The following is a 128498-nucleotide window of genomic DNA, read 5'->3' on the forward strand; positions in this document are numbered from 1 at the left end:
CTAAGGTACTATCCTAAACTAGAGAATGTTAAATTTCACAATATCCACCACAAAACTGAGCAGTATTTAGGGTATTCAGCTGAGAAACCCATCTTCAGAAGTTTGTGCTTCTGCCTTTCTGTTCATGACCACCTTTTTCTTCTGTTCATGGCCCCCATTTCTAAAAATGCCTTCCTTTTCCTTCAACTCCTTTGTTTATCTTCCTATTGTAGTTACCACCACACTGCCTCTGTTCCTGTTTTTTATTCCTCCTCAGTACTGAAATTATTTATTTATGGGATGTCTATTACCACAATGTGCAAATGGTATCCCTAAAAACTAGCTAAACACCTGGTAGTTTTCATGTTGATTCTGTTACATTGCCCATATTAATTTATTTTTTTATCTATTTTTAAAGTACTTAGGGTAGAGTTCTCTGCAGGCCAGGAAAGTTGTTTGAGTTTTATTTGAGACAAGGGCCATGATGTAGTGGAAGGCTTTACTGTACTGTGATTGTGTTGTCCCAGAGGATAAAGTAGCTGCAGAGTCTTGTTCATCTGAATTAATTTTAGTTTCTGGGGTTTAGTCCATTGACTGCTTCAGAAATTAGAAGCAAGTTTTGAAATCAGCTTCCAAGTCTTCTGGAAGGGCATCTTGACACAGTGGTCCATGAGAGAGAGAATTGTGGAGGTCTGTTAATGCTTAGAAGTTGCTTAGCTACAGCTAATGGAGCTGCTGAAATTTGTTGGTCTTCACTAATGAGTGAAGTTTTCCAACAGACCAAAGGAGGGGAAAGATGTTCTCTGGCCATCCACACCTAGCAGGGCATCAGTAAATGTCCTGGTTTACTATATGACTGTGATAGCTCAACTCTGAAGGTTTTGGGAGTATTTTGAGGCAGTCTGGCCAGCACTGACTTGCTTTAGTTTAGATTGTGCTGAATTCCTGCAGGTGTTCTCCCTTTTCAGTAACAGTAGTAGCTGTAGGTGTTGAGAGAAGTGTCCTTGCAGTGTTGTCAGCTGTGCCTCTGCCACCAGTGATCTTGTGTAGCTATTAAAGAAAAAAGATCTGTGTGACCCTGCAACTGAAGGCCTGGACAGAAGATAAAATTACACATCATTCTGAGCTGTGCCTCAGACAAGATAAAGCAGGTACCCCAGTGCATGATCACCTTGTTCTCTAGCATTTCATTGCTTACTGCACCCCTGCATTTGGCTCTCTATGGGAATGTCAGGTTTTTCCCTGTGTTAGTGGTAGCCTGAGTGGCAATAAAAGCAGGCTCTATTCTGTGTCCTGGCATGAACCCTGTCTGCCAGGCCTTCAGAAAGCTGGCAGTTGTATGCTGCTGGCACTTTCTGGTTTTTGCATTTTTAATAAGTTTTGCCCAGAAATGAGATGGCAGTTGCAGAGATCTTCAGGGGATACTGTGTCCTTCCTGACGAGTGGAAAAACTACTTATTTTTCAAGGAGCTTGATAGGTGAATCACTCCGAGTGAGGCACTGGCTGTTTCCATCTTTGGCAGGTAAACTTCTGCACTGTTACTGATGCAGAAAACCACAGATCTGTCTCATATTTTTTGTGGCCCTGATTTTTTACCACTCTTCTTCAGCTTTGTGTATCCACAAGGGATAAAGCAGATCATGGTATCTGTTGAGAGATGAAGGATGTATCCTGTGCAGGCTTACTTGGTCTTACCAGTCTTGTATGTTGACAATTCTTCATATGTTCTAGGGCTTCAGTCAAACATCTTACTTAAAGTGCTTGGATTGATGAGCTGTTTTACACAGTGAACTAACTATTCTGATTGTAATTGTGCTACACTTTTTAAAGAGATATTTCTGTCTGTCTGATTCATTGAAACTGAGCCATCTCTGAACCATTATGATCTTCCTATCAGTGTAGGCAGTTTGGAATTTACATGTTGGTGACAATTAACACCAGGTGGTTGGGCTCCTGGTTCAGACATTCTGTCTGAAATTCTGTTCTCCTGAGGTTAGTGGGCTTTCCAGAGAGGAGGCTCTTTTTAGAAGCAAACCCATTTGGTGAGAAAGCTCCAAGGCTCTGAGAGAACCATGGTGAAAGGAGGAACTTGGGCTTGATAAAGTCCTGATCAAACCAGAAAAGTGGTCTGTTGGATTCACCCCATCAGCCACTCCTGAGTGGTCAGTCCTGTGCAAAAGATCTGTAGGGCAAGTGCCTTGTTCAGCCAGTGTGCTTTCTCTGTTTGAGCACTTTCAGTGAAAACCTTACAGGTGTTACTTTCCTATTGCTCTCCTTCCAGTAGAAGATTATAGTCTAAAATGGTTATGCAGCCACCCTCTATTTCCTATGTGTTCATTCTGTGAATTGTTCTCACAAAGAGTTCTGTAGACTCAAGAAACATCAAAACCTGTATCCTGAAAAATGGCTTCTTAGTCCTCACACAACATTCAACCTGCCAACATAACTAAGATACCTTAGTGTGATAGAAATTAGGTCTTGTGCTACATATACTTCAACATAGCTTTAGGTTGGGGATTGGGTTGCTTTACTCATTGTGGTGCTATTTTTTTTCTCGTGGTTTTGCTTTTTGTTTTGCTGTGTTTTTTGGTGTTGTGTTGTTTTGGTTTGGTTTTTTTGTGAGAGCTTTGAGTCTGTTTCTGGAGTGTCTGAAACCCACTTCTGTTTCTCATAATTCATAATCAATTTCAGTTCTATCAAGTATTTCATAAAATGGTAGCTATGCATTTTCTCCTACATCAACAACTGGGATTAAACAATGAATGCACATAATAGGGCCAGAACCTCAAGGCACGTGTGACACTTTGTTAAGACTGTGAATATCACAATTTACAGCATCTGCAAGTTCTTGTTCTTCTCACTGGTTGTATTCTCAACTCCTGTTCAATTTAAGTTTAGCCAAAACAATTTAGTTCTTATTCTAGTTCCCATGAACAAAGCACATAATTTTCATTTTCATTCTTGTCCTCTTTAGTGACAATAATGCAAAGCTACAAAACAAAATAAAGTGAGGAACCTCTAACTGTCAAGTTTCACTGGAGGACACATTCTTCAGGAGTCCCATCAACCAGTTCTTTTATGACTCATTTCAAACTGCTGGGAAGGGCAGCAATGAGAAGCATTTCCCAAATTAAGTGAGAAAAATAATATTTCGCCTACCAAAAATCTCCAAACACTCGTCAGTCAATACCCACAAGCAGAGAAACATCTCTGTGCATCTTCCTGTAAAACGTGTGCCTCAGAAAGGAGTCAAATGGTATTCTAGCCCAGCAAAGACTTCTTAAGAATCTGTAGGTGCACTGTTTTGACCCTGTCAGAAGAAGTTCAAGACCCAGTAGTTCTGAAGCCTACATCCTGTCTTCCTCTTCCTTCTTCCATCATCTTTTTCTCTGTATAATCACAGAATGCTGTCAGTGCTGCTTCCAGGGGCAGCCTTTACTTTAATGAAGAAATGCCCAGTATAAACTACTTTGCTTTCCTCCAGTGTGGGCTTGTAGGTGTGTGGAAAAGGTATGAATGGAAAATGTCATCCTGACTATTATCCTGAATTTTTATTTTATTTTGGAATATTTACATAATAACCTTTAAAAATAATTATCGTGGCCAATGGAGCCCAGGAGTTCCTTCTTATGGCATAATTCTCATTGACACTACTGAACATATTATCTTCTAAAACTGGACTTAATCTGTGGTTTGGATTTGTGGGAGCTGCTTATTTTGGCATTGTTATGTAACCACGCTAAAACATGAGCCAAATAGCCTCCTTGTTTCAATAGGATGACAATTCATGAGAGGAGGAGGAGGAAGGAGAGAAAAGGGCTGAAATGCCACATCTGCTTGGCTTTGCAAATATGGCACCTTATTCCCACAAAGTGTTTGCAAATATATAGTGAGCAGTGTAGGTGGAAGTTGTGTAGCATGCTTGAGAAATGCTTTATTTTCAAAGCCTCTGAAATCTTGTGGGATGAAAATCTTCATCAGCATACTGATGTTTAATAAGTTACCATCTGTCAGCTAAGACATGGTAAATCCAGTGTGGATGCTTTTAGTCCACAGAAAATGTAAGGCAATATGAAATAGCTTTGCCTGCAGGGAAAGGTGGCTAAAGTGATCTGTACTACCCATGTTTTAGCCAAATTAAAAATGTGCAGCCAGGTATTTCCTAGGGCTCAACTGATTTACGATAACTTGACCCAGGATTATGAGTCCTTCTGCAACTTCATCTGCAGCCAAATGATCCTAAGAAACTGAAATCCAGAGGGATGGCTAAATATAGCCACTTTAAAATTTCATTTAACTGCTTTGGCACCAGAAAGCCTCTCAGAATTTGCTCTGGCTGGGATGCATGGAAAGAACACTTCCCTGACAACGTAACACTGATTATTTTATGGGTTTCTTACACTTTGATGTAGCAAGTATGCAGGAGGTGCCCCCAAAATACCTTTCCAGTGATCTTGTGGAGAAATGTTTCAGAGAATAACTCAAGAAAAAGGAGCTGTGTGCTTGTTTTTTGCTACCTACCACTGATTATTCTTGAAAATTTTGGGGGGGAGGGATATTCATGAGTTACAGGTGTACCACTCATACTCCATAGGGTGTTAGTAAGCACAGAACTGTCTTGCAGGAAGTAACATTGGAATATCACTCTGGGGCCTTGGATACATTCTAGTGTGAAATGAACAGGAATTAACATTTCATTGTGTATCAACTGACATTTTCCTTTGAAAATTCAGCTTCTAGTTGGTTGCCATATTCTTAAGACTAGAAAGGACATTATGATCTCCTGTGTTTGTCCATCCAAGTGACATAGCCTGCAAAAACCAATTTTACAATTCCCAATTGCACCAAGCTTAGAACCCAAGCAAGTTCAATATTATAAGTTTATAAAAATCCATTTGTAAGAAAAATCGGTTGCAAACCCCAGGCTGCAACCTAATCCACCTTTAGAGGAAAATAAATTTGATTTAGATCTGAACTTTGTGCCTTGGCCTTGACTCAATTTTCTACAAGTAAAATTAGTATCTGGCAAAAATACCCACCCCCCTTGCTCATTGGGTAGTATAATTCACCAGTCATTTAAAGAAGTGTAAAAAGATATACTTGGGAGACTGCATTCCTTTGGAAGGATGCAGAGTACCTCAAGTGCACAATAGCTCCTGCCACAGTATGAAGTGCAGCAATATTATTTTTAAAGAGCAATGATTACAAAAGATTCTGATCAAAACCAAGATGCAAATAGTCCCCATTTATTCAATCTTTGCTGAGGCAATGACCCATTTGGAAAAAAAAAAAAAAAAAAGTTTGGATTTCACTTCTATTTTTTGTTTAATGACTAAGTGTAGACACTGAAGAAGGGAATTGCCTGTTTTTACTAGCTGATTCCCTTTCCTTCCTCCTTGGCTCATGTGTCTCTCTGGTGAGTAATGGGGAGGTTGCTTCTCTGGAACACAAGGGGAAAGTTTCAGTAAATTGCAAAAGCATGTTTGTTACTTGGAAGTCTTTTGGCACATTTTTGAACAAAGTTCATGGAAACCTTAAAACTATTCTGAAGAAAGACTTAGAGGCTACACTATCAAAAAATAGGCAGTACCCACTGAGACCTGCTTATGAAGAGTTCATTGCAAGATCAAGAACCTGAGCTGTTGTGCAGTCAAACAGGTGTGCATGAAACACACTGCTGCTGATGCAGTTTCCCTATTGGGGAAATATACAGCTCTCAAATCTGCGTGGCTGTACCTATGTTTTATAAGGCTGACTTAAGTATTCAGTTTTATCTGAGAAGTAAACTCTTCCATTACTTCTTTCCCTGACCCTTCTGTTTTCATAGAATCATAGAAATGTACCTAAGATTCTCCCTGCAGAGCAATGCTTCAAAAATGCTCCCCCTCAGAAACAGCACAACACAAAGCAAAATTTAGGCTCATATTGAAGACTGGCGTGTTCATACAGAACCTTGATCTCAATAGGACTTCTAAGTCCTCTCGCCAGTAACTTGGATTTTATTTTCTTAGTTCAGGAAAAGTCATCAGAACATGGGGATTTGTGGGGAAAACAATCAGATCCACAAGATGGCTAAAGCGGTCTTGAAAGGGAGGAGAGGAGAGGAGAGGAGAGGATGGATGTCCTCTGGCAGGCTTTGAGGTCTAAAAGAATATGCTCACACTAGTCTTTTGGCTGCCTGTATTACATCTACAGCTGCTCCTGTGCTCTCTGTTTTATGTCTGCCTGCTGGCTTTAGCATTCCTACTTGAAAAACCGATAGATTTTTCTTTCCTTAACACATCTGTTAAAACTGGATACTGCTCTTGTGAAAGGTGTTAACTAGGCATGCTGAGACACCGAGTAGACGTATGTAGGACAGAAACGTTTTTTTTGTGATCCACTGCTGAGGTTTCCAACTCAAGCTGGAGAAAACTCGAATGGGAAAAGGAAGCTTCACTTTCCATAGGTCCTTTAGGTCTTGGCTTCCCCAACAAGGAAGTCATATTAATATCTTCTCTGATGATGACTTAAGTGATGCAAATGGCCTTTGCTGAGAATGGAACTGAAACTACGCCTTGATTTCATACAATCCATTAAAAAAAGATAAAGGTTACAATTGGCAAGGTTTTAACTGGAGGCCTGAGAGGAAAACTAGTTCATATGCCAGCATCATTTTCCTGTTCTTCTCATGTGAACTTGCACATTTTTGCCAGTCCTGTGCCCATCCTGAAGAAGTTTGCAGCGTGTCCAACAGGCCTGTGTCAGCATGTTTGCAATTGACTTTAAAAATACCTTGCAGGTATGGTTGTTGTCAGCATTTGTTGTTCTGCTTTCCTTTGTCCTTTTCCTGCATACTCACATAACCTGCAACATCCTGGGAGGTTTTCCCTTTCCTCTGGGATTTACCTAAAATTCTTTCCTTTGTTTATTACTGGTCACATCAGATATATCAACATGGACTTTGTCTTCTGCAATACACTGTCTTAAAAGGTGGGGAGACACACACAAATGGACAGGGAAGCTGTGGAAAAATGGATAGATGTGACTTAAATGTCCTATACTGGGAGTGTATAAGAACATTAACCACAATCCATCATCCAAAATAAATTGTAATAGCAAATGAGAGCCATAGGGAGAGCTGACATAAGCAATCTGTCTAACATACAAAGCATTCATTTTCTAGAAATGCCCCATACGTGCTGACTGCAACTACCTAACCCTAAGAACATTCATACACATGATTTTAAACAACAGTTCATAAGAGTAACAATTCTGACACTGGGTGTTGCCTGAGAATTAATGACTGTCCACGATTAATGGCCCTCAACTTTGTTGGAGCCATCAGCTCCTCCCAGCTATTAATTAATCCCTACAAACAGTTCTCACACTCCTGTTGACCATTTGGTATTGGACAAGCTGAAAATACATTGTCATCAAACACTGAAAAAGCTTGCAGTAATATAAACTTGCAATAACTCTACTGTTTGCTTGAGATTTGTGCTAGGGAAATTTTGGTGTTGATTTTGGTCCTAAATTGTGTCTTTTACATACCTTTTAATTCCCACAATTAATCACTGCAAAACACCACAAGGAAAGAGGACTTCCATATGCTGCAGTAATGAGAAGCCTCTAAGAAATGTGACTAATAGGAAATGTGCAGCTTAAGATGTGAATTAATAATTTATGGGAATTGCAAACAGGACTTTGCATATGGTGCATGTATGATTACAGAAGAAGTTGCTCATGCAAATAAAAGGATCTGCAAAATAGGTGCACAACTCAGTACCCAGCTCCCTTCAAGAACAGGTCATAATAACTCTCATGGCATGGAAAACACAGGGTTTGGTCATGCACAATATATATTTAATTTGGGACTGTGACTTTGTCTTTAGAATGTAATTTCAGATGAACAACATGAGCCAGCAATGTGTGCTTGCAGCCCAGAGAGCCAACCATATCCTTGGCTTCATCAAAGGAGCTGTGGCCAGCAGATTGAGGGAGGGGATTCTCCCCCTCCACTCTGCTCTTGTTAGACCCCATCTGGAGTACTTTGTCCAGTTCTGGAGTTCCCAGAATAAAAAGAGAACATGGAGCTGTTGGAGCAAAGCCAGAGGAGGGCCACAAAGATGATCAGAGAGCTGGAGCATCCCTCCTCTGAACACGGGCTGAGAGAGTTGGGATTGTTCAGCCAGGAGAAGAGGAGGTTCCAAAGAGACCTTGTACCTGAAGGGACTACAGGAAAGCTGGGGAGGGACTTTTTTACAAGGGTACAGAGTGATGGGATGAGGGGTAACAGTTTCAAACTGAAAGTGGGTAGATTTAGGTTAGACATGAGGAAAGAATTCTTTAGTGTGAGGGTGGTGTGATACCAGAGCAGGGTGTCCAGGGAAGCTGTGGATTTGCTCAAGACCAGGATGGATGGGGCCTTGAGCAATCTGGTTTAGTGGGAGGTGTCCCTGCCCATGCAGGGGGGTTGGAACTGGATGATCTCTAAGGTCCCTTCCAACCCAAACTGCTCTATGATTCTGTGAATCTGATCTGAGGAGAGACACCAAAAAAAAAATGGTCTGCTCATTTCATGAAAACATTCTAGCCCTGTACTCAGAATCATACTTGCTAATCTTGGAGACATAAATCCTGAGCTGAAAACAACACTAAGTAATGCAGGAGACTACAGGATTGGCATCAGAGCTGGGAGTGAGATAGAAGGAGTCACCCACACAGTTCCTTTCTTTGAGACAGGAATGAGTTAAAAGCTAGGATTTCCATGTCATGGAAAATAGTGTCACTTCACAAACTGCTCTTTTTCAGAATGAAAACATCCCTGGCAAGGGAAATTCTGTTGAAGTATTCTGTAAAAAATTGTGTCATAGTACAAACAGATTTCCCAATGCATAAAATACAGGGTTTCTGCCTTGACTAAGACACAGCTGTCTATATGTAAAATAAAACATAAGACCACCTCATGGAATATTAAAGGCATTGTACAAGATTACATGTCCTGTGAGACAGCATTGCTACACTGCTGCATGAGATAATAATAATATTCTGAAATGCCTTAAAATAAATTTCTTAGAGCAGATTTCATTTTTAAATGTTCATAGATTATCTGGTTTTGCTTTCGGGGCAATTTGAAGTCTTGTCAAAACCAAGTCATTTTTGCTTTAGATTAAAAAAAATCCTTTTTTAATCTCTTAAAGACTAGTGCCTAGAGAAGATAAAGCCACGTCAATTCAGTAGGGAGGAGCAGCACCAGAACCTCACAGAAACCTCACACAGAGCTCACCCAAAGCAGGGCACCCACGTTGCTGAGCAGAGTGCTGTGTATCTGGTTTGAATTGGCTCCTGTCGAGGCGTCCATCAGAATGGTGTCTGCAAGTCTGAGAATGTGAAGCTACTTGCTTTGTGGCCAACCTCTAACTACTAATAAGGGTTAGAGAGAAAGTTTCCTTGGAGGCTGTTCATCCCCTAATTGCTTGCACAGATTTCCTAAAGCTCCTCTCAGATGAAGCTGGCATTAAGTCCTGTCAGAGACGAAGCTTTGGACCACAGGGAGAAGAGCAGCTCCCGAATTCCCATGGCTGCCACGGGGCTTAGACTCCGGAGACCTGGGGGGGCACTGGAGATGGGCAGTGCTGCTTGTAGAGAGAGGTTTCAGTCAGGGTTTCAGCTGCTGGCAGAGCAAAGCAAAGCATTACCAAGGGTGGCTGATGTCTGATGGCAGCAAAAGGGCTCTGCAGCTTGCTTGGACTGTTGGAGGTCCTGCTCTTTGGCTTGTCACCATGGTCTTTGGCAGGAATGAGCAGGAGGTTAGGGCTTGTTTGGCTTAGGGCTCATTCCAACTGCAGGATGAGTAATGAAGACTTTCCCCTCAGTCTTTGTCTTACCTCTGCCTTTTGCCCTCCCATGCAATAAGAGGAAGCGTCTGACCTCTTCCACAGGGAGGAAAAATGAATTTTAGTCTCTTCTGTTGAGAATCCATGGCTGCCTTCTGATGCAGCAACCTGTAATTCCCTTTACTAAAAAAAAAGGGGGGGAGCAAGTTTGTGAATAGAGACCTAGTACCTGAAAAATGCAAAATAATTACAGTGAGAGGTTTAACAGCAACCATACCTGTCTGGAAATGGGGAATATCCTGCATATGGCCAGGTGTATTTGTGCTGGTTTACACAGTCCCAAGAGTCCTTTGAGCTAACTGAGTGTGGCCAAGGTCTAACCTGAAAGCCCTCACCCATGCTAGCACAGGGTATCTTAAACTTTGACATGGTTACCTGGCTTGCAGACCACAGCTGGCTCACAGCTGGCCAGGTTAGAGTATGGGCAGGATGGGTTTGGGTTTTTGAGTCCAGCTATCCTGGGCATCAGTCTCAAGGATCTCTAGGACAGCTGAACAAAATCCCAGTGTGTGCCAGGTAGCAAACCTGTTTCAGGCATCTTTTGTTTGTAATCTTTTATCATATCTGAAGCCTGGGTTTTTTTCTTCCTCTGTCACCAGGCCATTTAGAATTGGACCTGCTGATCACATGGATTCTAGGTAAGACACAATCGAAAAAATGAAGCTCCTAACTTTACTTTGGGTTTTGCTAGCATATTTTAAACCCAGTATTTCAAAGCTTTTCACAAACATTATAAAGAAGGTCTGCAAAGGTGTCACTGTCTCTGTTTCAAAAATGATGAAACTGAAGGACAGAGTTGTGAAGACAGGCCCCAGACATCAGAGCAAGCATGAGTGTGAGAATACAGATACCATTGCCCTAGGGCTTGGGTCCTACCCAGGGGATCATAAGGAAATGCTGTAACCACATCAGGCTGTGATGTAAATTTATTTATATTTGTGTACAAGAAATGTTACTATTATGTTACACGCTGGAACTACTGCCATAGTATTGTAGTAGTAACTGCAATAGTTCAGTTAATTAGCGAAAAGGCAGAGTTCTAGAGATCTGAATGGCAGCCTTTGTACACAGTTTGGGTCATAGGGTGGTGACACTGGTTGAGAACTGGCAGTGTCAAGCCAAGAAAGTGACAGTGAACATTTTAAAAGCTGAAATCCTGAACTTGCAGTAAGAGTACCTAAGATAAACAAGAAGTAATCCTTTCGTAGTGAGGGACTATAATGATTCCCATAAGATCTTTACAAGTACAGTTAAATTAAATAACTGGCAGCAACATTCAACATAAGGTCATTCACTGTTTATTAACAGCAGTTTTAATTAATCTGAAGTCAGCTCAATCTAAATAAACAAACAAACAAAAAAATTTGCAATTAATCTATCAAGTATTTTGGAGCATCTGGAATGCTCTCTTCCTGCAGTATTCTTATCAGTCAGCCTGATGACCAGGCCAGAAGTAGTAGTGAGCTCTCCAAGAAGAGCTGGGTTTTCTACAATAACACATATGCATAGCAGCTTACAAGATGACACCAAAAGATTGCAAAGTAATATGAAAATATTTCCTTCCTGCACTTCAGTGTGTGATCAATAAATCAAGGCAAATGTGAAACAATGAAATCCTCTCCTTAAGGTCATTCTTTCTATAAGAAGGAGAATGTAGGCTCAGGCAACATCACTGGGGTGGTGCTGGTGGGTTGGGCATTGCAGAGTCAGCCTGGGGGCACGATGCCATTCTGATGTGTGCTGCCTATATGAATCAGAAGTAACTAGAAGCACTGCTGCTGGAAGTGGTTTTATTCAGTTTCACTGGGCCTATGCATGGCTGTGCAATAAGGAGGCTTGTCAAGGTGCCAAGGATGGCTGGAGAACTTCAGTCCAGGTGGTAGAGAAGGGAAGCTCTCAGCTAGGTATTGTAGAAATGGCTAACTGCAAAAAACTGGGACGTGAAATTGCCCAGCACTGATGCAGGGTCAGGTATCCATACATCTTCCTGACAGGTAGTTTTTAACTTGTCATAATAACCCTCACGTGAAAGAGATTTTACACTTTTTCAAGGAGCTTCTGTAGTGTTTTACATTTCCATCTGAAATCTGTGCTTAATAACTTTGATCCAACAGTGCACAAATGAAGCAAAAGTGCCCTGGGGACCTGAAGTAGTAACTGGCCAGACCTGGTCCTGCCCACTTGCTTGACTCTCACCTGAAGTGTGGTGCTCTGTCCCCATTGGGGTAGAGATGTGGCAGAGGAAGAGGCTGGACCTGACCTGCTGCCTTGTCCCCAGGAATGAATGGGAGTGGAGCTCCCAAACAAGAGAGCTGCAGGTGGGAAGGGCAGGGTGGGAATGTGCTCCTCCATTTGTGTGTCCTGACATGGGACAGCAGATTCGCATGTGTCACCCATGCACAGGAGGGCAAAAATGGGACCTTCCCCTGCTGCTGTGCAGGATGCCAGTGCCTGAGATGAAAGCAAGCTCCGTTAGCCAAGCATCAGCATGGCCAATTATGAGGAGATTTATTGTAAAACCTCTACTGAAAACAGTCCAGTGAAGGAACATGAATTTGATGACTGGACTGGAGCATCTCTCCCATGAGGAAAGGCTGACAGAAGTGGGACTGTTCAAGTGAAGGCTCAGGGTGATTTCATCAATGTATACCAATACCTGAAGGGAGGGTGCCAAGAGGCTGAAGCCAGCTCTTTTCAGTGATGCCTACTGACAAGACAAGAGGGAACAGGCATAAACAACCACAAACCCTCTAAATGTCAGGAAACACTATTCCACTGTGAGATGGTGGAGTCTCAATCCCCAGAGATATTAAAAATCCATCGGGACATAGTCCTGAGCAACTAACTGGTCCTAGGTGGCCCTACTTGAGCAGAGGGATTGGATGATATCTGGAGGTACCTTACAGCTTCAGCCATTCTGTGATTCTGTAAATTTTGCTTTGCATTGGCAAAAGAGAAGTCTTGACATTGACAAAAGATTATTTCAGGTAATAATCTGTTTGCATCACCCTGAGCCAGCATTCAGGACACAGCAAATACCTGCAATAAGCCTGATGAGTCCAGTCAGGAATTTAAATGATTACATTTAAATTATTTTAAAAATATATATTTTCAATAGACTGTGAGACTTCAGTGAGAGGACTCAGACAGGCCCTCTCCTAGCAGTTTTAAGGATGTGAATACCATACCCAGTACAGAAAGGTCTGCAGCATTGAGACACAGTGTGAAAATATTTCTCAGTTGTTTGATGCACTACCTTGTACCTGGTTATTCAGGAGTCAGATTATCTTAGTAATTGATCTAACAACTGCACTAACTCCATAGGATGAAAACCTCCAATCCCATGGATTGGGTGCATGCCTTGGTATCACCCCTCAGTTTAAATCAAAACAAACAAACAATAAGAAGCAGCTTCACAAGCAGATGGAGAAGAAGCTGAGAGACCTTAAGGCTTTGTACAACTACCTGAAAGGAGGCTGTAGGGAGGTGGGTGGTGGCCTCTTCTGTCAAGTGAATAATGAAGAATTTCTTTACTGAAAGAATGGTCAGGCACTGGAATGGGCTGTTGAGGGAGGTGGTGGAGTCACCATCCCTGGAGGTATTAAAAAACACTGGGTAGATGAGGCAGTTCAGGACATGCTCTAGTGTCATTCTGATTTTTAAATTTTGTTGGGGTTTTTTTGGTTTTTTTTGTTGGGAGATGTGACAGCAGAACACTTTAATCTTGGATGTCTTTTCCATCTATGACAGTTCTGTGTTTCTGTGAAGTAGATAGGAATTTATTTCCTTGCCTGGCTACTCAGAACTGATGCAGCCTGCTGGGTGTAGGACTGCAGGACTCTGGAAAGGGCCTCCTGAACCTCTTCGAAATACAGGATAGCATGGAGTGACATCAGGGCCTTTTGACTTGTTTTGAGATGGATCACTCTGAAGTTCTCTTTGGTTTTCATTCTGTCATTTCACTGCCTCCTAAAGCATTTTGTCAAACTCAAACAATAACTGTGACTGTGGTAGTTTCATGTCTATTTCCCCTCCCTCTAAATAACTGGTTAGAAAGAGACCTTTAGTGAAGTTACTGCTTTTAGTTACATGGCTTCCTTTGTTATTTCTTCAGCATTGAAAATTCTCTTGCCCAGCCTAAATGAGGTATTTTCCTTCAATAAAAATAAAGTGGAAACTTATTTTACCAGAATACTATGTTCCTCCTGACTGTGACCTAGCTACACTCATGATGCTCACATGTTTTTTTCTTATGATTGAGAATTCTTAGTTTCCCTGTTTTTTCTGTTCTTTCCTTTTCTATGCACTAAATAACAAACATTGTAAGTGTGTGTCACTACAGAGGATACTTCAGTTAGACAGCAACAGCACAGAGTCTTGATTTTGGGAGGTCCTTTTTACCTTCTTGACATGTTTCATGTCACTGATGGCTTCTGTTTTTCCTTCTTTATGCATGCTTGTTTTAATGGAGTTGGGTAGAAAGCTTATTGCACTGAAAAACAACCAAGATGGTCTGGAGTGTATTTTTGCAATGCTATTTTAAACCTGTGGTTATGGCTCTTGGAGCCATGGTTTCACCAGCCACACCCTTCTCCTTTTCCCAGCTTCCTCAAGCAGTTCCTCAGCACCAGGGCAGATTCACTCCACGTGGAGCAGTTGTGCAATCTTACATCATCCCTCACTCTTTGTCTCCCCGTTTCCCTTACCCACCATAGATTGCTCCAATCTATTCAAGATGTAGCCTGGACATTTTTAAAGCAAAGATCCTATAGTAAACATAGCTATGATATATTTGCATTTTTTCTAATTATCAGGTTACCTATAATTTCATCTATAAGATACCTGAATTTCACATTGGACAAATTTTCAACAATATTTCTAGTACTGGCAAAGATGGCTGAAGGACACAATACTTTGTGGAATTATTTCCACGTATGATACTCCATTTCACATGTAAATAGTCTTAGATGATCCTCTGTGAATTTTTTTTCATGTACTGTAGCTCGACATGGTGAAAGAATTAGTAATAAAAATTGTTCTTATAGAATATTTTACAGATAAACACTGTATTTTTGTAATGCTCTCTAGGCAAGTAAGCAAAATAATTAAAAATTTACCAGTGGAGTATAGTCATAGGACTGGAGGAACTGTAGAAGGCTGAAGTTAGGAATAAATTACAGGTACAAATACAAAGAGCTTTCATGGTTAGTTTTAATTAATACTGTCATTTTCCTAAGTGCCATTTTATATAGTTGGTGTCACCATTGTACCTGCTTGTTAATACATGTGTTTTAATACACATTCCTGTGGCACAAGGAAATAGTTCTGTTTCATGGATGAGGAGTTGAGAAACAGGGATGAAGCAATTTATACAAAGTCACACAGGAAACATGTGGCTAACCCAACATCTCCTGAATATCTGTCTGGTGGTGCAACTACAGCAACAGCCCTCTGCTTGCCAAAAAAAAAGAGTATGAGTTGTGGTAAAACTTTACATTCAATATTGTAAAAAATCAAATCAAGGTGATTATTAGCTTTTAACATGTTAAGAATGATGCAAAAGACAGCCCTATATCTAGTACTTATGAATTCTAATCTACTTATGTTCCACAAGCAAATTTGCCGCTCCTCTGAACACAGGATTTTGGAGCAAGGTCTCCAGACTTCACATACTATTATGGCAAGAAGTGGATGAATGGCACTTGTCCAACTTATGTGACTGAGATATTTCCCTCCTACCTGTGTAGAGTGCAATCCTGTAATGAGTGCTTAACTCTAACCTAACTCTAGTCATCACCCATGGTTAATGTGTGTTTTGGGACTGCCCATTTAGGCACAGAGTCCAGATTACCTTACCCACTGTATCTCATATTTCTGTAACACCCTTGAAAACATTCAGTAGAAATGCTGATAGACCATAGACAGTGACTGCTATTAAAGTATTATTTTCAGTGGCTTTGGACAGAATACGTTGCTAAATTCAGTTGTAAATATATAGTTTTTTAGATTTAGTTTGTATCTTTGTATCTATCTCGTACCACAGGGACATGGGCTACTTGGCAAGCCATGAGGATCCCTCAAGTCATGTCCTTTCAGTGGCAACTGGCAGACCACATTGTTCAAGTATTGAGTTCACCTCATAGCAGTCCCTTTTAAACCTCCTCCAAAATCTTTTGTGTAGGTTTTGGGTTCAGTTTTCCTCTGATGTTTTTATTTTCATGTCTCAGTCCAAGACCCTCCAGGTTGCAGGACACCTCCCTGCCGGTTTCCTCTGCTGTGTCACAGCCTCAGGAGGGGATGTCTCATGGGGATCACGGGGACCTGAGCCTATCATCATTCTGTCAGATGTCATGCCTCTGGGCAGAGCACTGCTGGGCAGCATCCACTAGCTTTTCAGGTAGTTTCAGGTGGTTTCAGGGACCCTTAGAAGGGTCCTCCATTTGTTGTCTTCTTTCACCTCCAAATATTGTTTTATTTCCAAACTGTAACCGCAGAGTCTCTCACTTTCTTTCATTTGTTGGTCCTCATACTTGTTTTTTTTTCTCCTCAGTTTTTTCTTTTTCTCACATAGTTTGGTGGGAGATCATGGGGAGAGGAGGCTCAGTTTTGTTAGGGACTGGCTAAGGCCCATGGCTTTTGGAGGAAAATCCACTCAGAACAGTGATCAAGTGCAGGCACTCTGGAAAGAGTGCAGGAACAGGTCAGGCAACCAGCAGCATTTCCCAGATTATTTTCCTGCACACACACAGCTCTGTAGCCTTCTGAAGTAGGTGTAGTCTTTTTTCTCCTGAACTTAACTCTTTCTTCAGAAGTTCTGGCTTTGTTCATAAATATTCACCTGGTATTCTCTACAGTAAGATGGCAGTCCACATAAATCAGGTTTAAGGTGCTTGCACAAGCATCCTGTGTTAGCTTTCATGCCCAAAGTGAATATTCACGCAGAATTTTAAAATCCATTAGTCACCCCAAAAAATTGCATATCCAGGAAAAAAAAGCTGAGGAGCAAAACAGTGAGGCATTCAATCTGAGTGATGTAAAGTGGAAAATTTCTTTCTGTTTGATCCGTTAGTTACCTGCTTGCAGATTTCTTGACTTGGGTACTTGAGTATAGGAACAGGGAATTGGTGAAAAACAGAGAAATTATTAGAGTCTTGAAAAGGGAGGCTTTCACCAAAAAGGCATTGCAATACAAGTAATCAGGAGGCAAATACCAAACACAAATACCAAATGGAACAAATACCAAATACATAAATAACAGTCAGTGCTTAAAGGGTTAACAGCCTGACTGCATAGATGTCCACCCATGGATAGGTAAGCAAGGTTGGAGAAATAATTTGGGTCCTAGAGTAGCTTCTTCATACTACTTTGTTACTTAGAGGCAGTGCCCTGTTCCTCCCAAGCTCTGCTGGAGAGCTGGCTAATAAAATCTTCACTACACAGGCATGAAGGAAATTAAACTAGGTTTTGCAAATTATCAGATTTGCATTGGAAGCTTTGAAATAACAATTTTAATAAAATGAACAATATTTGCCAGCTATAACCTCTATAGGAGGTTTTAGAAAAACATGCTGGTAAGAAAAGATTCAACACTGGATTCCTAATCTGTGAGGGTGTTCCTACCAGGTGCTGAAAATTAGCAGCAGAAATATTTCTTATCAGTGAGACACAAATCCCATCTTTCTCCTCTTTTGGGTTCATGTGTTCATGAAGTTTGAGTTACCTTGGTAATTAATGCAAGGTAAAATTATAGTTTTTGATTTCATAACATGGAGGGGGGAGAAGCTGTGGTTAAGTCTGCACTAAAATCCTAGCACAGTTGAAAAGTTTTCAGACAAGGCAAATAGCCAAGCCAAGATTGATTGAGATCCTTAGTGTAAACACAGGTCTTTCATCTCTGATCAGTCTACCTCTGCTAGTCTGGTACAGCAATAATCATCTGGTTTGTTATTCTGATGGCCTTGAATTAGTTCTGAGTATTTCCATGATACCTTTTGCCTGTATCTTCTTTTGCCATGTTATCTTCTTGCCTTCAGGATTTCAGTTAAACACCTAATTTCTTTTGTTGCTTGGGTACTCCCTTAATTTCTTAGACATCTCTGTTTACTTAAAGAAAAGAGAGGTTCCAGCTTTTGTGTGAGCTGCCCAGATGAGTGAGGACTTCACCTGGATTCTGTTAGTGGCTCTGTGTATGTCTATACAAATTCTGAAATTAAAATAAATTTCAGCTAACTTCATAGGGCAGGAATTCAGGGCTTCATCTCTAATGCATGTAACTATGGGGACTGAAGGGGGACTGAAGACCTGGCTATTGTCCATCTAAAACATTCTTCTGCTAGTAGTCACCTAAGACATAAGATAAATTAAAAGAGCAGATTCATTGCTGGGCAGTGATGAAATGACATTATTTTGAGGTATTTATAAGGTATGGAAAACTTGGTAAACTTAGCACTTTCTTAGTTTTCTTGTTTTCAAATATATATATATATGCAAGATAGTAGATATGGAACTGCTGTCATCCTATGTTGTTGCTTCTTGTGATGGGCAATTAATGGTTGTACATAATTTCACACCTGGATTTCTAAGAACAAGACACATGGCTGTGTCTTAGAGAGCAAGGCCTAAGCAGAATATGTAGACCAGCATAATAAGGAAAGAAGGAGCTTCTAGATTCAGGAGATCAGTCAGTGTCAGTCTGAAGACAGTCCTTGACAGGGGTAGCTGGAAGATTCCAGTACCTTTCTGGAAAATTATCCTTTAGAGGAAAAAAGGGTTTGGGTTTTTTTTTGTTGGTTGGTTTTTGGTTTTGTTGTTTGTTTGTTTGTTTGTTTTTTTAACAGTCTTTTAGTTGCTTTGAATTTTTCAGGATGAGAAAACCCATTTATAAGATTCAATTTATTTTTTTTTAACTGGGGATTTCTGGGTTGTGCCTCTAGTCCTTACAACTTGAGAATGGTTTAAAGGTGTGAAATGCCCTTTATTTTGTTCAAAGTTAAGAGAAATTAAAAACCTTTCTTCCAAGTAGAAAACATTATGAGAATGGCAGGGCAGATCTGGAAGTTAATTTTTGTTATCTTTCCACTAAGTTCTTAAAATTTGCTGATGGAAGAATCCAAGGACTAGGGAACTCCTGACTCAGAAGACACCAGAATCTAGTGCTTGAGTACAGGATACTGGAGCCATTTGAATTTTCCATTACCTATGACCAGGCTGAGGTTTAAAGTGGCACAAAGAGACAGGAGTGGTAAGCTATCCTGGCCTTAATTTATCCATTTGTTTAATAAAATGTTAAAGAGGCATTTGGAAGATACACCAGACTCAGGACTTGCTGATTCCAATTTTCCTATGGGAGAATCCTTCCTATTTTGATTGCTCTTCTTATGAAGCTGATGGTGAAGGATTGTCCTGCATCTAATGGAGGAGGAATGAGATGAGATAAAACAAACCCAAACAACTGAATAGCTGATTTTACAGCAAAGCCTTGTAGAAATTAGTTAGATCCTGTAGACTAAGTATTAATATTTTTATTCAACTCAAGAATATGATTACAATGGTGAGATCTCTATGAAGTCCTCTGGAAAATTTGATGAACAATTTGTGTGGCTTATCAGCCATGTTCTAAGGAAATGCTTCAATTTACTAAAACCTCAAGAGACCTGGGTAAATTCACTGATAGCTCTTTGCCTCTAACAGACCAAAGGAAATCCCATCGTGTTGTCAAATCCTTGAAATGTTTCTTTTCCACTGAAAATGGAAATCAGCTCTAAGTACAAGCCTAGGACTTGGAATATGTCTTCATAGAGTGGTGGGTCAAGCAGGTTCTGCATTGCATTACAGGGGCAGGGCAGGGGCTGACCTGGATTTGAAATGGAACAGTTCAACAAAATTTGCTCTGGAGGCACTGCAGGGAAGAGTGAAAAACAGTGGTAAATGAACATACAACATGAAAAGTGAAGGTAAACAGTATTTACATCTTTCACTTTAAAAAATGAAAAAGGAAAAACTAAAAAAAAAAAAAAAAAAAAGAGGTGATGGCAGTGGAAAGCAATTCAGTGTTTATGGAATTCATACATGTGAACAAAAGATGCAGCTAGGATTTCAGTTGCTGTTATAATTGATGAGTTTGTGTGGGGGCACGCTATTATATACCTCATTTCCAAATTACCCAGCTTATTCAAACCAATCTTTTTAAAATGTATCAATTAGATCAGCTCAGTGCATCAATCAGCAGTATGTGAGATTGTGCTGACTTCAGTTTTTGTGGTGTCTTCTTTGCAGTATTGTTGCTCTTATAAAAATTGTTTCTGTGGTCCTTTCAGATTTCCAAAGTTGTCTGCATCCAAATTCTTCTAGCAGTGGACATTTAGTTAGGCATAACTATTTCCAAAACCACATTTAATTTATTTATTACCTCATCCCAGAACTTATTTTACCCTGGGGCACAACCAAAACATATGTAACTAATTATCCTGAGAATGTCCACAGCTCCAATAAGTATGATTTTTATTTTTTTTTAATCCTGCTATTTTTCATTCTTTCTGGTGTCCATTAGGACCTACAGAGAAACTTCTGCTGGATAAATTCAGCTTTGGGTTCATGTGCAAATTCGTTTATGTTTCAGAATATTCTGTTTCATCTTCTGCCGTTCAAGTAATAACCGAGGTCTCAGTCCACAAACTCTTAAGCCTCTGTCAAGGATATCAAAAAGAAATTCACAAAATGAAGGCACCAAGGCCCAGATGTAGTCAGTTTAAATTCCACTCACATCCCCATGCCTGGTGATTCCTTTTGGCTAGGTACAGCTGAAGATTCAGGGCCAGGCAGGAGGAAAAATTAGGCAAGAAAATAAATTGGAATCCAACCAATACAAATCATATCTCGTGTCTCTGATTTTGATTAAAAAGACAAACCACAAAACCTGAATTCTTCTGGATAGAAAGATGTCTTATCAGCCTGAAGCTTTCTTAAATGCAGCTATCTTCACGCTCTTCCTTCCAACAGAGGGAAAGAATAAATACAAAAACTTTACTCAAGAGCAGTGGAGTCATAGGAGAAATAAAATCAGGCCATTCTGGTTAGAAATCTTTTTTTGGAATTTCTGTGATATTTGGTGTTCTGTGATGTCCTGAGTCATGTCCTGAGCCCTTTATTCTGGGGCCATGATAGGAAGTGTTTAAAACAAAACAGAAAAACCATATAGTAGAGTTTGGAGAAACTTTCAGGCAGATGGGTGCTAAATCTCTCAGACACACAGTTTTTGTGTTCTTCATTGCCACAGAACAGTCCTCCACCTTGCTCATGGGACTGAAGAAAGTTGCATGTTAAAAGTATTCTGGTCCTCTTTCAATTCAGTGTAAACAACCAAACACATTCAGTCTAAAGGTTAGAAGCAGCTAAATTCTCCCAGAGAGGAGTTCCACCTATGCTAATTTATCTTATCAGGAAGCCTGGTAAATGAGCCTGAAGCTGCCATCAGCAGACTGAAAATCAGAATGTAGAGAAATGTAGAGAAATGTGCAGAATGTAGAGAAGGTACTGAGTGCTTTCAGGTCTCATTTCCTTTGCTGAAGATGTAAGAGCTCAATGCACTTCATATTCAGGCTCTTGACTGAAGGTAAAATTGTAGCTTCAGTGAAGGCAATAGGAAAGTTCCTGTGAATTTAGTGAGGCAAAATGAGCCTAATTAGGTTAATAAAGGACAGGAACTTCTTCAACACAAGAGCAACTTCACTGCAACATTCAGTGAAGGTGACAAGAGGTGACTCTCCAGCTGAAACACAGATAATTCCTGGTAGCATTGCCATGTGGGAGGGAGCTCTCATTGAAACTCTTTGGTTTTCATCCTGTAAAAAAGAGGTTTTATTATCTTTACATTTTAAAACCCCCCTCATAATTTTTCCATAACTATAAAAAGGGATAGTTTAGATGCCTGCTTTTTAATTAGTCAAATGGCAACATTATGTTTGGTTCCATAAAAGACTTGTAAGTCAGCATGTCCCTAGAAATATTACATATAGAATACGTAATTTCCAGCAAACATAACAAAAGCAGCTTTAATGGAAGACATACATAAAAAGGGCTGCTTCAGGTTTCTTAACTAATTTTGATGCTGAGTTTCCACTTACTGTTTTAGCTGGGCTTCTTGGGGACAATTGGTTCCGATAATGCAAAGTACATTTGATTGAATTTATACAGAAATGCATCCTGCACGGCCTTGCTCTGTGTGTTTGTAATTTATTATACTTGTTGTCCATTAAAGCTAATGAGCCTACCCACAAGAGTAAACATAAGATGATAAAAATTTCCTTGTTCAGACTCTAACTCACATCTCAAGATGTGTGACCAAATGTCGGACATTCCACTCAACTCCAGATGAGCTCATTTCAGATAACTCACTCTGTCTCCATCTGGTTCAGATTTGAAGAAAACTATTTAGTTGGAATAAGAAAAATACATTTTGTATCATTTTAATGCTGAACAGATTTAGTGACATACTTGCTTATTTAATCTACAGCATTGGAGACTCTAATGAACTGAGTAAGATACATATCTTGGCTCCAGTTCTGTTCTAAGATACAACACAGAAGCCCCAGTTGACTTAAATGGAATAGCATCTTGGTTAATGAGTGCAAAATGTATTCTGATGAAAAAAAAAAGTGTACAAACATGCTACAAATATCCCAAATTTTTGAAAATTACTTAACAGTTCATCTACATTTACGTCTTCTGTGTGCTTTTTTAAAGAAACAATACTGCTTAGTTAATGAAATACTCCTTTTTTTTTTTCAACTGAAGAATGTCAGCTTGATTGCTAGAGGAATAATAGGTATGTGAATCTTCTGAATTCTGATAGGACAGTGAAAATTCAGTCTAATCCAGTGCTCTTTGATCCAGCACATCAAATGCTGTTGTTGTGTGTGCCACACAGGTTGCCTTGGTTACCCTACCTTGAGTACTATGTCCAGTTCTGGGGCCCCTGACATAAGAAGTATATGGAGCTGTTGGAGCAGGTCCAGAGGAGGGACACAAAGATGATCAGAGGGCTGGAACATCTCTCCTTTGAGGATGGGCTGAGAGAGTTTGGGTTGTTCAGCTTGGAGAAGGTTCCAGGGAGACCCTGTATCAGCCTTCCAGTACTTAAAAGAGCCTACAGAAAAGCTGAGGAGGGACTTTTTACAAAGGTGTGGAAGGAAGGCTAATGGTTTCAAACTGAAAGAGGGTAGATTTAGATTAGACATTAGGAAGAAATTCTTTAGAGTGAGGGTGGTGAGACACTGGCACAGGTTGCCCAGAGAAGTTGTGGATGCTCCATCCCTGGAAGTATTCAAGGCCAGGTTGGATGGGGCTTTGAGCAGCCTGGTCTGGTGGGAGGTGTCCCTGCCCGTGGGTACACCCAAAACATTCTATGATATCATTCAGCCCTGGTCTGGGGGAAGCTGAGTACCTGTTAAAGAGTTCATGGTCATTGCTTTGGTTCAGAGTGATACAAATATGTTTCCTGTCTGTTGTACTGAAAATGCAGATGGACAATGGACATAAAAACCAGGTCTCCTCATAGCCCAACTTCTATAAGGAAATTTGCAGCTTCTGGTGACCCAGTCTGGAGAAATTATCAGGTAGCAGCAAATGCTGTTACCCTGCTTAAACTGCTATTGCCATTGGAAAAAACAACCTTGCCCTATCTGCCTCCAGCTGCTCATGCCTTCACAGTTCTGCTCCTTTTTTCTTGTCACAATGTTTAGAGGCCTCTTGTGAACAAAATCAAGGGAAAAGCTGACCACAAAAACTATTTTGTGGTTTTTCTGTATGGGAAAGGACCATATAGACAAGAGATAAGTGTGGGAAAGCAAAGCATCAACTGCAGTCAAGGTGTTTCCATTTTATGACAGTTTAGAGGTACTTAAGGGTACTTTTTCAGCTCTCAGGAGTGAATGGGCTACTTTGCCAGTTCAGCTACACTGGGAAAACTCATTTTCTCTGGATCAAGCTTTACCTATAGCTCAGTTGTCTGTGATATTTCTTTTCTTCTCCATGCTAAGTAAAGCATAGGAAACCCTACAAGTAATACTGCAGAAAAATGCAAGGCTTGAGAAAATGAGGGACTCTAATTTTTTGTATAGGAGTTTGTTTTGTTTTAAAGTTCAGCTTTCTTAAATATTGTGCTGTCAATGTATTTTTCTACCATTGTGTTGTCATCCAAGTTGTGGGATAGAAGTCTTGATCCTTAACCATCAAGGCTGGAGTGCTGTTTAAGTGCAACTGATGAGAGAAAAAATTAGAGGGTGGCTTCTTTTCAAAAAAAGATTATAAAATAGCAAATTGTACAGAGAATGTTATTTGGGCACCCAACCATAAAACCTCATGAGTCTTCTGACAAATCTTTTTTTGGTCAGAAAATGTCATTTTATTGCAGCATTCAAACACTGAAATGTCAGTTCACCAAAATTTGGCAAAATAACTTCTGCAGATGAAGTATGGAGGGAAGGAGAGATCATGCTAAAAGAAAGGTCTTGGCTTTCTCCCACGTGTGGAAAACCAACTTTCCAACCCCAGTCTGGTTAGTGAAAGCTCTCCAGAGGGCTCTCACCCTTTCCTGAGGAGTGTAGCCTCTATGAGGCTTCTATGGGGGCTTTGTCTCAGAGTTGTGCTTTGTTTTCAGTGGAAAGGTTGCTGATTGCATTCACATGCATGGAGAAACAAATCTTGGACCTAGCAGACAGAGTACAATGAAACAGAATTCCAATTTTCCAGTCAGCCTTCTTTGCTAGGCTTTGTCATCAGCTGAAGTCAATGAAAAAGGAAGCAAAAAGTAGCATTCTCTAAAAGGAAACAGGCTGATACTTGACATGGGCATAAATGCCAAATTTCCTATGCAATGAAATGATTAAGAATAATTTAGTGGCAGGGAAGTTCTGTCTCCTTCATCATGGGCAATCTGGAGGTGGGAAATTTTCTTATAAAAATGCCACAGAGCTGTTTCAGTGCCCTTCACAGTAAGGCTGAAGCAGGAATTGTGCAGAGTGCACTGCCCAGAGCCATGGCACAGAGAGGCAGGAGCACAGGAGGCACCTTTGCTCTTGAGTGGTTTCCAATAAAAGTGTTGGGCACAAAGATTCACAGGGGTTAACATGATCTTCTCCTTTATAGCATGCTGACAGTCACCATGAATAATCTTTTGGACATTTTTGGAGGCCTGGACAAAGAAGGAAAAAGAGTTAATCCTCCTTCTTTTTCCCTTTCTGCATAGGTGCAGCAAGTTCTTGTGAAGATTCCTTCACTCCCTTGTTCTGATTCTTTCATGGTGTTAACTGTTGATTTGGTAGGATAGAAAAAAGGTGATTTTGTTGCTCTTTATTAAAACTGGCTTCCTCATTTCTTGAGGACAACACAATGCAAAAAAAAAAAAAAAAAAAAAAACAACCCAAAAAACATAAGAGGAGAAAGAGAGAATAGGACAGCAACATAGCAGCAGAGTTCTTTTCTCATTCTGTTTCTTCCAAGTTTGCTGGTAGGGAAAGAAAAATGTATCAGAAAGCCTTATCAGCCATGCTGAGACCTGGCAAGTTTACACTAGTGTGGGGCTGTCGAGGGCAGAACTTATCTTGCTGGTTGCAGGCTTGCAGAAGTGGTTCAAAAGAAACAGTCTAGGACTGACTAACTAAACAGAGAGCAGGAACAGAGAAAGATTAATCGAACAGGAGAAGGAAAAGGAGATACAGGGGAGAGGGAAAAGGAACCTGAGCCTCACATACTGGATATCATTCAAAAGCTAAGAGAAGCTGGTAGAAATTGAATTATCTTTTGGATCCTTCCCATCGACTCTGTCTGTCCACATCATCTCTTAGCATTAGGAGAATTAAGGTCCAATAATACCACAAAGAACCCTCAAGACCCAGCAAACACTGGGTGTCTTGTGCCACAGAGGTAAATCTCACTCACTCCTTCCAGCATTCTTGGTATCATGTTATGAACACAGAAGGCAATAAGCCAAAAAGGACCAGCCTCTTGTTGTTCACCAAATAGGCCAAGCTTCCTGCTCATCAGTTCTGGGCAATTTTTCTCATTTCTCAGCTGTAATCTCATGGAGCACTTCATTCAGCAAGCATTTTCCTTTGAACCTTTAAAGTGTCTTAGTCTGTAATCTTTCCTGACTTTATAAACTTGTCTCTATAAAAGGCAGAGGGGGACTTTTGCTATTTGGATGGTGATGTGGCCATGCAACACATCTTATTTTTTGATTGGTTGTTCCGGTCCAGTGACTTTCCTTTTGAAATAATTATTACTTTACAAGGTTGGGGTTTTTTTTTTTCATTGTCTTCTAAATACTCGGGTATTTTCTCCTGTCAGAAAGGGCACAGAACACTGATACACAAGCTGTTACAGAGCTTCTGGGAAAGTGGACTGCCAGTTCCTAAAGGTGCATTCCTCTCACAAATATGCCTTCCAGAAATCTTGAGACCATCTGACAGAAATCCTTGTGGAAGTGTGATTGTGCTATTTGCCTGTCTCTTTATGGATTCACAATAAGGAGAAATACCTTAAGGATGTACTCAGACAGTAGTCTCAACATAATCAGTTATAAGGTGCCCCAGTGTTCCCAGAAGTGATCATGCAGCAGCAAAGGGTTCAGCCTGGGCACTGGGAACCTCCTGGCCCCGGAGCTAAACCCCATACACTTGGGTCCTCAGCCTTCACGTTGCTCTTGGTCTCAGAAGGAGAGCATGGGCACACTGAGTCTTGCAGCAACCATTTCTTCCTGCTGACATGTACAAAGGGAGTACAAACAAGAACATTTTGCACAGAACACTGCAGGGAACACTGAGCAAAAATTGTTCTACAGATGGAAAAATGTCATTGTCAGATTTCCTCTTTTTGCTTCTGTAAATTACAGCACTTTGAAAAGGAGGTGGGGGAGAAGAAGGGAGGCAGGCTTATGGTCAAACTTTATTAGCCATTTACATGGTAGTCCAAACATAGACTAGAAAGTCTTCTTTTTTTGAAAGTTATCTCAAGTTCTTCTTAGTTGAACGCTAGGTTTTATTACACCGTTTGCCTTAATAACACGAACAACTCTGCGATGGAAGTAGTCAACCTCTATTTCATATTACATCTTCACTGTGCAAAGGACACCAGGTTAAAAACAGCATTTCATTCAGAGAAACAGAAGCCAGTATTTTGCAAATTTAATGTGTTTTAGTTCAACTGGTGTCCCATGTAACAGATGAAGAAGCTACCATAAAAACTGGCCCAAAGAAAGAAAATATAAGGAAATGGAAGGAAAAGCCAGTAGTGCTTTCATATTTAGTTTTACGTGCTAGAATTTTGAGTGTTTAGGGTCCTGTGACTCTGAGTCATGCCTATGTTCTTCAAGATATGTTTTCTTCCCTTCCAGCTCCACTTCTCTGCATAATTTTCTGGTTCAGTTACTCATATTAAATCACATTTCAAAAACCTGCTTTCTATCTCTACTAAGTGCTACCATGTGTACCACTAATAGAGCCTAATCAATAAGGCTGCAGTGCCAAGGGGGCTCATGACTGGAAAATGAGCAGCTGTGGCAGCAGCTTGGTCCAGGCAGGTGGAGTAGGGTGAGGAGATGCTGCACATCACAGTGAGCACAGTCCCAGCTGCTACCACTGAAGGGGTTTGGTGATCACTGGGCCTTACCTATGCACGTGGCTCACATCTGCAAAATTCTGAAAAAGGAACCAGGGACTCCTTTACAGACTACCTGGTCATTTTATGTAACTGCCTGGGACATTTATTTAATAGTATTTAGAAGAAGAAAAAGAAATCTTGTGTGATTTCAGTTTGGATTTGCTATGTATATAACACTGAACTCCTTAAGAGACTAAAAATAAGAACCAAACTTAAAATACAGAAGGCCTCTCACCCAGGAGGGGATGACTTGAAATAGGAGCTCAGTCTAACAGAAGAAGATGAGTGCTCTAAGATTTTGTTACCTTATGCAATCAGAATATGTCACGAAAGGATTGAAGGAAAAGAGTGAGTCAGTTCTCTAAAGCCTAACCAGTTTTGGGCATAGCTAATTAGGAACAGAAACTCAACATGAGAACTGTTAATGAAAACTGGGAACTATTCATGGGTCTACTGCTGCTTTGCCCATGTGCAGCATAAAGGAGAAGTTAAATTTAAACAAGACCAAGTTTTAAGTCCCCATCAACAGGTGATAAACAGCAGTCAAAAGAACAAATGGACTGTGTAAAGATAATCCTGCCCTGTCTTCATAAGGGAGCAGGAACAGATCCTCTCTTGGTTGGGCAGCAGACAGGGCCACTGGGCCATTGGCCACCTGGGGCAGGACTGGGTAAAGCCGTCAGCGTGGCACTCCACGTGCTGGCACTGAGGCACCAGTCTGACACGTGCTGGGAAGGAAATCCTTGAAACTTGGAGTTCAGTTCAACAGGCCTGGTTTCCTTCAGGGATATTTACTGCCCTGTCGCTGCCAGATGCTTACCCATGTATCTAACCACCTCTCTGCTCTCTTTTCCTTCACCCATAAAGGAGACCAAGGGAACAGAACACAAACCAGAAAAACTGTGAACCCAAAAAACATTGCAGACAGCAAATTGTTTTGAAATGTTTTCTATGAAAATATTAACATTTTCCCCTGGCTCTAGTGAGTGCATGAAACAGACCTCCTATGTTCTGGTACTTCTTGAACCATTCAGGTTGCAGCCAAGGGGAAGTATGGGTGGCTTTTTTTTCACTTGTGGGTTTTTTGACAAGATTGTTCAGTCTTCATCTTTCTGTTTCCATTAGAACTTCACATGGAGCAAACCTTAATATTTCCAAACATTTCCTTAGTAACTAACACTTAAAATAGAAAAATCTCAACATTGACCTCATTGTTTGCTCACTGCCCTCCAAAACTCCCAGTGATAAAGAAGATTCCAAGAAAAGGAAGTGGGATGTGCAGGCATGGTCCAAGAGAGGGGTCAGCTCTGTGCAGACCTGAATCCAGGAGAGAGGTTGAGCAAAAGAAGGTCCAGCAGAGGAGCTGTCTCTCTGTATCCATGCTGTTGTGAACACTTTTTCTCTCATTGCAACAAAGCTCTAATAACAGTACTATCTAACTTCCACTTTTTGTGTTTTCTTTGGAGAGAAAAACTGCCAAAAGGAAATTCTTTTGCCTATGGCCAAGTAACGTTTTTCAAAATTCCTCTGTTTGAAGGGGGTTGCTAAAATCCCTTTGGAATCTCCCTTGTGCAGTGTTTCTGTACAAACACAGCATGGCACTATGTTAAATCATCATGGTTGAATGATCTCTGCAATCCATGACATAAGGAAAATAGATTCAATCATATGGATTGAATCACAATAGGTAGAAAAGACTAATACAAAATATATATTCTTTAATTACAAAATCTTTCTGTCCCAGGTATTCAAAAAGTGAAGTTAATTCATGTAAACACTTTACATCTGGGCAGACTTAAAAATGCATCAGCACAGAATATTTTAAAGTTGCAGCTTCCTAGGGGAAAATCTATAATTTTTTAGGGCCAAACACTGAAGCCAATAGGATTTTCCTCAGCAGATTCAGAATAAAGCAAAACAGACCCCACTGCTCCCCTTGACTATTGACAACAGGCACCAGAGCTCCACAAAAGAAAACATAGAATGAGCAGTAATGAATTTTGAAGTGAACTTGCCAAGTTACAATACTGTCCTAATTTAAGTTTCTTCTAAGAATTTTTCCAAGGTGTCCACAGGAAATAAATAACTTATGAAAACAGCGGGATGATTTCAGTGAAACTCTTGACATACCCCAGAGCCCAAGTCAAAGCTTTTTCATGTGAGACTTCCACAGTCATTGACAGGACAGCACAGGTTTCAGTGGGTTGGGGCTTAGCTCTGCAGAGATGCACGTGTTCTGCCCCAACTTCCTCGGAAAATCTTCAGTACTTTTTGGAAGATCTGTTTGGTTCCTTTGGATACCTTTCCATGCAAGAATGACCAAGGCAACTCTGAACCTCTTCATACCAAGAGAAAGTCTAAAGCTAAGTTTCAGATACTAAAGAATAATCCCTGAATGAGCAACCCTGCTTTCTGGAAACAGGATAATCTCACTAGCAAGGCACAGCTCTTTGCAGCAGGGCTGACTTGTCAAGCAAGCATGGGTGTTCTTTTCCCAGTGTCTGCTTTGCTGCTGCATGATTAAGTTGGTAGGTTTATGTGTCCCTGCACTGGCCTGCTTAATTATAACCACTGGGTCTCAGTTCTTTGGATGTAAAATGAAAGCAGCCATGGCCTCCTCCTGTCTTACACACATGTAGAGGAGAAAAATGTAGGAGAGACAGAAGTATGTGGGTGTTTCTTGTAAAGGGTACTTAGACCTGTCTAGAATCCCAGAGCTCACTTTCTGACACCTTTGTCAATGTTGAGCCTCACTGATGCCAATTGGCAGTGTGATTTCATAATTTTATCCACAATCCTGCTTTTATGCTGTTTCCCTCCTATCAGTCACATCCATGTTTGGAGAGTGCAACAGTCCAGAGGAATGGTAAGAAGGGGGAGACAATCATCAGAGAGCTGATGCTGGGGCTCTGTAAGTTACAAAAATCCTCAAATGCAGCAGAAAGCTGGCTGGGTCAGAAGCTCCTCAACCACTTTTTTTTTTTTTTTTTTCCTTCTCCCATGTGAGATGGGAGGCACCCTGTATTAAAACCTGTACTGAACCTGGGATGATTCTCCTTTGAGCACTTCATATGTTTCTGCTGGTAGATCACACTGGCAAAGCCACACAAAGTAGTCAGGCCAGGCAGAAGGATGTCATTGAGTAGCCTGCTCAGTTAGAAGACTGGACATACAGAATGACTGGTTTTGTGTTTGAACAAAGAAATAAGATGTCCTGGAAGAAAGGAGAAAGAAACTTCTCTGAGAAAAGCACAGGCAAAACTCCCTGTATCCCCTCTGGGTAAGATGTCTCAAACATACAGGTTACTGACTCATTTTCCTTCTCTTACTAAGATCACTTTTAAAGCAAAATTTCAGTCTTTATAAGCAAGCTCTGCCCTTTTATATTGAACAAAAGTGAACAACTTCTCTAAAATCTGTCTGCATTTCTCTGCAGTGGGTTTGTGGAGATTGTACCACAGATCTGAGAGTCATAGTGAAAGAGGAATGACCTGCTCCATCTATGAACCAGGAAGTCTGCTCTCCTACTGAGATCTAGTGAATTTCAGAGGAAAGATCTGAATAACTTCCTTCTTCCACTTCAAGCTAAAAATAACAAAGCTCAGCCCCAAAGCAAGAGGAATACAGAGGGATGGGGATAAAGTAGGAAGTTGTCAATCCTGTGGCTCAGGAGGCCAAAGAGCTGCAAGAGCATCACATGCCGATACAGTAAACCAGGACCTATGGAAGTCTTGCAAGTGCTTTTTCTACTATTTAAACATGCTCTTAAAACTTCCCACACTGTCACTCTGCCTCCATCCCACTTTGTATTAGCTCTTTTAGCAATAAATTTTCCAGAAAAGAGGACTTGATATAAGAATTGTTAATTAAGCAGTCTGTGCCTGGTGCTAGGGTGTCACTGTCATTTTTACTGAAGTCAGTAACATTTTGCCTGCTCTTCATGCCCAGTTTTGAGAGATCTCGTATTGGAAAGTGAAAAGTCTGTGTTTTATATAGTCTGTATTTCTAGCCATTTTCTCTCTGTGAGCCGTATGGCTACAATGTTGGGCTTCTGAACAGAGTCTAAATGTCTCTCTGGATATGTTTAAATCATTCAGCTGTGAAGCACCTCTGGTGCTGTTTTCTCTGATTCAAGCAAGGGGCTGAAGTCTGTGTTGGCTCCCACCTGCCCACAGGTGCCTCCCAGGAGCTGATGGGGAGACAGTGAGCATCTGAACCTCACTGAATTTCTACCTGGCATGTGGGTGTGCAGGTCAATGTGCCTTTTGCACGGCTGGGGGACCTGATATTTGGTGGCCTTTGATGAGGATCTCAGCAATGACTGATGACCTCGTTGAGTATTCTTTGCCTCTAGCAGGAGAGTAGAGCTAAGTGGTGGAATTCAGTATGTAAAACACCAACCTGAGAAGATAAGCAATTGAATTGGCTAAGAGTGTCTGTACTTGATGTTGCTTCAAGAGCTTCTAGTGCAGTTCTTGTTTTTACCACTCAAAAATGATCTAAAAAATAAAAAATAAAAAAAATTCAAGAGAACCCAGAGAGGATCCACAGCAATGACTGAACATACAAAGACTCAGAGGAGCTCAACCTATGTATTAGGTAGGTGATAAGTTTAAGGGAGAGTCTGCAAGTCATATCCATTGAGGAGAAAACACTTGGATGATACAAGGGCTTTCCAGTCCAGTGAATGAAAGTAGAAAGCCTAGTAGAGAACCAGGCAGGATAATGGCCATGCAGCTGAGAAGTCACCTGGGAGTCTCACCTGCTGAGAGATTCTCAAGAAGTCTGGAGTGATTTTTGGTATCATGGACTGGACCTGAAAAAGGAATCTTTAACATGTATTAAAACTGAGCAAAAAGGGGTAAGAGGGAAACAAGTCTCACTATCAACCTTGGAGAAAGAAATTATTATTTTTTTCACTTCCAGGTGTTCCAATCATTTGATTTGACAAGCTAGGGTCAGAGGCAGAGATCCCACAATGAGCTTGCTCCCACAGATGACTGACCAAGTCTGGAGCAATAAGAAAATTCCTCAGTTTTAGTTTGATGCAAACCTATTTTATTAACAAAATAGTCACATACAACTATTGTATCATCATGATACTGAGGAAAAATATTGAAATCTATGGAACTACTACATCACTTCATATATTATTATAAGTGTGACACTTCACTATAACTGCAAGACCCTTAAATGGGTCTTGTTGTATTAACATCTTTAAAATAATCTTGATGGATTAACATCTTTAACATAAAATGGGCTTTTATAATGTGATTCATAACCCATTTTTCATTAGCAATAATTTAAAACAGTAAAAAACTTGAAATAGCACATTTTTTTCTAAAAAATAGACCTGAAATTATAGTGCAAGTGAAGCCATTTAATGAAGAACAGTCCACTGGAAAAGTTTTCTATATATATCATAAAAAGCACATGTTACTTTTTATATCCTTGGTAGTTCTGTCTCCTTGGTATTGCCTTAAGAAATAGTTAATTTCTATGTTAAAAATTAAGAAACTATCCCTCCTTCTGAATAGGGTGGAAGAAGAGACAATTTCTATACATCATAAATATTTAGTTATAAGCTTTAATATATCTCTATATAAAACCAAGGCCCAAAAGTAATGACTAAAGAGGACAGCATACTCAGTAAGTAGTATTCTCTTTTCTGAGGGAGGGGAAATACACAAGCATTCACATAAGCTACTACTGAAATATTTTCCACTATAGCAGCTTTCAAAAGGCATCTCTAGCCCAGGTATAGATATGGGAGCTTTTTTCCTACTCATTTATCCCACCTGATTTGAGCTTCTCTCTCCCTTCACCACTTTCTGAAAGTGCATAAAGACAGAGGAAGATGAATTCCATCCTCTGGGTCAAAGAAGAGAAGTTTATGTTGTGAAGTGGCATTGCTCATCAGGGGGCAATAAAAAAGAAAAAAGGGGGGGAAAGGCTACCAGACAGCTGCAAGGTGCAGTAAGAGGAACAAAGTGATCTGAATGCAAAAAGGGACAGGTGGTCTCAGGATGAATCAGGTGAGGGAAGTTCTTTTTAAAAATGGGAAAGTATTAATGCTATTTGCCAAGACTATTGGTGAGATGTTATCTGGGAAGTCTGTTCACTCATGTCTGAAAATTCAAACTTGTGCATGGGTAGAGCAGGCACCTGGATGAAATGGGGAAAATTGCTCTTGTAAAGCAGGCATGAAGGAGCTTGTCTTGTTTATCACAGCAAAAGAAAGGCTGAGATGTGATATGATTGCTTTCTGGAAATACATCAGAGGGCTGAGCACCATGAGAGGAGAAAGATATGTGAAGCAGCAGCATATACAGGAAATGGGAGGTAGGTAAGTAGGTAGACAAACAGACAGATTGATTTGCAGTCACATTCAGACCATCTCTTTCCTATAGCAATTGCATCACAGCCCCTAGCAGTTAGAACCTGAAACAAGAAAAATACAAATAAAAATGGCACTCAGTGCCATAGTCTAGCAACCGCAACGGTGGTAAAAGGGTTGGACTCGATGATCTCTGAGGTCCCTTCCAACCCAGCCAATTCCATGATTCTATGATTCTATGAAAATGAGGTGAAAAATTTTAGTCGTGCTGCTAATTGTAACAATTTATCAGTTTGCAGTAGATTCTGTCTCAGTGGAAACATTGACATGGAAATGGCACATTTTCTTTAAAAGATATTTCATTCATAGCACTAGTCTTGAAACAGGAACTAATAATGGAAATCATATTACTTCTCTTTTGCTGTGTGTCAACTAGGTAATTCCCATAGTGTCTAAAATGGTGTTGCTCTCCTCCTACTTATTTAATTTACAGCTCCTTTTAAATTGCAAGAACCGTGTAAATCAGACTCGCCGGAAATGAGAATTGGGTCCTATGCTTTAGCACTTCTGTGAAACAAAACCCCATTGTTTTATATGTCTTTAATCTTTCTTCTTGAATGTTTTTATTTCGTACACAGTGATAGCTCAGAAGAAGGCTGTTGTTAGCTCACAATAATAGATTCTGTTCCAGTATTTTTTTGTGTCGCTTCCTTAGCTGAGGAGGCCAGGCTCTAGGTTAACTTCTGGAAATAACTTTGGAAACTAATTTTCAGGCAGTGCTCCAAGAAAAAGAGGCATATGTTGAGGATCTGACATAACTTTTTAACACCACAACCAGCATATTTCTTCAGGCAAACCCAGCCAAAATAAGTTGCCAAAATCAATATTGATCTAGTCCTTCATCCAATCAACAAATGCCATTGTTTATAAGATATAACTTCTCTTGGTTAAAGTTCAAAGCTAAACGCCAAGGATTTTCAAAACTATTAAAATGAGAGGATTTAGGTTTCCAGAAACCCTGGCTTTCTTTCAGCCCCAGTGGGTATTCTGAGCCATCAGAAATTATCCAAAGAACCTCCACAGAACTCTTATATAAAACCTAATGGTGACATGACAGCAAAGAGAACTTGGGGCACACAAAGAGAACACAGGCATGCATGTCTGATATATGTGCACAGAATGGTACTTTACAAACCTTATATAAAATAATGGCCCTCCAGATTTTTCTGAATCAGTGAAATGTAATTTGAGACTAAGAAAAGAGAAATGTGCAGTATGACTAAATGAAATTTGCAGAATGTCTCATGTGTTGATAAAAGGTCTGCTCTTCCAATACAGCAAAATAGAAATTGTATTGGGTTCAAAGTTCCATTAGTTTGGGTTTTATAGCCATAAATCAATTGAATCATTGTATGAGGTTTATTTAACCTTTTCATTAAGATGTTTCTTTAACACAAACAGTCAAATATTACTGAATTTTCCATAGTAATAATCTGTCCAGAACTACACAAACCTAGAAGAGAAAATGCAAATGTTTATCTGTCTTAGCAAGAGATTTGCACAATTCCAGTCAAGGTTTATATTCCAGAATGTGGGCTTTGTTTTGTGAGAGACGCTGGAGGATCTTTAGATAATACAGAAACAGGCAAGCCATATGGCAGAAACCCAAGTTTTCAACTAATCTTCAGCACCCTCAATAAGAGGGACCTGCACTTCTAAAAGTTCTGTGGAATAATCTGTGTTCTAAATAGCACTGTCAAGTTATTCTTTAATTATCACTGGATGCTACTATCTAGCTCTGGCAGGCCTTTTGGGTAATGATGAGGCTTAGATGTTGACTGGCAAAATCGAGTTTATTTTCATAGCCTTTAAATTCCTGAAGCCACAGCGCAGGCTGATTTTTAACAGGCTTATGTGGTACTCTGAGCCTGCTGCTTTGCTTTTTTTCCTTAGCTTTAGAATTCTTGGTTTCCTAGCTTGAGGGTGAAGTGGTTGGAACTGATTATAATTTCCGGTGTTAACTCCTAAAAAAACCCCGTATGTGCCTGTTTGCCAAGAATTCTGGCTCTGTGCTGCCAAGAGTGGAGATAGGGCTGCCTTCTCCTCACTTTTACTATTTCAGTGGCCCACAACAGTCTTTAAAGCATCGTGGCAGCTCCTCTTTGTGTCTCTACAGGCTTAAAGTTTGTCTTGTGACACAACAGACAGCAGGACCTCAAATTCCCCCTTTCCGAGTGTCTAACAGGGTGATCCTGGATGCAACAGGGGTTGGTGCCATTTCCTTACTTTCTTAAAACTCAGGGGTATTATTTTGTAAAGAGGAATGCCTCTGATCATGGCAAGATGAATGAAAATTCCAAATGAAAGGACATTGTCTCAGGTATTCTGAGAATCCTTCAGGTCTCCTTCTAAGAAGAAAAAAAAAAAATAAAAATCTGTGCCTTTTGCTGATGAACCCTCACAGAGGATAGGTGTAGTTCTTCCAGAAACTGTGCATTATTGTAGCCTTAAGCTACACCATGCTTCAACTTTTGGGTTTCATGCTCCTGGTATAGACTCTGAAGTAGGATATACATTTCATGTCACAATTTACTGGGAAAAAACCCAAAAACCCATCCTCCCCAAACATTTTCTCAAAGCAACTCTCTTGTCCCTAGGAACTGGCTTATTATGAAACTAACTTGTAAGTGTAGCTTTAAAATGAGCATCCCATTTAGATGGTAGTAGGCAGAGAAATACCTGCTTACCCCTAGTCCTCACCTAGAGGTCGATAACCTTTTCTTTATTTCTTTGTTAGGGGTAATTTGTTCCAGCTTAATTATAAGGCTACATTGGGTTTCTTTGTTCAGCATTTTAGGATCAACTTTGTCTGTAGAGCAAAACCAGAAAACCCTGCCATCCTCAGCCTTTGCTTTTTTTAAAATCTTCCTGGATCTTGTTTAAAAGTAGGGGTACTCTTCACTTTTTTCTCCTTTCAGATACCGAAGACCATTCTGGAGTGGACATTGAATGACATATTTTGTTTTCAGAGAGACATTTAAAAAGATTTGAAATCTATTGCCAGTAAATATTCATAAAATTCCCTGCAGAAAAGCTTGTTCCCAGAAGTTGCCATAGGTGACATGGAAGTTCAGGAATGATAAATGTTTCTTTTTGCTGACTATTTCACATTTTCTTCTTGCTGCTGACATTTAGACAAAGTTTTCTGCTGACATTAGAAAAAAAAATTATTTTCCCTGTCCAGACTTTCCTGGCCAAAACATCACTTTTGTGCTTGCTTCTACATTCTTAAGTTCCCAGTTGTCCTAAACAAATTCTTTTTTATTGATCTAATGATTACTAGGTTCAAATTCTCCCTGATTATTCTTTCGCTTTATGCCTTGTGTCTGTAGCTGCAGTAGGAAAGCTCAGCTGTTTCATTTTATTACTTTCAGTAATCTTCCTTTCTGTTTGTCTGCTCACACAACAACTTTCACTTGACTTTAGGTTAGTTAGTGGCAGGTGGCTGCACAAATTCACCTGTTGTTTTTTTTTTTTTCCATTTCTTCTGCAATTCAAATTAGTGATACTTTCCTTCACACACAATTCTCTCTAGAAAGTGCATCAACCCCATCTGTTTGGTGTCTTTGTTTATGTGTTGTTTTACAGCAATATGGTTGCAATTCCTTCGCTGCTCTCTACACTATCAGGAGTCTCTATTTCACATCTAGCATTGCCTCTCCTCTTTGAGTTTTGGCCTTGGCTTAATGTCAACAAAATTTCCCATAGTTCTGCACAGAGCCAACTCTTAAGGTTGCAATGGCCCAGATTAGGTATATTTTGAAATGGTCCTCCATTCTAGAACAGATATCCAGAAAAATCCCTATTAGTTCCAGATTTGCATAAATTTTTAAGTGCTGTTAATTCAAAACTTTTGAATTTACTTTTAGAACACTGAGACAATTAAAACCAGGCTGGACAACAGTAGAAAAATCTGGGACTTGTTACGACACCATTGTTGTTATGAGAGTTCTGGTTGTTTGTGTTTTAAAGTGAGAAAATTGAAAGTTATTCTGCACAAAACCAATGCTTGTGAATGCTAAACTTTTAAACTTCATTTCACTCCCTTTGTTTTTTCTACTATTGAAAAAAAATATTCCTCAGGAAAAAAATCACACAAAAAAAAGCTCCTGAGTGTCATTATCTGACTGCCAATCAATAAGCAAGAAGAGCATGAGTCTGTAATAAGAGAGGCAAAAGAAAATACGAGCAGGCTAAATACTAGCAGTTTGGAAAAATTCAACCTGTCTTACCTCAAAAGCCAAAGCACCTGGGGACAGGCAATGAAAATGATCTGCAGAAAAGCCTTTTGGACCTTCTTAAGTTAGAAAGTTTGTTTCCATCTATTGCTGCAAAGGGAGAGGGAAGAGAGGACACAGTTTGGCAGGAAACACATGCTTGTGCAGGGCTTTTTCATACCCCTCTTCTTGTTTATCACTTAAAAAAATGGGAACCTGTTCACAGCTGTTCCTGATGCACAGATCTCTTATGGTTGTGATACAGACCAAGAAAAATATCTTGGTTTGGGTTCATACCTTCTATCCCTAGAGAAAGTGACAGCATGGACACCTGTTACTTGCTGTTGCTTGGGCTTCTGGATTTCTTGAATCCATATCAGTAAAACAGTGGAGCCAGATTGCCTGTGGAGCCAGATTGCCCATTTCCAAGCTTGCACCTTTGTAAACTCAGATGTAGTCTGTGGCAGTCAAAATGCTTTGCAGTAAGAGCACCCGTGCTCCACTTTCCATCCTGCTACTCCAGACACTCTGTAATAGGCTTTATCCTACTGATGATGATGGGAGGTGTCACATGTAGTGAAAACTTGCCAGGAAAATTAAAATATTAAAGGGAAATAAAAAATACCAGGCTCCTAATTTGTAGCCCCATCATCTCACAGTCCCAGATACTGTTCTTTTCTAATTTACAACATGAGAGAAACCTTATTCTACCATGCCTTCTTTACAGCCTGGAAGCTTGGGATATCTGCAAGGTTAAAGGCCCTATTCCTGAAGGCTTAGTTGGAGACAAAATCATAGAATCATATCATAGAATGGTTTGGGTTGGAAGGGACCTTAAAGATCATTTAGTCCCAAGCACCCTGCATGTGCAGGGACACCTCCCACTTTGCCAAGGTGCTCAAAGAGAAATCTGACCTGGCTTTTAAAAGTTCCAGGGTGGGGGCATCCCACAACCTCCCTGGTCAACCTGTTTCAGTGTCTCACCATCCCCACACTAAAGAATTTCTTCCTATTGTCTAACCTTATACATAGAGCTAAAAGATAGAGTTGAAAGCACATATATGAGACCTTTTCCCTCTCTCAAAATTCCTTCTAATATAAAAAGAATGAAAACTTCTTGCAGAAAACAATCATCCAAAACCTTCCTCATCTTGCTTTGATATTCAGGCCACTCCTACTATGCCTCCCAGAATGAAGCAGCAAAGAGAATTGGTTCTGCTTCATGAAGCTATAACAATTGACCTTAAATTTCAGTTACAAATTTGACAAGTTGCATTAGGTGACAGAAAAGATTATATAAAAACAGGAAGTTTCCTGCTGAAGCAGGAAGCAATTTGCATTTTTTTCAGAAGCCTGCAGAGAGATACAGTAGTTACAAAGCAGTGATGTTTTGCTCTCTTTTTCCTACTCATCTGACCCAGCACAATGGCTGCAGGGACTTCCTGGCTTGGAAACCATAGCTCCTCAGTACCATCTAAAAATACACATTGTTAACTGCAAAAGGTAGATAAAACCAGTATTAAACTAAGGTAACACTAAATATTCAGGCACATGTCAGCTGTGAAACCTTTTAAACCTTCATTTAGGTGTATCCTTAAATGATGTGGGGATCCCCAGCTCAGATGGGTACCACTGGGAATGTGCTTTCCTTCATTGCACAATTCTATATTGTTCAGTCACAGGAGCACAGGAAGTTTAAGAATTAGGAAGAGATGGACTTTTCCTTATGCATTGACATTAACCTTTTCTTTTTTTTCATGAGTGATTAGATGCTTATTTGTCAGCCTTAAAAGAAGGCATTTTACAAAACAGTTCACAAAGGAGGGCATTAAAACTACAGCTGTTTTCACAAAGGTTTGTGATGGTTCTACAGCTGGGCAGAGACCTTACCAGAGCTGCAGAGGGAGCAAAAATTGCTCTTCTGAATTTCTAGTTCTTGTTCAGCATAAAGAATATAGAAAACCAAAGAACTTGGCAACAATCCCTGAAGGTGAACTTTCTCAAATTTTAAACATCCAGAAGCTGGACCTTGTTAGAAGAGCTCTACCTTCCTATCTGCTATCTGCTGCATGTTGAAAATTTCTCCCTTTGAATCTATTACATCTTTCTGGGTGCTTAAAAAACAACATCTACAATGGAGGTGACCAAGCCCTAGAATATCTGAAGGAATGAAATTTCAGCATTGTGCAGTTTGTTTATGGGCAAATTAGAGGGAAAAATAAGCCTACAAAATTCCCCATTGAGCAGGCAAAGAGAAACAAAGAATTCTGGAAATACCAACACACATAATTTCCAAAAGGAAAGGTGCTCTCCAGGGATCACAGCAGCAGTTTTGAGAAGGCAGCTGCTGGTCAGGGTAAGCAGTAGTGAAATCAACAGGAATCATGTCAACATCTGCCACGGCTTCAAGACTCCAGACAGGCTTGGGGAGCCTGGAAAGCCAGCTGGACTGGGAGCCTGGGACCCCTGGGACCCTCAGCCCAGGTCAGTCTGTACTAGTAATGAACCTCTGCAGCCTCCTCCATGGCAGGATGCCTGGCAGGCAGGCAAATTTTGGCTTGAGCTGGGGTTGCAAACACAAGCTTGCTACAGGGGATTGCTACAGAAATGGAATCTAAAATCAAGTTGAAGCCAGAGCTTCCAAAGCTTCCTTGCTCTTGGCTCAAGTAGGATCCCAAACTCCCCCAGCCCCTGACTGCTTTTGCAGAGGGCTGTGCTGGAGCAGTGGTCTCCCAGACAGGAACCTCACAGCAATGCCACTGCAGACCACTGGGACCAGGAGAGAGCACTTCAGGTTTGACAGATATGTGGAAAAATGTTGTAACTTGATTTTTTTAAAAATAAAAAGTACACCTGATAAGCTGACCTCTGAATCAGTGTTCCCATCCTGGCCACAGGGGTGTGATGTGTAAGAGGAAAACACAAATGCTCCAGAATGAACAAATGAGTAATTTTGCAGGGTTGAGAAATGTGTCTCTAATATGCCAGAAGAAGCATTTGCTACCATACCATCAATCCTATGGCTTTTAACCCCACAAAATAGGATAAAAATGCTTCCTACTCATCTTAATTATCTTTCTGAGGACAAGACTGGAATTTTCTAATAACTGGGTCACAGCACATTAACAGCTATCTATATATCATGTCATGTCAGCTGGAATTGAACTAACAGAAGGAATACAGTGGAAAAACTTGCCTGAACCAGAAACCTCAGTGGGTCATTTTGCCTTTGACTTGACTACAAGTGTAATTAATTTTTGTTTCAATGTCAGTGTTCAAAGGACCCAATTAAAGCAGGCCTGCACTTTGAGCTGGGAACTGAGTACCAGCTGAAGAGCAATTGTACTCCTGAATCTAAACTCCCAAGTAGTTGGTGCAAGACACATGTAGTTTTTTTAAGATGATATGGTTGCATCCTTACACTAAGAAAGTGAAAGCTGCATATAAAAAACATCATGAAACATCCCATTGAAATACACTGATTCAATGTAAGAGCCAGCTTGGCATGAATAGAAAACAGAGGCTAAAATGTCACTCTTGTGGATCCTGGTTCAAGGCTAAGCTGATGCTCCTGTCTCTGAAAGTGGCCACTACCAGTTTCTGATAGGTTCTGTAGGTATAATCCTCTGCTGCTTCTGGTCTCATACTTCTGTAAACAGGAGAAATTTTGTCGTGACTGTGAGAGATCACTTGAGTGGTCAGCATGTGAAGCAGGACTGATGCTTCCAGAGTCTCTCCCCAGCTGGCAGCATAGCAGTGGAGGCAGATGCAAATCCATTATAGAATGGAACTTCCATCAATGTATTGATTCATCTTTACTCCAATGTATTGATTCATCTTTACTCCTTCAGTACGGTATATGAACAAATATGCCAGAAACATTGCCCTTACAAACAGAACAAATAATTAGTAGACAAGAGGAAGAGCTGAAGTTCATATGCAATCATCATCCTTTTTTTTCCCCTTTCCATACTATACATGGTTCTAGACATGGACCAAGCTCATTATTCCCATGCAGTGTGCACTCCAGACTGTTCTCTCTCCCCCCCTCCCCATATGCCTATGAAGCACAAAGTGGTGGGAAAATACTGTGGCTGTTTCATACTGATTACTGGACATTTTTGTGATAAAATGGCTTGTGGGACTATCAGGATGAACTCTAGCTGACTGCTTTCAGTCCAGCAGTATTCCACATAGCCAGGAACTAAACCCTTAAAGCATTTCCTTCTTTCCTTGTGCTCTGCAGTGAGGAACACTGGCTAGTTATCTGTACAGCTTGAGTGCTTCTCTGTATTTCTTTAAAGCAAGACAAAGAGGCATTCAGTGGGAATTTGCTTGTATTATATAGCTTCTACTTCTGGTTTTGCCATTACCACGTATCAGCTCTGGTTTTGTTCCCCAGCCAAGTTCTTTCATATTTTCCGGATCAAGTGCCTGCACCCAGTGCCCCAACAAGGTTTAATGAACAAGTCAGTATTACTTTTTAAGCAAACAATTGGTTTTGATCTATCTCTTTTCAGTTTTGTAAGGGAAACAGTGAATTACAGAAACTAATGGAAAGGAGTTCTTGCTGCCACTACCATGTGCTGGCTCTGAGCCAGAGCCTGTCAAGCATTTTTAAGGAGTCATGAGTGTGAAATGAAGGAGGACAATGTTTTTTCTGTAAAATTATTAACAACATTGATCCCCTTTCACTCTTCTCATCGAAAAAAAAAGTCAGAAAGTTCTTTCAGAAGAGATAAACTCAAAAATATTACCAGTCAGCCTGCAACAGGGACCCAGGATGTCATCAGGCAGAATCAGCTCATCCAGCCTCTCTCCCTGCTCCCAGATGTGTATGACGTTCATAGGCAGGGGTATGTTTGGGAGTCTGGCACCAATGGTTGTTGCCATCTGACGTAGCTCAGATCAGGATTATGTCTTTTGGCTGAAGGTTTGGGCACCAAAGTGCACTTATTTCAAAATTGTTTTCTTTTCCCCTTCTGTTGGTCTGGAATACTTCCAGATATGAAATTTCACTATGCCAATGTCCTACCTTTGTCAGGTAGGAATGTTTAGGAAAAACCCATCGTTGTCCATCTCACAAGAAATCCATAGCAGAATCTTGTAGTTTCTCCCCAACTTCTGACTGAGGAGCATAAGTTTTTTTGTTCCCTTTTCAGCTACATTTTTTGTTGTCTCTTGACATCTCAGCCTACAAGCATTTCTTTGTTTTTCCTGTGTCATTAACAACTCTTTATAACATCCATCTGTGTATTGGAGCGTGTGACCTAACAGCTAGAACCTCTGACATGACTTGATTTCTAATGGATGTGGGGAGCAGGGAGAAGCAGCACACACTGTTTGTTACCTGTAGTCAACCTCACCATCTAATAGATGCTCTGTGGTCTTCCTGTACCTACCATCCTTGTGCTCCTGTTGACTAAGATGTCAAAAGAAGTGCTGATGCTAATGACACTGCAACTTCTCACTCAGAATTGTGCTGGAGCTCTTCAGCACTATGTTTGTTTCCACCTGAACTTCCTTTTTTTCTTTTTCTCTCTGGATGATGCCAGTATGGATGTCTCATACTTATGCTGATACTAAATCTTATACTTTATTTTTGCTGAGGTTGTGTCTTCAGGCTGAATTAATATTATGGCTGTTATTGGAAAATGAGTCAGCACTTCCAAAAACTGCAGTACTGAGCTGCCAAATGTTTAACATTATGAAATAGCCAAGGGCTCCTGAAACTTGGGCCTGGACTAGCTGAGATTGTGGTACTGGAGATGCTGCTGTGAGTTTGCAAATTTTATTTCACCCTAATAAAGTTGCCAGTATTGCCGGGTGAATGGGTGAATGGGCACAGGTGAATGGAACAGGTGAATGGGCACAGATGAGCTGATAGAACACAGACCTTAACACTACTGAAAGAAGTTGAGCTAGACCCCTAATTAAATTTGTTTTGCTATGTATTCACTCTAATATTTTGGTTTCAGAAGAGCCAGGAAGGCTGCCTTAGCTGGCTAAGGAAACATTCACTCTGGTACATGCAAGACTTAGGTGCAGGCAGCTGGAGTCAGAGTCCTCCAGCACACATCTTTTTTAGCCTCATTGAAGAGCTTGACCTGAAGATGAGAAACATGCCAAGATCCTAAACTTTATTGCATTGTTCCTTCTTATTTTGGCATTGATTTCTGGTTCTATCCCAAGCCCCTGATTACATTATCATTGAAAGGCCTTTATCACACAGAGCAATGACCACAGCTCCAGGCAGCTCTGCCTATTTTGAACTTGTATATGGAGAGCAATATCTTACCATACCTTCCACTTTCTGTCTGGAAGCATCTTCTGAAGTTGTCTGCTTTGGTTGTAAGGACAGAAGTCACTGCAGGTGTCCCTTTGGACTGATTCTAACAGAGAAAAAATAACAGCGCAGCAACTTTCTAGGAAGGGTTGCATTTTGTTTGTTTTTTTTTTAAATGAACACAAAACCTATTGACTGGAAATTATCTAAATGTGATTCTAGCCACTGCCAGGTCTCTTGGCAGCATGAGCTGCCAGCTTTCCTTTCCTGTTTTTTCTCTCTGATAACATGTGTAAACAATCAGTAGTACGCAGCAGAAAGTTTTCCTTAGGCTTACGTAGGACCTGCAGCACAAAGCACACACACGGCACAGGATGGTGAAATCTGCTCCAGCAGAGGTAGGACTCCTTCTGTCATATGGCAAATTTGCATTTGGAGGATGGTAAAACAGCATGATGGCAATGGAACTATTTGTAATTCGGGGAAACAGATGCTAAAGGCAGTGCCAGATGATTCTAAGCCTCTGCCCAGGGCACAGCGTGACACCCAGATTGAGTGCTCATGGCTTCTCAGACCCAGCCCAGGGCTCGTTCCCATTTGTCCATGGTAGGCAAAGTGACAGAGGCAAGAAGAGGTTATTACTGCAAAAGCCAAGGTTTTGGAGGGTTTGGTAGGGTCTTCACATTTTTCCCCTCCTGGCACAGGAATCATTTAATAAAGTTGTCAGGGACCCTTGAAGCTACAGAACACTTCTGAGCTTCATGATGCAGATCAGCATTGCTCACAGTTTTTGTTTCAGACTGCACATGCAGGAATGAGGATGAGCATCAATATTTCTTCAGAGGGACTCATTTTTACATAAAAAACAAGACTGGGGTGCAATCAACTGTATCTCAGAATATTTTGGCTCTAAAATAATGAAAGAAATTATATATTTGCTGCTAAGTCTTTCCCACATTAAATCCTCCATCATTTCTGTATACACTCTGAGCTTGGTTGAAGTCCTTTAAATGTCTCTGTGCTTGCCAGACTTGCTGTCTGGAGCAGGGAAAGAATAGTATATAAAAAGACAGAAAAGACTGTGGAAATTCTGCCCTGTAAACTCTGATCTGGGAGGCTCCAGTATAGTCCTTGTACTTACTGGGTTTGATCACTGAAAGATTTGACTTGGACATCAGAGAGTGTGACCAGAATACTTTGTGCTGCCTTTTTTGGTTTTTTTCCACCGATGTCTATCAAATGGAATATGTCTATCAGAGTAATTTCTTGAAGTGCCTGTTCTGTCATTGGAAGTGGCACAAAGCATCACTGAAACATCATTTAGGTGCTGCTCCTGTGCTGCAAGGACTCCCAGATGTGTACATATACAGCACAGCACAATAACAGGTGAACAAGGAGCTTGTAAGCAAGATACACTGGGGAATTTATGAGGGATAAAATACAAATTTGGCCCTTTCAAAAAAAAAAAGAAAGTATTTCTTCTATATGCATTAAAAATACAATTTATTTTAGCTAATGGTAACATTTAATGGAATAACATGGGGGTTTTTTGCTGAAGGGACTTGGATGTTAAAATTGTCCTCCTGACCACCAGTACCATATGATAATGTATAAAGGTGGAGAAGGACACTTAATCTTCTAACTCCAAAACACAGATTTCCATGTGAAGAGAGGAGATGTCAGACACAGACAAACCCACTTTGTTTTTTTTGAGTGGACAACATTCTATAGTCATATGCATAACTGCCTAGAGACATGGGGCTGGTGAATATTCCTATTAAAGGAATTGCAAATGATGCTATCAAATGAACTCTGGCTCAAAAAGCAAATCCTTCATTATCTTAGGCATTATTTAAACAGATGGGAAAGATAGCATTTTGTCATAGGAGGAAGTTCATTAGTATCCAGATAATTCTCAGTCACTGAATTATTAAGCAGAAAACTAGGCTGCTTTATCAAATGTCATTTTCCTCAGTATTTAACACCATGATGCTGGACAGAGAGCAAGGTGAGCACATGGCAAAGTGACACACAAATCATACATCATGGACAAAATATACTGTCCCTATACCAAGAAAGGATTGTACAAGTCATCCACAACTTCACCCTTCTGTATTCTACACAATACATCTACATTACAGACTGGAAAGCAGGGATATAAAGAAGAGGTTTGTGTAAGCACCCAAAAGGACATGCACTGTGAGGTCTTCTCACTAAGGAAATATTTCACCACTTGCTGCAGGGTACACCTACCTGGCAGCAGTAAATGTGATGCCCAGAGGGCCATGCTGTCCCACATTCCAGTCCACTTTTTCTGGTCACTGTGTCTTTGTTGTGAATTGTACAGCAAAACTATCCACACTTTCACTCCCATTTTAAAACCTAGCAAGCACTCAGATTGCTGCTGCTCATTCTCCATGGCCTGTTCTGCTCTGTAAGGTAACAACAAGGAAAAATCACTAAAAGCTGCACTGTTTTTATTTCATTTCTTCAGACTGACTCATACTCTCCAATCCCTTGTCCTTGGGGAAGATACAAGGAAATGATGTAATTCTTCTTTTATTGTTTTTTTTTTATTTGTTTGGGGTTTTTTTTTCTTTTTTTCATGCTCTGGAATTTTCTTTTGGCATCATCTGCACTGGGCCTGTTTTTCAGTTAATCTGTATGGACTGTGCTAGAGTAAGAGCCTGTGACACTTGTAATAAGGATGTAATGACTGAGGATAAGAAGTATTGATCTCCATGACTTATCAGGTGACCCATTAACAATTGCTCAGGAGTTCTGCAAGCTTTCTTTAGAGATCAAATTTTAAAAGGCTGACCAAATTTAAATTCAAAAAGCCTGAACAAATTTAAAATAACAATGTTTGAGAAATGCAGTTGTTATAACTCCCATGACTCTAAATTCGTTGTAAACCTGGGGTAGAAGGGAAGATACTTTACATTTTTGTGTTAAATTGAGAAAATAAAATCAGAAACACCTACAAGATGTTAAAAATCTGGATGCTGCTTCTACAAACAGCTCCTTGTATTTTATCAGATGGAAATTCGACCTCATCTTTGAACACCCTGGTGGACAACCTCCAGTCCATATTAAAAATTAAATCTGAGGCTAACTGTAGTCCTGACTAGAAGGAAACTTCTGGTTTTGCAGAAATGAAGCAAAATCTTTACAAAAATATCTTCTGATCAGGTTTTCAGACCAGAACTAGAAGGGGAGATAAAGTGCTCTGAGGAAGAGGATGCCCAGAATGTGGAAAATGTAGGTCTGGGTCCTCTCATACTAAGAAACGAGCTGAGCACGGCTGCCTCTGAAAGTTTCCTGAGCTAGAATGACATTTCAAGGCATAACTGCAAAAGACATTCTGGGAGCTGGTCTTAATTTGTTTATGATGTGCCAGGAGTTTGGAGCTGACTGACCACGTTGTAGCTCCCTGTGAAGCAGCATCTCCCAATTCTCTGGCCAAACTTAGCTTCTCATCTGGGGATAGGAAAATAACAGGTTGGGACACTATCCTCAAAATATTATTGTCAGGAATCTGGACCAAATTGGATATTGCACAAATGGGGATGGCAGCAATTCCTACCTCTGACTTTTACAGAGACAATTTTTTCCTGCCCCTGTTGCTCAAACCAAATTCAACCCCTCTGAGAGAACCAGTGCCACTGAACCAAAGCTGCTGTATCAGCCAGGTCTTGAGGGCAGTAAGCTGCAAGTTGACTGACACAGCTCCAAGTATGTGTGAATGCACAACTGCAGGTGCCAAAGGAGACCCCAGGTCAAAATCAGGAGGCTCTCAGTGAGCTTGGGCACCTCCCTGGAAGCTGAGCTGAATTTCCTACCGTGCTTGTGGGTTTAAGTGCCAGCATTCCCTTCGGGAGCCAGCAACCTGGAAGACAGATTGTGGGTGTAATCCATGTTGGAAATGTGGCTGCTCTCTATTAAACTTAAACAGAAGCTGAGCTGAAGTTCTAACAGCACATACTCTGAACTTTAGGACATAATTGCTATTTTAAGTGACCAAATCCCTTTATGGATCAGACTCCAGTGGAAGAAATTCAAAAGTATTAAAGCCAAAAGAGTACGCAACTGTAGGAATTATCTTTTTAGCAGTCAAATGCTTTTCCACCATTCACTTTACATTCCTTTCTATTGTCTTTCTGCAAACATGCATTCACTCAAACTGTGTCTGATTTGTTGAGAGCAAATGCAAAAATTATATCCACAGGAATTAACTGAAACTACATTTTGTACTTGCACCAGCAGCTGCACTAGAAAGATGCCTGAGCTCTGGCAATCCAGCCAGGGAACTCAAATTACTCAAATGAATGTAACTAATCAAAATTTAAACATTCAGTGAAAAAAGTTAACCAGCAGTAGTCAATGAAATTCAGAGTAGCATTTTAAGAGCAGGGTAATGATCCACTTTAATTAAATAAACTGGAAATCAGATGGGTAAATTGTTAAGTGGCAAACTCTTTCTTCTGCTTTCCAAGTATTAGCATGATTTTATTTGGGTGGAAAACTTAGAATAGTAATGACTTGATAAAAGCTGAAAATTGTTGATTAAGTCAGAAATAGCATTTGAGGGATCTGACTTCTGATCCCATGATCAATACATTGATGTACTATATTGTAGCTGCATTTCTAACATTAGTCAGTTATTGCCTCTGGTAAGAGGAGTAAGAACAAACAAGAGCTGGCTACTTTTTTCAAACTTTAGACCTGATTCTTCCCAGGTTTTCACTGATGCCACTTCCGTGAGACATATGGAAGCAGAAGGCAGGGGTTGCTTTTCATGGAGCTTTAAAATGTATTAACATGCATTTCAAGATTAAGCATCGGAATAAGTTGGTAAGAAAAAGCATCATTAGGGCAGAAGCCTTCCTTTGGTTAAAAAGAGAAACTGATTTAAAACTATGAGAACATGGTTCTCAAAGGCAGGCAGGTAAATTGAGCCTACCCACTTGCAACTTGGGCAATACAGAATTTACCCCCTTCTCAGCTCCATGCAGATGCGACTCTAGAAACAAGTAATAGGATTTCTATTCTTCAGCCTCAATTTTTATAGTGTACTTCTCTGGCCTTTCAGAAAGTAACAGGAATTCCCAGAAAGTCAGTAGACATTAATGGTCTGTCCCAGGCCATATTCTCTTCTGCATGATTACATTGCCAAGTTATTCCCAATAAGGGCAGATACTTGGAGTGGAGCTGCTGGTGATGAACACCCTGTGTTCACCCTCTACATGCTTCAGCAATTTTACTTTGACTTGGCTCTAGCTGGACCCAGGGACTGAGCAGCTGTGAGCTAAATGTGAGGACATTAGGGGAGTTCCTTCCAATTTAGTTGCTTTGTTAAAAAATTCAGCTCTTGCACCCTCAGACTGCCCTTCACCCTGAGCAAACACTGCAAAGTGAGGACAGCTGGGAGATGACAAAAATGCTGCCACAGGCACATCCAAGAGGCAGCTCTTGGATGCCTCTCCCAGAGGCCCCGCAAACAGGCAGAGAGTGGTAGAAGAATTAAAACCTTGCCATACTGCTTTGGTCTGAGCTATTAGTGATAGAAACCCTGGTTTCTACTCTGCTGCCTGCTCTCTAAGCCAATGCAAAGAAATCCAAGGGAAAGGAGAAAAGGAGCCAGCTCCATGGCTTTGTTTCCGGCAGCATTTGTTTTCTCTCCCGGTTGTTCTGAGCAACAGTGAGAGACATACAGTCAGTCCTCCTGCCTTCCACGGCTCTTTAACTCTTTCTGCTTCTCTCTGAAATGGAGGATGAGGATGTGAACTGTCCTGTCTGCACTGCCACAGGGCCCTTGGGGTGGGACCCAGTGTCTCCCAGTTGCTCTGTGCTTCATAACAGCATTTGTGAAAATGGGGACTGAAAGTGTGTCTGCATCTCAGAGAGACAGTGAGAGGGAACACAAGTAAAGCCTCGCTTTGTTTTCTACCACAACTACATTATTTGACAAATGAGTGCAGAGGTGTTGAATATGACAATGATGATTTATTTTTATCACCCTTTTTGCAGCGATTAGCATATTTTTTCTTTAGATTTTTGTCCTGCCTTCAGCTTGCTCCCACATGCCCATTTAATTCTCCCCCCTCCCTCTTTTCTCCCCCTTCCTTGTTTTGTCTCCCTCAGGTTCTTTCATTGTCACATTGTGCTCCTTCAAATGCTGCACAGATTTTGTCAATGGAGCCTCTGTAGTGGCTGGAAACTGAGAAGACCCTGTACTGCTGCTTGCCAGGCAGCAGGGGACCAGGGTTTTCTCAGTTCCAGCTGCTTTGGAAGCAGTGCTGATTGGTTTCTCTCGCTGCTGCAGAAAAGGCTGGCACACGGGAGCAACAAATTCAGCATGTCCTTCTGGCCTGTGTTCAATAGACCAGCAAGTGCCAGAACAGAGATGGGGAGCAATCTGATGCTGGCTGCTCAGCCATCCCTCTCTATTTATCAAAGCAACACTCTCTCCCTTTTGCCTTCCTACCCTTTTTCTTCTGGGAGTTCTCTCTCTGCCACATTTCTTTCCAGTCCGCTACTCCAGCTTAGCCAGAGTAGGACCTTAAATACACAACTTCTCCCCTGTGTTACTTTTGCAGAAGTATTTAAACTGAGCAAGCAGAGTTCAGTTTCTTAGGGAGGTGCTACTCAGCCATTAACACACCGCAATGGCTTGAAAGATGCAAGTGAAACAGAGTAATGTCATCTGCTTTTATAATCCACATGAAGGACAAAACAAAAGTTTACACAACCCCTTCAGTCATCCCTTCAGAAAATGTATATAGCTATTCAAAGTAACACCATAAACAATGGAAAGAAATATATCTAACTATTAAAAGCTTTGAATATACTTTTCTTCCTCCTCAAGTTTTAAGCATCTTCAGTATGCCTTGGGAACCTCCTGTATTATATGCTTAGGGAATACTACTGACTGACTTAGGAAAATTCAGGGAAATAAACCACAATGGTGTAAGCAGGTAGAGCAAGCAGTGAGAAGGGATAGAGGACAAAAGCAACAGAAGTCCACAGTAACTGTATGTGTGCCCTAGGCCAGCTGCAAATCACTAAAATGCTGCTTTCATGAAGCTACATAATTGTATTTTATGAATCCATTACTTCCTAATGGTCATTTATCTGGCCATTAGGCATTAGAAATTTCTGGCAGACATTACTGCAGAAGCAATTCAGAGAAAAGATTTGGAAGAAGATAGGTTATTAGATCTGTAAATTAGTTCAAGGCAGATACATTAAGAAACAGCATTTAAGTAGTCTGGGGGTTAAAATCAGGCCAAGGCTCCACCAGGCAGTAAATCCAAAGTTACAGAAGTTAATCCCAGATCAAAAATTTCACCACCTCTTGATGCAATGGACTCAACTGGTACAGCTTAAGTTAATAGATTAAATTTTGTTCAAAAAGGCAAAGCCTTGCCTCTGTGCAATTTGTGTGATCAATTATCACCTTTACTCCCAGAGTTATCACTGGGGCAGCACACAGCATAAGGCTGGCATCAACAGCCATTATATCTATGTATTATGTGTTCTGGCTGCTTCAGTGTTTCATTGTGCCTGATCTGGATTGAATTTGTACTGTCCAGAGATCTGGTAACTCCCAGAACTGGGCTTTATAGAAACAAATCTCCAGCCTCAGCGATAAAGGGTGATATTGATGAAGTAAAGAAGCCATAAAAAAGAAAACTGTTTTTCTGGCCTAGATTTTCCTGACAGCCCATCTCCCACTTGGGTATCAAACAAAGAGTTTCCAGTGCACTCCTGGATGCTGTGTGGTTTCAGCAATAGATTCCTCAGCTCCACACCTAGCTGGATACCCACTGGGCCAGGTACCATACAAATTAATTTCACCTAGACAGTTAAGAAAAATAAACTGAACTCTTTTGTTCACACAATGACAATTTACAAAATAGAAGTTAAGAATACATTTTTTCCAAGGCATTTCTTTTAGGTACACAACAATGTGGTTGAGGAGGGAGTATTCCATAAAAGAACATGGGGAAGCAGGAACACGCCATAGAACAAGAATACCAATATGGTTATTAAGTTGTTAGTAAAAGCTTTATTTTTATTAGAAAAGTTATTTTATTAGGCAGAATGTGTCTGCTCTTGTGTTTTGCATTTTTTAGCTAATCCAGGACTTGTAAAATATCTTCTGAATACTGAAGTGCCTTAATTATTTACAGAACACATGAAACTAGCCCTAAACTCTCCAAATATTACTTGAAGAATATGTCTGCACAGCATCCAGAAGGATGACTGAGATACCCACCCCATTCCCTGTGCTAATCCAGTCACAGCTAGAATAAAGCTGCCAACACAGCTGCAAGCAAGCACCAAAAGGGATGACTTCCTCAAGGCAGCACCTGCCTATTGGGGATAAGACACACAGAACAACACAAAGAATCATAGAATGGTTTGGGTTGGAAGGGACCTTAAAGATCATCCAGTTCCAACCCCCGTGCATGGGCAGGGACACCTCCCACCAGCCCAGGTTGCTCAAGGCCCCATCCAGCCTGACCTTGAACACTTCCAGGGAGGGGACAGCCACAGCTTCTTTGGGTAACCTGTGCCAGTGTCTCCCCACCCTCACAGAAAATAATTTCTTACTAATGTCTAACCAAAATCTTCCCTCTTCAAGTTTTAAACCATTTGCCCTTGTCCTCTCACTACACACTTGTGTAAAAGTCCTCCCCCAGTTTTCTTGTAGCCCCTTCAGATATTGGAAGGTTGCTATAAGGTCACCTTGGAGCTTCCTCCTCTCCAGGCTGAACAACCCCAACTTCTTTACCCTGTCTTTATAGGGGAGGTGCTCCAGCCCTCTGATCATATCAGTGTCTCTCCTCTGGACACGTTCCAGGAGCTCTGTGTCCTTCTTATGCTGGGGACTCCAGAACTGGACACAGAACTCCAGGTGGGGTCTCACAAGAGCAGAGCAGAGGGGGAGAATCCCCTCCCTGGACTGCTGTCTGTGCTGCTTTTGATGCAGCCCAGGACCCAGTTGGCTTTCTGAGCTGCAGTCACACATTGATGGCTCATGTTGAGCTTCTGATCCACCCCCACCCCCAAATCCTTCTCCTCAGGGCTCTCTGCAATCATTTCTGCTCCCAGCCCATATTTGTGCATGGGATTGCCTCGCCCTGGTGCAGAACCTTGAACTTGGCCTTGTTGGACCTCATGCAGTTTGTTCCAGTCCACTTCTCAAGCCTCTCAAGGTCCCTCTGGATGGCATCCTGTCCCTCTAATGTGTTGACTTCACCACACAATTTGGGGTCATCTGCAAACCTGCTGAGGGTGCATTCAGTTCCCCTGTCCATGCTGCCAACAAGGCTGTTAAATGGCTCTGCTCTGAGTACTGACCCTTGGGGAACCCCACTTGTCACACATCTCTGTTTGGACACTGAGCCACTGATCACAGCTCTTTGGGTGTGACCATCCAGCCAATTCCTTATCTAATCAGTGGTCCATCCATTGAATCCTTCTCTTCACTTCTCTTGGATAACTTTCTGACTCTACAGAGTTGAAGCATCCATTACCTACAGGTTAAAAGCTCTTTATCCTTTCACTTTATCACTAATGTCCTTGCATAGCCACTCTGCCAGCCTTCCCTCTCTCAAAAATTAGAGACATCAAGTTATTTACGTTTTGCATTTATTTTAGTATGTATCTAAACTATAAATTGACTACTCTCCTCCATCCTTTTGCTTCCAATTCAGTTCCACAGCACTAGATTGTTAAAAAAAATATATGTATACATATATATAACTTTTGTAGTTCTGATCTGACACTGAAAAGCTGCCTCCTTGAAGTACAAACCTGTGCAGTGCAGCTCCCTACTGAATGGCTCAGGGCAAGTGCCCTCCAAGTAACAAATACGTAACTGAGCCTGGTGATGTTTTCCAAGGAAACATGCAAAGGCTGCTGCACATGCCCCCGCAGGCTCCAGAACCAGCTCAACGGCACCAGCAGCTGGGATTTCCTGCTGCCAGCACTGCCAGGGAGGAGTTTAGAAGGCATGTGGGAGCAGCTACCTGGAGGTCTTCTCCTCTTTCATATTATATTTCAAGCAGAGCATCCAAGAAGGCTGTCAAACATTACACGGATTGGAGAGGCTTTCCATAAAAATGCCCAGAGTGGAGCTTAATAAAAAGCAACCAATGATAGGACCTAACAAGTCTGGGTGTGCCAAAACCACTAATTATCAGATGAAATGTGAAAGATTATGTGTGTGGTAGTGCTGTGACAGACACTTCAGCTATGTGAGGCAAGGAGTACAGCAGTTCCTCCTGTGCTTTTGCAAGTACAGCACAGTTTCTAGTTATTTGGCAATGAGCCTCGCTTAAAAATGCTATGGGTCCAGCTCCACCTGCCCTTTTCATAGCTCTCCAGGGCTGCTGCCCATTGCTCTTACCCCATGCTGGCCCTGCTGCCTGTTTTAACAGTGATGATGTCAAGACCAAACTGATAAACTGAGCTGAATGCTGCTAACTTTGTCCCCAGCAATGCAGATGTCTCTGCACCAAGCTCCATTGCTCCTCTGCTTCCATTTCAACACAGTGCTGAAACAAACTAGCCCAGATGAAAAAGAAAAGTTGTGCTTTATCTATGCCTTGATGTACAGCAAGGAGACCCAACTCCAGTTTTAGGCATCAGAGGTGTCACATCTGTGGGCATATGTTCAGCTAGGGGTGCAGGACAGCACTACATGAAAGGTTTGCTATGTCCTGCAGTGATGCCTGATGTGTCATACTGATGGTGTTAAGGCAACCAGCTTTAGCAGAAGAAATTAATTACTAGTTTTGTCTGAGCTGAAAAGATGCTAAAACTGCTTATTTGGTTTCAACATCACAGTGACACAGTTGTACTCATCCTGTTTCCAAGAACTGCTCAGTTTACGTCAGTCAGGGCTCTCCACTCCTCACTCCAGCACATGGCATAAGCCCTGTAAAAAGAGATATGCACAGACAAACTGGGGTAAGTGGCAGAGATCATCTTGTTGTCACTGAAGAATATATCCAAGTGGTTTACGTTTATTTTCGAAGCTTTTCCCCTTTAACTCTCTTCTGCAGAGGGCTCTGTAAGTCGGAAAGGGGGAAACATAAGAGACCCAAGCACCCTTTTAGCAATGCTACATCAATTACAAATACAAGGACCACTAGGTTTGGGCTTATTGCTGACAGTTTTTCTTCCCTTCAATTTGTGTTAGGGCCTGAAATCACAAAGCTGTGATCCCCAAGAACCTCCTTTGTCATGCAGATCCACTTTGGTTGTGCCCCTTTGTTCCCAATGTGACGGAGCATTGTGGTGCCTGTGTCCAGGGAGCAGGTTTGCTTTATTGTTCCTGTAAATATGTACTGCTGGGAGCAGCTCCCTGGAAGGCATTGAGTTTGTGCATGACTGACGCCGACCCGGACAACTGCTCTGACCCCCAGCAGATGGTGGTGCAGGGACTGCAATGATCTGGAAGTAATAGCATGTGCCACTTCTTTTTGTTTGGAACAGACAGCCAGACCCTGTGTTTCCCTCCCCTGTGCAGCAACAGCTGTATATACAGTACAGGCTGGCACAACCCTAACTGTCACCCCAGCCTCCCTCCTCTGCCACTAATCACAAAACCTTGGGTGCTGAGATCTCACACTGGATCCACATCACATGGCTCTTTCCAATGCTAAGAAAATCATGTGCACTGGGGCATAGAGCAGTTGCTTTCCTAGGAAAAAGGGAGTAATGGTTAAGGATAACCCTCCTGCTCCCACTATTAGAGTCAGGAGTGGTGGATTTGCTTTTTTTTTTTACCCTCTACACAGAAATAGAGCACGGGAGTCAGTATTAAGTGAATATTTTAACTTCTAGACTACAGATAGCCTCTGCTGTAGCTTTACTAAGTTTTTGTTGTCATTTTTTTCTGTCAGGAACCAAAATAAGTGTCTGTTTTGAAAGGAAGGTATAAAATGGGTGAAAGTCCACACGTGATGTTTTTTTCCCAAGGCCGCAGTAGATTTATTGCTTCAGAATGATAGCAGAACAGTTGGGTTTTGTTTTTGCAAGTGAGAGGCCAGATTTTTTGTAATTCATTGTCTATGAGACATCTCTTCAGAGGTCAAAAATGACAAATAATAGTGTGTTGGAGTTAATAATAATCCACTGGATACTTGGCCCCTGTTGCCAATGGCCATAAAATTGTCCTGATGGTCCAGAAGGGAACTTCCTAGAGATGGATGGAGTAACTGTTCCCTGCCCCTCCTCTCCCAGCCTCAGCCAAGACGGCTGTCAAAGAAATGGGCTGAAAACCCTCTGCACTCTAAACATTGCATTCCTGGCTGCTCTGGTGCTTCTGCTAGGTTTGCAGTGGGCAGGGTCTAAGAAAGGCAGGGCTTGAAATGAGGAACAAAGATGGGGCAGGAATACTGGCAAGGAAATTAATTTCTATTTTTACAAAGCTTCCCTAGACTTCACTCTCTACCAGCATAAACACCTCTTGAGAATTTCTCACCAAAAAAAAGCCTCAATCTGTCTGTCAATGTCCAAACTGTTGGACTATTCCTCTGAAATAGTAGGCACCTTTATGTTGTTTAATTATGAGCAATCTCCCCCTTTCTCCACAAGGGAAACCTGCCCTGGGTTTACCTCTTTCAAACTCCCCATATTATAAAATATTTCTGGAGGGACTTGGAGTCTCCCAGGTCACATTGCAACCACTGGGCTAATGGCTGAGATGAGTATTCCTAATTAATTATCTTACATTTAGAAACTTCATCCTAGACATAAGAAATGATCTTGTAAGTTTTGCTGAGACCAGCTTCAGTTTTGAAAAGCCTCTGTCTTCTGAAGAAAAAACAATGTCAGAAAATCCCTGTTTGCCTCCAGTGTGAAACCACCTTGTGTTCAGCACTGATCCAAAGGGAAAAATGTTTTAATTTCTCTTGATATGACATTTAAGGAAAAATTATTTTTCACTCTCAATTCCTTCCAGACCTTCCCGATCCTGTTTCTAGCCACTACCTCAAACAACAAACACTTAAACAGAAGTACCTTTACTTTCTTGAGTAATCCCATTAGCTTTAATGAGTCTAATTGCATGAGTAAAATTATGCATGTGCTTAGCTCTTGGCAAGGTCAGTGCCAGTAATGAGCAGAAAAACAAACTGATAACAAAGTCATAAGTAATAAGAATGGCTGGATAGCTGGATTTCTAGAGAAAAAGATATAGCTGTCTGATTGAAAATGAAACACTGCTTGTTAAGGTTAAAGAAGAGAGAGTGAATTATGAACCAAGACAGGCAATAAATAAAATTGTACAGAAATTCTACAGTTAATTAGCAGCCATGACATGTTGTCAGCTACCTCCATAACAGCTATAAGCTCATTACCTTGGTTATGATTCATCTGTTCATCCACTCATTTATACAAAGCTCATCAATATGATATCCAAGCACTAATGAACTTTAGCATTAAAAGGTCACATGTAATCCCCTAAAAGGAAAAAACTCAAAAGGTTATTTTATTCACAAGTTTCAGCCACCCTGAATCTAAGCAATGAAATATTCTCAGGCAATTTGTATGGAATTTATTTTCATTAATTTCTGCTACAAATAGTCTTTTTTCAAGTTCATGGAAAGTGAACTAGAGAACAGCAGAGGCTCTCAATGAGGGTGGTATGCAAGTCAGACTAAATACACAACAAGTAGAACTTGTGCAAGTATTCCTGACAAAAGAAATAATTCAACTAGATATCAACATGGCAGTATTACAAGATTATTATGTTTTAGGATTATGTGTTCTTTCACACTGCCTGGTCTACTTAAAAAAATCTGTTTCAGGCATGTATAACTTCCTCAATGCTTTAAACAAAGCAGCAGCCCAAACCCAAGTATTATCTTCATAGCCTGAGGCCATGGACAGTCTCTGTAAGCCATTGAACACACAAAATTAGTTTAACTTTCTTCCTGCAGGATTAAGCACAACGCTTAAGAGTCTCTAAATTCTCCAAATGGTATCTTTGTGGTACCTAGCTGTATACTTTTTGTAAAGCAATAAATTTCTTAACTCCTCTCTCTACTCATAACTAGGAAAATTCCTGGGTGAAAGTATTTGTATGCAGAATTAGAGGTTAAGGATTTCTGTCTGTATTACCTCCCATTTGACATACTGCGTGGTTATGGCTGGGACTTAAGACTTTCCTAGGACATAGAAAAATGGGCTGGTTTCTAACTCAAGTAGGTTTTTAGTGGTAGTTTTATCAAGGGGTTATCTTGTGGTTTTCTTTTAGAAGAGGCTGCTAAGCTCTTTTTTTGTACCTTGCTATACTTAGTCTGAAATTCCCCTGAGCACTATATCCAGCAGAATAATGTGTGTAATAAAAAGTGTGGGTTTCTCTCATGTTTTGTCAAACCAAATGAGTTTTCATTCTTTGGATGCTTTTCCAAAAACACATTTTACTTTCAGGTAAAGGTGAAGCATGTCAGCATACATTTTCTCCAAAAGCCTCATGAATGGAAGAGCAGACTACATGAAAAAAATCAGCTATAACTCAGTTGCCAAATTACAGGTTTGGGTGTGAGTGCATTACTGATAGTGTAGATGGTTAACTAATATACACCATGGAAACAATATAACTGCAACAGCAGCTCTGGCCAAGTAGTTTTTCTGCACAAAGGTATCTGTTTTCACATTGGTTCAAAACTGTAGCACTGCACATGAAATTTATGTATGAAAAAAATATAAAATATGTGGAGCCGTATCGTAATCTTTGCATCTTCCTTTTGCTTAATTACTTGTGATAATTCAGTCTGACTGGTTACATCTTTCCTGTCCTCTTGATTGCAGTGGGATACAAACCATCTCCCCTGTTGTACTCTGCTCGAAGTCAGTCCTACAGGGAGCAGGCAGACTGAGAAGGAGCTGTAACATTTCCAGTATGTTTTGGAAGCGTGGAGGTTGTTTTTGACACAGTTTATCCTACTGTACTCCTAGTCAGTAATGGCTTTGTAATCCTGCACACTGCAGCTCAGTCTCAGAACTGGTTTGGTGGGTGTGCACACCAACCGTGGCACAGGGTTGGGGCGGTGTGGCTCCTGCCAGCACCCAGCAAACCTCTGCTCTGCTGGGGTCTGTGGTTCTGAACGCCAAGGTGCAGGGGCCAAAGGTACCTGGGGGGTGATGGGCAGGCTCTGCCAAGCCTCCTGGACATTTTACTCTCCAGCTGATTCACAGGGGCACTAAAGAGTGGTGGGACTTGCAGGGAAACCCTGAGGATGGGGCAGCTGATGGCCTCAGCCAGCACTGCTGATGAAGGCTCTGTGGGGACAGCAGAGCACAACCCACTGCCACATCCTTTTTTTCTGGTGAGGAGCAACATTTAATACAATTCAAAGTGTCTGAACAGTGTTCTAGAAATGTATTTTAAAAATTACAGATTCCAGTCATCAAGCTGTTCACGCTGTTAACCTACATACCCACATGATGTTATTACTTTCAACCTCATCTTCCCCTCCCCCTCTTCCTTCCGATTGTTTGCTCTGCTCACTTCTTGCATCTTGCCTTTACATTATAAAAACACTTTGTGAAGGGACTGGAATTGTCTGCAAGGCAATACCAGAGCAAGAGCCTGACTGCAGCTTTTGGGAGCTCCCATACTAAGGCACCTCAACAGGCATGAAGATGCAAATTCAGATTTCTCATTGTGCTCCTGTCCTCTCTGAGGTTATGACACATGAATGAAAACTGTGTAACAAAGTTCCTGCAGCACATTGCTAACTAGCCCATCCTTTCCCCCAGTCATCCTCAAGACAGAGTTGCAAATCCTCTAAGTTGAACAAGAGCATCCACCTCGAACACCAGAGGCACGTCTGACATCAAGCTGTCCACCTTGTAGCTTATGTGATAACTTTTGTTGGCACAGGAGCCAGAGTTCAGCTGTCTGATATCTTCTGTGGGCAACTGCCTGTTTATTTTCTTTCCCAGACACGCGGTTAAACCACACTGTACATCCTGTGCTTACAAAATTCCAATAGGGTTGTATCATGGTACCTACTACTAGAATGTCTGATTTACACCACCAGATACACACTGCAACACCTCGAGATAAACCTGATGTTATAATGAAGTTCAAGATGACCGTGCAGTTCTTCCACCTGCCGTGCTTTTTAAGGTAACTGGATTTTATAAATAGCTAGGATTTTATAAGACACCCTGATTTATTTTTTATAAGAAGACAGACTTGACTGAAAAGGGGACCCCTGTCCCCTTGTGTGTCTCCTCCATGCTTATGCTAAGTGTGCAAGAGACACGGGGTGCTCTGCACAAATGGGTCTGGGTCTGTTGTCTTCTCACCTTTCTCCAAGTCAGCAGGGTGGGAGGCAGTCGCCAAATGAGAAGCCAGAAAACCTGTTACCTAGTGCTGTGCCCAACAGAACGGGCTCTGGGGAAGTCCAGAGTCAAAGCTGAGCAGGATAAAGTTTGGTTTGAGCTGGCTGGACAAGCTCCTGGAATCCTGGCCTGGTTATCCCAGCTCCCAGCTGATGCTCCCAGCTCCTGTCTGGAGCTCCACACCCCAAAGCCAGCAGCAGCTCCTTCAGCATCACCAGCAAGCCCAAACTTTGGGCCAAAAGATTTCCTCCTGTCCACATGGAAGGCTTGATCTCTAATGACTCTGGGGGCTGTTACGAGGCTGCCTGTCTTTTCTCCTCTTTCCACCCAAAGTAAGATCCTGGGAGGACAAGGGAACCATACATATTCCCAGATGAAGCTGCTGGCATCCACTGAGCACGGATGCATGGACCTGGCTCCCATCTGAATCCAAAGAGGCAGGAAGTGGTCCTGTCCCCCAGTTTGCAATTGAGAGTAATCTGGATTTCCTTCTTTAACAGCCTTCCATTTTTGAGGGCAGTTAAAGATTCTGAGCACCCAGCTGTAGTCACCTGGCAGAGCACCTGCTTGGAGGAAGAGTGAAGCCCAACACTTTCTGAAATCACATCCTTCAGAGATGCCTCCAAGTTCTGCTTCTCTAATTCACCTCTGAAGTGACTGCCCTGATTCAGAACCCTTCCACCAGCCCCAAGCAGTGCTTAGGTAACTCCTGATTTGCATCCCAAACACAGGATTGCAAATGGTGCAAACCTCGTCTTTAAATTTTTCCACCCCAGCTCTGGAAGTGTTTATATTCATTCCAGACCAGGAAGCAGGGGCTGGTTCCCTGAGGTGCTGGGTGCTTTCAGTTTCCAACAAAGCCACCAGGAACTGCTCACACTCTGCTATGTGAAATACAAATTTTCAGCAGCAAGAAGAAAATTCAATGTGTAAAATAACCCTCTCTGGGTTTTAGTATCTTTCATTCCACTGGCTACTCACATGGCTGCAGGCTGTTGTTTTTGATCTGAATAGTATTCCTGGCCTTTTGCACTACAGATTGTTTATAATCAGAAGGAAAAAAAAAAAACCACAGTTCAATGGTTATTTGTTCTATAATGTTCCTCTGTCAGTGATGGAAAGGACTACAATAGTTTCTTTAATTATTAGTTCTTAAAAATAATATACCTGCTCCACTATCCAATCAATTTGGTTATTAATCAAAATGCCTTTTTTGTAAAATATTAAGAGTCTAGACACTGCAGATTATTGTGTGCTATATTTTTAGATTTTCCAGTTTGATTCAAAACACATTAAAAGAGGGGCCCCAGAAAATGACCATCTAGAGGCAGTCCATGGCAAATATCCAATAACCATTCTTAATGGAATGGAGCTAGCGTGAGCTGAGATCATTCTTTAGCCTTGGGAGGAAAAAAAAAAAAAAAAGAAAAAAGAAAGAGAAGATGTTTTTAGGAAGAGATTTCCAAAGGGATTATGAGTTTCTCTCTGCAAACAATACAGAGGATTTCCAGTATGCATTGTGCTTTTGCCGAGAACTGCACCTATGAGGGAGCCAAAGTCCTCTGATCCTGAAGGAGGAGGGGGAAATCATGATGGGGAAAGTCCCTTAATAATGGCAAACAGCAGCTGTTAGTACATTGAGTAGAATGACAGCAAATTTTGTCACCAAGCAATCTCTTAAAGCAGGAATTAACTTATCTGAGACATTATTAATTGAATGAGTGGCAGCAGCAGAGAGTGTATGTGGGAGAGAAACCTGGGACTGCTGAAATGACTTGTTTCCTGATTTGGGAGGCAGCAGAGGTACAGAGGTGGAGTAATAAAAATGATGTGGGTTTTGGAATCTCAAGGGATCTTTATATCAATGTTGCATTTGTGCTTGAAGTTGGATTGACATTTTATGCTAAAAAGGCACAGAGGAAGCTGACCAGACAGGACAGAACCCTTGATGTAAAAGGATTTTCAAACGTGGTCCTTTAATGGGCAGTCAGACTCACAGCTTGAAGTGCCTATGTTGTTAAAATAATGAAAAATCTTCTTATTTTTCATTATGTCAAAACTCTGGAGCATATCCAGGTAATTGACCTGTAGATACCTTCTGTTCCAGTGCCTATATTCAGAGGTCTATCTGAGGTCACCCACAAGGTTTGCTTGATTTGTTGGGAGCCTTGGCAGATTCAACAGCTTTTGTTTGCTAAACAAATATATCTTACGCATGTTGGTTGCAGATGACAACAACATTGTGAAACCAAGCTTTTCATTGAAAACCGATTTTTCGGAAAAGTGATGTAGTATTTCTGTGTAAGAAATCCAATAGATCCTTCTCATAGCTCTGCCTCTACATCCCCATCTCCTACTTTTGTTTTTTATTCACTTTTAAGGCTCTCTTTTCATTTATCACGGGTTTCAAGGTTTTGCACTAATTTTTAACCTCTGTAATGAACGAGGAAGCGTTTGTTCTGTGCTGCCTCCGGTTGGGGGTTTTGACTTCTACAGCTCCGCCAGGAACCCCAAGCTGCTTGTTACCAACTTGGCCTCCGTTTTGCACGATTTAAGCGGTTTGAAGAGAGACCGGGCCTGTCACGGATTGACAAAACTTCCCCACCATCTCTGCTTTGAACTCCTCAAAACATCCATTTTAGACTGGGGGAGGAAAAAAAAACCAAACAACTTGCCCCATGCCCCCGCTCACCGCCCACCGCCCACCCCACGCCGGGGCCCGCACTGCCCCTCACAGCGGGCACTGAGGGGGCTGCGGGTACCCCAGAGGCCCGAGCGCTGCGGGACAGCGCGGAGCCCCCTCAGGCCGCCATGTGCCGGGCCCCCCGGCAGCACGAGGCGGGCTGCCCCACTGCCGCTTCCCGCTCTGGGGGGGGGGAACGTGGGGGGGTTGCGGTGCAGGCGGCCGCGGCTGTGACTTCCCCTGCCGGACGCTCCAAGGCGGTCCCCCGTCGCTCCGTCCCCATACGCTGGCACCCCCTCTCCCTTCCCTCTTCACCCCGCACGGTTTGTTCCCCGAAGCCGCCCGCCTCCGTTCCCCCTCCCTTCCCCCCATCTTGGTCCGTCCCTCCCTGCCCGCCCGCGGGTGGAGGCGCCGCAGCTGAGGGAATCCCTCGGTTCCCCCTCCCCTCCCCGCCGCTCCCCTCCGTTCTCGCGAGAACTCCCCCCTTCTCCCAGCTCTGCCCGCCGCTCTCGCGAGACCTGCGGGGTTCCCACGCCTCGGCAGCTGTTGTGTCTGCGGGGACAGCCCCGCCCCTCCCCCCCCACCACCCCGCGCCCCGCGCGTGTCTCACGAGCCCGCGCACGCGCGCTCCGGGCCCGGGAAGGAGGAGGAGGAGGAGGAGGGGGCGGGGCGGAGAGAGGGGGAAGGGAGGGGGGGGAAAACGCTCTCGCGAGAGTAGGAGTTTTGGCGAGAGTTTGTGGAAGATGGCGCCTGTTGTGACAGGGTAAGTGCGGGGGGTTCGCAGCGCCGCGCCGGGAGCCGTCTCTTCCTAGGGCTGGCGGAGCCCCGGCTCCTCGCCTCCTGCCCTTCAGCGCTTTGGCCGCCGCTCTGGGGAAGCCGGGGTTGCCTTCCGGACGGCCCCGGGGCAGGCCCCGAGACGCAAACCTCCGGGGGGCTGGGATCCCCCCCCGGGTGGGCAGACGGGAGGAGGCCCCCCGCACCCCGGGTGACGGCTCCCCGCCGGCCCGGCTCTCCGGAGGCTCCTCGGAGCCGGGGTCCCGGCAGGGCTGGACGCTTCCTTTGCTCTCCCGGTCTCCGACACGGACACCCCGGTCGGGACTCCGTACAGGGTCAGTGATCGTCCCCGCTGCTCCCGGAGGGGGATCCCTCTCCGTGGGCTTCCTAGAGAGCAACGGAGCCCAACGGGGAGGGGACGGGAGCCGGGGCTGCCAGAGGCCGTTTCCCCTTCTCTGTCGCCCTAACTCATCCTGCCGCAGGACGGGGACCCCCAGGCTCCGTCGGCCACATACCGGGAGCGCTCGGACAAAGGCTCTCGGTTTGAGGCGAGCAGAAGTTGAGCGCAGTGCCTCAGAGCCCCGCTCCAGCACTCTGGCCCGGCGGGGCCCGGCTGGAGGCCCCCGGCCCTCCGAGCGCCTCTGTCACTGCCACGGAGCGCTCTCTCGGTAACGCCGAGACCCGTCAGGCTTCCCAGCCCTGCTAGCAGGACAGTGGCTCTCTGAGGCTAGAGGACTGAGATCCCATTTCTCTCCTCCCCGTGCACCATTCCTAAGGCTTTGTTGAGTTTTTATCTGCCTTCCTGCCAATATTGCATCGCAGTGAAGGGTAACAGCTTCTCCGCCCCACTAAGCCACGCTGGATCGTAATGAATGATAGTCGCCATCCCTTTCAGCCACACTGGGTATTTATTACTCAACCACGGCTAGCCAGCTGCAGCGTCTGTCACTGTAATAAGTGACACCCTTTTAGCCACCTCCAGCTGATGAATAATAACAGACCCACTGCTGGTATACAGCATGCAACCTCACCTGCAGCCTTACATTGCATATTGCCATCCTCACCACATCTTGAATTCTGCTGTCTATTGTAAGTGCCGTGCCCTTAATTTTGAACTCTGCTCAGCACGTGTGACTTTGCTCTAGGTGTTGAGGGGAAGGCAGTCAAGAAAAAGAATGGGCTGTTTCTGTCTTCCACCTGTTAGTTCCAAACGAAATCTTGACTGGTGGAAGTACTACCACGTCTTTCTAAAGCATGGACCTTATTTTATGATTTCACAGTGTGTCTGTGACCTTCTGTCTTCCCTGTGGGATTACATTGTCTACAACATTGGCTCTGTGGTTAGGGAGCAACAGCCTGCTTGGGGGTGGGGTGGAGTTGGTGGTTGATGCTTTTGTTCTCATGGAGAAGGTAGCATTATGGTATTTTGTTGTTTTGTTTGGCTGCAGCCGTGTTTCCAATTCCTAACTCTTGTTTGTCAAAAACTAAATCGAAACTTTTGCTTGATTTCGCTCCTGATAAAGGCATCTTGTGGCTCTTACACGTTTTCCCAATTAAATGTTCTTTTTGGAAGCTGGTCTTGTTTGTTATGGTTCCTGGAGTGTACTATTTCAGAGGTTAGAGTTGAAAGAAGGGAACAAATGTGTTTAAAGTTTGCTATAAGTATTAGCTTGTGCTCTAGTTAGTGTGTAAGTTTTTCCACGTTTCTATTACTTTACTCATCTGAATATTTGGGGTCCATTTCCTTTTGTTTATTGCTTATTACAGGTTTGTTGTGTTTTCATTCTCGTGTCACTACTTTTAACCTTCTTGGAGATCTGTTAAAATGTTTCCAATAAGTGCAAATATATTGGGGAAAAAAATCAAATAATTTGAATCTTGAGAGAAAAAGTGTTTTTAACAAGAGTAAAGAAAGCTGTGTAGTCTGGGATTTTAATGCTAAATTTATTGCTTGAAACTTGTAAGATGCATAATACTTGAAAAAGTAGTCTTGTTTTCTTACTGTTAAATGATTTTAGCTTTGGTAAAATGAAATCTGTTAACTTGGTTAATGTTGTAGTTAGATTACATCAAGGAGCCAGATACCTTCTTTATGATATGACCTGGTTTTGACATACGGCTCTTGTGCAGAGTTGTCTGTGTGTATTAGGATTAAAAATTGATGATACTCTAGTAGCTGAATTTTTTTTTAAATAGTAAAGGCAGTTTTCTTGCTGAACTGTTCTGTAAATGCTGACTTGCACAGGAAAAAAGTGCTTGCAATCAAAAAGCTGTAACTGAAGAGCACAGTACCCAAACACTGCACTGTATTTGTCTCATGGGCAGCTTGCAGTTCTGATGTGTTCTCAAACTTTGAGATAAAGCATATGGCTTTCCTGCAGTCAGTGTAAACTGAACGTAAAAATACTACTTTTTTTTTTTTTTTTTCCTGTGAAAACTGTATCCCTAAGCCTGAATTACAGTACATAGGTTTATGCTGCATTGGAATGGAGTAGTAGGAATTTACTGCAGTAATTTTGGGGGGCAGTCAGGGTGCATTCCCAGTTTCATGTTTGTTGCGTGTGGCACACTCCTGCTACTTGCATCTCAGGGAATGTCCTGGTGAAAAATGCTTGTGTGTTCGTTGTGACTGAACCTAAAGTGCTCTGTGGGGAAACAAGATATAATGGAAAGGTATGCAGAAACACACAACAAGTAACTGAAAACGAATTATTAACTATTTGAACTCTTATTTAAAATGAAGTGGCTAATTAAGGGCTGGGATTGTGTTTTTGGGGTTTTGTGGAGTATCTTTGGTTTTGCTTGTGAATGATTTAAGGAAACAGATTTCAAGATTACGGAATTAACAAAAATGTTATTTAATTAGACAATCATGTTTCGAGTGCAAAACATTTTGTTTTGAATATTTACTAATCCTGCAAAAATACCTGTAGGCCTCAATTAGTTTGAAAATTGCTGTGCTGTGCCTAACACAACCATATGGCAGAGAAAATTTCTAATCCTAACAATTTCAATGTGTCATTTTAAAATAATATAAAATATGGAATGGTGTCTTTGTAGATTGGGACAACCTTTAAAGTACTAGAAAATAATGCAAGAAGCCATTGCAAAAAAAAAAAAAAAACCTTGCAAAGATTCCTATATCAGCAAACAGATGAACAAATTTTAGGAATGGTATATAAAAATGATAAAGCTAGTTATAGGTTTGAGTACTTGATTAGCAGTGAAAACCTTTGTTAATAGCAGCAGACAGGAGAGTATTTGGGTTATTTTTCAAGGAGGTTGAGAACTCTAGCCTTGAAAAAGACAAAAGTAACAGAGTGGCCTTATCACTGGTATGATGTTTTCTGTAGACACTGTAGAGTAGAAGATTGTTTTGCTACCACTTTTTAAAGTATCAGACTATTTAAATTATGTGTCTGAATTAGTCATCCTAAAGTTCTGTGGTTAAGAGGTGTTTCCTGACTCAGAATGCTTCATGAAATATGGTTAAGGGAAGACAAATCAGATCTGTGGTAACACAAGAGAATGTTTGGCATCAGTACAGTGAATTTTAGGGTAGTGGGTCTAGGTGTGCCAGCCATCTGGCCCTTTTGTTTGTTTGTTAATAAGAACTATGGAAAAACTTGTAGGAGGTTTTTGAAATGAGAAAGTACTGCTTTGTGGAGCTCTCCCAATCATGAGAGCAACAGAGAAGTGCGGAGTGTATGAAAACGTGACATCTTATACAAACTTTGACCTCCTCTTTTTTCCTAATTAGCAATTTTAGGATGAGAAGAACATTGAGCAGTATGAGGGTCTTCAAGGAGAGAGTGAAGCTAGTAGTACTCAAGAGATAAGGGGTGTGGGCAGGGGAGAAGACCTCCTCTGTGATTTGACCTCAGGCTAAAAAAGCCTGGGAGGACTGTTCAGGCTGTTCAAATCGAACTGTGTCGGTTTGGGATTTTGGAAGGTGAAGAAGGGTGCTTCACTAGTACAGATGTGAACTCCTGTGGTAAAAGGATAAAGCTGCAGCTACTAAAGGCACATCTTAGTGATGTGGTGGGCATTGCCATGGTCTCAAAACCAGGTTATTTCTAGGATTTCGAGGGAACCATGGTTTGAGGGCTGATGCTTAATTGATGGTCCTGAAAGTCAGTGACTTGCAGTGGTGGGAGACTGAAGCAGGGATAGAAGGAGTAATGGATGTGCTCTGTGTGTGCTGAGACTGAGCTAACAGGGAGGCATCTGTACAGAGACATGAGCTGAGGTGTTAGCTTGGACAAACACAGGAGATTGGAAGTAGAAGGTATATTTCTGATTGATGGCAGGGACTTAATAGTTGAATTTGAATCCTGGCCCTGACTAAAGTGGAGGGGAATAGAAAGGGATTAAAGAAAAAAATCTATTGAATTATTTATAAAAATAGTACAGGTGAATGAGAAGGCTCCTTCAGGAAGAGATACTGAAAGAAGAATTGGAATGCTAAGGAGTGAATCATGAGAGCAACAATGCCAAGGAAACCAGGGAGAATATTTCCAGAAAAGAAGCATTGCTGGTAGTCTTGGGTGATTGACAGGTTCAGGAAGATAAGAATTATGTATTGATTCTGAGCCTCATAGGGCAAGGGTGCCAGAAATCTTAGTGAGAGTGGTTTCAGTGGAGCTCAAGGAGTGGAGTTAGGATTATATAGATGATAAAAGTGGAATTCAAGATGGGGATCTTCAGGCTACAGTTTTTACTGCCAATGGAGGTTCAAACATAGTGCTTATTAAGTTTTGAGTAATAGCATAACTAGGACTATTACAATGTGTATGTGCACATGATGAGTGTTATAGGTTGGGAAAAACTCATTTACAATCAAATGAGTAGATGGTTTTGTGTGACTAACATTTAAATCTTTATCAAGGAGCATGTCAGTCTCAAGTCTGGCTATTGGGAGGTCTCTGTGAGCATTGTATTCTTGAAGAGGTCTTCTGTGAAGCTTGCAAGTATTCTTTTAACCTTAGTATTTTTAGTAGGAATGATTTTGTGAAGTCAAGTTCTTGATTTGGATTTCATTTGCTTTCGTTCTTTATTTGTGGAATTAAGTAGCTCTTTGTCATTTCTGACTTACTCTGGTTGATACAGAACACAAAGAAACCTTGAAAATAATCTTTTTATAGCTTGATTTCTCTAGAAGTAATCTGTAGACTGTTTTATTAGGTGTAATACATGTGCATTTTTTACTACTAGTTAAAAGGCAATATCCTATGCTGATAATCTCTTTGCAGAGATAACTTCCAAATATGCGGTTCTGTACTATGAATTGCATAACTAATCATGGGTTTATGAACTGAGAGTTTCTTTCCCTTACTAGTTTCTACTTTGTAGTAATAATTCATTTTAAGATTGGTTTTTGTTATTCTGAATTTAAGAAATATCTATATTTTAAAATAATGTGAAAGGAAACTAAAGCAGCCTGTAACTACTTGCAGAGCCTTCCTGAAAGCCCTCTGATGCCTTCATAGAAAGATTTGGAAAGAAAGGTTTTATAGTTAGTAACTCATTCCTGGTGAAGGGTATAGTTAAGTTGCAATACATAATTATTTTACAGTATGTTTGGTTTTTGATAAAATTGAAGAGAGAAGTAGTAATTTTTGGATTTGTGAAGTACATAATACAGACACGTGTTCTGTCTTATGTAGAACATTTGAGTCTGTTGGGAATGAAGAATCCACTCTATGCAAAATATTAGTTTCACACTTGGAGAATAAATCATGAGAGCATAATTTTAAAGTTTCAGGACAGCTTTTCTGTTTTTCTGTTACTTTCCACCCTGAATTCTTTGGATGTTATTAACTGACCCATATGGCACTGCAGTGTGCTGAATCACTGCCTCCCCAGAGCATTTCCCAGGGAAGGTGTACTTCCAAGTGGATTATTTATTTATTTACATTATTTCAGTAGTTTTTAATACTGAGCAATTGTAGTGTCTGCCTGCTTTTAAAGAGTTGCTTATATTTTCCTGCGTATTTAGATGAAGGAAAAAAGGTAAATGTCACTAGCTGTATTGTCAGATAAAATCTTAGCTCTTAATAAAACTGGATATGCCTTTTAAGTCTCCAGTATTTCAAGGCAAGTTTATAATTACAGGTGTAAAATATATTCTTGATCTTACTGAGTTTTTATTTTTTGATGTGGAAATGGTTACAGTGTTCTAATGTATGCTTTTCATACTTGCACATAATTACAGTAGTTAATAATTAAGATTATACGAGGCAAGGAAATAATATGGAAATTATCTCTTTCCAATGTAAAAACTTGAAAAAGGAAACAGCCAATAAGTCTCTTTGAAATAAAAACTTATTAATAGAAAATAGCAATTTCCATAACATTATTTTCTTACTGAGTCTTGGAAAAGTAAGTGCTAAGCTTAGAGTTTGACATTATCTCATTTCCTGGGGTTCTACTTATGTTGTGATGCTTTTTACTCATAATTTCTGCCTGTGTATTTTGTGGTTGCTACCTTTTAAAAAAAAACACAACCCTGTCAAGTACCCTTTCCAACCTAAAGAAGCTGTTTCATTGCCTGTTTCTATGTGACATCATAGGCCACTTTGCAGAGCCTGTGTATACTATTTAAAGGGAAACACTTCATGCTCTTCAACTGGAGTTTAGTTAGCCAGGCGGGGATATAGGACCATGTATCTTCATGCTCTTTTACTTGTAAATGCATAAACTACATATTTGCAGAGGTGAACATTTTTACCAAGAAAGGAAGGAAGGTGAGGATTTCAGAATATGCAGTAGGAGACACCTCTGTCTTAAGGCCACAGTTTTACATCTTTAGGAAAAACAAAAGCTGTAACAATACTATTTTTGTCTTCCATTAAATATTTTTTCTAATTTTTGAAAAGCTTGACAGATCTATAAAATTTTACCATAAATTGTGGTCATTGTAATGTTTTATTGTTTTGGTTAATTGATTATTCAATGAGTGTCATGCTACTATGGGATGATTTGTTCTCAAAATCAGTCTGAACATTTCAGACATAAACACTTCTTCAGGAAGTTTGTGAGGCTCTTTTTTTTGAACATGTCTATGTAGATAAGCCTTAAACATTCTTGTTGAATTAAAGTATATATTTCTGTAATTATTTAAATAAAGTTGCTTTCATTTCTTCACTTGGGAAGCATGAAGAGCTTAAGGTGTTGTGTTGAGTTTTAACTTTTCCTTATTTGTTTCTTATTCAGGAACAGAAACTTTGTTTTTGATCGTAATTGCATGATTAACTTGTATGAAGTGCCACTTAATCAGTATATTCAAAATCCAGAACACTTGTAATAGGCAACAAGCTATACTGTCAAGTGTTCATTTATGACTGCTCTGCATGAGATTACACCTATTATTTCTTTTATTTTTTCTGCTTCTGGCAGGTGAGATGAAAGCATATATATTGCTGTGGGCCCTAGTCAGTATTTTGATTGGTAATTTAATTAATTATAGTTGTCTGGGTTGCAGAACAAGCATTTATAATTTTACCTTTATGAGTATGGATAAATGCAGACATTTCTTTAGGAAAAAAAAAATACCAGAAAAAAAGTCTTTCTGCTTGTATTCTTGGTAATACTGCTTGGTCTGTAGAACATTTCATCTCCATTCTTGTTTTTTTCAAAGCTGTACTTGTGGTGTATTTCCAGTGTGTGGTGCTTTGGGTGATTACCAGGAAACTTGGGATCAGAATGAAACTTGATCAGGCAGCCATGAAATTCAGAATTTTCAAAGCCTCAGAGAGGGAATGGAATCGCATAAAATATTGGTACCTAATTTTTAATGGAAATGGCTCAAAGTAAAAATTTCTAGGATACTTTCTGGGCAGTGTCCTTCTTTTCTCTACAATCTGTTCTGGGGAGCAGTGGTAGAGGATCTTGCAGGCAATGTTTCTTTTGCAAGGTGTGGGGCAGGAACTGCCAGTATAGAAAATAAGGCTGAACTTGTTTATTCAGCAGAAGAATTTGTGAAACTAAGCTTTTATCAGTGTTTGATAGAGTGCGGGAGGTCTCTGATAATGGGTTATGACTTTCCCCAGTGCTCTGACGTAAAGGGAGCTTCAAAACGAAGGTCTAGAGAATCAGAGGTGCTTGTGCTCACTCTGAATTTGTGCCATTGTGGAAGAGTTCTAAGGCCTGGCATAATAGAATAAATAATAATTAAACTTACTCAAGTTATTTTGTTGTTGTTGTTGTTCCAGCCATCTGTGTAAAAGCCCTTCGCGTCCTGGACAAGGAAAAACAAGCACGAAAAAAAAATAAAATACTGACTTGCCAAGGTCGAATGCTGAGTCCATAGAAACAGAATTACTGTCTCCTGGTTCGGTTCTGTGTGGCCATGGGTTTTGACAGGTGGCATCATGTCTTCCTGTGCTACTGTGGATGTGAAAGATGGTCAGAAGATATCAGACTCTCTTAGGTTTTTAATTAGGTTTTAAGAGTGATGGTATTCATAATTAATGTGTCTTGGGAGCAGGGATATTAGAATGAAGAGTGGAAAGATGCTGCTCTTACCTAACAGACATAAAAGCAATGGGTAGGGCATGACCTTTTCTTCAGGTGGCATGAAGGAAAAGGCAGGGGCACTGCAGTGTGTGGTGGCCATGTCTTTATACTGCTGAAGACACTATTCTGAAGGTGTTAATTTTTGAAATTCAGAGTATTTTACCACCTTTCAAATCAGTCAGCCAGCTCTGGCATTAGTTGTGAGTGTAAGAATTCAGAAAGGAAAAGGCTTTATTGGAAGGCTGCTGTTATTCTGCGTATATGTGTGTTTCATTTCATGCACTTTTATTTTTGTTGCGGATGTACAGTGATGACTAGTAAAATCCTTAATAAAGTAATATCTTCCAGAAGTGAGAGGGATATAAGAGAAGTATTTTGAACAAGTCTTTTCTGTCCAAGTATTTTCCTGTCCAGATTTTTTTTACTGCTTTTCAGCACTTTGCCAGCACTGAGTCCTGGGGTGTTGTTTTGGTTTGGTGTTTTGTTTGTTTGGTTTGTTTTTTTTCTTTTACATTCCAATTTTAAATTTTTGTTGTATTACATGGTTGGTTTGGTTTTATTTTGTTTACATGTGTGTTACAAATCTCCATTAATAACTTGTGCAGAGCACTTAATCAAAATGGATATTTTGGACTGGGCTTCCAAAGGCTTGCAGAGTTCTTGATGCATAGTGACAAATTCCCAGTCTGCACAGATGGTGCTAACTTTGAATCCTAATTGCGATGTAAAAGTTTGACATCTTCATAGAAATGATAAATCTACAAGGGTGGCTTCCACTCTGAATTGTTTTGCTGCTGATTATGGACATGAATGTGCCACTTACCTTGTCTGCAAGATTTACAGAAGACAATACTATGTGAAGAGAGGGAGTTCTGTAGATCTGAAGTAGTATTTTGCCATAAAGATCATAAGAAATTGGAGTCGTAAGAACTTATTCTGATATCTACTTTGATATCTACTGATATCTACTTTGATTAATAATAGAAGTATTGGCCAGGTTCATGTTCGGTTTTAATAATACAAAAACTAGGATTTGTGTTAGCAGTGCTTACATTTAAGTAGCAGCACTCTCAAAATTTCTAAGAACAAATTCAAGAGCTACACTAAAATAAACATCAGAAATTTGTTGTATTTGTAATGGGCAAAAGACCCGTATTTCACTATAGTTTCCAGGCAAAACAAAGGAGTCATTATGAAACAGTGTTTGAAAAATGGCTTATTAAATTTTATTCACAATTAGCTTGTTGAAGAGATAAATCATACTTTAAACGGTAGCAAAGGGAAAGTAGACCAGGCTCTTAGAGTCACATTTAAGTGTTAAAGGCTACCAGAAAGTCTAGGACAACTCTTTTTATTGGATCCCATGAATTGTAAGGATAATGGTTTTGTTTTGAACTGCTGCTGCACCTACATGGAGCTTTTGAGAATGCAGAAGATAAAAGGTGAGCTTAGAAGGTATTGCTGAAGGTACCTGTCAGAAGTCCTTCTGTGCATGTTCCCTGAATCTAGGGTCTTTCTTTATGGAAATAAAATAAGAAGGAACTCTTGACATACCCAGTGGTCTTCCACTATTTTGTCCCCATAGTTTTTCTGGACAAAAAATACTTCTTGTTTGTTTGTTTTTTCAATACTTACCAAGCAATTGGAAGAACTGGATTGACTCTCAGCTGTTCCATCTCATTGCTGTGTGGCACTTAGTTAGCAGCAGACTGGTCAGACTTGTCAGTTTGCATCGTCATGAAAGTCATATTGCATCAGTTCAAGTTTGGAAGTTTATCTTTTTCAGTTAAAATAATTCTTAAAAAGTCAAAGAGCAACAGACCTATGTTTGCCACAGTTTATTAGGCTGTGATGAATGTTAGGTCTGTAAAGATAACAAGATTTCTTCACTTACTGGAATTTTTCCTTTCTGCTTCTGGTGCGCAGTGTTCAAATAGAGGGTATTGTTTTTATGGTGCTGTCTTAACAAAGATTTTACTGTTGGCACTTTTGACACTTTCTCTGTTGTATTCTGTGTTCTCCTACTCTATGTCCCATATCAGGCAATTTCCTTCAATAATGATATTACTTCTTTGGTTTTTTTTTTTCCTTTAAGATGGAAGATACTATTCTACTAGTGTCCTGATTACTTTTCTAACTAATATTGTCTCTTTTTTTGGCATTACTTGAAAAATATGTATAGCCGCTGCATGACATTCCTTTCCTCTAATTCCAATTGAGACCCATTCAATTCTGCTTCCTCTTGTTACATATACAGTATATTACAATAATGATTTTTTTTAACTTGATTGCTTTCAGTTTTGTTTGCTCCTGAATTTCCTGACCAGACCTCAATTAGTTTTGCTTCTACATCTGTTTGCTATTTTTTTTAATGGGGTAGTACACCAGAATACTTTCTTACCCCATTTTTGTTGTGAGATTTCAGTATAAGCTCTATTCTCTTGATTCCTGGGCAGTCTGTGTTCATTTACCTTTGTTCAGAGCAGTACTTCTAGCGCACTTCTCAAGAGTGTTGCTCCTTACTTTGGAGCTGTTACATTCCTTCCCTCCCCCTATTTTTGCTGTTACCAGTCTTGTAAGGCTTATGGTGTGCTTAGAGCATCACCACCATTAGCTACAGAATGGGGAAGTCACTGTTACAACTCAGCCAATGGGATAATTTAACAACTGTAATATAACAACTGTATGTTATGTTATGTTGAATTTTGAAGCTGAGAGCTTGGCCATATGAGTCTTTCATATTGAGAAGAGATGTCTAATGAGCACTGGTATGCTGCTTGTCTCCCAGCTAAAGAACTGGTGAAGACTGGAGAGAAAAATGAATTTAAAAGAATTCAAGAGCTCCAGATATTTTGTGTTACAAAAGACAAAACATAGATACAGAGAGATAAAGAAAATTAACTTAGTTGGAAAGCCACAGAAAGATCCTGTGTTAAAATTGTGAAGGCAGGAAATGTATTTTAGGAGGGCTAGGAAGAAGACATAGTGGAAGATCAGTTTGTTTTGGAGGAGTTTCATTATTTCCTTTCAATACCCTTCTCTCTTTTGAAATGTTTGAGTCTTCTTCATCCTCTTAGAAGTGTGTGGGAAGCTGTTTTGTTATCCTTTTGCTACTTTAAGGGGGATGGATAAAATAGAACTTAGAATGAACTTAGAGACTGCAGTCAGCTCCTAGTGGCTTTGTAAGGAGTATATTTAAATCTGAAGAAAGAGGACACTTTGTTCTTACTAGCATGGTTCATTTCTAAAGCAACAGAACTGGGAGAAAGGGTTGGTTTTGAAGTGGTGAAAGCAATTAAAGGAAAGTTGAGTGCAGGTTGAAAGTTTAAATTCTGTAAATAAGCATTTCCTAAAAAGATAGATAAACTTCAAGTAGTTTGTTTTACAGCTTGGTTACACAACTTGAATATTTACTATACAGAAAGATTTAACCCCTAAGAGCACGTGTAATCCCTAAGGGTTAGAAGAGCACATGTAACTTTCTGCTAAAAATTGTTTTAGAGTTACTTTTGAAATTAGATTACTTTTCTTTTTGCCTAATTCACTGGCTGAATGCCAACATTGCATTTGCTTTTCTTAATACCTTTTCAGAACCTTAGAGCAATAGTATTCATGCTGGGGTGTTTTAATACAGTCTAAAATAGTTCCCTTCTACTTCTATTGTTCCCATCAGAGAAAGAAACTTTAGTATTTTTTAATATGCTCGTCATAATATGGTCTGCTGTTGTTGCATCACAAAAAATAGGTATTTGAAGGGTTAGCATCAAGATATTCCTGAAGTAGGTGTGTAATACTGGGACACTTTCTTTTATCAGAGAGCCTCAGTTACTCAGTGATTAAGCAGCTCAAGTACATCTCTGGCTAAAGCACTCACTCCCCCTTCATTTTGCAGGAGAATTTTAAAAGTCCAATGGGCATGTCCTATGAATAATAATTCCAGCCACTGAGACTTGGTTGGTGCAACCTTTCTCCTTTGGTAAAAGGAACCTTCAGATGTTGTTTTGCAACAGAGGACCTGTAGTTGGAGAAACAGGAGGCAAACACTTAAGCTTTGTCCCAGCTCTTCATTGCTCCTTCAGTCTGTGGCCTCTTCCTTTTTTTCAGCTGCTTTCTTAATTTCTGTTGTGGAAGCCAAAAGTAACTTCATGCTGTTCTCCTAAGAGTTGAGTCATTTATCAGCTTTGCTTGTGCCAAATAATCTGTAATGGAATCCGCTACAGTTTCTTCTGCTTGAGGCAGTTTATTGAATTGTCCACTTTTGCCTCTGTGTCTCAGTCCTCTTTACTACTTATTCTGCCTGTTTTCTACAGTTCCTGCAGTTTATTGTAGCTGTCAGAAACCTCTTAAGGACTCTTGAGTTCAGAGTGCCCTAGGTCTTGCTACAGGATACCTGTAGGTAGCTCCTGTTCATCTGTAACTCCTGTGGCTTCCAGACCTTACCTGTTGGGTGGAATGCAGGTTCAGGAGCCCTTTTACCAGGGGCTCTAGTATACCTGAAAGGATGGAGTGTGTTCTCTTTAATCACAAAACGAGTCAGGATTCTGGGACCTCTTGGGACCTCTCTGTACTCCTTGGGTGTTGTGAAGAGTGGTGCCCTGATGGTGAGCATACTTTAGGTTTGTCCCAAGGTGTGCTGAGATGGTTGAACAGATCCTGCAACTACTAAAAGTATCATAGTTGAGCAGCTGTTGAGTGCCTGTCATGGCATTGTTTGTGTAGTTAACCAAGATATATGTCCTAAAGGACATTGTGCTTTGTAGTTGCCAATCTCTGGGGAAAACTGGAAAGTCCTTTCCTTGAGAAAAAAAGCAAATTGACCCAAAACAAACAAACCCCACAAAACTCAGCTGGATTAAAAAAAAAAAAAAAAAAAAAAAAGAAAGAAAGAAAAACGCCCAGTTTTTTTATTTCTTTAAATCAGCTTTTTGAAAAGCAGACATATACCCAGTAGAGTCATTATGCTTTCCTTTACTGTTTGTAGTTAATTTTATTAACATGCATTTGTATTATCACACTGCACTTGAGAGCTGGCTTTCTGTGCATGCCCTCAGACCACTGTGGCATTCTGTTGCAGAGCCTCTGCAGCTTCTGACCTATGTGTTTTGCAGGCTTTTCAAGTATCACTCCTATATGAAACTGGCTTTGTGGATGTATTAAAACTGAATTTTAGTTCTGGGCTGGAGTGACCCTTTGAGGCTGATTGTACAGATGATGCTAAGGTGCCTTGGGATTTCCTTGCACATCTAGTGTAGCTCTGTTCTAAAGCAGAACTCTTCTGTGGTCTCTTACCTGCCCTGCTGGTCTCCAAAGCACATGCAATGGGTCCTTTCCTATCTACAGTATGCTCGGACCCTGTGAGGTCCAGTTTTTAATAGAGGCTCTGTTCCTTCCTGGCATCAGTATTGGGTTAAGAAATCTCTTGAACTGGAAATAGTCATAGGCAGGAGAGACTTCAGGAGAAGTACTATTTAGGCTTGTCTAGTTCTTGCTTTTTTTTAGCTGTCCATTAATTCTGCTGTTGTAAATAGATGAATGGATTGCTGGAGCTTGGGTGCGAGTAAGAACAACCCCTGTATTCACTAGCAGTGTGAGCAGAAGGCCCTGCACCTCTTGGGGGGCTTGCTTGGCTCTACCCTTCCTCATCATTGCCTTACTCACTTTGCATCAGAAAAGGGAGTAGAAGGGAAAGGATGGGCAAGTAGTCTGGGGTTGGCAAAGAGGATGAGCTCTCTGAATACAGTGGTAAATGATGCTCTGTGTGTGTAGGCATCTGAATCATCTTTCTGTCTCTTGATTCTCTTAAATTTTCTGAAGAAATTTTTCAGGTAGGAAAATTAGATTTTGCTCTCTCAATGCTGAAGTTTTTGTCTGATTCTTCTGTCTATGTCTATTTCTTGTTAATGTATGGAAATATTGAATGGCTTTTCTCTTTTACCCATATTCTTGTATTTAGCTGTAGGGAAGTTGTTTTTTCTCCCCTTATGGGAGTTTCCTGTGTATATGGAAAAAATACAAAACAGAAGTGAAAAACAACCTCAGGCTTCCAAACCTGCCTCTTGTGTTTCACTTCTCCCACTACCCTTCTCATCATAGAAACAGTGCAGCACTTCTTCCTCTGTCCCTACAGCAGTACCATCTATTTAAGGGCTTAAGATACCATCATAGCTAATACAGTGGGTAACATGGAAAATGAAGTTATTACGACAACCTATGAACCACTGGGGAAACAAAAAGAAAAAATTTACACAGTGAAATACTTTCCTCATGTTTATCCTCAAGTTGCCAGAATGTTTTATTAGGCTTTCTTCAGGCTAGTAAACATACCATAATTTGGTACCTGTTCCAAGAGTTTTATAGTCATAAATAAATTTAGTATGCAACTCATGGGTTTTTTTTTTTATTTAAAAAATGCACTTGAGGCAGGGGCCCTAAAATTGTGTGTAACAAAACAGTTAAGTTGCTTTTCATAATTTATTATTGTCATTAAAAATCCTGGAAACCCTCTGCTTGCATGCTGTCTGCTCAGTAAACAGTTGGTTTCTGTATTTCTTGTGCCTGGGTGAACAGCATGTAGATAAAATTGAAAAGAGTTGGAAGATGGAGATGGAGCACTGGTGCTGCATTCTAGATGCATGAATGCTGTTTTGACAGTATTCAAACTTTCCCATAACCATATAAAATGATTTAAGCACTTTAAAATTGGGATTCAGAATTTCCTTCATTTGTCTAGGCTGCATTTTGCTTATACTGTTGTCAAGTGACAGGATTTTTTTGGTCTCCAAGTTGTTCTGTAAAGAGCGGGGGTAAAGAATTTGTGTGCTGTGTATTTGTGACTATATGTTGAGCAAGGTTTAGAGCCCAATACCATGATGAGCTCCTTCATCCTGAATGGGCAGAGTGTAGCTTTAGTGTAATTAATGCATATGCTTGCTGTCTACCCAAATGGCATGTCCAGAGTGACCAGTGGTAATTTCTGTGATTTCCAAGTTCTGCTTGTCTTTTTCAATGACATCATTATTTTGGAAGTGTCTATTCCAGTTTTCATAAAAGTCATAGCATCTTAATTGTCTTTAAGAACTCTTGTTCTTTTTAAACTTAGAACTGGCTTATGGGTTCTGAAGTTACTGCAAGGATGGCTAATCAGTTTTAGAGCTTAAGCTTCATTTTTTTTTAGTAAAATGGAAAACTAAACCAATGAAAGAGTATTAGCCATTAGTAGAATGCTAAAAGCCTGCTTTGAGGACACATTTGCACATCCATTTTTTCCCAAATGCATTAATGCCTTGGAAGAAAAGATGCCATCTCCCTAAATGCTTCTAGGCCATAGCTACTAATGCTGGTAATCCCCTGGTTATCTTCACTGAGAAGTTTTTTTGTTCATTTCTCTTAGCTGTACAGGCACCTGTATGTGTTAATTCAGCTGAACCTTAATGATCACATTTTTCCATTTTTTCCCATTTTTCTTGGAGAGCTCAGAAGAGCCCCCTGTTTGAAGCAGCACTAGGCAGGAGTTGTGAAAAGGACCTGGGGATCAGCAGACTCCCTGCACTGCACACTGAGCACTCCTGTGTTCACAGGCATTTTCAGACTGGTCAGGGTCTGAATTGAGACAGTGGTAGCTGCTAACCGAAATTACATCTTGTTTAGTGCTTCAAAACAGTTTTGACAATTTACTTTCCCTTCTGGCCTGAATGTACTTGAAAAGATGAGACAATGTTTTGAAAAGAGGTTGGGTTCGGAGCTCAGCAGTTGGGAGTCTTCACAGCACTGCTTAGGCTCGCTTATCATGCAGCAAAATCCTTACACAAAAATTTGTGCCAGCACAGGCATTAATCTGTGAAACTAGTGGTGTAGCAGTCACAGGCTCAAGGTCATGCAGAAGTTAGTTGCTGTTGAGTAAAACTTTACTGTAAAATGCTAGTTCTTGAAGCACTTAAAATACCTAGGTCAAGTAGAATTTTGTCTCAAAAGCATTCTTGTTTTCAGGCTGGCTTCACAGTTTATAGTGTACCTCATTAAGATGCAGAGAGAAGTTTTACCAGTAATTTGCATCTGTGTGGAGTTTAAACTTGACAAACCTGAAAAGCAAGCCTACTTGAATTAAGTATGATTCACACAATTTCCATTTAAAAAAATGGTCAATAATAACTGCTTTGCATTTCTGCTCTGTAGATATTTTTTTTTTCTGAAGAAAAATGCCCCATGAAAGCTATTTGGACACAACAGGAGCATGTATAACTACGTAAGAGAAGTATGATATGATAGCAAAAGAAAGGATTATAACGTGTTAGCCTGCTGACATCCCAGACATGTAATCTAATCTTTTCATATGGTTATTACAAATGTACTGTGATAAGGAAGTGTATTTTTGGAGTGTCCATTTAATTATCTTGTTCAGGGATCATTGACCCATTTACCACAATAGTTATTAAAATATTATCGTAATTGATGGGTATTGTGAAGATTATGTTTCTCTAGCAATTTGCTTTTTAATATGACTTTTGCAATTAAAATAGTAGTAATTGAAAGGAACTTGTAGCTTATATGATTTAAACAGAAATATACTTGTTATACTTATTTTCCTTTCTCTTTCAATGGTCAAGTATTACGATAAATTGAATTTCTGTGTCTTTCCTAGATGAGAATACCTAAATAATTAAATATAAATGAATCAATTAGACATGTAGAAATTTATGTATGAATAAGTTCAGTAACAACAAAAACCCCACAAAAAATTGTGTTATTAAAACACAAGTCTGTGAACTGCAGAGGGTATCTCACCTGATGTAGCTGCCTGGTTATGGGACTTTAAAAGGTTTAAATTTGTGTCTGGAAAAGGGTCCCCAGTTGGAGGTCATTAGCACAACCAGTGAAAAAGATTGGCAGTGAAGAATGGGCTCCAAATGGTTTGGCTGTCCTAGAAAGTTGAAAAAGAGTCTTCTAATTCTCCCTCTTTTCTGGGATGTCTGTTTATTGCTGCTGTTTTTACGGTCGTGGGATGTTGTATTCATAAGGTAAATTACGAAACAATATGCTTGAGATTGATTAATTGTAGGATACTGACAGCTCGTTTTGCAACTGCACCCAGTTAATATTAGTGTAACCACATATTCCTGGGTGATGCAATAAGAAAACATCTGAAATCTAGGAAAACCTGTAATTTTATAAAGAGATTGTTGCCAAGTACAGCTTTGCTAAAAAGTGTATGTTTTCATGGGTTTTGTGTCATCGTTTTAATTTACCCAAGAGAGGGATTTTATTTGTGAATTTGGAAATTCCTGTTTGCACTGAAACCTGTTGATGAGCAGGTGAGAGGTGGCTGCATAGAAGTGACATTCTATTAACTCTAGCAATTTCCTTTTAGTGAGTGTAAGAGCTGCTTCCATTTTGCATTTTGAAGGATTACAGCAATGTGGAATCTGGAGGAAGAAAGGGAGCGAGAGGGTACAGACCTTAATAATACTGTGCTTAAAAAATAAAGTAGAAATACTCCAAAATAAAACAAGTTTATTAAACTGCCTGAGTTGCTGGTGGAAGGAGGTCATAGAATCATAGAATGGTTTGGGTTCAAAGTGACCTTAAAAAAAATCTAGTTCCAAGCCCCCTGCACAGGCAGGGACACCCCCTACTAGACCAGGTGTTTTCTGCAAGTACAAAAATGTAGCAAAAATTTTTGAAAATAACCCTTGAAATTTTGCTTTGGCAGACTCCACATAATATTGCTATCGGAACTTAACAGTTGCTAAAACAAGATTAGTACATGGAATGCGTGGTTTTATTTGTTTTAAGTGACATTATATAAAACCCACTGAAGTGTGTCTAAACTGAAGCTCTGGATGCATCGAGTTCCCAATAGGAAGCTGCTGCCGAAGTGGGAGGTCACACTCTGCTCTGAGTGTTCTGGTGATTGCATTGTGGTACCACTGGCACCCACTGGGTTCATGACTGAATCAATAAAATTCATTCCCCTTCCTTTCTTTCATCCTCCTTCTCCCCCAAAAGATGTTTTTTGTTCTGGGTTACTGATCTGAATCTATCTGTGGAAAGGTCTGACAAGTGCTGGGGTTTGGTGTGGAAGGGTAGGTCCGTGGAGCCGGGAAGAAGCTGGGAGGCAAGCCCTGTGTTTGGTGGTGACAAATCCACTCAGCTGCCTGGGAAGCCACAGTTCAGCTGTGAGCTGGAGTGGCTGGGACACAGGCACATTGGCTTCCCCCGAGCTAGCAGGGAGGTGGGAAAGGCATTTGGGACAGTTGTGATTTAAACTGTCACAGCAAGACTTGTCAGAGTTGGTCTGGTTAATCTTTAAGATGTTAATATTCTTAGGTGTCATTGTGCATTAAGTTCTGACTGCATTTGGGCTGAGAGTCTTAACAACCTAAACTAAACACGGACAAAGGTTGTTAGTCTGCTGGTAAGATCTCTTAATTATGCTTAAGACCTGTTTTTTCCAAGTCCTTTTCCTGACAGAATTCTTCTGTGTTTTATATTCTTGTCTATAGTTCTTTCCCACGAGAGTTAGAGGCTTGGTAGAATGCAAGAGAAAAAAAACTTAGCTGCTCCTTCTGTGTAAACCTTTTTTTTTTTTTTTTTTTTTTTCTTCCCTTAATGTTGAATTTGCTGAGGTGGCTGAAGAGCTTTGTGCAACCACAAGCACTGCTTTCCTTCGGTCTCCTACTGGTGTACTGGTGGTGTGACATGGGATGAGTCTGCTGTCTCTGGAGGCCCCTTAGGGACAGATTACTGTGTGCTCCTTAGTTTTCTGCTGATAGGGAGCACTAGTAGTGAAGTAGCAATGTAGTAATGAAGATCCTGTGCTTATGCGTGTATAGAGGAAGGAAAAGGACATGGAAGAGTGACTTGTGGCTTTAATGGAGCACTGGTTAGAAATTTTGAGCTGACCAATGACTATTGCTGCCAGTAACCTGTTATCTCTTTAAGAGGTGTTCAAAAGAAATATGTATTTGCCTTTATGGTTAGTGAGATTAAGCTGCCTTTTGGAGAATCTTCCTCCTTTTCAAGTCTGTATGGTTCTTTACCACTTTCAGTTTCTGCATCTGTTTTATATTTTTATATTTAAAGATTATTTTTATATATATATATGATATATATAATTATTTTTTGCATCCGTTTTATATTTTTAGCATTACAGTGAGCAGTATCAATTAAAAGAAAACCATGAACCTTAAGGTTTTGCCTTGGGTTTTTTGTTGGGTTTTTTTTTTTCCTAACTTGCCTTCTGTACAGAAGGAAGAATGCTTATCTTCTAGTTAAGGATGGAAGGTATATTGAAAGAGTTGTCTTAACACTGCAGATGTACAGTCACTGAAAGCAAGGCTGAGCAAATTCTCCAATATAGTGGAAGGTTCCTAAATTGGCAGAGAAGTGGTTTAAAAAGTCTCATCTTGTGTCTAATTTGTGAGACAGCAGAGGCAACAATTGGTTGGTTTAATAAAGTTGATTCCTCATGTATCTAAAAAAAAATCTTCAGACTACATCTTAATTCTGGTAACTGTAAAAAGCATTGCTTTATTACTCAGTAACTCTATTCTTGCCATATTTAGAAGTTTAATATCTTAAGAGAAAAGGTAGCTGCTTGTTTTAAACGCTCAGTGGTATGTGAATTATGGTTCAGTAAGGCACATAGAATCATTTTCTTAGGAAATAAAAGTCACGTTCACCTGTGAAATATCTACTCATAGGTGATGGGCAAGGTTACATCCAGGGGGAAATTTACTTTGCTAGATGGACAAGAACAATCATAATGACTGTACAATGAGCAAAGTAGTTGTCTCTAAAAGTTGTGAATGTGGGACATTAAATGTGAAAGCATGCTTCAGGCTGATTTTTATGCATTAGAAGTCTGCCATCATTTTTTAACTGATTTTGTGAACAACGTGCAGTTGTTTTCCCTTTTCCTAACACTTTTTATTTGTTTGTTTGAGCGGATAAAGGTGAAACTAATGCACCTTATTTTGTGCATTTACCATGTAGTTAAAATAGCTGAGCCAAATAATATTGTGTTTTAGAGACTGAAATTCTGTTGGCATGCTGATTTTTCAAGCTGATAACTCTTTCAGTTTCTAAGGTAAGTGTGTGCAGTTTCCACTGGACATTTGAGCTGAGGTTATTAGGGAGTTAATCAGAAAGAAATAATAGCATGTGAATATAAAGTCATCTTAATAAATGTAGTTATTCTTTATGGTGATTCTCACTTTCTGCATCATTCTAACATTTTAATGGTATGCTTTAAGTTGAAAATATCCAAATTTTTCAGCATACCTGAGGTCTTTGGGCTACTACAGCTTCTTGCAGCAGGTACCTACAGCAAAAAAAAACAAAAGCAGGGAAAATACATGTTTAAGCACCTTCTTGTTCTTAAATAAGCAGTCATTACTGACTTTCTTGCCTTCTTCCTTAGTGTGGCAGAGCTGTGCGAGTTCTGTCTGAATTAAGTTTATGTTCATTTTGGACTAGACCTTTGATTTTTCTTTTTTGAATCATGTATAAGTATAGTGAATTACTGGATGATGATTTTTTCCAAATGTAGGTAGAGTAGTTTAAAGAAGTGAGTTTTTTTAGTTCTATAAATTGTTTAAAATTGAGCCTACTTACGGGTACGGTGCAAGCTGTGTTTAAATTGCTGTTGAGCTTCTGTGATTTTCTTTTTTTATGGGGATTGGAAAAGAGAGAGGACAATAATGAGAGCAACGTGGGAGGATGAAAGTGGGTCAGAAAAGGGAGAGGGAGTTTCTAATTGAACCAGTGACTTCCAATGAGAGGGCGTGACTAAACGAAGCAGAGCTTTTTCAGTTGTATTTATGTCAGTATTATTTGATATAGTGCCAAAAGTGTATATAGAGCTGTACAGTAGAAGACTTGTTTCAGACACGTAACATGTTCCCTGGGCTGGAGGACTTAAATTCTGTAAGTATAGGCTGGAGCAGTACAGGATCATGCAGTTCAAAGATGTGATAGTGCATGGTTGGTGGCATTCACCCTGGAACAGGTGGGTCCTTTTTTTTTCTTTGGTCTTGAAGAGAAGGTGTATTTTGTCCATCAGTCAAAAACTTAGTGTTTTTTTTTATTTCAAGGGCTGCTGTGCCCCCTACTTCCTAGGAGCCACAGTGCAGTTGGACCACCATAATTTGATCTCTGTAAGGGAGAGAAGGACTGTAAGAGTAGCAGAAATGCTAGCTAGTATTGTTCATGTCCCTTAAACATTCTCCATTGGTGAGGTTTTAAAATTGATTTTTATCTCTTTTTGTAGGATGAGTAAGAAGGAGAAGGTACAATGAGTAATATTTCAAAGCAGACTGGCTGAGTTTGGCTCTTTGTACATTAGGTGTAGATATGAAAATTGTATTTCTTTTTAAAAATGGGTGAGCTTTTAGCTCAATTTCTAGTTTTCAGGACAAAATCTTTACAGCAGTATTTATTACAGGAGACACCCTGATGAGAATCAGGGCTTAAGTGCCACTGGTGTGCAGAAGTGAGAGTGCACTGGTGACTGCACGTGAGTGTTAGTGCATGCGTGCACCCTGAGTGATGAACCAGCCCGGGGCATGAGGGCTGAGTTGGAAACTCTTATTCTGCTGACTTCATCAGCTCCAGAGGATTGTGCTGGAAAACACAGTTGCACCTGGAGGGAGCAACAGGAACAGATAGGTGTCATTTCTTGAGCAGTTTCCATACCGCAGGTATGTGATAGTGTAGGAAGAACTAGAGCCTCTGAAATGCATCATTTTGTCTGTGTGTTTAGTTGAATAAGTCATAATACATAAAGCTAAGTGTGTTCATAGCAAAAAGAAGATCCTAAGGTAGATATGTCATTGCAAAGTAATAGATCTGCATAATCTTTGGTGTTTTCTGCGCCTTTCTTAGAAACGTATAACAGCTACAGCAGTGTTTTGATTGAGGAAGTAGTAGAGTAATAACTTTGGAGGTTCTACTAAGGGAAAGGAAATTGTAGAGCACTGTAAAATGTTTAGGGTATGAGTAGTCTTAAGGATGTAAAACTCTACTACATAATGCTACATAGATAACTGACACAGAACTTGGGGATTCTCACAGTGTAGGTTGGGTGATATTAAGCTGTGTAACATTAAGTTAACAAACTATAAAAGATCAGTGGAGGATAAAGAAAAAATAAGTGTGTGACATGAAGAGAGGTACATAGAGGCTGTTGAGGATAGAGTGGCTGAGAGAAGAGTTACTTCATCACCTGTCCTTTCTTTGGACAATCTAAATTTATTTTAGTTCTTTCCTTTTACTTTGTGCCTTTGTTTAGTGCTCAGTGTTACGGATAGAACAGCTGTCTCTGTTTCCCTTAATGATTAGGCCTGTGGATATTGAACCCATTTTTCTTTCAGAGAAGATAAAATTTTCCTTCTGAAGGTCTTTGTTGTAGCCATTTATATTGTTCATTTATTCAGTGTCCTCATCTATGCAGAAGATACACGTGAAATGTTCTGTTTGAGCATAAGTAATACCAATTGCTTGTGTTTACTTTCATCTTAGTGTATCTTCCATTCACTAATCCAATTATGTCTTTTGCATTAATCTCTTAGAAATTGTGTCCTTTAGGTGTTTTGGGTTTTTAATCAGAGGTGAAACCCGTAGAATATCACTTTTTTGAGCTGTGCCTTTTTACCATTGGCAGATCATAACAATGCCCTAGTTTCAGCTTCATTTAAATATGAGTTATCAGTGGGAAATAAGGTGCACTTACAGAAATTAAATGCTTCAGTTATTGCCAAGAATATTAATACTATAAGTGATGTGAATCAACAGCTACATTTAATATGTGCATCATAGACCAATCATAGCAGAAACTACTGTATGAAATTTTGTGGTCTTTTTTACATGTCAGTTCATGCAGGATCATAAATGGCCATTTTTTTTAATACGTAGGAATTCTCTTTGTGTCTGTGAACCCATGAGATGGGATACTTTTTCCTGGTGATAGCAGATTAAAAGTGGCAACAACCAGCATGCTACTTGAATCCATTTATTCCAGATTTTCTCAGTTGATGTCTCTGTGAACAGCTGGGCTGGAGCTAGATCATCTTTAAGGTGCCTTCCAACCCCAGCCAGTCTATGATTCTATGAAAAGGAATACTTTTCTAGTAATCCTCAAACTTTAAATGTAAAGCTAGAAAACACAGTATTTCACTTTCCTAGATTTTAGATAACCTCAGTAGGCCAAGTAAACCTAGTGTGCTCACATACTGGTGAGCTTCTAGTAAACCACATTTAAGAGGTTTGTGATAACTGGTCACATAGCAACTTGAAATTAATTACTTGGAAAAGCATTATTGTTTCTTATGGTAGGAGCAATAGGCCCCGTTATGACAAGGGCCATCTTGTACTAAAGGCTGGGCATTTGAAAGGTTTCCAGATAATCAGTCTTTGGGTCTTAATGCTCCCCTAGATTATTTATTGCTGTACCTTATATCTGACAGAGTTGGGAGGTTTGTGCTTCAGAAGGAACTGGAGCAATTGCTGTGGATAGTTATGGGGTAACTTCCTTCCAGACAAGTTTCCTTCTGAGTACTTGTCTGGGGATTGCTTCTAGGCTCCACACTGAGGTATTGCAGTCATCTCTTGTGGCTTAGTGAAGAGAACCTCTGGTGTGTTCTCCAGCAGGTACTGTGCTATGTGGCATCAGATGGCTGCACTAAGGAAGAACTGGCATGGCTATTCAGGAAAACTCATAGGCCCTTGCTAGAACAGTCAGAAAGCACCAAGAAGCATGTAGGTCCAGTTGGAAATTTCTTGACAGTCAGATTTTTTGGAGTGAAACTTTCCCAATGTCTGCTTTTTCAAAATCCTGCACTTGTTTTCCGTGCAGAAAGCATGTGTTTTTCTTTAGTTTTCTCATTGTACTGGGTCTGGCTGGGATGGAGTTAATTTTCTTCAAAGCTGTGTTCTTTGTGACCAAAACAGTGTTGATAACACACCAGTGTTTCAGCTCTTGCTGAACAGTGTTTGTACAGCATCAAGGCCTTCTCTGTTTCTCACTCTCTCCTGTGTTTGTGACAGGGGGATGCACAAGACTTTGGGAGGGAATACAACCAGGCAGATGGCTTGAACCAAGCACTGTTCCATGCCATTGTAATGTCATGCTCAGCAATACAAAGAAAGGGAGGGGGGTTGTTAGAGATTTTCCCCAGCTTTTTCTTGGGAACTGCCTGGGCACTGGTCTACCCATGGGAGGTGAGTGATTTGGTGTGGCTTTTTGGGTGTGTTTTATTTCTCTCTTATTCCACTTCTGCTTTGTTTAGGAAACAATTTTTATCTTGACCTAGAAGTTTTCTTGCTTTTTAGTCATCCTTTACTCTTAATCTGTTCCATGGTGGGAGGGAGAGGGGGAGTAAGTGGCTGTGTTGCTTTAGCTGCCTACCAGACTTAGCCCCCAACACCCATGAGGATCTCGTGTGTTTGTGTAAGGCAGAAAGAAAATAAAGAGATCTAAACAAAGATCTCAACACATGGATATCTGCAATAATACAGTTTTGGATTCTTCAGGGTAAGGCAAGTATTTTGCTTTTATTTTCCTTGTGGAAATTTTTCAGACACCATGAAAACTTCTGTCAGAAAAAGTACATCAACAAAACCCCCCAGTAACTGTAGTGTATTTTTCTAGTTTTTGTATATTCTGTAGGTAAGTCTGTATGTTTTGCTTCACCATGGGCTTTTCTGGTGTCTCATCTCCCATGGTGTTCTCAGCTCATTCTTCTCACCTAGCAAGTCTTAGTTTGCCCCTCATATCTTAGTCCCCTTTCTTAGTCCTCCCTCTTCCTGCTTTCCCCCTCTCCAACATGGTTGCATTCTGCTCAGCTGTTATTCCTACTGTATTCAAATTTGACAAATCCCTTTTGCCTTTCTGAAGATCATTATTTACAGAAAGATCCATGCTATTCCTCCAAGAATTGTGTCAGCCTATAGCCCAAGTGTAGGTAGAATTCTAAAGCAAATTGCTAAAGTTTGCCTCTGTTTAGATGATGCGGAATTATTTTTTTTAAGACTTCTGTGCTCATAAAGGTGAATGGACTCTCTCAGGGCCTGTAAAAAGGATGTTCTTGGCTGAAGGCCAATATGGGCAAAATTTGAAGTTTGTATCCCAAGGAGGAGGATGCCGCTGGTTTAGTGACCACAGAATTGGTTAATTTTCATTTTCTAATTTTTCTTTCCAAAGTTGCCTCAACATGAAGAAGCACTGAAAAAAAATTCAGCTAAAACATTTATCTCCAGAAAATAAGACCGTATAATAGAAAAAAAGTTTGGTACTTATAGTAGAAGCATATAATAACTGGTAGATTGTCTTTATTCTCCTTTGTAGATGCTGGAAACAGTCAAAATTCATACTACTTCAGCCATAGAAAACTATAGCATAGAACCTATTGTTTCTGAAACCATTTGAAACTTTAATGTATATGTTATGTTATGGTTTTACCTTACCAGAGAATATTAAAACTTCAAGCAGAACTAGTTAGTGCACTTCATGTTAGTGCACTTCTTTCTTTCCATAGTTCCTTGAGGGGCAGTAAAAAGAAAGAGTAAATGGGGAAAAAATTGAATAAAAGTTTGAAGGTGATAGTGGGACTTGCTCAAGGAAAAGAATGGACTTGAAAAAAATTATTTGGGGCATAGGGGGAGAAACATGTCACAACAGTGTAAAACGTGGAAGGGAAATTAATTTATGAAAAGCATCACAAGCCAAAGTACATTTGGAGATGATGGACAAGGGTTGGACTTGATCTCAGAGGTCCCTTCCAACCCAGCCGATTCTGTGATTCTATGATAAGTAATGGAATACAAACTAGTGGCTGAAGAAAATACAGGAATGGGAAAAGAATCATTAGAACAAGTATAATTTGGTGAAAAAGCAAATGCTTATGGCGTGCCTAATGCTTATAGTCATGTTTGTAGTGCACTGTGTTGAAGAAATGCTAAAAAAAGCCAGTTTGCACTGATTTCCTTTTGCTAACTGAAGTGTCAGTCTGACTGTATGTCCACAATTCTAGTGCAGTACACCTAAAGCAGTGCTTAGGCTTGGATAGTAAAATAAATTCTAAGAAATAATGGAGAAGGAACTTGGTGACCATTCAGATAAAATGATATATAAATTATAATTAGGTTTTCAAATTACATATATTTAGCTAGTTTAATAACCACTACAGGAATAGTACTATGATACATTTTCAGTTTCCTCTCCTGTGTATTTTTTAATTCATCTATCTGCATGTTTTCAAGATGTAAACAAAGAGGAGGAATAGAAATACTTAATATAAAAATAAATTCCAGAACAGTGAAATCCAGAGAAAATTTAAGCATGAAAAATCTTGTAGTGTGTCGTGTCTGACAGGTAATCTTGAATTGTCTGAATGGGGTAATTTTTCAACATGCCAGTTAAATATGAATGTTTGAAATAACAGCCATCATAGCTTGTACAATATCTTGACATTTAGTACAAAACAATAGATAATGTTTATATTGCAATTTTAAATGGGCTGTCTTATCAGAAAAATTAAAAAGCCTCCTGCTCTTTTCTTCTGCATGCTACTTACTCATATTTATGGGTTGCCTTGGCCATGCTGGTATCTACATCAAGTTGTAAATGAATTTAAAAAGTAAACCTGTACTCTGGGGTTTTTTTTAGTTAAATTTTCATGTATTTGTATATCCTGAGTTTTGCAATGTTCCTGGTTCATAGGAGTATACATACTGGACTGTGGCTGCTGGTCATCAGTAATAGAAGATGAAGGGAAAAATATGAAAAGCAGAGTAAATGTAGACTGATGTGGTGGGTTTTTGGTTTGGTCATTATGCTTAATATGAGCTAATGGAGTTCTGTATGAAAGATATTTTGAGTCCATTTGTGTGTTCAGCCTTTACAATATATTCTAGCAATATGCTTCACAACTTAGTTATAACACTGTTTATAGAGAAAACAAAAAAAATTAATTGTAAAATTAATTTTTCAGATATTAGCTATTTTTCCCAATTCTTATTTTTGTGAGAGATAGAGAATAACCATCTCCTTTTCTCATTCAGTATATCTTTTATTATTCTCTTTGCTTCCATTTGGTACTTTTGCCTCAGGACTCACTCTCACTAAAGGCTAAAAAGCTTTAGCCAATGGCATATGAAAGCTATTGATCATCCATATTGACTTTTGTGGTATTTATTACTCTGAATTAACTTTTTCGCCACTACATTTTCAGTGAACTTCAGGCAGGTTTCAGAATTGTAGGTGTGTGGCAGAATGATGCTCTGACATGGTAATGTTTGTGTTTCCATTTCATTCTTAATCATTCTTGTTTTCAAACTTTTAACCTAAGGAGGTTTTTTACCAGATGTGTAAGAATGCAATGTCAGTCAACCTTACTTATGGTCACTTTGTTAAATGATCTGATTTATAGCATTCCTGGGCAAGTCACGTTAATTTTCCCTAAAATATAGTTATTCCTGTAAAAATGTTTGCTAAATCTTAGTTCTGAACTTAGTTTCTACCACTTCTGAGATCCTTGAAATTATTTTGAGGTGGTATGGGAAAGTGTTTTTCATTAGGGTGCATCAGTCACCTGTCAAGGTGACATTGAGGAAAAAGTAGCTGAATCTGAGACAGTAAAAACTTTGACTTGAAATAAATATGAATGTGTAATTTCTTCCTATTCTACTTCTCCCTCTAATATGTACTGAAAGAATAATAAACCATCTACCAAATTTAGTTTGCATCATCTGTTTGGAAGGTTCATGTTGGTAAAGGCAACATTTCTGTGTTCACAAGTTGATGACAGTGACATCATTAACTTCATTTGGGATGGAAGAGGCCAGGGAAAGCTGGTACATGACTTACAAAGATACTGCACTAGCATCAGATTGTCAGAGTTCATCCTGTGCAGCTACAGAATGACTCAGTCCTTTAGCTCCACCTCTGAAAAATGTGCTTTTTCCTGTCCTTGATATTCAAGATTTGACTTAAGAAAAAGATGGGATTTATCTCTCTTAAGTAAGTGCAACTGTCTTGTCCAGGTGCCTTGCTGATGCCTTGCTAATAAAACTCTTTTTAGGCAGCAGTTAAGTGTACAGGCAAGGGAGATGTATCTGCTGCTCTGGAGACTGCTGCATGGGTAAAAGTTGCCTTAGGGCACTGTAATATTTTGGCTGGGAGGTTTATTTGCATTAATGCAGTTTCTGTTGTACTGGTGTCCTCATCTTGGATTGAATCTGTTGGCCACAGTACAAGAAAGTGTGGTGTGCGCAATGCTTCCTTTGCTCCATAATAGGCACCTCTTACTTTTTTTTCATGGTGGATTAAAATCAGGCAGCTAATCTATAGGGATGGGGTTTTTTGTCTGTAGAGTATTGCTTAAAGGCAATCTGTTGTCTAGTCAGTGAGTCACAGACAGGTGAATCCTCTGCCAGATGTAATGATCCTGGGTCTTCTGGGGAGAGCAGTAACTGCATGGATAGACCCGGGGGGGTATGTACACCCTCACATTCTGTTATCCAGGGAAAATCAGAGGCACAGGGTGTGCTTGGGAGATGAAGCTGGACAGACCCTGAACAGCTGAGTGGTAGAAGCAGAAGGGCTTCAGGATATAACTTTCCTGCTGCCAAACTACAGAGCTGTTTGCATTTTTTAGTTACCTTTCTTCATTACAAATAGGACAATGTAGTGATATGTACAACAGGGAAAAATATAAATCAAATACATGTCCAATAGGCCTCAAAATTTTAAATTTATTCTTCTATGTAGTGGACTACAGTACTTAGAAGATTGATTTCTCAAGCCTCCAAAAAATAACTTCAAAATTTGCTGAATGTTCTTGTCACTGTCTTTTTTAGGAGAGTGCTATCTGCTTAGCTATACAAATGGCAATAGCTATGTATTTTTCCTTTGTAGATTTCTAGGAGAGTTCAGAACAGAGCCACTTCACAAGCCAGGGGAATTTCTTGTCGCATCATTTAATGAGGAAGTTCTTGTTCTAGGGAGTCTCCAACACTGTTGTAGGGTTTTTTAGAAAGATTTGTCAGTTTATCAATGAGTTTGGCAACTCATATTTATGAACATTGTGAGGAGGAGAAGCACAATCTCTTATGCCTGAGTTTATTTTTAGATAGAAAGGTGTTAAACCTGCTTTTTTTTTTTTCTGTTTTTTTCCTTCATCCTTTTTTCTTGTGGTTATAGTTCCTTAACAGATTGAGCAGATGTACATAGCAGATGTACATTGCTGGGTACAGCCTTGCCTTCTCCAGGTTTTTTTACCTGTCCATTTTGCTTTAATCTGAGGATGCTTTTGTTCATGAAAATGTTTCTGTTCTGTGTAATTTCAGTGTCTTATGTAAATACTTTTGTGTGAAGTCTTAACCTAGTGTGAAGAGTGTAGTCTCTCCAGAATGGTGTTAAAGCACTGAATGAAATACAGCTGTCTCAAAGCACTTCATAGCTAAAGTCATTAGATGTATAGCAGAATCTTTTGGTATATTCTACAAGAGAGTTTTATAAAGCTTTACCAGCACATATGAAAAACACTGTCGTCCTTTTTGTAAGAAGGCATTATGGACAAAGAGATTTCTGAGAAATTGTCCTGATGGGAAGCATTCACTGTGATTTGTCAGCTCAGAGATAAGTCTATTAATTTCTGTATGTACATAATAACTGCTCTTTGTGGGCACCTCTGGTCAGTGCTATGGCAGAGATCTCTTGTTTATTTACATACTTGTGAAATCTGAACTTTCTCAAAGTGATTTAGAAAGAAAGCAAATGTTACTTTAGCAGAAAAAGTTATCTATTGTTGTAATAAAAAAAAGCCTCTGCTATTGTGGGAATAGCAGTTGCAAGGAGGTGGTTGATATTAGAACAGTAATGTATTCAGGAAATTACAAAAAGACACCAAATTCCAATAAATTTTCAAAAGTTGTAAGGTTGCAATAGTATTTACTGTAAACAACACTTTTGGTTTAAATGAGCTAATTTTTTTTAATTTTTTTTTTTTGTCAGGAAATTTGGAGAGCGACCTCAACCGAAACGGCTTACCAGGTGAGCATGAAACAAATTCTGGCTTTGACCATTTTCTGAAGTTAGCAAATTAAAAATCTGTGGCTTGCTAATCCTTGAATTTTAAGTATCAGAGCTTTAAAACTACTGTATGCAATCAGCAGACAGAAGTAAAATTTTTAACAGCAAATTACTTGTTTTTAATATGATACTCAAAATACTTTTTATAAGCGGTACCAACTTCACATATCAGTTATTGTGGATTATTCAGTAGAATGGGAATCTGCTTAGTTTTAAGACACCAGGAATGAGCTGGATTTCTTTTCTTGGGCAAAAGTGTCTTATGAGGTATTTTTTACCACCAAAATTCATCTGTTATGTTACTGCACTCAAGCAGCAGGTAAGAGCAAAATGAACACAGGGCTATCAAGAAATGATCCATAACCGATTTTTGGTGAAACCTAAATGGTCAGAAATAGCACCAAATAGGACCACCAAGTCAATGCATACTGAAAAGGTTTTGGAGTAACTGGACTACCATGCCTGAATTGGTCCTGGTCTCCCTGGGGAGTATTTATGTCAGAAGCTGTTAAGTAGTCACTATTTTTTCAAACTGTTTTAACACAATCTGTGCAAATATGTGTTATTCTGTGCCAAAAACTGTACCCATTTCAAATAGGACTGAATTTAAGGTTCCCTGCTTGCAGTGCAAAAGATGTGCATTGTTTTTATACATTTGTGTGGCAATAGTGCTGTATAACGACATGGAAAATCATTGCCACTGTGGGCTACTTCAGTTTGCAGTGAAGTTATGATGCCTAATGTACAGGTGAGAGGGAGCATTTAAATATTTTGTAGGGGAATGTTTCATTGCATTTCTGGATAAGCTTCAGGTCAGCTTGTGGCAGTGTTGTGCTTCATTTCAATGCAAAATTGATCTATACTGACTTAGAAATAATTGAACAAACATTGCTGTTTCCTGTTGGCCTACCTGTTTGCTGGGCTATTTAAAGATAGTCAGTTGTAAGTAATAAACTGTTTTCCATCTTGAGCAGTAGCACTTCTTAGCATCACCTCAAAATTCTGGGTAGAATTTATCTTCTATGATTTAAAAAAAACAACAAAAGTAATGACTGTTCAGTGTAAGGCCTTTTAACTAAGTTGTCTATTACCTATACTGACAATAAATTTCATGTGCAGGAATGTAGCTACTAGATCTGCCAGGTACATTTTCCTGTGAGTACATTGTAGGCATCTGGCAACTGCTACCCATCCTTCAAAGCTGTAACTTGCAAACCTGTTCTGTGTTGATGGAGGCTGGAAACAAGCAACCAGACTTTTTTCCTCTGGAGGGAAAATTCTGAAACAGAAAAAACTGTCACAGGATCTTTTTTAGGAGTATGATTTGTCTGCCTAATGCTGTGCAATGTATCTGTAGACCCTAAAATCCAGTTAGTTCAGTTCCTGGAAATTTATTCTACTTTTTTTGTATGAGGTCAGTCCTGTTTGTCTATTCATTGTGCATGCTCCAACAGAAGAACACTACTTTGTTCATACTGTGCTAGTTGTTTTAAGATGTAAACTCTAAAAGTACTACCCTTGTGGTAGAGACTTAAGATTTAATAATGTAAAATGTCATGTAAGAACTGTAGTGGTTATGTGTGGTTTTTATCAGTGGGAGAAGTTGGAGGGGAACATTCCAAGTTTCCATTAGAGCTTACACTGTATATGTCCCCTGTAGCAATAGAGCAATAGGAAAGGCAAAATTTCTTCCTTCTAGAATGTTAAGTAAACAGATTGATAGCACCTAGTGTTTTTCTGCAGGTGTTGAGGTTTTGAGTGGTTTTTTTTTAGTCGTAGTGAAGCCAAAACTTTTTAGATCAAGTTACTCTGAATTTAAGGCAGTAACCTAAGTCTTTACTCATAATATCCTGCTGTTTACAGAGAAAATCCAGCACACTGCTCACTGTCTTAGGCATGACAAATGTGCAAGAATTAACAAAACATCAAAAAAACCCACAGCAAAGCTGTGTTGTTGTCCAAGACCACCACCACCACCCACTCCTCTGTTCCTCTGTGAAACTGTATGAAATTTCTTTTGGAAGAGGACTTGTCAACAGAACAGGGCTTTTTCTCTACTGTCTTTTTCCACTGGAAGCATTTGGTTTTCTAGATCTGTCCAAAGGGAATTTGAAAATTGGGTGTGGTTTAAAAAAAAAAAGGTTTCAGCTGTAGGGTTGATCTCTTCATATAACTTCCTCTTAAATGGACAATTTGTTTCTCTGGTTGATGATTTTGAAGATGAGTGCATTGGTGGGCATTCAACCTGCAAAAGCTCCTCAGGGACTTTAAAGTGTTCCTGTCAGCAGTTCAACACAGCTAAAGCCTAGGGTGTTGAATTTGGCATGCTGCTTAATGAACAGTTAGATTATTACAGCAGAATGATAGGGTGTATTGTTCTCTTTCTTCTCTCAAGGAACTGCTATTGGTGTGTTTGAGGTAATGATAGCTTTATAGAACATCTCTCATTACAGTGATAATGAGTGATAGAAAAGCTAATTTTTTTTTTTTTGCCTAGTTGCATGTGGGAAGTAGAGGCTGTTTCTAGAAAACTAGATGAAATAGTAAGCTGAAGAATTTTAACTTTGTGTCTTCACAAAACTTTTCTATAAGCTTTGCATTGTTTTAGCTAATAGATGTTTCTTATCAATTTCTCATAAGTTAAAGAGACAATATTGACTTAATGAAGTGTGTACTAATAAAATATATGTGGCATAGTACTTATAAAATCAAACTTTGAACATGAGGCTATCAAGAAATGATCCGTAACCAATTTTTAGTGAAGCCTAAATGGTCAGAAATAGCATCAAACAGGACCACCAAGTCAATGAACATTCTGAAAAGCTTTTGGAATGACTGGACCAGGACCAATTCAGGCATGGTAATCCAGTCACTTGAACATGGGGTAGTAATTTGCATTGTTCTGTTTTAAATCATGTAATTGCTACATTTTGTGACCACAAACCCCTACGGCTAACTTCATGCAAGATAGTTACTTCTTTTTGCTGTGTAATTGTCATAAAACCCCAAACCCCCTCATCTTTACCTTATAATTACCTTATAATCAGAAATAAACCTAACAGAACTTCCAAAGCTTATTTTGTCTTTCAATTTCTAGGGAAGCAATGCGAAATTACCTAAAGGAGCGAGGGGATCAAACAGTGCTAATACTCCATGCAAAAGTTGCTCAGAAATCATATGGGAATGAAAAAAGGTAAGTCTGTCTTCATTCCTGGCTCTCCTCTACAGATCCCAGAAAGGGAAACTATAGTGTGTGGTCTGCTGTATAGTATATTGCAGAAATCCTCAGGTTGGACTATAGTCTAAAGAAATGGATAACAAAATGTATTCTTGTAAATAATTTAATAAGGTAACAAATGCTGCACTTGAGATATTCAGTGTAGTGGTGCAAGTTTATACCAACAGGTTCTCTATCTGTGGGTCAGGGTTATGTTCCACTGAATGAAAATTGCTTTGATTTTAAATTTTCCATTTTAAGTCTGGGCACGGAAGTAGACAAGCATGCTGTGTATCTGCTATTTAACTATACATCCCTTTTCCTTTCTGCCATGCTTAAATGTAGAAGGGCTGTAATGCAAAGCCTTGCTAGCAGTAAGTGATCACTTGAAACCTTTGCAACAAGCTGAACAGGAAGAAAGATTTATCATGACAAAATAGGGATCTTTGATCGTTATCTTCTCTGGTTGTATGGTCATTCAAGTTAACAAGTCAATGTGGATGAGTTAAGCAGATTCCTCCCAAAAAACGAAGGGTGCATCTACAGAGAACGTGACTTTCTGAATAGTGCATCTGTAACTTCATTTTCTTCTGGGGTCAGAGCAATTCTTGAGGGCAGGAACATTTTGCAAGACTATCCTGTCTATCATTACTTGGGAGAAAAAAAATGCATCAAAAGAAGAGAGAAAATAAAAAGGTCAAGTATGTAATTTGATAATTATAAGTTTCATTACTGTTTGGAAACTTCACATAAGTGTTCTGACAAACACAAGGTGAAGCTTGACATTGTTGTTTGCTACCAGTTTCTGAAACCTCCTATGTGCATTTCATAGCATTGCCATGGATTCCTATTCCCTTGAATATATATGTGTGCTTGACTTGATACATGCTAAAGTTGCTGTGGCACATACATAACCTAAGCACTGGTAATGTTTGATGCACTACCCATGTTTGAATGTTTGTAATAGTGTTTGATGCATGAGCTTGAAAAGTTTGCTAACTAGAATTAGGCATTTTTTTTCCACTTTGGATTTGGTGAGGTACAGTTCAGTTGCCTATCTCAATGCAGTTACACTTGTTCATGAAAGGGATCTCCAGTTCACCTCTTAAGTGTGTCAAATGAGTGTAGAGAATTTTGGAGGTTTGCAAAAGACAATTAGGGTAGGTTTAGCTTAAACATTAGGAAGAAATTCTTCAGTGTGAGAGTGGTGGTGAGACACTGGCACAGGTTGCCTTTCCAACCCAAACTGTCCTGTGATTTTGTGATAATCTGGTTAATTTTTTATACAGAAAGAGTAAATCAATTTACCTTATATTTGTAACTAAGAATTAAAAATACAAAAGGAATGATTTCTTAAGTGTGTTATGTCTTTCAAGTAAATATAGAACCCCCCAAAAAAACCCTAAACAAACTTCTGCCTTTTGTTTCAGTCTTTATACCTTGTTTGTTGTGGGGTCATGGAAGGTACTTATCATTAATAAACTTAGTACAATTGAAAAGTTAGCACAATAACTACCTTTAAGTGTCTTGAAGAAGCTTGGTAGATTGGCAAATACTGTGTTGAAAAGTCACTGTAGACAGTACAGATCTCACGCTGTGTGCTCTGGTTTAAATAGAAATTGGAGGTTGTTCCCATATGGATGGGGATTTTCTGGGTTAATTTAAGAGCGTTCTTGATACTTGTCCCAAAATAACAGCAAAGAAAGGAGGCTTCTTTCTTTTGAGTGGGCTTTTTTTCATTAGCCTTGCTCTTCCCAAAGTTCTGTTATTGAGTTCAGTTAAGAAGTCAGGAGGTAAGAAGGTCAGGGATGGATTTGAGTTGAATTTCAGACTTTACATATTGCTTCCTCTGGAATAGCTGTCATTTTTGAAAGGCACTCTGGTGATATTTAGTCCTGATGAGTGGGGGTGTTTGGCTTATGCTTGTATTTTTTCCATATTTACCATTCACTGAGATTTCTCTCCTAGGAGTTTGAACAGTGTGAACATTGATCAGTTGAAGTGTTTTGGATTCCAAGACATAGTTCATCAAAGACTGTGAGCCCGATTGGTATCTGTGAGTTACGTGGTGTTCTGAGTTTAAACATTATCACTGCTGATAAGCCTGAGAATGCTCTGGCTGCATCTTGTTTTACAGATGGCAGTGAAGGAGCTCCTGTCATATCTGCTCAAGTACTGTCACCAAATGGAGTGTGTCTTCCCTCTGCTTAATGCTCTTGTTATGGAGTGAGTAGGCTTTTCCAGGGATTACCCCATGGCTTCACTGGTTCATCCTTAGCACTCTAGAACTTTAGGATTTTTCATTTGTTTGTTGTTGTTGTTGTTATTGTATTGAATTCTTTAGTAGATGTTGTTAGTTTTTTGAGCTCCTGAGAAGGAAAGAAGACTGCTGAGCAGTTTAATGCTCAGAACAATGTGTGACCACCTTAGAATAGACCAACAGATACAAAGGAAAAGCTTCCTTGCTGTTGTCACCCTGAACATAAAAGCAGCTGGTACACACCTTGAAATCCTCCTGAAGGCAAAGACTTGATCCTCTGACCAAAATTGATCCTCTGACTTTTCCTGGCTTACACCAGTTAGAGTGCTAACCTCATTTAAAATTGCCCATGGTTTTACTTACACTGATCACAGATTCTTGGAAGATGCATTGGAGGAGAAAGAAGCACAGAGAGCCTTTTCTGACAAACTAGGAGTCCACAACAGAATTACAAAGATACATTAAATACATGGAGCATTTGCAGAGACCTGGTATCCCAAAATGTTACCCTGTCACTGAGCTTTATATCAGCAGGGAGGAAGAACTGAGTGCAGCTCTAAGAAAGACATTCCTGGTGTCTACTTACAGTAATGAAAGTGTTCACAGAGTTGATCCCTAACAGATCTTGTGGTTTTTTGATCAAGTTGGTAGAAGTTTACCTCATGGAAGAATGTCCTGTATGGCTTTGCTACTCTTTGAGCAAGGAATTGTCAGTCTGCTCATGGCATAGAGAAGAAGTATTAAGAGAATGTTATAAATCCAGTGAGGAAATGACTTCCCACTGTTTTTACTTGTACTGAAGATTCTCAACAAATTCAGACGAAGCAGCTGTAGCTGCCTTACTCTACAACATAATTGTACTTTTATTAAAGATCAGGTTAATACTTCAGAAGAATTTTTACATTCTACTCAGTCTTACTTCAGTTTTGTGGTTAAAGAAAGAAGAGTTAAATCAAAGGACAAAGGAAGAGTATTTTTGTCACCAAACAATGTCCTGCCTTATTGTTCCTATCAATAACATTGGGAAATTTACCTGAACTACTTCACTTATTATGGGGAGCTGATTTTCTCTCTATAATTACCTGAAAGCCAGCCTCTCACATAGCATTTACATTGCTATTTACATTGGAAATGTTTTATTAATGAGAGAACCTGTTTCCAGTAGTTATTTTATACATATCAAAGCCAGTTCTTTATGGAAATAGAAGTATAAGGATTCTCATGGTTTATTTACACTATATTGGATAGAAAATTTGTAGTTAATTCCTTGCATGCATGATTTCCTGGGACTGTAAATACAAAATACAAAGCTTCCACACTGTCTGTATCTGAAGGGTAAAAGTGGCACATCAGAAAATCCATTCAGATTTTGAATGTCCAGGCTTTATTACAGCTTCATAATTTTAACCAAACTTAAAATTGTTTCAGGTTCAAAAGGTTCTTTCTTTTTTCAGTAACTAAGAGGTTTTCAAGGTTTTTCTCTGTGTTCAAATTTAAGAAGAGTTCCTTACTTGCTGTGGCTTGTTTTCATCAAGGAGTTAAAACTTGTTTCTTAATAGTCTTCATTGCCATCTAGTGGCCATAGTTATCCAGAGGACCTGTTTTAGAATAAAGTTGAAAAAGGATATGAAAAAAGTTTGGGAATTTTTGTTTTCTTGAGTTCTGGCCAGTAAGATAAACACGAAAGATTATATGAGGAAGAAAGGTAAATGTGTGAAGGTTGCTTTATGGTGTTTATACCCACTTGGAATACAAGAGGCTTTGATTCATTTTGTAAAGCACAGTTTCCCTCATAAAGGTTGTTATTTTTAGTTGGTGTATAATTTTTTCATTGGAAATAGCTTATGATTGTTGAGAATAAAGTTAGCAGGGTACATCCATTAGCACTGGAAGGATCTTGCATCATCATTCAAGTTAGAGTGTTCTGAAGCTGACTAGATATGTTGTGTGGGTTTTTTTGGCAATCTGAGTTTCTTTCTAGAAGATCAACTCTGGAAAAAACACATCTGTTACTTGAAGTTTTTTCCTTAAAACATTACACTCCCTAACCTTGGAGTTAGTTCATAACCCCCATCTGAAAGCTATTGTTCATGGGGGATCTCTGTAACATTGCACTGTCTGGGCTGGTAAGGTGGAGTGGGATTCCTGAACAGTACAAGAACATGATCATTGCCTTTGCTTGACCCCCTTGCCAGTTTAGCAACTGTGCTGCTTCTTACCCACTTGCTTCCTTCCCACCCACAAATGTGTGTCTGTATGTGTGTGTGTCTGTGTGTGTATATATATATATAATGTATTACAATACAACCACAATTGTCTGCAATTGAAATTTTCTCAGTGTAATGTTAAAGCTGTCACTTCTTGCTTTGTTTTAGTCTTCTCTTTTCCTAAAACATGCTGAAAGTTACAGCAATCAGTAAATGAGCCTCAGAACAGAATTTTAAGAATAGTTATGGTATTTACATCTGGATGAATAAATTAGATTGGTCATGGAGAAAGTAGATATGACCCTTGTATACTTCAGCATGAATATTGCTGTTTTGACCATTGTCATTGCACTGCCTTCCTCACAAACATAAGTCCTCTTGAGGTAATTTTTCCTCTAGGATAAAGAAGCATTTGAAGGAAATTAGGTCACCTCATCTGTGCAGCTTGAAATAAATGCAATTCAAAAATAGGGAACACATTCTTGGTTTTGATATCAAAATGTTGTAGTAGGAAGAGGAGGATCTAATTGACATATGACAGAAATTTGTGGTGTTTTCAAATACATCCCTACTGCATCATTCAGGAGCTTCATGAAGAAATCTGAAATACAGGTCAGGTAGCCAAAGATAAGAAGCAAAAGGCATAATAGTGGTCAAAAAGGGGATACATAGAATTTGCTGTTTCATAACATTTATTACTGCTTACTCTTTTTCTGTGCATGGTGATTTTAAATTTTCAGAACTTTCATTCTCACCATAGAATTGTTCAGGTTGGAAGGGATCATCCAGTTCCAACACCCCTGTACGGGCAGGGACACCTCCCACCAGACCAGGGTGCTCAAGGCTCCATCCAGCCTGGCCTTGGAGGGCCATGGAGGGGGCATTCACAGCTTCCCTGGGAAACCTATTCCAGTATCTTACCTCTCTCACAGGAAAGAATTTTTTCTTATGTCCAACCTAAATCTCCCCTCTTCAAGTTTTAAACCATTGCCCTTTGTCCTTTTGCTACACACCCACGTAAAAAGCCTTTCTCCAGATTTCTTGTAAACCCCCTTCAAAGATTCTTACAGCTATGAAGTTAAAAGAACCCATTCTAATGTCAGATAATTATAGATTTTGGCTTTATGATTCATGCCTGAACTGTTAGAAGTATTTTCTTGTGCTGCTACTGTGAAAGTGTTGTTTTATTTTTGAGATAGTTGTTAGTCTGGTTGCTTAAGCTGACAGTTCCATCAGGAAACAAATGCTTTACAAATTGAAAAGTTTTTACCTGTTGCCTTGGTTCTTTGTGTTCTGCATTTTCAAGTGGAAGAAAAAAAAATTCGAGAGCTTTTGTTTGACCCATAGTTCCCCAAGGAATAAAATACAAATATTTAAAACTGATGCAATAAGCACATGAAAAAATGTTTGCTGTTTAACTTTGAATACTTTGCTTCTCTAGGTAGATTCTGTTAATTCATCATTCCATATCTATCTAAATTTATGTGCTTCAGAACTATGTGAAGGCAATAAAAGGAGCAAATAATCAGTGTGCTGGAATGGATTATCCTTGTAGGAAGAATATGTAATTTGTTTCTATTTGTTTAGAATTTTAGAAACCCATTTGTTCAGAAGTTTAAAAAGCGATCTGTAGGATCAACTTCAGAAATTAATGGGATTCTTAAATATGCAGATCTTTTGATGTCATGTAAAGAGCCACTTTCTACAAACTCTTGTATGAACTTTTTTTTTCAAGCCAGAGCATGGTAGTTTTGAAAAACTTCCATAGATGTTTTAAGCTGCAAACTATAATATCAGTTTTGTTGTGCTTTAAAAAGAGTGAAATTTAGTGGAAAAAAAATCACTGTGGATTTATTGACAATATAGAAAATTTTTGATTCTGGTTTTTGTTTTTGTCTGTAGGGAATGATTGGGGGTCATTATCATAACCACTGAGACATTTTGAATTGCAGTTAAACTTAAATTTTGGTTGTTAATTTCTGTAGCAAAGAATTTTCATTAATTGTGTGCATCAACTTACACTGTTACAAATCTTTGCATTTATTTGAATGGTTTCTTAGTATTTATAATTAGTTATTCTGTGATTATTAACTTAAGGCTTTAGAATCATAGAATGGTTTGTGTTGCAAGGGATCTTGAAGGTCACGGAGTTGCAACCCCCCTGCATGGGCAGGGACACCTCCCACCAGACCAGGTTGCTCAGAACCTGTCTGACCTGGCCTTGAACACTTCCAGGGAGGGGGCAACCAAAACCTCTCTTGGAAACCTGTGCCAGTGTCCACCACCCTCATACTAAAGAATTTTCTCTTAATACCTAATATTAATCTCCTCTCTCCAAGTTTTAATTTTCTCTATTAGGAAATGTGTTACTTAGAAAAGCGTTTTATATCTGTTAAATAAAGTAAATAATTTTGCTGAATAGGTGAGATAAATAAGTGTATTAGACTTGATTTTCATACTAATGCTGACTTCCACTACTTGAGGTTTATATGGTATTTCACAGAAATAATTCATGCATTTAGTTGTCCCCAACTAAATTAAAGCCAAATTAAAATAAATTAATAAATTCTTCCTACTTAACCATGTAAGGTAGGAATTCTGTTGTAGTGCCAAGTTAACTACTGCTCTCCAATTTGAAATAAATAGAACAAATAAAATATCTTTGCCCTTCATGCTTCCTTATCTACCTCTCAACTGAATGTACTCATTCTGCTTTAGGTCGGGTCTTAACTATAAATGAGGATAAAAACACACTGCTGCTGTTGGCTAAACTAAGCCTAAAAGGGATTAGGATTTTTGTTTAATAATTTGCAGAAACTTGTAGACCAATACATTGCATTATGATGCAGCATTCAATTTTGAACATGTTGCTGTGAGTAACAACTGATTTTGGTCAGTGCTGCTAAGAGACTCAGTCATCTTTTTACAGTTACTGCTGAAGGTGTGAAATCATCTCTTCCATTTAAAAATTGGAAAGAGATTTATACTTGGATAGAATTCCTCCTTGATAAAAATGAAACATCACATGTTTAGGAATTCTATTCAGCAGTTGTCCATTAAGTTAGTTTGTAGAACTATTCTATGCATATTAATTGCTGCATCATGTTAAGGGCCTATGTTTTTGTTTTGTAGAGATGCAGGCTTATCTATGGAACTTGAAAGATATGCAAAATATGTATCTAATGCTGATTTTCCTTGCCTTTTTGGTTTTTATTTGCATTTTATAAAATCTTCAGAAGCGTGTGTGTATAACCTCAAATGCACACTGTGAATGGTCCAAGAATGCTTTGAGTACATGACAGTTTCTGTTTCAAGAATTTTTTTGAAAGCTGTGTGTGATCTCATAATGTGTTTTTCATTTTCAGGTTCTTTTGTCCTCCTCCATGTGTATATCTTATGGGCAGTGGATGGAAGAAAAAAAAAGAGCAAATGGAACGGGACGGTTGCACGGAGCAGGAGTCACAACCTTGCGCCTTCATTGGGATAGGAAACAGTGACCAAGAAATGCAGCAGCTGAACTTGGAAGGAAAGGTAGAAGATTTTATTGTAAACTACTACAAAGAGTATTGTGGCTACATGGTGCACATTTCAGGGAATACTATTGTTTATTTTTGGAAACTTCCATAACATTGTAGTAAATAAGTGGTGTTACATGTTATATGTGGTGTTAAAAAATCCTTTAAGAACACGTAGGACAATTTAATAGGTGGATTTGCTTAACAGGATCATAGCAGGGCACTAACCTTTCACTTGTAGGTTGTTGATTCAGTCAGTAAGCTCTTAGGTTATTTGGTAGGCATCAGTGGTTACTGTAAGGTTTCTGGCTCAAACATTTTGTCCCTCTCCCTGGCTTGCATGAGTGCATAATCACATAAAAGAGGCATCTGAACAACATCTACTGCTTGAAGTGGTCTTTCAGTCCCTTTGCATGAAAATACAATTAAAATGCCATCTTAATAAATGTATATATTTTTTACAGTGATAAAAATTGCTACAAGATCTTTTAAAATATATTTGTGATTAATTTAATGTTGGGATAAAACAGGGAGCATGTGAGTGCTCATTTTTTCTAGCTGTTTTATTAAGCAATGCTTTATAGCTACCTAGTATTTCCAGCACAGTCTATTTAGAAACACCTCATATGTTGCTGAATAGGAAAAGAATAATGAAAGTTTTTTCTCAATGTTTTTTTTAAGCTCCTCCTGTCACCTAGTTTAAACACTTAGCTAAAAGTAACTTTCTAGTGTTTTGAAACCAAATTGATTCCCATCCTTTCAAGAAAAGTTGGATTCAACACATTTTCTGCACAGATATTGCTCTCTTAACCACTCAGATGGCTGTGACACAGCTGTATTCTTTAATAGTCTGGTTTCTAGTTCTGGTAAGGGTCTCTAGGAAGATGCTAAACTACTGAAGTTGAGTGCTGAACTTGCAAAGCTAAACAGTAGTTTAACATAACAGTTAAACAGCTAAACAGTTTTTAACATAAAATATATCCATATGGAATAGATGGAAGAAGCAGTTTCTGTCTGTTTTAGAAACTATTACATCTGATTACCTATTTTGTTCATAATAAAATATACATAGTTTACTGAGCTGTGTTGACTTGGAAGAAAAAAACCAGTATATTTTCACCTACAGAATTATTGCACTGCCAAAACATTATACATATCAGACTCAGACAAGAGAAAGCACTTCATGTTATCCGTAAAAATGTTCTATGGCAATAGTGACGACATCGGCGTGTTCCTCAGCAAGCGGATCAAAGTCATCTCCAAACCTTCTAAAAAGAAACAGTCACTGAAAAATGCAGACTGTAAGTACTGTACAGTTCTTTTCTTTAGCTATTAATTAATTTGCCTCTTAGTGATTTTTTTCTTACATATTCTAACTTCTGACTAAAAAAGTAGATACAATTAATTTTTCGGTTTCTGGTTTTGCTAACGTGTTTCAGAGTGGTACACAGCAGTGTACTTTAAGGTACTTCAACATTAGATATACACTGTATGCCCTGTTGAGTTTAATGCAGTCATCAGTAATTATTTAGTGAATATAAGGGGTCCACCAAAAGCCATCGCGAGGAGTAAATCCTTATAGACTAACACATAGAGAATTCTCTACTTTAGCTTTCTAAGCTGTTGGATCTCTTAAGCTGCCTTGATCTGGTGCTTAGAATGTTTTGATCAGTATCAGAGATGGCTTTCAAATTGTCATAAATCAGTAGCATCATGTTATCCCAACTGCACTTTGTCACATCACAGCCACCTTCTTACTGTCTCATGCCATTTTCATGTTGTTTTTACTTTCAATATCTTTTGCGTGGTTTCTTTTACGTAAATACTTAAGAAATCTGTATGGTGATGTTTCACCCAGATTTATTTGCTTACAGTGTTTTCCAACTAAAGATATCTCTGGTGCTAATGTGTAATTGGGAACATTTTTGCATTTCCTCCAAAGTTTTTGCCTGCATACCACTGGAGCACCTCAAGAGATACCCTTTTTTTTTTTGTTTTGTTTTGTTTTTCTCTTTCTCTTCACTAGTGTTCTTAAAGGCTCTTCCATCTGTGTTGGGCTGGAACCCATTCACCTATGGAATGTGGATCCCGGGGCCGCTAGCTTGCCACATGGCTAAAGGCAATCTGTTGCTGTGCAGTTCACACCCGTGGGCTCAGCGTATGCACTGTTGATTTGTATTCAGACAGATAGTTTTGATGGACAGTGAATATGAACCAAGTAGAAGAAGCCTGCCTCTTTTGATGGCAAAATGCTAGTTGCTGATTTTTTTTTTTTATAGGGGAGCAGACTTAGCATTTCTCTCTCTTGAATGATAAGTAAGTTCAGATCTGAGAACATTTCAAGTTGCATGGTTACGATTTTACATAGTTGTCTTTCGATTTATTGTGATTTGTAAGAATTTTTCTTTATACTTCAAATATACTTCAAATGATCACTGAAAATTGTCTAAGTACTTCACAAGGGCAAGCTAGAGCTTCTGCTCAAATAATCAGTTGTTGGAGAACTAGAAGCAGAAGGAGTTTTCATCTGGCAAGCATTGGCTCACTTGGCTAAGTGGCAAAATTCTTTGAACTAGCATGCCTTTGGAGAGCAGCCACTGTGTATGTTATTCCACTTGTAATTATGTGATTATTTTTGTTCTGTCACAAATACAACTATTTGCTAAATTAACCAATAGATGAGAATTATTTCTTGATTTCCAATATTCATTAATTGGTATGACTGTATTTGTGACTTTTTTGTTACTTTTCTATGTAATAATGAAGTAATTTTATAATCTCAAGTCTCTGTGTTCCTTGCAGTATGTATTGCATCAGGGACAAAAGTGGCACTATTTAATAGACTTCGATCCCAAACAGTTAGCACCAGGTATTTGCACGTAGAAGGTGGTAATTTCCATGCCAGTTCACAACAGTGGGGAGCATTTTACATTCACCTCTGTAAGTAAAAGTGAAGTAATATATTTTTTCACCTCCCTCCCTCCATCCCCACAAAAAAAATCCTGCATTTTTCCCTCCATACTAATTGTCCATGTGCAGATTTGTTTTGTTACTGAGTGTATATTTAATGTAATACTGTGATGTTGAATATTTCTCCTGTTGAGGGAGAATGGTGATTAAAACAATGTGAAAATTCCTGTTTAATGCAGTGGATGATGATGAATCTGAAGGAGAAGAATTCACAGTGAGAGACGGCTACATTCATTATGGGCAGACTGTCAAACTTGTATGCTCAGTTACTGGCATGGCACTCCCAAGACTGGTACAGTTTCATTTCTTCAATGCTGTAATTAATTTGTAGATGGCTACTTAGTGTAATTGCACAGTGGGATTTGCATTGTTTGCCATTTTTGGCTTTGTATGTTCCTTTTGGGTAACTACTTACAAGAGACTTAGAGGAAAGCAAAATTACAGGACAGAAAAATCAGCTCTACCCTGGTCCAAACCAGGACAGTAGCACATGTTTTATATGGAAAATGGTGTTAATTTTTTTAAAAAACTTGATTTATATCTGTGGATCTATTCTGTAAGCAAAGAATAGCTTGTAAAATAAGCATAGATAATTTTTCAGAATCCAGACCTGCCAAAAAAGTTAACCAGCAAGCTGTCCTTAAGAAGGTCTCTATTTTAAAAGCAGTAATGTAGGTCCAAGTGTAGCAAAATAATTCAATTATTGATCTGAAATAGATGATCTTTGTAGGCAGTAGGACTATTCAGTTTGTTGAGGTCAGCATGGCTTTGAAGCTGCTTTACTGATTTGAAGCTAAAAGCACCTCTCTACTTGTAATGCTACATAATTACACCAATATCATCATTTTGGACATTACTTAATGATGTCTGTTAAATGTGGAATGTTGGAGGTGCATTTGGAATTAGCCCTTCCAGATGCAGGCTTGATTATAACCAGTTAAGGTTTGTGAACCAAAAAAATTATTGCTGGATATACAGTAATGTTTATTATACATAAATTTAAGTATAATTGTAAGGTGGTTTCTCCTGTTTTATTAATTTGATGCCAGACTAAAAGGAACTTTATGTGGCTCATAAAAAGCAGTGCTTCATAATGAGATCTGTGAAATTGTGGTTTGCCAACACATCATGAATTTCATAAAAGTTTTGGCTAATTCCACTTTTATTTAGGAACAATTTTTAGAATGTGCCAATATGAAACTTAAAATTCCCTGCAGGCAGTTTTTTTCCCCTTCCCAAACTTTACTAGGACTAATGAGAAATTCTCTCCCAATATCAAACATGGGTAAAAAAGAAGATAGCCTGTTCAGAATAAATGGTATAAATTTATAATTTAAATTGTTTTTTTCTCACAAATTATGTTGTTTCACAGAAAAATCCAAACTGGACTATTGCTGATCTGGTTCAGTGCACATTAAATTCAGGAAGATCTCACTTTGTTTGGGGGCTTCCTGTTAATATTTCCTTATTGCCAAAAGGTGATGGTATCTTCTAGGATTCTAGAACCCTTATTTGTAGGTAGAAATACATTAAAACAAATTGGGCTAAAGTTTCCTGTTTTGTTGGCTATTGGGAAGATTAGAAGTCCCAAGGGACATGGTTGGCTTTGATTGTCAGCTCAGACATCCTCAAGCATTTTGGCTGCTGCTTCTGCTGATGTTGCATAAAATGAAATATAAAACTTTTTTCTAGAAGTTGAGTTAAAATTCCAAGCTACAAATTCCCACTGTCTGTAAGGGCATAACATTTTTAATTAAAAAAAAAAAAAAATTAGAAAATCTCTGAATTAAGTCAGCAGATATTTTTTCACTGAACTACCAGGTATAAGTAACAATAGTTCTTTGCAGTTGTCTTTAACTACTGTATAATAACCAACTGTTGTTAAGATACACTATGATTGTTGCTGCAAAACTTAAGGACATCTCAATACCTTTAAAGCATATCCTTTTTTTAATCCATTCTCATTCAGCAGCCAGTCTGCTACAGAGTATTGTTTCATCAATGATGAAAGCTTCTGCAAAAGTGTGTTGATACTTGACCCTACTGCTCTTTTATACCAGGCCAGGGTAACAAAAGTAGATTTTACAGAAGTTTTGAGGTTTTTTCCTGTTCTTATAGCAATAAAAGATTAAATATGTATGCATGCAGCACATTTAAGCTGTAGTATGAATGTCACTTCAGTGTTGTGTTCTAGTTTCAAAAATATTGAGAATTATGAACCTAATGTTGTTACTAAAACAGGAGGCATAGAATTTAAAATTTTTTTCCTTCCTTTACTAGCAGTAGATATGAAAACTCCAGTATCCTGAAGTACAGAAGTTGTCTGAAATCTGTATCTACAATTTTTGTTCACAGATAATTCGAAAAGTAGATAAACAAACAGCGTTATTGGATGCAGACGATCCAGTATCGCAGCTCCATAAATGTGCATTTTACCTTAAAGACACTGAGAGAATGTATTTGTGCCTTTCCCAGGAGAGAATAATCCAATTTCAAGTGAGTTGTTTAAAACTATTTCAATAGATGAGAATTGTGGTTGCAAAGTTTTCCAAAATATTAAAAAAATATGGATGCCATGGTTTTTGTTTGATTTGAATGTGAGTCTGATATTTTGTGTTTTTGAACCAAAATGGGATGGAAAGCAACAAACTTTCTGTCCCTTTCCAAATGTTTTTTCTCATAACCTTTCATGTCTGCCTAGACAATTAATTCTGTTTTTTCCAGTTTAAGAAACAGAAACACACTGTGAACTTCTACGTGGAATCATGATACCATGGCTTAATGTGCTGACGTGTGCCAGTGGAGTTAACACCACTTTCTTGTGTCTCCATTTCTAGATTACAGTGTACAGGAAGCTAGACTATTCATGGTGAATTTAGTAGAGTTGCATTCTTTTGCCTAGACAGCTATGACAGCTGATCACAGTGATTTGTAAAGCCACGAAAATTTGATTTCTGTAGAGATTTCTGTTCTCTCTCAGTCTTCAAGTATTTGTTTCTCCAGCAGGTGGAGAAAAATAACCCTAGCAAGTTACTGTAACATGGATGAACCTCTAGGGAGAGCTGTAAAAAATTGCATAGTGTAAAATTATTCTGACAGCTTATCCGTTAACAAGTCCTGTCTTATGTGTATGTCAGCATGGTTTTAGCAGACTTTCAGCATGATAATTCCCATCAGAGTGTGATCAAGTTCAGGCCTACCTAAGTATTGCAATTTTCTTTAACCACTGGGAGCAGCTCAAATAGCAAAGGGTATTAACAGGTAATGCTGTGCTCCAGGAAGATGTCCATGCTGGGGAAAGGCTTGAAACTTCCTCATGAGAACAGCCATAGCTTCTTGGGTAAGAAAGGCAGTGGAAGGAAAGAGAGAAGTTAACATTTTTAATGCTTCCCTTAATTTAAGGGAAGGTACAAGAAGGATTGGTAAAGGCTCAGCTGATTTCTGTCCTGAACTGGGACGATAGAAAAGAATATGAGAAGCTTGGTTTGTATTTCAGGAGACATATTAATGACTTCTGGCTCAGAGGAACCAAACCTATTGGTTGTACCCACAACACAAGCACATAGCTGGGATATTTTTATCGATACGCTTTCTTGTAAAGAAGAGAAAGCTGTGAAATGGGAATTTCTCTAAATCAGGACCAGTCTTGCTATTTGATCTTTCTTAAATTACTTCATGAGAAGGGCTCAATGAAGAAGCAACTCCTGCCTCTCTGACAGATGCTTTAGTTCAAAGTCTTGGAATTGCCTGTGAGACTAGCAAGGCATCCTGCCACTCTTCAGTTTCTGCAGCATGCGTGGAGCCTACTATGATAAGGGCTCTGAACTTTCCACTGAGATAGAAGTACAACCCACTATTGAATAAAATCTGTTAGCTTGCACTAGCTTGCATATGTTAACAGGCTGTTATCACTCTTTGGTGTGTGAAATCACTATGGAAGATAAACTTTCTATCTGTGACAGGAGAAAAATCCCATTTTATCTGTTTTTTCTTTTGGACCAGAACACCAAGACCAGAGAAACATGCATCATCCACCTGCCTGCTTGCTCTTAGGCATTTACTGTTGAATTTACAGTTCTAAAGTAGGAGTTTAGGCAGACTGTGGGCACTGTAAAAGAAGAAAAAATAACCACGAAAAAACCCCACCCAAATTTTACTTCAGGGCTGATAGATCTGTTCTGGGTCAATGGGAATATCCCAGTATAGAGACCTTGGTGTCTTAAAGCAGAGAGGTGGTAAGTTGGCAGGTCAGTATGAGCCTAAAAAACTTCAGATGCTCAAGTACCAGCCAGGTATCTCTCTAAACATGTCCGTGTGTTCTGAGGAATACAGAAGGAATTTAACTGAAGCCTTACTGGATCAGAGCACAGCCTGGATGTGTGTCTGTCAGCAGCAATAGATGGTGCTTACTGGAAGCAGGCAAACCTGGTCACTTTATGCAGCTGTACTCTACCAGTATCCACACTTCTTGTATGAAGAGTTTTTAAAAGCTGCATCCCTGACTCTGTCAGTATTGCTGTGTCCATGTGTAGCCCTTCAGTTTGATTCCTTTTGAATGAGCTGATGCTCCCTTTTTCTGGAGTATGCTGTGGCAGGAAGTTCAAAAGGTTTCCAGTCCTCTGTATAGTAAACCTTTGCTGGACTTGTTTTGAATTAATAGTTTCTGTGAGTGATTCCTAGTTTCAGTTTTGCAGGATTTAGTGAACAGCAGTTCCACACTCACCTTACACATCAACATCTTAGTTTTTTCTCTCAAACTGGAGTCACAGTCTTCTCAGTTTCTTGTAACATCAGCAGCTCCTTTATGAATTTATTTTTCCCTTCTATACTTTCTCTTTTTTCATATCAACAAGACCAAAACTGCACACAGTACAGAAATAGGAGAAAAAAGGATTTACACTGGCAAAATAATACCTGATACCTTGTTCTTAATATTTTTCCTAATGGTATCCAATGCTGTGTTGCTTCTTGTGGCTGCCCCTGAGCTGGTGGTATCAGAAAGCTGTCAGTGATGACTCCAGGATCCTGAGCTGTTACTATCAGTTCTAAGTTCAGTATTTTGTGGGCATCATTTACAGAATTTTTCTTTAGAAACCTCCCTTTTATCAAAATCAAAGCTCATTACCACCTTTTTGCACTCCATGTTAATTTTATGTCTTCCTGGACATGGTATCACTTGCAATTTTAACATGGTATCACTTGCAACATTTAACCACCCAAAAAGCTTAAGAACATGCAGAAGTTTAAATATTTGACTTTACCAGCACACTGTTGAGGATGCTCAACAAAACTGTTCACAACACCAGTCATAGGGAGGGTTGTCATGGCATTGTTGGGTGTTGTGCATTTTGGAAGGAGAATGACTGCAAAGTTCTACATCTTTTGCTTTTTGTTTTTTGTTTTCCTATAATTGGCTTGCTCTTAAAAGAAAAAAAAAAGCCTGCAACTTTTTCTAGTCCATTATAGCTTAATTTCTTCAATACCCCTTAAAATAGAGCTATCTTGAGAGGTTTTTTTGGTTGGATGAGTTATTAGTGTTTGGTCTTTTGCTGTTTTGGGTTGGGTTTTTTTGGTTGGGTTTTTTTTTTCAGTCTAGATATATTCCTTGGATTCCTGACCAAGTACAACCACTAGCCCAGCCATGCCAAGTCCACCACTAAACCATGTCCCTTAGCACCACATCCACACAGCTGTTAAATCCCTTCAGGGATTGTGACTCCACCACTGCTCTTAGCAGCCTGTGCCAGGGCTTGACAATCCTTCTGGGGAAGAAATTGTTCCTGTTATCCAACCTAAACCTTCCCTGGAGCAACCTGAGGCCAGAACATGCACAGACACAGAGCTGGGCCAGTAGGGAGAAAGCTGTCAACTCTGTCAGGTCCACTGGGAAATTGCTGGAGATCTATGGCTGTGAACTGTTTCCCTACAGGAACAATTAAGCGTGGGAATGTGTGGGTGTTGTTTTGGGGCTTTCTTTTGAAGGACTTGATGAAAGAATGCATGCTTGCTTTGGAAAATTTCTAGATTAAAAGTATTTTTCATTCTCCACTTGTTTTGTTTTTTTATGATGGTGATTTTAGATTTTAATCACTTTGCATTAATAAAATGAGGTCTAACTTAAAGTAGCTACTTGCAGTTGCTGTATTTTGTTGGTTATTGGCTATTGAATAATGTTACTGAACTAAAATCAAACTAGGTAATTAACAAATGGTTTGATAGATGACAGTGTCATAAGTGAGAGTGACAGTGTTCTCACAAGTTTCAGTTTTCTACTAGTTTTGATGAAATATGTGACCGTTTCTTTAGGTCAGTTTGTTAAAGGAAAAACATAAAGACACCTTTTTTTGAAATAACAGCTGTTCTTCCTGACTGAGTCAGTTTATAGTTGTGTGACTTGGCAAATGAGTCTGCAGGTCAGATTTAAAACTTTTCTTTGTCTCTAAGGCCACTCCATGCCCAAAAGAACCAAATAAAGAAATGATTAATGATGGAGCTTCTTGGACAATCATTAGCACAGATAAAGCAGAATACACATTTTATGAGGGGATGGGACCGGTCCATGCTCCAGTGACACCTGTGCCTGTTGTAGAAAGTCTTCAAGTAAGTTAACATTTTTTAATAAACTCCTTTATATGGTACTATTTTTGTAATACTAATTTAGCCTTTATGATACTTCTGTGAAATATTACACGAAACCATTCTTACTAGATTTATAAATAGGAAAATTAGGTTACAGTTACTTTTCTTACCCACATTTCAGAGTACATGAGCCTATCCATCAAAGGAATAATATTAATATTGTTCTATACACTTAAGATTTCATAAAATACTATGATTGTGTGGTACCCTGAGGACTTCTGCTTTTGTTTGAGTATTTGGAAATTGATTTTTGGCTCTTAAGACAGCCAGTTGTAGATGAAAAAGAGACAGACTGAAACCTTATTAAGAAAATCAGCCTCAGAACTTGAAGTTTTCCTAACATGTTCTTTGTTTCAAAGCTTTTTTGACTACTATTCTCACTGACCACTGTTAAAAAATTAGAAGTTCATTCAGGGTATCAGATTAATTGGCAATATCCCCTACGTGTGTTACTTCTTTACAGTTCAGTTGTGTAGGTTTGTTGCTTTCAGTTTCATTGAGTTGGTAGAAACAGCAAGTTCACAGTTCTTGTATGCATGTGAAGAGGTTTTTTTTCTGTTGCTTTTTTGTTTGTTTTTTGTTATTTGAGGGATGATATTTGTTTTTATTAATAATGGGTTTGTATGAATTTTTTCTTATTCTACTTACTCCCTCTCCAGTTGAATGGTGGTGGGGATGTAGCAATGTTGGAACTTACAGGACAGAACTTCACTCCAAATTTACGTGTATGGTTCGGGGATGTGGAAGCTGAAACCATGTACAGGTACAGTATTTCCTACTACTTTTATGATGATTACATTTTACTGGATCCTTTGAAGTGTACATAAGAGTATACACTCAAGTGGGTACTTTATGCCCTGCAGAAAAGGATCTGAGTACTGATTGACAGCAGATTCAGTATTAGTCTGCAATGTGCCCTGGCAGCCAAGAGAGCAACCCCATCCAGCTTGCCAAAAGAGGTGACTGTGCCACTGGATTGGTGCAGCCTCACTATGAGTTTTGTGTGCAGTTCTGGGCCCCACAGCTTAAGAAGGATGTTAAGGTACTGGAATGTGTCCAGAGCAGAGCAACAAAGGTAGTGAAGGGCTGGAAGGCAGAGGGGTAACCTCATTGCTCTCTAGAGCTTTCTGAGGAGGGGAAGTAGAGAAGGAGGTACCAATCTCTCCTCCCTAGGACTGTGTGCCATGACATGTGGGAATGGTTCAAAGCTTCACAGGAGGTTCAGACTTGACATTAGGAAGCATTTCTTTACCAAGAGGGCAGTCAAACCCTGGAACAGGCTTCCTGACTGCCTGTCAGTCTTTAAGAGGTGTTTGAACAGTGCCCTTAATAATGGACTTCAACTTTGGTGAGTCTTGAGATGGTCACGCAGTTGGACTAGATGATCGTTGTCAGTCCCTTCCACCTGACCTACTCTGTTCTGTACTATTATTTAAGGCTTAAATTTCATTATGCTCAGTTGAGTTTCCTGTTTTACAGATGTGCAGAGAGCATGCTATGTGTTGTTCCAGACATTTCTGCATTTCGAGAGGGCTGGAGGTGGGTCCGTCAGCCAGTCCAGGTTCCAGTAACTTTGGTCCGTAACGATGGCATCATTTACTCCACCAGCCTTACTTTTACATACACACCAGAACCAGGGCCACGACCACACTGCAGTGCTGCTGGAGCAATCCTCAGAGCCAACTCAAGCCTCATGGCTTCCAGTGAAACAAATACAAACAGCGAGGCAAGTTACACAAATGTCAGCACAAACCCAACCAGTGTCACATCATCTACAGCAACTGTAGTTTCCTAACTACTGTTGTTTGTCTGGACTTAAACTGACTTTTAAGTGCTACTTTCAAGAGAACTGAACAATTTTTGTGGTTTCGTGGGGAAACACCTTTCCATTTTGGGTGGTATTATTTGAACCTTGTTACCTGCAAGTGCTGATCTTAAATATAGAAGCCACAATAAAACAAGAAAAAAAAAAAAAAAAAAAAAAAAAAAAAAAAAAAAAAAGAAACATCCGAAACATAAGAACTTTATTGAAAATCTATTTTTCAGCTGTTTTTTTAATGGGCAAGAAACAAAAATGTGGCTGGGATACATGTTGAGCAAACTAGAAAACATAAACACAACATAGTTTTTATGGACCAAGGAACTTGTATAAGCTTTAGTATAAAAGGTACATTTTCACCATACCTTTTTTGTATCACAACATATAGTACACTTTTGTTACCAAATAGTTTATATTTTTTTTTCCTCTGAGCTTTTGCTCTGAAGTATATTCAGGTTCCAAGCCTGACCATGCTTGTATAATCTAATTACCATACTCTTCCAGTTTTAAAAAAAATATATATATTTTTGGTCTGTGGCTGGAACTGTTCCTTTTTTTAAACTGAAGTCTTGTGACTTTTTATGAACTGAAATTGTTTTTATTTCAGCAAGTAGAACCTTGTAAAGGCCAGCATATTTTTTTTAAGATTATATGAAGTCTGTGCAAAAGCTTTAAAAAATGCCTCTGCCTTGCCTGCAATACATGCAATGTATGTTAACTTTAGTGCTCTGTTTTCAGTCATTGTTAATAGTTATTTCTGTTTTCCTTTTTTAAATATGTATTTATAGTGATAATTCATGAGGTTCTAACATTACATGAGTTTTTTTAAAGTGGCATCTCAAGCAGTCATGTTAATGATTGTTCGTGTCACAGGCATACATTGGTGTTTTTGAAGGGTTGTTACTGGGTTACTCCCCCTCTTCCTTGCTCAGTCATATTGCATCTGAAACTGTTTCAGGATCTGTTCAGGTTTTTCTAATCTTGTACATAATTTGTATTAAGTGTAAGTTAAATGTTTTATTTTGAAAGTGGAATGTTCCCAATAACTTCATTTGGCAGCATGTCTTCTGTCTTGTTGGCATGTAACTAAAATACCATGAGATGTGCTACAAATGGGATTGGTAGGTGATGTCCTTCATCACTTAAGAATCACAAGCAGCATGTTTTTATTTCATACTGTTCAGTAAATTAGGCCAGACTTTGGTGTAACACTTGTATTAAGAACGTGCTTTCATTGTGAAGTGATCGTACCATAATAACTAGAAGTAAATTTTATTACTTAGAAATGGGCAAATAGAAAATCATAAAAGCACTATGAAGATGTCAGCTCCTCCCACCCTCATTTTCTGTGGGTTTCTCTTTTCCTGCCAACAGCTTGTGCAACATTCAAGTCTTCTCTCCATCATAAATTCAAGGCTCATTTGCACTTTGACTTTGTTGGTTGTTTCATTTGTTTTTCATTTTGACTTTGCCATGTTGTGTCCCTCCTTGCAGACCTGCCTGCTTCATTTGTATTTGAAAGTTTACCCTGGCAGTTCATCTGTAGTCCCAGAACCTAGGCATAGACTAGAGGACATAGGACAAGTTCCAGTAGTGTGATCTCCCTTTTTAAAAGCCAAAATACAATTTTTATGGTGTGTTCAGCCTTTTCTGTACCCTGAAGCAAGAGCCACAGCTGTATAAATGTGAACCTGTGGCTTCCTACAGTGCATTACTTACAAGCTTCTCTGTTGGCCTCTTTCATAGGGTGTTTTTTTTTTCTGACCACTTAACTGCAGTTTCAACACCCACCACGATTTTTAAAGCATTGTCTCTGCACAAGATGTGTGTCCTCTGATGCTCCATTCTACGTGTTTGCTTTAGTGCTCCATTGTTTGTGTGCAAACTGTGTGGTTAAAGGAAGAAACCAGTTGTAAAAGTGTATTTAGGTAATAGTGAAATCGGTGCCACTGTCCTTTTAAAATGTGCTTGTATTCTACCACAGGCCTTCATATTTGCTATTCTTTGTTACAAAACTTATTCCCATGACACAGTCACAATGCTGGTTCTTAGCACTACTGAATACTGCCTCACCTCATCTCTGTTTCAGTGACCAAGGGCAGAATTCATTGAGGCCTTATCTCTGTTTTGAACTGTTTACTTGCAAATCTGTTTACCTTCATGTGTGCTATAAAATTTCATTGTGTTGTGGCAGGAATCATTTCACAGTGTTTTTGTTAGAACATAAGTATCTTACAGTACAGCTTCATTCAAAAGCCACAGATTTTCATCACTAACTAGACTGAGAATTAAAATAAGTGATATATACCATCAGACTGAGAGGGTATTCAAAAATAAACCATGATAGACACACAGCAGGCAAACCATACCAAGCCTTTTAACCTACAAAGACTATTGAAAATATCTTTTTAGAACTTGACACCTGCTTTGATACTCATTGTTTTAAAATTTTTACATATAAATGCAATACTTTTTATATTTCAGTTTCTTCACTTGCAATAATTTTGCCCAATAGTTAAAATATCCCTTGACTTGTAAAGAACCCAATGAGTTACTCTAATTTCTGCTGTTCTACACACTACAGCCAAGTGGGTGTGGAAAAAGAGACTTAAGTTCTGCTTACGAGACCGTTTTTTAAACCTCATTTTTCCCTTGGGTTTGTGGCTCCATTATTGCCAGTAGTTATGCTGTAGTACAGAAGAGGTCTTCCAGGTCCTTACTGTTGTTAAGATGTCCAGTTGTTCAAATGTCCTATCTTCCTGAACTTTTTCCTGTGGGGTGATACTGTTACATTTATTGGCCTTGTGAGCTGTTAATCAGTTTTCATTATATTAACAATATCTTGAGATTTTGATGAAACTACTTTTAGAATGTTGCAGTATGAAACTATTATAACTGTTCAAGTCTAGCTGTTGAGTCTGCTGTTAATTCTCTATACATAGAAATTGAGTCTGTGTTCAGAATGTTGTTAGAGTTCCAACTATAGGAAGAAAAAGCAAATTAAGTGCTCCAATTTAGCTATGCCTTTTCTTGTGTTCTTTTGTTTGGAACTGCATTTCAGAATTCAACACTAGTGTAGTCTTTTAACAATCTGCTGCTGATGTTCTTCCTAATTTCTTGCCCTGAGGGCATCCCACAACTGTAATACTATTCTGTACTACTTTTTGTTGCATGATCAGAATGGTTACCTGAAAAGACATGAACTGAAGACATAAATCAGTCGATTCCCCATATGCAAAATATTAATGACAAGTGAAACAAATTAACTATTGGAAGTTACCCACTTGCAGATTAAATGACTCCATAGAGGTGTCCATCTTGAAACTACGACACTCTTCAATTATTAACCATATTATCTACTTTCTTTCAGAAGCAGCTGTGTTTATGAGTACTGAACAAATGTGTATGCTTTCATGTGCCAGATTTTGACTTTGTTTTCAAGCACTGTACTGTGGGATTGAGTGGCAGCTTTGTTAGAAAAATAAGTATATTAGGGTTTCTACTTAACCCTTTTAGGACTGAACAATTTCTTCTCTTAAGAAGCTGTAAAATAAGTGAGCAATTCTGACTTTGTAAACGTTCTGTCTGTGTTCAGCACTGCATTTGCCCCATCTGGAGGTGCTATGCTAATGTAATTTTTTTTTTTAAATCCTGTAGCACGTGTATACATTCAGTCTTAAAAGGGTTATTTTTACAAACTGTGCACCTGTAAAGTTTCTTAGCAATAAGGTAGAAAAAATGAGCAAGTTTTTACCATAATTTTGTAGAATTAATTGCTCAGTTCCATATTTCATCAAGAAAAACCCTGCAATATGGGCAGTTTTGAGGATTAAATAAAATTGAAATGTAAACCACATGGAAGTGTTTTTGTCAATTGTACTCTGTGTGTCTATGTGCATACACTATCGGGTTTTGATTTTTCCTCCAAGATAAAACACCATGTTACTGTTGATGTGACAAACAAGCATCTGTACAATGATATAAAAGTAGTTATGATGTGATCAGGTGTTGAAATTGCCATGTTTTTGTGGATTTTTCTCAATGTTAACCAAGAAACATGCTTTGTTATCAGTTTTTGCCACGAACAGTGAGGTCACCCAGCGAACCAGAACAACGCAAAAGAAGACCCAGCCCCAGGAGTGGAAAAGTCATCAGTAGTTGTGAGGCACTGCACATTGGACTCCACTTAAATGGGATATGGAATGTCCACCCATAAATCTAAATTTGTTTCATTATTGTTTATATTATGGATGGAGTTAGAGAAGAAACTGTTTTTTTCCAATTATGTAAAAAAACAAAAAAAACCAAACAAACGGTTCACTTTTTTATATTATTTATTAAATAAGAAAAAAAGGCCTGTGTTTAATTGTTTAACTTTAGCAACTTCATTATTGCCACTAATATACCTGCCTTGTTTCATCCTTTTTTTTTTTTTTCAGACTGTCTCATAATTCTTTCAGTTGCTTAATTAGAACCAGAAATTTAGCAAGTTAGCTTATTTCTTGCTTGAACAGAATACTCTAGTAGGGCCCTCTGAACAACTAGAAATGTGCTTTTTCAGTTTGCAAGCACAAGTGAGTCAGTCACTTGAAAAGTTTTCTGAGGTGGAAACTGGACATTACAGAGAAAGAATTTGGAATGGTAAAAATGTACCAGTACTAGTTTTGTATTAAAATAATACAAGAACTACCAATACTGGTATACTTATGAGACTGTGGTTGTGAAGGTGTGGCAAGAGCAACAGAGAGATTTAATTGGAAAAAGAAGAGCATTTGACTATAAGAAAACATTACAAGTTTTTACTGAAACATCTGTAAAGGTGAATGCTGTTGTTATTAAGGTATAAAATAGCCAGCAACTCAACACTGGTAGAGCTTCTGCTGTTTGAAACGGGCAGTATGGGCAGGTTACATTTCAAAATAATTTTGAAGACTCTGGGAGTCTGATTCTGGAATGATAAATTTTTTCTTCTGGAACAGAACAGAAATTAAGTCTGGTTTTGGCAGAGGGAATGGTTAAATGGTTAATGGCTAAACCTCGTTGTCAGTGTAGTTGGAAGAAACTGCATAGGATGTTGCTTGTGAAGAACTACAGATTAAAAAAAAAAATCATCATCTAAACCATGGTAATTAGTTATATAGTCTCAATAATAAATCCTATTAAAAATTAGGGTAGAGAGAGAGAAAATGTGCTCAACTAGAGTGTCTGTAAATGATATTTCTTTCTGATACCCAATAGCATATACTTAGTGTGAGGCCTAAAGCATGTAGACTTACAGCCCATATTATTTATTTAAGAAGACTTTTATATTGATTATCAATATTAATTATGTATGCTAAAGAGAAATAATTTGAGGAAGTTTTGATTCTCTAACGTTTGCTGTCATCTTTTCTGTGCACTATTGCATTTGTATTCTAGTCTCAGTTCTCTTGATTTTCCATGTGTAATTTTCCAGATTCTGATTTAATTTGCAGTTTTCCTCAGCATGTGTAAATTTGCTATGTAATTCAGGAGCAGAGATGTCAGTGTTACACAAGGTGAGGTGTATCTTTTGAGTCTCCGTGCTGTCACCTTTCTCTGCTGTTTTTACTGCTGTGCTGTGGGGTGGGGGAGAAAAATGTTGGTTGTTTTTTAAGCTGCTTCTAGGTACATCAAATGGAGATTTCTGCAGACCTGGCCTTAATGATCTGCAGGTCTTAGTCTGAAGATGACACACGTAATTTCAAACCATTTAAAGGTGCCTGTAAATCTTTATCTGAATTTAAAATTTTTTTCCTTATTCTACGTCTTTTAGTTGTATTTTCTGTCAAGTTGTCCCCACATCTGTGTGTTCATTAAAACCTTAAATCTTCTCTGCTTTTAACTAAAATACCTTTGTTTGATTTGCTGATTTGTTCACTGGGAAATTTGTCCATTTCCACCTCTGCAAATCCCCGCAGAAGTGTTTCATAGGCGAGATGGGACCTTGTGCCATCTGAGCTACTTGTGTGTTCTGCATCCATCTCTGACTTTCTATATTGGCTTCTCCTGAATGACTTCACTTGGAGGCCTTTGACATACAACAAATGCATTCATTTGTTCATTTCCAGACCAGTACAATGAGACATTTAAAATAAATTACTGTCCATTCTCCACCCTTTACAGGAGGGAAGGTTTTGTTACAGAAACCACAGCCTTGCAGACCAGATATCAGAATCTTTTTAAGAACTTCATAGTTCTGTTTGAAGAGTAACTGCAGCAGTTTTATGAAAGACAGAAGATGTCTCTACATTCTGTGCTTTTCTGTCTTAAAATTGTTTTAATAGCCAACTGGTCACAAGCATACAATTAGTTCTTAAAATCTACAACTGAGTTGAGTCCAGTGGCTGTTTTCTTGCCTGAGCCAGTTTGTTCTAGTGTTTCCTCTCGATTCTGATGGAACTGTACCTGGTCTGTTTAGAACTGATCCAGCCAAGGTGTATGTGCTGGGATGTGATCCTGACAGCCACATGGCAAACATGACAGCAGTGATTTCAAACTTTTTTTTTTTGGTCTCTATCAAAGCCAACTTTGCATTATAATTCTGTACGTCCATGGAATTGCTGAGTTTTACCTGCATAAGCATCTCTCATGGAGCACCTATAGCTACACAGACACATGCAAAAAAGACACAAATGCTTAGTTTGTGTCTTGTTAACTTAATTTGTTCCCTTTCACCTCCAGTAATCTATTATAATAATGTCTTAAATTATGTTTTTTTCCCATTTTTATACTTTTTTCTGTTTGTTCTCATTTGGGTGTGCTCTAAATTCTCTTTCAGTTCTCTCACTGCCAACAATTGTGCTTTGTGGAAAGTAGGGAAGGGCAAAAAGAGGATTCATGGTGTTTGAATTTACTGCCTTAAAAACATAATTGAGAATGCCCCAAACATGTGAGGGACCCAGCAACATTATTGGGTTTTAACATGAAAAAAATCATTAGTATAGGAAGTGGTACATCTGATTTTCTTAATGTACTCATGTTTTGCTCTCAATGAAAGGTGTTTCTATGCTTTGAAAGCAAGACTTAAAAATCTCAGACTGTTGACTTAATTCTGTGGAATTCTTTATTTATAAGATTGAGGAATCAAGCACCTCAACATACAGTGGAGGCAACTGCAGATTTGCCTCTGGTTGTCCATGCAGTTTGGGATACAGCATCTGCCTCCTTGTGAGGGAAGGAAGTAAAGGTCCTGTTGTTCCTTTATCCTGCTCAGACTTTTTTAGTGTTGCAGCCTGGCAGTGTAACAGCCCCTCCAAGCTTTGTGATGAAGTGTGGTTGCTCAGGTGGCACAGTCTGGCAGACTGTAGTGATACAAAGCAGAATGCCATGCAAAGCCATTAAAAAACAAGTAAAAAATAAGTGTTGAGTCTTGTATTGACAACGCAGGCAACTAACACAAAATCCTTGATGGAGTGGTTTATTTTTTGCCAAATGGCAGATAACTGATCAGTTATTACAAATGTCAGAGTTCCACAAAAATTGAATTATTTCTGTAGGGCTTGATGTGGATTAACCTTTGTGGGGGGGTTGTATTGATAGTATTTTGGCAGCTCCATAATGCTTTTTTTACAGCATGCCTGGGTTGAAGGAGCTGCCCAGGTTTTTGGTCTCTGGTGGGATATCCTCAGTTGTAGGGCTGATGTTTGTATCAGTTTCCCAGTTTCACACATTCAGAAAGTTCTGGATTTGTAAGTCAACTTTCGGTAAACAGTTTTACCTTGGATTTTTAATAGCAATACAAATCAAACAACGACCTGGAAAAAAATAGTTTATTCTTTATTTTATTTACAAGTAATGTTGACAAGGAAAATTCTCTTCCTTATTTTGGTAGGTTAAATGCAATTGGTGAGTGTTTAAGCTTTCAAACACAGTGGCACTTTCCAGCAAGTGGTTCATTTGTCAAGTTAATAACAATTTTCTGCTATTCATTCAAAGAAAGAAGTGATTTTTATTGTTGTTTTGTATTTCTCCTTTCAAGTACCTGGTTCTTTATCTGTCATGAGTCAAGTGTGTTTCATTGTAAAGCTTATGACCTGGGAATCTTTATATCCTGCAAAGCTTCTTCAAAATTCAGGACTTGAAATTATAAATTCTGATAAAATTCTACTTCTGTGTAACTTTTTACTGTTATCTTCCAGGTAAACTTACAGGAAACAGATGCCAACTAGCAATATAAGCGTGTTAAATTATAAAAATAAAAAAATCTGTCTCCACTCACTGGATGTTAGGATGGTGAAAAAACAAGCTAGGTGTTCTTCCTGTATGGGATGATCTTTGCAGCAAGAAGAAAATGTAAATGTCATGCAGTTACAGCTTTTAAAAATCCTATGTAAATCTCTGAGCAGGTTGTTCCTCATGCTATCTTCAGAAATGCAGTTATCAAGTATGGGTGGAGTTTTGCCATTCCTCTGCAGGGGTCTGGGAAAGCTTCTTAACAGGTTTCACATTATATTACAACCTAACTACTCTCATTTGTACTTTGGTCCTGTTTTAGTAAGTAAATTCTTTGCATCTGGCTGTATTAGACTAACACTAACAACTTTATTTGTTCTGTATTTATGGGCCTATGAAGATGTTCCTTGCTTTTAAAAATTATGTTTAAATGCTAGTAAAGTGTTCTCTGCAAAAGCACTATGGCATCTTCAGTGTAAATGGAACTTTCCATGATTCTGATGCAGGGAATTCACAGTCCCAATATAATAATATTTTCATGCAAAGGACATTTGTCCAGGTGTTGAGTGGGGTAGACCTTAAGTCTACCCATGACCATCAATTTAGACCTTAAGTTAAATGTAAGTACTTCCAACTTGTCATCTAAAATGGAAGCAAAGAGGTAACAGGAAAGGTTAATGCTCGTTTTAAGCCAGGCTACTAGAAATCTCAGGGCTGAGGGGAGTTATGAATCATGTACAGGATGCAAACATTCAGGTCTGAGGGCTACTTGGCATACAGGCCACAAGGATATGCTGGTTTTTTAGGGGGTTTTTTCCAGTGATCAACGGTGGTGTCTCAGAATGGGGAGTTCTGACATCCTTACCCAGACAGACTTTGGTATTGACAGAATCTGTAAATGTAAACCCCCAGTTGTTTGCAGCAGCTGCTGTATGGGAACAAACAGGATTAGATGGAACTGACCTCAGACTGGGTTTGAAGCAGAACTAGATAATTAATTATGAGATTTACAAGTCAGCAGCAGCACCTTGGGTGCTCTGCACCTTTATTTAGGCTACTTCTTGCAAGTTTATCCCTTTCTGAAGATTTCTGTTCCAGGTGTAAAGTACCTTAACCACTCAGCCCAGCCCAAAGGAATTTTAATGTCTACATTTTAAACTAATTCCCTATTTCAATACAGACACCATACGTACTTGTCCAGTAGCCTGAAAATGTTCACCAGGTGCCAAAAATTAATTTTTACTCTCATCTTTCTGCCCAACCTTCCATCTCCCTTAGCAAAACATGGATGGAAGTACTGTCAGTCCTTCAAATGTACTGGAAAAAGTGAAACCTAGAAAACAGATCTTTGTCTCCCCTTATTTTCAGTGCTGTTGGTAGGGCACTCTGTGAGAGGCAGATTACTTTTCACATCTCACTTTATGCCATGGAAAGGCATGGAAAGGGCTGAAATGCAAGAGACCAAAATGTGTGAGGTGGCCCAACATTGCTGAAAGGAAACTTGTCAGAAGTGATGTGAAAATCCTGAAATATGAATCAAATTAACCCGAGAGTTTGAGGGTGATCAATATCCCTCAGGAAGAGCAATCAAAAATTGCTGGAATTTTCTGGATGCAAATTGCTGGTTCTGTTGGTGACCTGGGTGTGAGAGCATTGGATGTGACATAATCCAAGTGGAGAAGGAGAATTGCCAGAATTACAGAGCAGTCATGGGAGGTAAAAGAGAGAGCTTCATATTAAAGCTGTGAAAGAAAGTAAAGGGAACTGAACCCTGATGAGAAATTTTGCAGTACTGGTCCACCTGTGTTTTTTTTTCTTTTTTTTCTATTTTTTTAAAAAAAAAAAAGAAAAAAAAAGTGGATGCAGAATGACTTGCTGATGTAACTAAAAAGCAGGTGTTTGCAAGTGTCTCTTCTTCAAAAGCCCTCCCGACTGCAATCTGTGATAAGTGATCACACAGGTGGGAGAGTCTCACAGCCCCAGGAGAGCACTCAGCAGCACTTGCACAAATATGTTCCTCCTGAGAGAACCAAGGACAAATATAGGTAAATAGTTCTTGGCTCAGAAGCAGAGCTTGAAGTTCCACAGATGGCTGTGTTTGAGCACACAGGCTCATGGAAATAGCATCAGAGTTCTACAGTTTGTTTTATGTAGTAGTAGATTAGAAAGCATTATTCAAACTAAATTTGGAGGGAGTGCAGGCACAACATGAATCAGTTATAAAATTGCATTTTGCTAAGTTTATGTTAATTTAGAAGCCTGTTGCTTTTAGGAGAATTAATTGAGTGTAAAGGGTATTGAAGTCTAAGCAGGCACATGGAAATTTAGAAATTATTCTGTAGCAAAGCGAACTGGTAGCACCAAGATGCAGAACAGACTGATGCTGTCTGTGGCCTGAATGGGGACACAGATGCTCTGCTGTGAGAAAGCTTCAGCAAAGAGCTGAGGTGAGGCAGGAGAGGCAATACCTGCTTCCTCCCAGCAGAGACCACCCCTCTGGGTTGGATACAGGATGCTGCTAAAGGATAAAATGTTCAGTCACTGTGAAACGGGTGCACCAAGGTTTGGAGAGGGAGGAGAAGGTTGGCTGTGGGGGGATTTCTGGTTTCTTTTAAAAATAATCCCTTGCTTATTTAGGTGCTTGTTTTTCTACTTACCTAACTGCAACTGGGTTTTATGGTTTCTGAAACCCTTGTCCCTTCTAGCTCTGTCTGATGGAACACAGGGTCCCTATAAGCTGCTCATGCCAGGAGCAGAGGTGAGGTCTGATGTTGGCTGGTGGAGAAGACGTGGAGCCGCAGCCCTCAATAGGTCCTATGGGTGTGCA

General features: G+C 39.5%; 1 protein-coding gene across 4 annotated transcripts; it reads left to right on the top strand.

Moving 5' to 3' along the window:
• The first annotated feature begins 64171 nt into the window (after positions 1–64171).
• Positions 64172–121332, top strand: RBPJ (recombination signal binding protein for immunoglobulin kappa J region). Of its 4 annotated transcripts, none has more exons than XM_030449498.1 (12): positions 64172–64236; positions 94774–94812; positions 97949–98044; positions 105901–106066; positions 107177–107351; positions 108077–108208; positions 108853–108990; positions 109200–109312; positions 111376–111516; positions 115465–115620; positions 116319–116422; positions 117139–121332. In XM_030449498.1, the coding sequence occupies exons 1-12, from the start codon at positions 64217–64219 to the stop codon at positions 117452–117454; spliced, it is 1596 nt and encodes a 531-aa protein (XP_030305358.1). In that variant the 5' UTR covers positions 64172–64216; the 3' UTR covers positions 117455–121332. The 4 variants fall into 4 exon arrangements, with proteins under 4 accessions (XP_030305358.1, XP_030305361.1, XP_030305360.1 ...); XM_030449500.1 differs by lacking the exon at positions 64172–64236 and adding an exon at positions 64282–64582; XM_030449501.1 differs by lacking the exon at positions 108077–108208 and having other exon boundaries at positions 64173–64236; positions 117139–117608.
• The last annotated feature ends 7166 nt before the right edge of the window (positions 121333–128498 follow it).

This window comes from Calypte anna, chromosome 4A, assembly GCF_003957555.1.
Source record: "Calypte anna isolate BGI_N300 chromosome 4A, bCalAnn1_v1.p, whole genome shotgun sequence".
Lineage (NCBI taxonomy): Eukaryota > Metazoa > Chordata > Aves > Apodiformes > Trochilidae > Calypte > Calypte anna.

What these genes read in the sequence shown, in the direction of transcription:
- RBPJ (XM_030449498.1), top strand. Translation starts at nt 64,217, where the DNA reads ATGGCGCCTGTTGTGACAGG. An exon ending in CAACCGAAACGGCTTACCAG is followed by an intron (nt 94,813 to 97,948) that starts GTGAGCATGAAA and finishes TTCAATTTCTAG; the next exon opens with GGAAGCAATGCGAAATTACC. An exon ending in AGCTGAACTTGGAAGGAAAG is followed by an intron (nt 106,067 to 107,176) that starts GTAGAAGATTTT and finishes TTTCACCTACAG; the next exon opens with AATTATTGCACTGCCAAAAC.